The sequence below is a fragment of the Cydia fagiglandana genome, chromosome 2 (assembly GCF_963556715.1).
Source record: "Cydia fagiglandana chromosome 2, ilCydFagi1.1, whole genome shotgun sequence".
NCBI classification, from domain to species: domain Eukaryota; kingdom Metazoa; phylum Arthropoda; class Insecta; order Lepidoptera; family Tortricidae; genus Cydia; species Cydia fagiglandana.
The window spans coordinates 15,427,929-15,572,107 of record NC_085933.1 but is presented as its reverse complement, the minus strand read 5'-3'; the positions used below and the strand labels follow the sequence as shown (position 1 = coordinate 15,572,107).

At 36.9% G+C, this 144,179-nt stretch overlaps 5 protein-coding genes and 1 long non-coding RNA gene across 6 annotated transcripts; 5 read left to right on the top strand and 1 right to left on the bottom strand.

The window, feature by feature from the left end:
* The first annotated feature begins 22,324 nt into the window (after positions 1 to 22,324).
* LOC134676801 (nose resistant to fluoxetine protein 6-like) lies at positions 22,325 to 31,919 on the top strand. The gene is made up of 13 exons (XM_063535185.1): positions 22,325 to 22,494; positions 23,634 to 23,851; positions 23,940 to 24,148; positions 24,262 to 24,350; positions 24,467 to 24,648; positions 25,479 to 25,642; positions 25,821 to 25,989; positions 26,475 to 26,668; positions 29,484 to 29,631; positions 30,073 to 30,256; positions 30,599 to 30,738; positions 31,213 to 31,322; positions 31,724 to 31,919. The coding sequence occupies exons 2-13, from the start codon at positions 23,777 to 23,779 to the stop codon at positions 31,800 to 31,802; spliced, it is 1,743 nt and encodes a 580-aa protein (XP_063391255.1). The 5' UTR covers positions 22,325 to 22,494; positions 23,634 to 23,776; the 3' UTR covers positions 31,803 to 31,919.
* A 4,052-nt stretch (positions 31,920 to 35,971) lies between these two features.
* On the top strand, positions 35,972 to 43,407 carry LOC134676792 (nose resistant to fluoxetine protein 6-like). The gene is made up of 14 exons (XM_063535177.1): positions 35,972 to 36,023; positions 36,380 to 36,541; positions 37,816 to 38,033; positions 38,120 to 38,328; positions 38,666 to 38,754; positions 38,826 to 39,007; positions 39,413 to 39,576; positions 39,992 to 40,160; positions 40,665 to 40,858; positions 41,533 to 41,680; positions 41,967 to 42,150; positions 42,566 to 42,705; positions 42,981 to 43,090; positions 43,267 to 43,407. Exons 1-14 carry the CDS (start codon positions 35,987 to 35,989, stop codon positions 43,343 to 43,345), a joined length of 2,085 nt encoding a protein of 694 aa, XP_063391247.1. The 5' UTR covers positions 35,972 to 35,986; the 3' UTR covers positions 43,346 to 43,407.
* A 13,990-nt stretch (positions 43,408 to 57,397) lies between these two features.
* LOC134676783 (nose resistant to fluoxetine protein 6-like) lies at positions 57,398 to 80,142 on the top strand. The gene is made up of 14 exons (XM_063535168.1): positions 57,398 to 57,533; positions 58,339 to 58,500; positions 73,763 to 73,980; positions 74,066 to 74,274; positions 74,614 to 74,702; positions 74,776 to 74,957; positions 75,687 to 75,850; positions 76,361 to 76,529; positions 77,032 to 77,225; positions 77,647 to 77,794; positions 78,274 to 78,457; positions 78,843 to 78,982; positions 79,425 to 79,534; positions 80,005 to 80,142. Exons 1-14 carry the CDS (start codon positions 57,497 to 57,499, stop codon positions 80,081 to 80,083), a joined length of 2,085 nt encoding a protein of 694 aa, XP_063391238.1. The 5' UTR covers positions 57,398 to 57,496; the 3' UTR covers positions 80,084 to 80,142.
* On the top strand, positions 63,478 to 64,426 carry LOC134676810 (uncharacterized). Its single transcript, XR_010099959.1, has 2 exons — positions 63,478 to 63,646; positions 63,745 to 64,426. It is a non-coding gene; the product is annotated as an uncharacterized LOC134676810 (long non-coding RNA).
* Positions 80,143 to 81,592: 1,450 nt separating the features above from the next.
* LOC134679647 (uncharacterized) lies at positions 81,593 to 93,161 on the bottom strand. The gene is made up of 3 exons (XM_063538597.1): positions 93,089 to 93,161; positions 88,898 to 89,020; positions 81,593 to 82,474 (listed from the first exon to the last, which is right to left on the bottom strand). Exons 1-3 carry the CDS (start codon positions 93,107 to 93,109, stop codon positions 81,962 to 81,964), a joined length of 657 nt encoding a protein of 218 aa, XP_063394667.1. The 5' UTR covers positions 93,110 to 93,161; the 3' UTR covers positions 81,593 to 81,961.
* A 23,566-nt stretch (positions 93,162 to 116,727) lies between these two features.
* Positions 116,728 to 118,769, top strand: LOC134679646 (uncharacterized). The gene is made up of 3 exons (XM_063538596.1): positions 116,728 to 116,814; positions 117,663 to 117,875; positions 118,548 to 118,769. Exons 1-3 carry the CDS (start codon positions 116,757 to 116,759, stop codon positions 118,727 to 118,729), a joined length of 453 nt encoding a protein of 150 aa, XP_063394666.1. The 5' UTR covers positions 116,728 to 116,756; the 3' UTR covers positions 118,730 to 118,769.
* The last annotated feature ends 25,410 nt before the right edge of the window (positions 118,770 to 144,179 follow it).

The following is a 144,179-nucleotide window of genomic DNA, read 5'->3' as shown; positions in this document are numbered from 1 at the left end:
GGCAAGTAATTTCTTTTCCATGAATTAATATTCAGTGAAGTGAAGCTCCAATTACAATACTGTTGGCTGCCGTTGCCGCTACAGGCCGATAAAAACAGTAATACAATGACATTTTTATGTGTTCGAAATCTGTACGGATATGATATTCGTTTTTATCTACGTGACAGCGTGATAAAACGGTGTCCGTCACTTTCTATCCCGCGGTGTTAAAAGTGACAGTTATTTTATCACGTGGATAAAGATGGATAAAGCCACCCATAATACGCCGGCAGATATTGATACCTATCAAATGGTTTTCATACAATATATTATTTATCTACTCTAGCACTTCAATCCGTCAATAAAATGACTGATAGTGAATCAACTTCATTTGCGTGGTGGCGGTACTTCCGAAGTTTTTGGTCTAAACTCTAAAGTGTAAGAATAATTTGCTTACCGGAAATGTATAAAAAACAAAATTCAGTTTTTTTTGTGTAATTCGATTTTATTTATTATTTTGTAGTGGTATAAAGTGAACAAAATATTACAGTTGGATATTGTTATGGGTAGTTAAAAGGCCGTTTTCAGGAATATGCCCGCGGGAAATATTGGCATAAATAGGAATATTGGTATATTTGGTATTATACTCGAATACATTAGCATTAGCACAGTACAGAAGCACCTCAAATTATTTTTAAATGATGGTAGGAGTATTATTTTGAGATTGAAATTGCAGAGAATGTATTGCTTATTTGCACAACGTTTTAAGGATGATTCTCGCTAGACCGGGCCGTATCCGGGCCGTATCCGGGCCGGAGCTTCCAGCGACTTCATATTCTATACGTCATATCATAGAAAAGTCGGCGGGAACTCCGGCCCGGACACGGCCCTGTCTAAAGTAAGTCATCCTTTAAACTAATCACCAGTACCGTGAATGATTCTTGTACGCTTTTCTTACCGTTATTACCGGACTGTGAAAAAATCTGTTAATATTTATGGGAAAATTTGTCTCTCTGCCATGCGATGCTTTGGAGCGGCATTGGAGTTTTACGTTTGATCTCAATTTGTTGACACCTCGCAGTGCATTACGCTCGTATTTAATATTATTTATTTACGATACAAGTGCGAAAAATAGGAAATTCGCAACGAGTGGTGAATTTTGAAACACGACCGAAGCTTCGTAATGTAGGTACTTATTTTAGCACCTGTGTCGTAATGTAGCGCCAGATGTACTGTAATAGTACATTACGATACAAGAGCGAAAAGTAAGAATTCGCAACGAGTGGCGATAAATTGAAACACGATCAAAGGGAGTATTTTTAATCGACACGAGTTGCGAATTACCTTTTCGCACGTGTATTTGTACAACGTTTTACAGTACATGATTATATAATTATGGCCCTTTAAATTTTCGACATAGGCACGAATTGTGCTAATTACCGCACTAGGGCGGTAAAGTAGCACCATATGTACCTACTGTAAAATAGTACATTTCGATGCTAGTGCGGAAGGTATGTCATTACTTCACGAGTACCGAGATATCTTGCCACGAGCCGCAGGCGAGTGGCAAGACTCGGGACGAGTGAAGAATGACATTTCCGCACGTGTATCGAACGACGTTTTTTAATACAGTTGCGAAAAAATAAGAAAAACATTGTTAATCGTACACTAAACAAAAGTGGTAACAGTGACAGCTCGGTTAGACGTCGTCTTTAAGTATATTATATCTATGGCGTTTGGCAGCTATTCCGTTCCATTCAGTCAACTTATTAAGAACGGAATTTTCAATATTGAATATTAAAAAATAAACGTGTTATAATGATGAAGAGGTAAGTAATTAAATATGAAATATGTAATATTTTTCGTATTCTTACATTAACGGTAGGTTTTTATGCTGATTACGACGTTTAAAGGAAACTAATATTAACACTCATCAATAAGTAGTCGTGAATTGGAACAAGTATAAATTTAAAAAAATTGGAAAAGTAAAAAGCACTAGTTCGAGATAACCAACTTTCCGCACGCTAAACAGCTACGTAAAGTAGCACTTTTTGAGCAACTGTATTAAAAATTATATTATAGTTTTTATTAAGGGCAATTTCTAATTGCAACCTCCAACCATCTCCAACCAAGTTAGCTCGCAGTTCTAAGTAACCTAACGAGGTTGTGTTAGCACTAACTTACAGAACGTACTTGCACTTTGCTTCAATGTTATTAACAATGGGTCATAAGCGCCGTGTGTGTGTTCTTTCCCACTGGGACTAGAGCCTTATATAATTTTCATAAAAGACATTTCACTTAAATCAGTTGATTTCAGATGCTTAAATTCAGCTACGGTAATTCAAAACTATTTCAGTTATAATGTAAGTGTTTGATATAAATTGTTTAATTACCCCACTGATGATTGCTAATGGAGCAATGCACAAGTTTCCCGAGCTATTAAACTCCTTTGAGCTTAGTGATGTCTAGTCTTGCCAAGTCAACTAACCTCAGTGAGGGTGCGTTCACTACTTTTGCACCTACGGATCAAGTAACAACTAAAACCTAACATAGCCTAAAAATTTTATGAAAATGCTTGTTTATTATTTAAAGGTACAACGAAAGAAACGTTTTAAAAGTCAAGGAAGGAAGTCGTAAACTAAGTAGATACCTACTGAACAGAAATTTGTCTGTGCATCTTGGGTGTACGATATTTTTTTTCTGGTATCGGTGCCATGTCATAAAATGTGCTAAATCATGTTGTGTCGATGCTTATCAATATTGTACACGCGGGCCTATATACGCCACGCTACGCTAAATGGCATCCGAAATTGATATTTCACTCGTTTTATTAAGTATAATATTTTACAGATTGAGCTGACCTGATTTTGTTACCTAATATTAATATTATTTTTTTATAGTTGTCTGCATAATGCGTTAAAAAAACAATATCATAAGTTCGCCCGGTTCGCCGCATAGATTGTCACACGTATTCGAGTAAAATGTATGTTTGGCGGAAGTTTAAAGAAAACGATAAGTACCCGACCCGGTACAGTGATTACGGTATTACCCTTATTCAATTGTTTCGTAAAACAAATTAACCTTAATTACGTCTACTCATATTTTATCCATAAAATGGTTACAATGTATTATGTATGCCTCAAAATTGTTTCATTTCTCGTCTCTAAATGTCTCGACAAGAACTATAATTGCCGCCTAAGTTCCATGTGGATGAATGTCATTTCGAAACTAATGGCGTCATGGCTCAAAGTTGTATTCGTGGCAGTAGAGGGTAACAAACTCAATAGTAGATATTAATTACCAAATTATGTAGGTACTTTTATTACTGAAAATACATATAGTGATAATGCATTCGCATTTAATTCTTTTGTAAATCAAATTCAATATTTTTTTTAAAGCGTTCCGGATACGTAACGGAATTAATCATTTACATTACAAAATACGTTTTTATGTAACAGGAGGCAAACGAGCAGACAAACCGCCTGATCGTAAGCGATTACCATCGTTTTAAGTCGACCGCCAGGTGGCTTGGGTTCGACGACGGTGCCGCCCTTCCACACATCGATTGAAACCACTTTTCTACCCTACCCACATATGTATTACCTAACCCTTTGCCTATGTACTTATGATTGTTTTAATGTAATAATTTTTTGTTGGAGTTTATTACCATCTTGGACCGCAACACCAGATGGGTTGTAAGTATGTTGCTGGATTTTAAGATAGGAGTAGGTACGCTCTTTCTTTGACGGTGTGAAGGTCGTATCGGAACGATTAGGTACTAACACTGATTGCTTTTACTCGACACGCAATATATAGCCAAAATAACAAAACAAACAGGTGCCAGGATTAAGAAATAATAAACCAGAGGGAAAACTCTCCTTTCGTTCCCCCAAATAAATCTCACAAGCTTGTTACCTGCGGTAACTTAAGGACATAATCATGTTTCGGCTCAGTAACTTTATCACCATTGAGGATGTCACATAGGTATTTGGTCCAAGTTTTGATGTAGGTAATAAATAAATATGACAGGATTAATATTTGTACTTTGCGTTCGATTAATTTTTTGACTTATATAGAGTTTAACAGCCAGCTTACAGAAACAAAAAAGTTTAATAGGTTACTAAAGAGATAAAGATATAAAAGTGATAAGGAGGTTTTGTAGTTAAATTATGCTGTTCTAATAATTTTTCACCCTCGTACTAAGTGAAGGTATGTACGACGCAAAACTCACATATCAACGAGCCTCCCCATCGGAAGTCGCGGAACGGAAACAGGATGCTGGCTTATCTGCCTTTCGCTCTAACGCCGGGACAAGTCATGGGAGAGAGCCGGATGGCCTATTTAACACCTACTACTACCACAGAATAAATAATAGTACTATGTACAGAAGACTCACTCTCTAACAAAACGCGTCTGTCACGATCAGCACAGATATGGCCGCTAGGTGGCGACAGCGCCACGCGCGGCTCATGGCAAACCCCAAAATTTGGGTCGAATGGATGTACTTTTAGCTACCTGTAGCAAAGCGACGAAATCGCGGAGTAAGCCACGCCTGCTACTACTATAAAAGGCATAACTATGTATAATAAAGTGAATAATTGCGGAGAACACACGGTATACTTACTGGAACAAAAATATCGATGATGCACTTAAGGTTTAATAATTGAAACCTAATTAGAAATTTTATATATCGAAATATTTTTATGGATACAGATTTTTTTTCTCGAACGGGCCATTTCGCTCCGTCATATGAGCTATTCGACTCCCTGAGCATCTGAGAAACGTAGCGCAAATCTTTAGTCCTAAATTACTTATTCTGTGTCCTAACCTAATAAGAAATTCAATTTTCTGGGGGGTGGTTAACAAAGGCAACGAATACTCGCGGAGATCCTGACTGATCGAGTTAGGTACTGCAACTTAACAAACGGTGCGGCAAGAACCTATTTCCCCATCAAGCTCTCCACTTCCACAAATAGGACCTTCCGGTAAAGCCCCTGTCTTAGGCCAAACTTAACAATGTTGCGTCTACACGTTCTTATTTCCAAGTTCAGTTAGGTTTTATAATACAATTATTTACTCGCCGTGATCTTCTTGAGCTACTGAAATTACACATTTTCACTAATAACCGCGCGTAGAAGTAAATAGTAGACCGGTAGGAGGGGTTGGATTAATTATAACTATGCAATTTTAATATCTTGTGGCGATAACCGAGAAGATATTAAGATATATTTTTTAATTTGATTTTTTTACTCCGCACTTATTACCGTAAACTACTACCACCCATGTTATTGCGCTATCACGATTTTTACATACCTACGGTATACAAATCGGAGACTCTTGACAGCGATATTCCGAGTTGAAATAATTCTCCAATGTCCGATCATATTTTCCTTCGGTACCTAATAACAGTAATAACTGTTTGTACAGTTTTTGTTTAGTTTGCTAAATTGCTGTACTTAATGGTGCTGATGTAAAAATCTGGGCCACCCTCGCCAATTCCTAGATGTATTAATATCATAATCACTGGTCCTAACCGTGAGTTTGAAATATGATTATTGATCAATTCCATTTTTTTTTCACAAAATACAAATAGGAACAAGGAGGTGTATCCACACGTATTGCATCAGCTCAAAATCTAATAATATACTCGTACTTAACTCAACAACTTTTGTACTAACATTGGATCGCAAAATCAGGGCTGGGCAAAACACACGTAATCTGTTTATAGGTACCCGTTACCCTCTAATAAGATTCATGTCCGACCCTTTCATTGTGTACTTAAATAGACGTACAAAACACTGTCAGGTAATAATAACAAAAGTTTAAATAGGCACATAAATTAAATTTAAATTAAAAATTAAAGTTTAAATTTTAGGGGATTTTACAGGAACTTACGGCAGAACTAATATATAAGAGACGCTACAGTATGAATTGAGTTCATTCTTTTGGGCCAGTATCCTTGCAGAAAGTTTAATTTGTCGAAGTCCCTAAAAAGTCCTGTGTTAACAATTTAAATGTGACATGGTTTACATCTTATTTTGATACAACTTTGACCGTGAGCGCCAATCAGAGAGCGGTGCCGACGAAATGCATTCAGGAGCCGTCTCATAAAGGCATTTCGCTCGCACTTACCAATTGAACATTGAGGTGGAACCAGAATTAGATGAAAACCATATCAAAGTTTTAAAATAGAATCAGTCTCCATGTCTACTAACTCCGGGTAATTTTCTGTCAACAAACGTCCCTTTGAAAGTTATCTTAGTTTACAAACGAGTTAATTTAATTTAGGTCAAGTTGGAATACAAAACGGATTAACCAAACACCTCGGGTCCTAACCTAAAAAAAACATAAATAAACTACGTATGTAACGCATCAAGCAGTAAAGGATTGCGCTTTGTTACTTCGAAATACTGAATTAAAAATGAGAGGATTTCCATTGGGTTGAAAGTTTTCTGTTACCTACTGTTCCGCTCAACCAAAACTATGTAGCTGCGCCTGCATAATGTGTCAAACGACCTGCCTTCTGGTGAGAAGCGACCATCTCTGAATATAAGTATATAATAACCACTTACGCTTTACGTTTGGAAGTAAAATGAGTGTTATACATTATATATCGTCACTTGTCGACATTTGAGTTAACCAAATGGCATTTTAGCGTCAATTTTAAGTACATAGGTAGGTACCTACAGATAAACATTTACAATATTAAATATGGTTAGGTATTTGGCCACCAAAAAAACGTGTCGGGTCTCTCTGATGCTGTACCATAAACGTCTCCATCAGACGACATGATTAATGATTATGCATATGATATGATCTATAATTGTTTGCATTGGTTTAGTGATGACCTAATTGTGATCCAGTTTCACGGTCGTTGATTTCTACTAATCAGCGAGAAAACCGCAAATCAAACCGGATATCCCAATCAGCGTCAGTCATGTGCGTCTATCAGTCTAGATGGCACAGATTTCATAACACGTGATACATACATTAACATGTTACGGGTAATGTTAGAAGATTAATTAAACTCAAGTTTACCCTGGTATTATATTTATTGGTCATTTGGCAAAGGTGTGTAGCATCATACTCGCATACAATATACCAGTCCCAGCTCTGCTCGGCTCGCCCGTGTTTGATCCACGACTCCCAAACTGCGTACCTTTAACATGGCGGTAGGATAACTAGTATTACCCGAGCCTTTTGGGTAAAGTCCGAAAATTTAAACAGCATTAATCTGTATACGACGTTTAACACATCATGTACACATCTAATGTAGGTCTACTCAACACTGTGAGGGTAATGTTAGGTGCTCCATCATCACTTCTGACATTACCCTAACAGTGTTGGGTAGACCTAAATGTACACGGGCACAGAATAAATTATAGTACTAGGTACAGAAGACTCACTCTCTAACAAAACGCGTCTGTTACGATCAGCACAGATATGGCCGCTAATAGGTGGCGACAGCGCCACGCGCGGCTTATGGCTTTCCCCAAAATTGGGGTGGGACGGATGTACTTTTAGCTACCTGTAGCAAATAGTTGCATCTGTACGGTAAATTATACGGCTATTGCTGAACCAAAGATTTCCTTTGGTAGGATTGGTCCTGAAGGCCTAAGGATGGATTTAAGAAGTGGAGCCACCGCGATTTTTGATGTTAGTTTTTTGAGGTTTTGGCAGCTTCTGCTCTGGAGGAAAATAGGGTCTCAATCTTTATAGAGGCATTAATTATGCTACTATTCCAAGTTTGGTACCATATTCGTATGACTTAAGGATGCCAAATTCATTTTAGGACTCATATTTGCACGATAAAGATGTTAAACTACGTATAATAAAATAAAAAAGTATTTATTTAAAAAAAAAATTAACACAAAAAAAAAAATGGCATAATGATTCCTAGCCCTCGTCCTCCAATACCTCTGGATCCAATTCTAATCATCTTCAATGAGTGCTTCGCGGTCCATTACACTGTAAAAAATATAAAACAATGATTACCCAAAAAAGTAGAAACAAACAAGCAAGCAAACTAAAAGCGAAAGTTATTCGAACATAAATATACCTGGAATTATCGCAGTTGCCATTACAGGTCTTGCATAGGAGTGTGCATGGCATTCCTTCTCGCCTACAAGAACAACGGCCTCTACAGCTGTTCTTACATCCACATTTTACCAGCTCTCGCGCCGCATCCCAGATACTGTGCTGGGTTGTCCATATTGGCTGCCATTGTGCTTCCTTTTCAGTCCATCCCCAGTTTGATGGGGAGGGAATGTCGGGTGAGGAGTCAAAAGCTTGTCCCCATATACAGTGAAACCTGGATAAGTGAGATCTCAAGGGGCGAGCAAATTTGTCTCACTTAAAGAGGTTTTCCACTTACCCAGGCTCCCAGTTAGCCAGGTACAAATAAATTTCTGTCTCATTTACAGAGGGTTCCATTAATAGAGGTGAGAATAGAGTATATTTCAGTTATAGAGGTGGTTAATAGGGTATTTAGTAATTATCTTTAAAAATAAATAAGGTAAAATAATCCTTGTCCCTAAATATTTTTTAGTCTGTTTAAATATTTCTTTGAATTAATTTTGAATGATTCTCCAAAGGATAGATATTTCAAAATTAAATTAAATTTGATATGGACTTCAATGCGTATTAGAAATTTAATAATAGAAAATTTATTTTTTCGTGTTACTTGTCAAAATTTCAGCTTTCGTTTCGATAGTTTTAACTACTTACATAAATGAACTAAATCAAACTTGAAGTTGTTTAGACACAATTAGGCAAATGCGGAATTTGTGGATTGACTAAGAGCTAGTAAGAATACGGAAATTGTTCAATGAAGTCCAAGTTAGAGAGGTCATAGATTGACGTTATCTCAGATACAGAAGTCAATTCCCTATAAAATTCCAAAAAACAATTAGGAAAATGTAATCTTATAAATATAGTCTCAGTAAAAGAGGTAAAATACACTCTCTGTCTCAGTTATAGAGGTAAATGTGACTATAAAATCACAATAACGAATCCCAGTTATAGAGGTTCGTTTTTTCTCAGTAACAGAGGTAATTCAGTGCTAAAGTGTCGGGACCGCACCATGAGTCCCAGCTATAGAGGTTTCTCACTTATCCAGGTCCCACTTAACCAGGTTTCACTGTATAACCTGCTTGGTAGGCTGCCCTAAGTCTATGCATTTTAAGAGCATCTCTTGTGGGGGGGATATTCTTATTCTGTAAAGCCTTATTCTTTGCGGCACTGCAAAGCCCAATCAGTGCGAGTGCGAGGCAATGTGGTATATAACTACATACCTAAATAGAATTGCGTATTATTTAAAATTCATATTACAACTAACTGTTGCCCGCGACTTCGTCCGCGTGGATTGTTATCTTCAACATTTTACATCTTTAGTACCTATAATTTTCATATCCAAGCAATGTTGAAATTACTTTTCTTTTTTAGCAAGTTGTATGAAGTTTTAAGTCAAGTGGATTTTGATGTTGGTTGCTGAAATTACTTTTCTTATATTCTAATAATAGGTATGCCCTTATACAAAGATACAAGTTCCACACTCACAAAATATCTGATCTTCATACAAACTTTCAACCCCTTTCTCACCACCTTAGGGGATGAATTTTCTAAAACGCTGAAATTAGTTTTCTTGTATTTTAATTTAATACCTTTTTACAAAGTTTCAAGTTCCAAGCTTAAAATTAAATTTGCACCCGAAGACGAACTTTCATTTCCCTTTTAACCCCCTTAGGGGTTAAAATTCCAAAAACGTTGCAATTACTTTTTTTGTAATCGGCTATTATGCCTTTTTAAGAATTTTCAAAGCATTTGTAATGGATTCAAACATTCAACCCCTTTTTAACCCTGTTAAGGAATTAATTTTACAAAACGCTGAAATTACTTTTCCTGTCTTCTAATAATAGCCCTAAAAGTCCCGCGCTCGAAAAAAATTTTGATATCCATACAAACCTTCAACCCCTTTTTCACCACTTTAAGGGATGAATTTTCAAAAACGCTGAAATTAGTTTTCTTGTATTTTAATAATATATCTTTTTACGAAGTTTCAAATTCCTAGCTTAAAAGAAAACTTTAACCCCATACAAACTTTCATCCCCTTTTTAACCCCCTTAGGGGTTGAATTTCTCAAAATCGCTTCTTATCTCTTATACACTTTATAAATGTAATCTGGTGTGCAAATTTCAACTTTCTGGCTTTTGTAGTTTCGGCTCTGCGTTGATGAATCAGTCAGTCAGTCAGTCAGGACACTTGCATTTATATGTATAGATTTATTTTTATTTTTTATTTTTACTATCTATTGACCTAAATATTATTTCAGAACTGACATTTAAACATTCGATTTAAGCGAAAATGATACCAAACTTGACTTGTATACCTAAACCCTACGCAGTTATTAACCTCAGACTTTGTTAAGGCTAAAACCCCCCTCCCCCCCTGCATGAAAAATTCAGGTGGATCCACTTCGTAAACCTATCTTAGGGATCCAAAGATCAATCCTGCCAAAGTAAATCTTTGGTTCAGCAAAAGCCGTATTCTTCGTTTTTTTGTAGTGTACCATTTCCACTAAAAGCGACGAAATCGCGGAGTGAGCCACGCCTGATACGGGTAAACGCCGCGGGCAGCCGAAGCCGCATGTTTTTGCACAAAAAATAGAGTTGCTTATGTATTATATTCCTGGATGTAGATATAGCAACCTTTTTCTAAGTAGGTACGTAGGTATATTATTTTGTTTTCATATAAGTTAGTTTGCTCATTAGGTTGATATTGTCTGTACCTGTCCAGAATAATATCATATTTTTATTATATATTATTTGCGATGCGATATAAGGTTTTCAGTAGTTATTGTTACTCTGTTTATTTACAAATATAGGAAGTCAGAAAAACATCGTTAGCCGTATTAGCTTAACGGGACGTTAGAGATATTTCGCGCGTATTGCTAATACAATTACACCAGCCGCTTGATCGAATTAAGTGTTGGATTCATTAACCTCCAACAATAGCGCTTGTAGCTATAGCTCCATCGGTTAACCAAATGAACATTTTGAGAAACCAAATTAAAGGATTTATATGTAAAAAATTCATTCATATACACGTACTTTTAATGCTTTACTACTTTTGTAAAGTAAATTTTTCATTTCTTACCTATTATGCAGCGCTAATTACGACACAACATTGTATTTTCCTCTCATTTCTATGGAGCGTTTCCGCTACATATCGGAAAACACATGTTTTCGGCTACCACTAGCAGCGCATTTCTACCTATATACAGACAGTTTAAAACGTTTATAAAATATTAAAATTAAAAAAACTAGGGAATTGGATTGGCACATCAAAATAGCTAGTCGGATTATTAAAGGCGAGGCCTGGATTTATCTCTTAACGGTCTCTCCAAGGTGTAAAAGTTAGTATTCATTAACATATAGGTAGCTTCGATATATCGATATATACAGGGTGATTAGAGTGGCGTACGAACCTCTAAAAAACAAAGAAAACGCGCTGTCCAAATTCTCTCAATCGGGACACTGCCGGCGCTAGGGTGTCCTTAAAATCGGATTAAATCGAAGTCGAATAAACGGCAAATTTCCCCAGGGCACAATTAGGAGACGTGTCCCCGGCGAAACGAGCTCGTGGTCAGCCTACAGCGATAGTTTTAAGATGAAGTTGAATTGAAATCAGTCAAATCATCAATTACGTACATTTTAGTTACTCGAATCTGTAGATTTTTTTTTGTTTTTGTGAGGAGCTTTAAATAGAGGGTTAATTCTGGCTTGGTCCCCAAACATGGGTCCAGCGGTCTTCGAGATATCGGCAAACATACATAAAATATGATCCCGATGAATTAACAAGCTCTCCATTTTGAAGTCGGTTAAGAAGGGGTAAGACGAACACCGGGGTTAAAATAACACTTAATGAAACCATCATAATGTACCTATATTTTGCCCCGAGAAAAATAAACTATGTTCTTCTCACCCCATTACTTCACAAGTTATTAACGAGTATCATTTTGTGTGTTATCCGTTTCCGATCTGCCTAAAATATTAAGAAATCCCGAATCACAAAATTCACAAACCTTAGATAAGTAGTATAAGTACTCGCCATTGGAAGTCTCAGTTTATCATTTCAAAAACCAAAGAGAAACCCAACGCTGTTCTTCTCGGAAAACTACTTCAAACTTATCCAGATTACAGATATAAGTGGAATGGCAGATAAAGTTAGTTTGCTGTAGGACAACACAAAAGCGCTGCGATCCGTCTGCAGCTGTCTTTGCAGAGAGTTCACTTTCTGCGAAGGGTAGTTCCACAATTTCGAGGCATATTGCCGCCGTTATAAAAAAAAAAGTTTCGTAACAAGCCTTTATTGCAAACTATGTCTTTCATTCGCTGGTCTTAGTTAAAGTGCAGTCCACACATTCTCAGTGCATTTGTCCATGCATGACTTGCATGAGGCTTTTAAGCAGACTGCGCCACGTACAGACGATTTTTCTGTTTTACAATTTTACTACAGTCTCCATTTTACTCGTAGTTATCGTATGTCGTATGTATGTATATCGAGATTCCTAAAGTTTTTTTTCCTATTTTTGCCATAATGATAGTTTATCCTAACTATCCTAACTTTAGACACTGATAGATCGGTATCGTACCGCTGTGAGTTCTTAAAGAATTGTTCGAATCGGGACGTCAAACTTAAAGCAGAATCAGTTGAGCTGGGTTGTATTCTGTGGTGAGCGTGCGACTGCAAGTTTCCGCGCATACTTCCTATAAAGATACGGCAGCGAGCGACATCTGAAGGCGGAGTCAAATTAGAGCACCGCGTGAAACGTTTGCTGTTTACAATGAAAATTTAAACTTACCACCTACTGTGGATTATAAATTCTAAATGCAAGTACGTAGGTACTTGGCTATTCATCCATTTTAATACAAGGATAGGTATGATTTAAGATAGATCATGTTTTTTAAAAGTCGATCTCAAATTAGAGCGTGAAAAAAATTTATTCACAAAATAATATAAAGAATGACTCACGTTAGACCGGACCGTGTCAGGGTCGGGGAATCCGGCACATCGTTTTCTAACCGAGTTTTCTATGGAAAGCATCACGTGATCGCATGTCATGCGCTGGAAGTTCAGGCCCGGACACGGCCTGGTCTAACGTGAGTCACATCTCATACATCTGATAGCGGTATTTAAATTACAAACTTGCGAGTGGCATTGATGTTGCCTATTCCTCAAATATTTTGCTAAACGGTTCCTAATAACCTTAAGCGTCTAATTTCCTGCGATCGACACGTCAAAAGTTGATGTAATAGCGTTATTAACTATCATGCCATCTAAACATGTGCGATGTTCAGATGGAAGTGAACGACATGAATGGGTAGTGAGGATAATAATTTGTGAACATATTGTTATTATTAGTGGTTCAACTGGTTCAAAAAACATTTTTTTTTCCGACGGGGCACCCCCTTAGTTTGTTACATTTATTATACTGATAAAATAGTTACACCAAGTTTCGTAACTACAAGGGTGCTAACCAATTTGAAATTATGTAGGTACTTATGTTGTATGAAACCCAAAAAAACGTATTTATTATTCAGAATTTTATTTAAGTACTCGTACTTATTTTCACACTATGTGATTTATAAGTTTTGAAGTAGAAAAATATTTTCGAGCATAGGGCTTTTATGAAATTTCAGGGCTATTGGTGAAAATTATAAGGCTGTCTGACTTTAAAATTGTGTAGCACCGCTACCTAATCAGAACAAATGCGTTTAAACGATATAAGGTCGTTTCTCAAAAAGATGGCACCGCCAGGTTAAAATTTATGTTTTTCAAAAATTTTGCATTTTCGCATTTTTTTTATTGGGATCGTTAAAAGGCAACTTAAACTATTAGAAAATGTGGAAGGGAAGCAATTCCTTCAATTAGTTTAGAAGATATAGGCGTTTGAAATTCAGGTGAATGATAGTAAGGACAGGTGAAAGATATTTTGTCTCCAGGTTATCGATAGTCGAAGCAGGTTATCGAGAAATAGAGAGTTATCGAGAGGCGTCATTAACCTGTGTCCGTTGCCGTTAACCTGGTTTCTTGTCATCATTCACCTGTAATAAGTGTCATCCACCTGTCCACCACATCATTTTCAATGCCTCCTAAAAAAAATTGAAAAATGTGTCATTTTCTATAAAAAGGGACCTTATTGTCCACCACGATGATTACAATTTTGGATTCTGACCCACCTCACCTTCGATTCGATTCCCAATTTAACAAGTTTCTGTGAACAAGTAAACATTCAATTTTGCTGTCTGTTCACCCTGTCAGTACCTAGTGGAACTCAGGTTTGATGCAACATAGGCACATGCAGTTTTGGTCATCCAACTCATCTTGGTGAGCACTTGGGAGAGCAGTACTCAAGATAGAGCTGATGCTGAACTCTGGATGTACCTAGTGGAACTCAGGTTTGGTGCAACATAGGCCCACGCTGTTTTGGTCATCTGACGCGTCTTGATGAGTACTTGGAAGAGCAGTACCGAAGATAGAGCTGATGCTGAACCCTGGCTGTACCTAGTGGAACTCAGGTTTGGTGCAACACAGGCCCACGCTGTTTTGGTCATCCGACGCGGTTTGATGAGCACTTGGAAGAGCAGTACCCAAGATAGAGCTGATGCTGAACCCTGGATGTACCTAGTGGAACTCAGGTTTGGTGCAACATAGGCCCATGCTGTTTTGGTCATCTGACGCGTCTTGATGAGTACTTGGAAGAGCAGTACCGAAGATAGAGCTGATGCTGAACCCTGGCTGTACCTAGTGGAACTCAGGTTTGGTGCAACACAGGCCCACGCTGTTTTGGTCATCCGACGCGTCTTGATGAGCACTTGGAAGAGCAGTATCCAAGATAGAGCTGATGCTGAACCCTGGCTGTACCTAGTGGAACTAAGGTTTGGTGCGACATAGGCCCACGCTGTTTTGGTCATCCGACACGCCTTGATGAGCACATGGGAGAGCAGTACCCAAGATAGAGCTGATGCTGGACCCTGGCTGTACCTAGTGGAACTAAGGTTTGGTGCAACACAGGCCCACGCTGTTTTGGTCATCCGACACGCCTTGATGAGCACATGGGAGAGCAGTACCCAAGATAGAGCTGATGCTGGACCCTGAATGTACCTAGTGGAACTCAGGTTTGGTGCAACATAGGCACACGCTGTTTTGGTCATCCGACACGTCTTGATGAGCACTTGATGAGCAGAACCCAAGCGACACGAGCGGGGTTGGCGGCGGCGTGCGGTGCGGGGGGGGGGACACGAACACGAAAAATCGTATGGGGCAGAGCTCCTCTGGTTAGCTTATGACATTAAACTAAATTCTAGGCCCTGAAGAGCCTCCTTTGGAAAAGCCATGTTGTTTAAATACCTGACCTATGTCACATCCGCCGCCGCTTTGCTCTAAAATTACATCCGTTCCACCCCAATTTTGGGGAACAGGAAACGGGACGACTGCTCCGGGTCCAACACCAGGTCCAGGACCAGGTCCAGGTCTAGGTCCTGGTCCAAGTCTAGGTTCAGGTTCAGATAAGAGCCGGGATCCAGGTCCAGGTCCGACTCCGGGTTTGAGTCTAGGTCCGGGTCCGAGTCACAGTCCGGGTCCGAGTCCGGCCCCGAGTCTGGGTCCGGGTCCCAGCCCCAGTCCCAATCCAAGTCGAAATCTAAATCGCCAAACGTGTACTATGCGTCGTTAAAGAGTTCTGTTCTGATCATCATCAGCAGTTTCACTTCATCAAATGTCACTTTTGTGAATGTATATGCTTGATTTATAAATAAAAACACAAAAATCACTATATGTCTGCCTTTAAAATTTGAGGAGTTCCCTCGATTCTTCATGGATACCATCATGAGAACTGAGTTTTGACAAAAACGGGACCAATCTGTATGCTTATACATACAATCAAAAAAAGATATTTCAAAATCGGTCAGGTAAACAAACGTTAAGCATTAAGGTTTCAGATTATCATCATCATTCGCTTGCCCTTGCCCCATTGATTTGGGGTCGACGCGGCATGTCTTTTTCTTTTCATCCATACCTCTCTCTCTCGCCCGTCATCTCATCACACAATAAGTTATATAAATGTATATTTATATAACTACCTCACCATTCTATGTTGTTGTTGACACCGGGAGTCCGGTGATTAGTTCGGCTCTGAATGAACATTACATTATCTATAGTAATAAGTGGTAAGCGGTGTGGGCCACACATATTGTAGATATTATAGCAATTATAGTTAAATAAGTATAACTTGTAGTGGTTGTTTGTTTACCTAAATAAATGAAAAAATGAAAAAAAAAAAAAAAAAATAAACAAAATGAGCATGTTTTCACCTTTTTACATAACATTTTAATATATGTCTAAAACTAAAAACCCTCATAAGGTACCTTTTCCTGTGGGAAGTCACAAATCTACTTACGATATTAGTGTAACAAATTTTTCTTTTTCATAAAAAAACCCAGGGAGGAAAATGGGGTCTACGTTTGTATAGAGAAACAGTTGTCCACTAACGTCTTAATAAACATAATCACTGTTTGAGTATATGTAACGTGGATTTTAAATAATTATCGATCACCTGTCATATGGCAGGTGAATGACGCTTCGTTCACCTGCCATTGCATCATTCACCTGACTTTTTTGGACAGGTTAACGAGACTTAAGACAAAAGTACAAAAATTTCAATAATATGCAGCTTTAACAGACAGGATAGTTTTTATTCCTAAATTAACACACAAAAGCTATATAACCACTATATAATTATATAGTTACGAGTATTAGTTGTAGTATCAGTGACATTAACCTGCCGCAAAATCTCATCCACCTGGCAGTTTTAGTCAGGTGGACAATATGCAGGTGATGGGGAAAATGGCAGTTATATCGCGAATACACAAAATGTATTAAAATGATGAACCCCATACTTAGGCATATAAAACTAAACTATTGTTTACGTTACGTATCTTGATATTAATGCGATAGGTTACACAATTAGCAAGATATCGACTCCAGGATAAAGAGTACTTACCCATTACAAATTCCAATTTCCGATACTTTGTCGTTTGTGTTTTATTTGCGAAGCACAATAACCACGTCATCGTGGTATCAGGTGATAGCTGATGAGTGACGGCTTCGGCTCGTGCGGAGTGAGACGGGAAAGGTGCGGTGGGGGTTATACAATCGTCGTGAACGTGACGCGCCAGGTGACTGTTAAGAATTGCCTTGGACAAACTTTGAAGCCGAATAACTTAAAATATAAGTATATTATTGTTATGCGATAGTAATACTTTAAAAGTTAAGGATATATGTTAATAAAATACGGTAATAACGTTAAATTAAATTAATAATTTGTGTGGTTTTCATAGCTCGAAACATCAGTACCTCGCGTTGGGACACGGCAGGTTAACGGATAAACGTAGTTACAATATTTTTTTTTGTAATCATTATTTATTAAATCTTTTTCAAAGTATTAGGCCTCTGTGTAAAAAGTCTCTCTAAATATGTGTTAAAATTTTATATATAAAAATTATACATAATGAAAAAAAAGTTCTATAAATTTATTTACAGGGGGCGGTGCCAACTTTTTGAGAAACGACCATAACGACTTCCACCATTTTGGTCATTTACCAAAAAACGAAGCGTCAGAAAAATTCTATCTAACTATCAAACTGGCTCACCAAATTTCACAAGAGTCGGTTGAGAAATGCGACCTGCAGAGGAGAACATCCGGACATATGAAATAATTTTTGACCAAGCTGAAACGGAGACCTTCTAACGCTCGGCCAATACAGAGTAAGCGACACGTCACTATCAGCAAATCAAACGTACGTTAAAATTCCAGTTATTAACCATTAAGATAGCAGCGCATTGTCAATGAAATGCCGATAATAGTTAATTATTGACCTAAACAATCACACCGATAAGTGATGCACTTTGACAGTAGTTATCGCTGACTGTTCTTCCGAAACATGAAGTAATGTCTCTATTTTGTTCCGTAGTATACACATTTTCTGTGTGTTACAAGTGACTATAGTTAGACCGTAAAAAGTCTGCAGCGATTTTGATAGCCCACGCAGTGCAAGTGTCATTTTAAACGTCAAACTTCTATGAAATTATGATGTATACTTAACACTTACACTGCGTGGGCTATCAAATCCGCTGCAGACTTTGTTTGGTGCGACTATACGAGGTATGGAGGCCAATTCGAACTTATTTTAATACATCGGATAAATCATTTATTTATAAACAAGATATATACAGTGGTGTTATTAAAAGAAATTAATAACTAGCTTAAATCTAAAATATGCCCTTGAGGCATTGTACCAAGGATGCTGGCGGCATTTCCTCGCTGTATTCGAAGTTAAATTTCGGTATCAACTTGATGTTATTTTGTAGTAATTTCACTCGTACTTGTTTGTACAGTGCCCTTAATACATATGAGTACTTTTCTATACAGCTATTATGGCGACGTGAGTGCTTCATTTGAGGCATTTACTGTGCCTATAGGCGCGAAAGAGACGCACGGGCGATATCAAAATGACATCATTTTGATATCGGAATGTAAGTTCGAGTCGGTGTCTTACGATTCGTATAGATTTGTAAGTATTAGGTACCTAAATAAACGAAGTTGTACAATTTATCATGTTTCCACTTGACGATAGATGACTAACTTTGTGATTAATTAATTAATTAATTGTACAGATTTTAAAGTAGGAAAAATATAAACTTTAATATATTTTTTGTTCAGTCTGATTCGTCCAGCATATTACCTATAATGTTATCTCACTAATAGTAGTATTTCTTTCCATCAGTTGTCAATGTGTCAGGCTTTGGAAGCCTCTCAGTACCTAATTGACACGAGCATGTAGTCAATTAGCAGATAGTCCTGATTTAGAACCGTCCGGTGGAAGGACAGCCTATCACACCGATACAGTAGGTACCTCGACTATAAGGACGGTAGTGTATTCACGTATTTATAGGTAGGACGTAATTGTAACTTCGCTTATCGACGCGACGGTCAGTTAGCACTAGCAGGCTAATTCTTTAGGGCGGTATTGTTATTAGCGTGCCTATCATTATACATATTTGACTCATTACACCTTTTATTGTATTAATATAATAAAACAGCAACATTTTAATTGAACAAACATACGCACCAACGCGACCGGGTGTTTTGGCTATGTTTAAACATATACCTATGTGTCTTTTTATTTGAGTGTACTAGTGTATGTTTAATAATTTGTGTAGTTTAAAATAGCTCTACCTTTTATCACTCGTCTAGTAGGATCTGCTGCTCTTGCGTCAGCTATGACCCCTTTTTACCACACATACAAAGAATTACAAAAGACTGACTTAATGCCTTAAGGTATTCTCTACCAGCCAGCCATAAGGCCACAGAGAAATGCGGTCAGAAAGAGATGTTAATGAGTTGTTTCATGTGGGTCGCTTTTATGTACATAAGTACTTATATACAGCAGGCATATTATAGGTAGTTTTATCCACGTGATAAAATAAATAACTGTCACTTTTTAACACCGCTGGATAGAAAGTGACGAACACGGTTTTATCACGATGTCACGTAGACAAAAACAACCATCATATCCGTACAGGTTATTGTACAAGGTGTTCAGTGTGATAGACAGACGGCCCAATGACACGACGTCACATAGCAAGGGGATGTAGCGTCGCAGTCATTAGCGTCGTGTCTTGGCTGTGTCTAGCAGAGCTCGGATTATAATTAAAGTTGCTTTTGATTAGAATACCCGAGAGGCAGGTTACAAGGCAGTTTCTACGGTTAAACTGACTTCAGTTACTTTATTAACAATGATTGCGATGTTAAATTATTATTTGCAATTTACGTACCTAAACACAGAATTCTTAACTCTTTTCGTCCTGGTGGTTATCTATACCAACCACCTATTTACATACATCCCCTTCAAACTTTTTAGTCAATTTTGAAGGGGATGTATGTAAATAGGTGGTTGGTATAGATGACCACCAGGACGAAAAGAGTTAAATACGCCTTTTTAGGCCTGTCTTCGCTATAGTAGGTATTTTTCAAATAGGTATAGGTAGGGTACGGTGACAGCAGTCATCCCAATACATAATAATATCAAAGAGAATAGATAGTATATGTAGAGGGCTATTGCCAAAGTAAATTTTGTATAGCCACGGTATATTTACTGCCATCTATCGACACACGATTAAAACTTAAAATAAAATTGAAAATGTATAAATTAATCAAAATATGTTTACGGATAAATGATTTTTAATTTTTATTGTTCCTACTGACCCATGTTCTTTCACTGATATGTGTTAAAATTGTTAAATATCAAACGGTGTCGTCAACGCCATCTAGCCGAGAGTAGGCCAGAGGTGTGTGCGTCATCTATTCGAGAATGACTTTTTCTTGATTTCCGAGGCACATTTTTTTCTTAGACTTTATTTATCTTATACGGAGTTATATATATCTCTGATAATATTTTAGTTACAGGTATTGAGATGACAGCTGTCACCGTACGCAAGCTATGTGAAAAATATTGTAATTGTGATTATATAACTTTAGAGTTACACCAAGAAAAATCTGAACATATGTTCAGGAGGTCGTATATGACCATATGGTCAATGTAACCTTAGCGATACCTTCGACAACGTGAGCATGCGGAGGATCACCTGCCACTTGGTTGACGACGGTGGAGAAAAGCCTGAGAGAGGAAGGGATGACGCCACGATGACGCACACCTGGTACTAATGCAGAATGCACGAAGAGGACAGGGAGGGCGGACCCCAAGTAAATGGAATAAGGTCTGGGAAGAAGAAGATTGCTCCATTTTTATCGATGCGTTACGTAGAGCGATTGTACACTACAATGAATTTTACTGACCGGCAGTCCGAGTTTTCATGGTCCGATATGGCATGAAAAAAACGGATGATTGGCTTGTGCACTTGTTCGTCTTTTTACTCGCAGGTGCGGCGCAGTGCCATGTAACATACACCCCCCCTAGCCCGCCCCCGTCCGACTAAGTCATGAATAATACTAATTCCAGACGCAGTGCACAAACATAAACACGTTTTTCATAGCTGTTCGGAATGGGGAAAAGTAAAATGTCGGACGGTAAAATTACGTCTAGTGCACAAGCTACTATTATACATTTTGGCGTGCCATATCGGACCGTAAAAACTCGGACTGCCGGACAGTAAAATTCATTGTAGTGCACAATCGCCCTTAATATGACCGCCCCGCCCGAATTGAACTCTCAAGTTCAAATAACTATTAATAGGGAAATTACTTGCGTATGTAAACGTCGGTTCACCTAATTAACAAATTATTTCTTTGTATGCAATGCGTAAGAGTTAGTCGCTCTTCTGTCAGGTACTTATGTACCTACAGGATAAGTCGTCGCTAAACGCCGAATGTGACGCACGTATTATTAACTAAATAAACTATAGTTATAGTTTAAATTAGTTTAAAATGTTGTTTAAAAGCGTAGTGTTGTCTTTTGTATTTGGTAAGGTTTTACAACGTTTTCTGAAGTTAAAAGTGATGCATGTTTCATACTTAATGTTACCACCTTAATGGTGGTTGTGCGAGTACATGTGTTTTTTTGTTCTTTTGATGGTTTTCCGCGAGTAAACTTTGGTGTTGTGTGATATAGGTACCTAAGGTTTAACGCTTTTACTGAGTTTTTACTCGTGAAAGTGTTAGGTATTTGAATTAATTTATTTCGGTGACAAAACTAATACAAAATAAATAAAAAACATTAAATCAATAATATTTATGTAAAAAGTCTTATTTTCTAAATAAAAAGACGTACATAAAAAGTGCTGAAAAGATAGTCCTTTGGAATAGCCCCCGTTGGTTGAGCCATTTTGGCAAAATGGTAACTTCGAAACCCTTCTGAGCATGGCCCGACATGCTCTTGGCCAATTTTTTTCAGCATATGACCCTTAAGTGTCGCTCGATAGTGAAACTTTAAACAGACCTGCCAAATCTCAGATTTGGACTAACACAACAACAACCAGTCTAAAACTATTATCTATGTAAAGTTATTTTACTAATTAAATAACTATCATTACAGCTAACATTAACGCTCCTTCGATGGTTGGTTAAAAATATAAAGGATGTCTCACGTTAGACCGGGCCGTGTACGTTGTTTTCTATGGAAATGCCTGTCATTTCACAGAAAAGTAAGCGCCGGAAGCTGCGGTTCGGACAAGGCCCGGTCTAACGTGAGTCATCTTTAAAACTAGTAAGTAAGATATTGACACAAGTGAAATAGGGCCCTGCCAGTAAAATATTGTGACAATTTGTTTTTTCAGCGCATGTTCTTGCCAAGGAACCGATATTAGAGATCCCTAACCTAGACCACATATTTGACAATCTGTCAAAGAATGAGTGGGACGCTGATGAGGTGCCCTGCCGTGACAAAATATTTAACATTCTGGAAAATGTTAAGAACTCTACGTTATGGGCCACATGGGGTAAGTACATAAAAATGTACGGATACATTGTCTAAATACATGTAAAAAATAGCACATGTATACAATAGAGGAGTTATAAATACTACCATCATCATCATAATTATCAGCCTTTTATCGCCCACTGCTGAGCATAGGCCTCTCTTCAAGTACGCCACTTATCTCGGTCCCGAGCTAACACTATAGATTACAGATTTTGGGTTAATATAGATGGTAAACGTGGGTGGGGGAGGCCTATGTCCAGCAGTGGACGTCCTCTGGCTATGATGATGATGATGCTGATGATATATAGTAAAAGACAGCAAACATACACATTACACATCGACTTAGTAGTTTTGACGATATGAAACAACACAGATCATGACCTTTCCCGTAGTGATTTGAAAAACGGAAACAGATTATTAAGTAGGTAGGTGATTTTAAATTACATAGCACACTTGTTTTAATCAACTAGCCATTCGGCGTTTAATTAACATTTAGTTTTACGTCAAAGTGGTGTGATAAATTTCTGAATATTTCCAGATCCGTTATTAATGACGTAATAAAATCGAATATAAATTTAAGGAGAAATGTAGCTTAAATGGATTCTTAGCCTCTAATTACTCTAATTAGCCATTTATTTTATTCTCTATCTACATTTGATAAGTACTTATTTACAATTTTACTGAATGTAAGATTTACATTTTACATTAAAAATTCAAAATTCAAAAAATCTCTTACGAGTTTAAGATCTTTTAAGTCAGTACTTAAAAGTAACAGCAGAATCGGGCTCGGCTTACTAAAGTTATACTATTTACTCGTAGTGTTTATATAGGTACATTTGTGTTTTATATTTTCGTTATAAGTTTTGTACAGTCAGCGGTGGAAGTGCATGGCCACGTTATGAGTGAATTCCATTCCTAATTGTGTCTATGCAAGTTTGCAGATTGTGTACATACTAACCTTGGCTTGTGCTTTAGGTACTTGTGTGTGTAACTGAATTGAGTTATATTTGATCTATAGGTTGTATTCAATTTTTATAAGTGAAAACTTGTAACTGGCTCTGTAATTCTATTGCAGAAAATCAATCTTTTAAGTAGTAACCTAAAACCTAAACTATGGGTATTTAGGCACTAGTGGTTGATGGTGGTCTGCTGTTACAGTATGGAACTCCATCGACCAGTCGCCCACGGGCATCTTCTTCGGCGCCCGCTACCACTTGGGGAGCTACGACCAGTGCCTGCGCCCGCCCTGGCTCGCGACACACCCGGAATTACGCACTCAATACTGTTTAGCGGAAATAGAGATGAATAAAGATGGCGTCAAGACAATGGAAGAAGTTTCCGATCCTTATGTTAGAGCAGAGGACTATTACCTCGATGTAAGTTAAAACGTTATTCATTGGAAAAGTTATCCATTTTCACACAATCGATTGGGCTAGTAGCCTACATTTTGATTTGTAATTTCAGACTAAAACACACTTCGGTCGTAGTTTCTCATACATAGCACACGGGGTCTGCCTTCCCGCGGGCTGCCCGAGCAAGTCCGCGGAGAAGTTTGTGCAGGCGCTCATGAGCACGGGGTACTTGCGCGCGGCCCGGGGCGCGGCCGTCTCTATACACCACTGTGAGGAAGCAGCGGCCCCGAGCGAATATTCTACGGGATATTACGTGTTTGTGTAAGATTTTACTCTTTATCTTAAAACTCCGACTAACTACAATTAGTTGTATTTGCTTTGCTGGCTTTAAATATCTTTATTATCTTTGTATAGTTATAATCCACTCCTTCCAGGTACACTTTTGCAGCGCTGCTGTTCATAGCTGTAGCTTCAACATACTATGTTAGCGAGTACCCAGTCACCGCTAGTTCTAACTCATTTGGTATGGAATGATTAAAACTTTAGAAATTGGATTTACAATACAATAAACTGATAATTAAAGTGAATTATTTTAGCATGCCCAGCTCTATTATATTAATTTATCTGTACGTTTTTTAGCTAACCACGTTGCAAAATCGTTCTGTCTCCGCCGCAACTGGAATACAGTGTTTAAATCAGACAAGGATGAACTACCATGTTTGCACGGTATCCGCTTTCTGACGGCGATCATCGTCGCGTACGTTCACTACTTAGCAATTTCACATGGGACTTCTGTTAGCAATGGCTTAGACTTTGAACGGGTAATAATACCTACTTATTTACTTGTTGAAGACTTAACACTTGTATCTTTTACCGGAGGCTAGTAATTAGAAAAACATTTTCCCTCAAACTTTTTATCATTATTGTAGGTGTTGCTATTACTATTGTTACTGTTTTTCCATGTAAGATTTGTACAAAAGGTACCACCCCTGCACACAAGTTTGCATGCTGAGGTGGTATCTTTTCTCTGTGGCTGACATCCGGTTGTTCGCTGTTTTTTGCTGATCTTTGTTTTACTGAAAATGTCAGAACATCGTTAACAATAATTGTAATTAAATAAAAATTTTTTTCGAATTACCAATATTCAAAAGTTTATTTGAACACTCAAGGTAACAGTCCATTTCCAACAACAGCTGCACTACTGTTTCGCGTTCAGTACCAGTAGTGCAGCTGCGGTCAGAAATGGAATTTTACCATTAAAATCAACTAAAAATTTGTTACAAAACCTTTCCCCATCAGCTATAATGCGAACTCTTATCGCCTGTGCGCTGCTATATATATCCTACTTAATGATTAATAAAGGGTGTTACTGACCACGGGGCTTTAAATTCAGGGCTCGATTCTACTCGCTATACTGAGCTACTTTTATTATGGCACCAAACCCGAAATCCCGAAAAAAAATTTGAGTTTTTCATACATTTTGGCTTATCAGATGTCGACGTTTTCTATGGAAAAGCCAAAAAAAAATCCCCGATTTTAGGGTTGGTCCCATAGTAAAAGTAGCTCAGTTTAGCGAGTAAAATAAAGCACTGGAATTAAAGCTCCATGGTCCGACACATACTGTATAAATAAACATACCCTGTATTTTCAGATGGCTACGGATAAACCAGCACTAGCGTTTCTTACGACTCATTTTGAAGTATTAGTGGACACATTCTTCGTATTATCTGCCCTTCTAGTGGGAAAAAGCCTTGCCACGTTGGATATAACCAAACCATACAGTTTATTGATCAATATTCTAAAACGATATATAAGGTAAAACTTAATACAGTTACATGATTGTGCAAAGAGATTCACGACCGTATAGACGGCAACGCAATAATCGAGGATTGCCTCTTTTCAATCGTTATCGTAGACTAGTGTGATGAGGAGCCACTAGAGAATTGTATTCAACAATGCTCAGACCAGACTTCCAGAATGCTTTTTTTTTCAGACTTGTCGTGCTATTAGCTGTGACCGTGTTCTACCTGGCCCATATCTCAAAACATTCTGATGACGGTCCTGTCTACCCCAAGATAGCCTTCTACGAGCAACAGATGTGCGAGAAGAACTGGTTGCCGGCATTACTAATGGTCGGGAATTATTATAATACATTAGAAATGGTACGTATTAACAATTGTTTAATCCCAAGCTTCATGTATGAACGCATAAATGTTTGTTCCTTTTTTGTTAGGGATTATAATCTTTAGACGAGCAAAGTCTCCAATTGCAAGTAGGTAAGTCCCAAGAAAAAAAGTGGGCGTAGGTTTATTACTTTAATTAAAGTGCTTCTACGGTGAAAAGTAGAGTGTTTAATTCAAATGAAAGGCACCATTTCAGTCTGGGGCTATCGGCGGTCTGATTGCGTTCAAGCGCCAAAGCGTCCAGGTAGGACTGAAAATGGTGCCTGTCATCCCTTGGTTAACAATCTACTATTAAATCACTAGGTACTAAAAAAATAATGATTGAGCGCACGTGTACCTACTTCTCGAGTGAGTTTTGTTGTTGCTACTGTGAATGTCATTAAATTTGTGTATAACGCTGTTCTGGTGTAAGATAGTTTATGAGAATAAATATCTATAAACCTAAACCTATAACCTCCTTCCAGTGCCACCCAGCCACTTGGTACATCCCCTGCGACTTCCATATGTACGTAATGTCGCTGGTCCTTCTGTACGTGTACCGCAAAAACTCACGGATCGGCAGAGCAGCTGCCGCCATAGTGCTGGTGATCAGTTTCATAATGCCCGTGATCACCATATACGTATATGATTTACCACCAGTTATAATTTACGATCTTGGGTAAGTTTTTTTATTCATTTTGATGTTCAGTTTTAATGCTACAAGCACCTACGGTTAAGGTGTTTGATTTATGTACCATTTTGTACTTAGCCACAGTGAATTACCTATATTAGATTCCCAGCGGCATTCATACAAGATACAAGATACAAGATATTTATTGATAAAAGTCAATGTTTTACAAGTCAGTAAATAATAAATTAATAATTATATGCAGTAGGTAGGTTGGTACAGCATTTGCACAGTAATTTTTATATTACTATTAAATAAACAACTTATTTTAAGCGAAACAAATCAAGTAAACAATCAGTAAGTAGTCAAATAGGGTCGCATATAGCTTGAACAAACATAAGTTATTATATTATTAATTTCATAAAGTAAGTATACATTTTATATATTGTGTATAAGTATAGTAGATTACTTAGGGTTAGTGCACGTTTCGACAAATTCGTCGACGCTGTAGCATGCTAAGTCAATTAAAAATGTTTTTAGGTTTCGGTCAAACATTTTATCAGTTTTTGCCATCTTTATTTCCTCGGGTAGTAAGTTATATAATTTTACGCCTAAGATGCCAAGAGACTTCCGAGCTCTTGCAAGTCTGCACCCCGGGACGATTAACCGGTTTTTTCTACGGGCCTGCGAATGGGTAGCGTATCGATCCACGTTGGCCCTAACATACTTACAGGCAGTTAAAATGTAAACACTTGGAAGAGTGAGTATCTTATGGTCTTTAAATAAACTTTTTGCGGGATGATCATGTGACTTACCGCTAATGATACGAACAGCACGTTTTTGTAATTTGAAAGGCCTATCGCGGTCAGCCGCCGTCGCCCACAGGTCAGCACCCATGATAAGAACAGAATGAAAATATCCGTAGTAAGCTTTTTTCACATTTTCGTGAGACAATGTCGGTGCTATTCTCGAAAGTGCATAACATGCGGAAGACAGTTTACCGCACACATGGTCGATGTGGGGGGACCACGTGAGACCGGAGTCCAGAATGAAGCCTAAGTATCTTACCTCTTTAACTTGTGGTACTTCGATGTTATTTAGTTTAATATCTAGTTTGTTATTGATGTTATATCTAAGCTGGAAATGTAAAATATTGGTTTTTTCTAAATTTAACAGCATTCCGTTTGCAGCAAACCATTGAGATATTTGTTGCATAGCAATTTCGACCTTAGAATTTAAAATTTGAAGGTTGTCGGCACTCACCAGGATGCATGTGTCGTCAGCATACGTTATGAACTCTAAATCAGGACTAGCCGATGAGATGTCGTTTACCAGGATCAAAAATAGGACATTCCCCATTGTTGACCCCTGCGGTACAGCAATATTGCCAATATTTTCTAAATTCGATTTAGAGTTCATGACGCATGTGCTCTGTTTACGGTTATTTAGAAAGGAGCGTATGATAATTTTTCAAGGAGCAAAGAATGGTCGATCATCTCAAAGGCGCGCGACAGGTCGCAAAAAATAGCAGCGACCTGTCGCCCGGCGTCGAGATGAGACAGCGTCCGCGCCACGACATCGCGCGTCGCGTCCGTGGTCGACCGCCCCGCTTGATAGGCATACTGTTGTTTATTTAATAAACCATTCCCTATGAAGTATCTCGTAAGTGATGAACTCATAAGATACTCGAACACTTTGGACATAATGGGTATTAGAGATATTGGTCGAAAACATTTCTCGAGTTCCATTTCTCCCTTCCCCTTATATATAGGTTGTACTTTTATAAGTTTCAATATATCTGGATATACTTCGTTAAGTAGGCACTCATTGAATAATAGCAGGAATAATGACACCACCACCGGCGGCAGATAATCCAGCACACAAGTAGACATGTCATTTATATCTTGGGATTTTTTACGTTTAATTGTTTTAAATGCTTTAACTATTTCAGTTAGAGTATAGGGTTCAAACTGGAATGTAGGCACATACATTGGTAAATAGTTATACAAATAGATAAGAGCAGAGCGATTACACGGCTTTGTATTGTTTACATTTGTTTGTATATAATACCGGTTTAGGCGGTCGGCAGCAGCGACGGCGCGGGCGGTATCGCTCTCACCAGCTGATTTAGAAATAAACACGTTTATGGCACTATTATTCTTATTAGAGGTTTTGCATGTTTCGGAGGCGATTACGCGCCATATGCACCGAGACAAGTTTTCATTCGATCTAGCTATCTGACTGTTTACATATTCGGAACGAGTGGTTTTCAACGTGGACCAATACAGTACTTCCATTTTTTCAAGGGTCAGCCGTAACTCACAATCATTAGGCGTTTTAGATATTTTTAACTTAAGTTTGTGTATTCGGTAACGAATTTGTCGAACCGTTTCGGTAACCCAGGTACTCACATTGTTTTTTACCAACTGTTTTCTAAGTGGGAAACATATGTCAAAATAGTGTTTTATTACGTTCATCACTAAACCCATCTTAGCATATTGGTTGTCACTCTAACAAAGACACGAAATGGTCGAAATACTACTATACATATAAATGAAATTCCGTGACTCGTGACGTCTATTAAATACGCTAAAACGCATGGAGTATGATCTAATAATTATGTATATTCCTAATCAGCTATAGGATAGGTCACATGCATGCATTGTCATTGCAATGCAAATTGTTACATTTCTCAAGCGATATGATGGAGTGCCTCACGTATGTTGTATGCTTAAGTACTTAAACTGACCCTTCCCTCCCTCCCTTGTTTTCTTGTCATCAGTTTTCGAATTTAGTAGATACTTCGTTCACTAGTGTCTCATCTCCTAAATGTAAAGTTATATTAAAATATAATTACATTCCACAGGTTGGACGTAAACATTAGACCTAACCCCTCCTTTAGGAACTTCTACATCAAAACACACAACAGGATGATCCCTTATGCGATTGGTCTAGCTGCCGGCTATTTCATGTCTATCTACAAGCCCAAGGATTACAGGAAAGTTTGGTCTAAAGTAAGTTAATAATACATGCTTCTAATATCAAGCTTACAAAAATAATAGCTCTTTTGTAAGGAGCCCAAAAAATCTAGCCCCTTGTGTCTGATGTAACAAAAATGGAAAGGATATAGAGTCAAAGTATATATTTTAAGATAGACGTCCACAGGGCCGCATCGCACGCATCGGACGTAACGGATCAGTGAACGCACTTGTGTGACTTTCTATACAAGGAATACAGAAATCCGCTGCGACGCGCCCGATGCGGCCATGTGTACGTCTACCTTTATAAGATACATTGCCAAGATTAGAGTTACAGCATGCCAACCAAATTCCTGCTGCAAACGTACCTTACGTACATTACAAAACAATAGGGCATATTAATTTGTCTGTCAAGCTCAAGCGTATAGGTTAATTAATGATCTTTACCTAACTTGTATTATTTTATAACCATTTCAGACGGTGTCGTTCCTAGGAACTTCCATCGCCTTGATCCTAATGCTCGTCGTACTGGCGCTGGGTCACCTGTGTATCGTGTACAGAGTCCACGGATGGCTGGCCTGCATCTTCGCGGCTTTCGAAAGAAATGTCTTTGCCTTAGCTGTTTTAAGTGTCGTCATCTTTTGCTCTTACGGCCAAGTTCGTAAGTGATTCACTATATCTATTAAAATGACGTAATTTTAATGTTAAAGAATATTGTGTTACGTAGAACAGATCCACATTCTTACCACTACCGATTTATTTACAATTTTATCATATCAAAACCCTACTTTATATCAATACACGCCTAATATAACATTTTCTGTGATGCTTAGCCTATGTTTAAAAATTTTACGTAAATTTGTGTCTCATGAGGCAAAAATAATGGTCTGCCGCAAATACAAAAGCGCAGTTTTCTGGACTACGGTACCTGGTTTGAAAATACTAGGTCTATGTACTTATAATGATAAATGTATAACTAAACATGTGACAATCTTGTCCGCAGCCCTCATCAACCCCTTCCTCAGCTGGTCCGTGTTCGCGCCGCTCAGCAGGCTCTCGTACGGCTTATATGTCATACACATTGTGTTTTTGTATCAATTCTCTTCCATGAGAGATCATAACACACATCACCTATTTCAAATTGTAAGTAGTTATGTTTCAATGCCTTTTGATAAATGTATTGCTATTATATTGCTACGGTAGAACTTTTTCTTTAATATTCGATACTTCTAACTTATCTGTCGCGCACGCCTTGGAGATCGAATCACCTGTGACAACACTTTATACTTTTATATGTAAACGTCCCAGTGCTCGATACGCTAATGCCTTCACGGCAACCACGAGTTGGCGTCTGACATTTACCTTATCATCTGCGTGAACTCGATCGCATTCAGTGAGAATAGCAGCAATGAATGCATCAGTGTGAGCAAGATGGATTGCGATTAACGTAACTTCAAGTGTCAATTTGTGGTACAACTACTGGTAGTTGATACAGTGTTGTCATCTCTATTGAATCATTAGCAGTAGAGTAATTTAACAAAGACATATACCGGAGCAGTGACGAGCTAACGAGGCACTGGAACGTCTCCCTTATATTGGGTATGTTTATTATTTCAGCTAATAAACTCTCTTGGGTTGGTGGTCGTGTCGCTGCTGCTGAGTCTGATGGTTTGGCTGCTGGCTGAGGCTCCTCTAGTCAACATCACGAACCCATATCTCAACACTAAGTAAGTTCAATATACAGGTTTGTCGTAATACCTAAAATGGCTATAAATATTAAGCTTAAGCCTGAGTCCGTCTATTTAAACTCTGCACCGACTTTGTGTTCGATAGAACAATGTGAATATGTCATTATAAACGTCATATTTACATTATAAAGTCATATTTTCATAGACATTTGACATTTATGATATTGACCATATTATAATTATCATGTGTTATGTTATTACAAATGTCATGCAGAGTTTGGTTGCTCCGATTCTAAAATAGTAAAAAAAAATTATTGAGTCCATTTACCATTATTACTTACCTATTTAGGCACTTAACATATAAGATTGAAAGCATTAAATCAAATGAATGTATCTTTTTTGTTTCCACATACAAAATTAAATCCTGCTTTTGTTTTCAGAGGCGCTGCCAAGGAGAAAGTTGGAATAACCAGGAACGATGCTCATCAAAATGACACAATTAAACAAAAAAGCATGTGATTGGCTCTGCAACCTTGCTGTCTCATTACTGGCAGGGTTCTTTATTAAGTGTTTTTTACATTCTATCCTATCTATGAAATAAGTGTAAATGTTTAATTAAATAATATTAAATCTTAATGTTTTTTTTTAAATATAACAGAGTTTATTTCAACTTAACAAGATATAATTTATCGTAAATTATTTCAGATTGAACAACGTTCCTATTAATATTTCTGATTGTATGTCTTGAGACTCTTGAGTAGTTAATGGATAGAGGTATCTACCTGTAAATGACTATTTCGTTCAATTTTTAAATAAAAACCTTTTGAAAACACCAGTCAGACCGCTCCTAACCAACTGAGCAACAGAATCTTACCAGATATTCGTGCGATTTTTTCCATTCATTCCGTTTTCGTTTATACGCCTTAAAGAGGCGCATAGCAACATCTACCACAAGAATGTTCTATCTTAACTTGATCTTAACGGCACTGGAGCCCCAATTCATATTGAGAATTCACCAGTAACAATGTGCTAATCCAAACTAAACTGTTTTTAGGGTTCCGTATCTCGAAAGGGAAAATAACAAACCCTATAAGATCACGTGCGTCTCTGTCTGTCCGTCTGTCACACACTATTTGCTTCGAAACTACTGGACCAATTAAGCTGAAATTTGGTTCACATACGTAAGTCTGTGACGGACGGACATGAAACGTAAAAAAATGAATTTTAAACATAAGGACGACATTTGGGGGGTAAATAAAAAAAAACAAAGTTTTGCAAACTATATCGATGGAATCTTGATCTTTGCGAGGGTTTCAAAACACGAGGGTTAAACAAAACTTGCCCCTGAGTGAAACACAAAAGTTTTCAACCACACCAACCCGAAAAAAATATTAACTGTAAGATATCAAACAACAACAAACCAAATCAAATTCAAATAAATATTATTAAATATTTATCATTCAAAATCATCATTTAAAAGTCAATTCAACCAGCAAACATAAGAAAACAACTCAAAGTTTGCAACTATCGGTCTTTGAACAATCAGGAGAGCCTTTGCCGGTGTGGTGAAAATACTATAATAGCACAGTATAATAAAGAGTACTAACCTACAGTATGGACACTCCCTGCCTCCCGTTGAAAGTGCCGTCCACCCGCTCTCGGTTACCTCACAGTTACCGGCTGGCAAGGACACGACGACGAGGCCACGTAAAATATTCAAATATTAAACAAATATTTACAAAACCTATATAGATATTTGTTCATATAGATATTGTGTTGTTTTCACACTGAAAACAACACAATATCTATATGAACAAAAAATCATGTTTTCAATTTACGTAATATTTTGGTGGCCTTCCTTACAAAGCTTTGAGCTTAGATCCACCTTACAGCATAATACGATTCTTATTTCTTCCTAATTCACGCAATGAGTTTTCAGTCATTGAGGTCATCGAACTTGACAACAAAATGGCGGGAACCCTAGCACGCCTTATCTCACTCACACAAGCATGGTACGCATTCACCTACACAAACTAGACTGTGTGCGTAGGAACGCGTTTGTTTCATACATTTGATCGCCAGTGCCCGAGGTGTGATAATAGTGTACTTTATGGCTACCATCAGTTTGGCATTGATATAAACGCTATCGTGAACGTAATTTACTTTCTATGTATCTCGCTCGTACTGCGAAAGAGATATAGAGAAAGTAAGTTACGTTCACGATAGCGTTTATGTCAATGCCAAACTGATGGTAGCCGTACTTGTGACGTATTATATTATAACTTTACCCAAAGCGTCTTAGTTAGACTAAGTTTAAACTGAAATAAACTAAGAATAAACTGCGTAATAAATAATAATTTTAGTTACTTATTTATTTACACTATTATAAAACTGAAATACACTACAAATCCTATAATGTCTGTAAAAGAATAGAAATACGAGGGTTGCACTGAAAATGTCGGGAATAGAGAAAACTGTCGCATCTAGACAGTCAATCTTTATTTTAATGCATACTTAAACTCAAACTGACCACGCATATAAATTTTCTTTTGAAAGTAATCATTCTGTAATGCACACGGCTCATAATCCCAAAGTCCTTTTTGTATGGCGATTTTGGGGCCTTAGTGGTTTTGTATGAAATTCGTGGAGTAGCCAACGGAATTGAAGTTTTTTTTACATATATATGTATATAAAAGATTTTTTTACTGTTGTCATATGAATATTTAGGAATGTCGAAATCTGCCGACATGCAACTTTTTTGGCAGTCTTTTTAATTAACAGCACAAATGCGATTTTAATTTTTGACGTCGCTTTGGAATGACATGCTTCTTTAAGATCACCCATGGGATAAAATGAAAGTGACTTTCATATTTAATTTTAACTGCAAACGAGCGTACGATGAACTCTAGTTCATAAAAAAATAAGAGAAGCCCTTTGTAACTTTTATTTGTTCGCTGAGGGCATATTGAAAACCGTTTAAAAATATGATCCGAAAAATCACTTGGTCAAAAATTCAAATAATGTTCGACATACAATTTTCAAATTGCCAGTAATTCTTAAATACAAATGACAACCAAATGGAATATACCTTAAAAGTTTTATAAAGAGTTACATTTTTATAAATTATATGCCTCTTTCTATTATGTTATTTCTAAGTGTCCCATTCCCGAATCTTTCAGTGCGACCCTCGTACTATCTCCATCATGCTTATAAAAGAAAACAAGGTGAGAATTAAACTATAAAAAATGACGCATGGCATGGCTAAGGACATCCGAGAAAATAAATTAAATACGTGAGAAATATTTTTTAATAACAATGTTGATTACAATACAAGGTATTTCTATTTTATGCGGAAGGTACATAATAACTAATCCATTGTTCTGATACAATTATGCCAGATAAAGTGTCGTAATAAAAGGATGTTGTATATAGGTACTATTGATGGATTAAAGTAGGGAAAAATTACTTTTCTATTAAATTAATTTATTAATCCTTGCCCTATTCACCATTTTAATTATCAAGCAAATAATTATATACGTCAAGTGGGTCATACTGTTCAGAGATCACATTTTGCCTTTTTTGTCTTTTTTTTTATATTCTGTGGTTCTCTTAAGTTGTTATCATTCAAGAGATGCTAAAAAAACCTATTCACTTGTCTTCGGTTATAGAAATAGTTAATCATAAAATAAAACAATTAAATGGCATGTATCGCGTATAATATAATTAATTTAAAATACATCCCGACGTTTCTACCAACAGCTTGCATCCAGTCCATCTGATGATAAAGGAACAAGCAAGATATAAGACTGAGACCATAGTGTTGAATGGTGTCGATATTTTAGAAGATACCTACTTATAAGTGACCTTATAGTAAAATGGCTTAGTTATAATATATTCTTGAGCCTATTTTGCATGGATAACTATATAGCCTTAATATGTATAGTCCTGACGCGAATCATATATTACATATAATTTCATTTTGAAGCTTAGAGAGCCTTCACACCTCCAAGTCGTATTAGTATTATACCTCTCCCGGGTCACGTGATGATTCCTAAGACAGTTCCTGAAATCCTCTTTTAGTAGGGCTTAATTTAAATAGGTTGATAAAGAGTAGAAATAATTTATCGTATTAAACTTCCAAAAAATGTCTACAATCGATCTCTTGCCTGTATAGTAGTTTTTTAGCTGATTATCTTGCTTCCGCTGTTAGACTTGCTGTTCGATAAGATGTAGGTAAAGAACGTGCGACTCCAATGCGGATTATAATCACGTCTGATATGTACGACATGTACGTTCATCTAACTAAAGTCCAAAATGCATGTACAGTGATAAGACTGTACAGTTCGAATAGTTGGAATGTATTTTAAATTTATCATGAACACTATTGAGCGTTTTATTAAATAAATAATAACGGTTCTCTCACGTTCACTCTACTAACAATCGTTCTAATCTTATTTTGTCGTTATCATCACCTATACGATACCTATTCTCCCCCAAATGAACTCTCATGTCAATTTTAATTAATTTTAAATAACCATTAATAGGGAAAATTAGTTGCGTGATGCGCAAGAGTTATTTAGTCGCCCTTATATTAGCTACTTATGTACCTACAGGAGAAGTTGTCGCTAAACGCCGAACGTGACGCACGTATTATTAAGTGAATATACTAAACCAAGCTGATAAATAGTCAATATCAGTTTAAAATGTTGTTTAAAAGTGTAGCGTGTTTTTTTGTTTTTGGTAAGTTTTTACAATTTTTTTTTTATTATACTTATACGTATCTATATGTTACTAAACAAGAATAATGATAATGAAAAAAAAAATTCGCTGTGCGAGGCGAGGGTTGTATTGTGTTTTTTTTTTATTCTTTTGATATTATGAGCGGGGCCCGCAAGATAAGCACCATGTCACATATTCATAAAAGTGATGCTTAGTTCCGAAATTTGTATTGGCCGAAAAGTACTAGTACATTATTAAATATAGGAGTAGTACCAAATATAATTTGTATCAAATTAGAGGTCCTTAGATATCTCAAGTAGGTTGAAAATATAAAAACTAGTAAGACATTGTTACAATTATTTTCTTTTCTTTTTCAGCGAATGTTCTCGCCGAGGAACTAATATTAGACATTCCTAACCTAGACCACATATTCGAAAATCTGTCAAAGAATGAGTGGGACGCTGATGAGGTGCCCTGCCGTGACAAAATATTTAACATTCTGGAAAATGTTAAGAACTCTACGTTATGGGCCACATGGGGTAAGTACATAAAATTGTACAGATATATTGTCTCCATGTAAAAAACAGCCGAAGCAGCAGTTATATACACATACACACACAAACACTCACACACCTCAATTATAGGTACAATTTTAAAATGTGGAGTAAGAATTTTTTGAAATTAATGAAAATTCTAACGACTTCTGTGCGGCCGGAGTTGCAGGCGGGGGCTTTATATAAAACGGGCTGAAATTGTTTAAATGGGGGCGTTAATTCCACTCCTGTAAGAATGATTTACTTGATGTGTGCTTTGTGATCAGAATATTCAATCAAAGAGCGAAGCATCATTGGTTATGTTATGCAAAGTTACTTTCCATCATAACCGAAATTTTTAATGTAATATTAATTTCTCTCCACACTTATTTTTTAAATCAAAATGCTTAGTTGTATACCGGGTGTGGCATGTAGTATGAGCAAATAATTAAAACATATGTTGTAAATCTCAAATTATATAACTATTAATTAACAACTTTTAAAAATTTATGAAATCTTTAGATATTCCTCTTTTTAGACGAATTAAATATTACATTTCAATGTACGCTACATCAGTGTGTTTGACTTTTCTTATCACCTATCACATAACAAAATTCGCAATAAACTTTATTTAAAGTGTAATAAAAATCTAAACACAACATATTTTATAAAGTCGCTGAACATATGTTGGTCAGTTTGAGGAGTACAGCCTATACTGTTTAATTTATTGCTGCTCACAGGTCACATCCAGTATATCTCTTGACAATAATTCGATAATAATTTCGGCATCATATTTTTAGCGGATTTAGCAAAAAGTATGAAAAGCTAAATATACAACTTTTTCGTAAAGCCCAAACAAAAAACGCTTTTTCAATAGTATCTATAATTTTACTGAAGAGAGTTTTACTGTTAAGGTAACGTGGGAAAAGACTACTGGTATCACCGGGGCACGACAAACACTTGTATGGAATCCTCATACTTTTTGTCATGCCCCGAGTAAAGTTAACTATGTTCGTCTTATCCTACCTTACCTTAAAGCCAGTACTTAATAGAACTTAAAATTTGTACTACGGCTACGTAGGTTAAACACAATTTTACAATGAAAACCAATATTTTAGTAACCTAAAACCTAATACCTAAACTATGACTAGGTATCTACTTATCTATGTGACTGCTTAATAAGGTTCTATGCGAAACAGTCGCTTTCTGTAATTACGCGTACAGGCCAGGTACGCGTACAGGTTTAGGCACTAGTGGTTGATGGTGGTCTGCTGTTACAGTATGGAACTCCATCGACCAGTCGCCCACGGGCATCTTCTTCGGCGCCCGCTACCACTTGGGGAGCTACGACCAGTGCCTGCGCCCGCCCTGGCTCGCGACACACCCGGAATTACGCACTCAATACTGTTTAGCGGAAATAGAGATGAATAAAGATGGCGTCAAGACAATGGAAGAAGTTTCCGATCCTTATGTTAGAGCAGAGGACTATTACCTCGATGTAAGTTAAAACGTTGTTCATTGGAAAAGTTATTCATTTTCACACAATCGATTGGGCTAGCCTAAATTTTGTAATTGTAATTTCAGACTAAAACACACTTCGGTCGTAGTTTCTCATACATAGCACATGGGGTCTGCCTTCCCGCGGGCTGCCCGAGCAAGTCCGCGGTGAAGTTTGTGCAGGCGCTCATGAGCACGGGGTACTTGCGCGCGGCCCGGGGCGCGGCCGTCTCTATACACCACTGTGAGGAAGCAGCGGCCCCGAGGGAATATTCTACCGGATATTACGTGTTTGTGTAAGATTTTACTCTTTATCTTAAAACTCCCGACTATCTACAGATAAAAGCACCTAAATAGTTAGGTACTTAGTCCCATTTTAAATATCATAGCCATTAAAAAAATCGGGGAGCAAATGTCCGAGTGGCTTCTTTTCATAAACATTTTGTTAATTTTATGAGAAGTAGTAAACAGGAAGCAATTTCGTTGAAGTGACCAAGTCTACTAATTTTCCCCATTTAAAACGGCGATAGGTAAGATCGTATGACAACTTATTAAATTAATTGTATTTTTTTAAGTAATTTAATTTAATATCTTTGTACCTATTGTTATTATTATAACCCAATCCTTTTCAAGGTACACTTTCGCAACGCTGCTGTTCATAGCTGTAGCTTCAACGTACTATGTTAGCGAGTACCCAGTCACCGCTAGTTCTAACTCATTTGGTAGGTACGTGATAATTAAGCAAATGAATTGTTTTATGTACTGCATGATACTCATTTATACGTTTTTTTAGCCAATCACGTTGCAAAATCGTTCTGTCTCCGCCGCAACTGGAATACAGTGTTCAAATCAGACAAGGATGAACTACCATGTTTGCACGGTATCCGCTTCCTGACGGCGATATTTATCGCATTCTCCCACTGCTTAGCAATGTCACAGGGGACTTCTGTTAGCAATGCCATAGACTTTGACCGGGTAATAATACTTATTCACTACTGGAAACTTAACGTGCAAGTTTCACTAGAGTCAAGGGTTTAGGAAAGCTGTTCCCCGCACGCCTTTTATCATTATTATAGGTGGTGATGTTTTTATTCTATTTTGTTGAAGAAATGTATATGTGTTTAAGTAAGGGTATAAAGTCACGCTTTTGGTTAAAGAAATGGCACTTTTGACACCAACAGATCAGAATCATATTGGAAACAAATCTAATAACTAAAACTAAAATTGGCCTGTAAGTCGCAAATCTTTTCACAATTACGAGAGAAAGATCTAATGTGGACTCTTATCACCCGTGTACTGATAGGTATAATTACAAGCTTTAATAGTAGGTACTCCTATAAGTATATCCTACCTACTGACAACATACCATTTATTTTTCAGATGGGCACGGATAGACCAGTAATGGCCATTGCTACGACTCATTTTGATGTAATAGTGGACACATTCTTCTCATTGTCTGGACTTTTAGTGGGAAAAAGCCTGGCCACATTGGATATAATCAAACACTACAGTTTAATGAAGAATATTATGAAACGATATATAAGGTAAACATTACTGCAAAGAAGAGCTTGCCGGCCGAAGAGGTAACATAGACGGATGATGAGGCTGGCAAGCCCTTTTCACTTCGAAGCATGTTTAGTGCTTTATACTTAATAACTATCTTACTATAATCAAAGTTATAAATAAACGAAATCATTCCCGCACTCGAAACCCCGGGGTGTGCTTATACTTTTTTGTAGCCCTTATTGTTGAAAATGATTTCATATTAACTATTCTCTTCACAATGTCACATACTTATCGGCAAATATTGCGTAGAGAATTTTACGACCGTCTAGATGACAATGCTCGAGGATGGTCCCTTTTCAATCGCTATCATAGACTAAGTATGAAGAAAAATCACTAGACAAAGTTATATACAACAATCCTTAGACCAGACTTCTAGAATGTTCTTTTTTTCAGACTTGGTGTCCTTTTAGCCGTGACCGTGTTCTACCTGGCCCATATGTCAAAACATACCGATGACGGCCCTGTCTACCCCAAGATAGCCTTCTACGAGCAACAGATGTGCGAGAAGAACTGGTTGCCGGCAATACTAATGGTCGGGAATTATTACAACGCATTAGAAATGGTATGTAATATTAATGGTATTACACGAAGGTTGATGTCGGAAAGACTTTTCCTGAGGTATTGCATTCGGGTTTAGATTTAGATCTGAATAATATCGAACCGTAAAATATGCCTACTAATATTATGCTCCCTACTGGGTAATTGTGCTACATCAGTTTTTATATATTCATGAAAACTATATGTGGCTTTCCATCAGAGAAGGGTCTTATACCAGGTCCAGGACTTTTTTATTGGAAATTTCCTCCTCTTTAATAACTTTTATCTTCTTCAATATCTTCTGTATTCCCCTATTTTTGTCTGTAACTTCAGATTTTTTCGCTTCGAATGAATTTTTTACTACATTTCGCAAATTACTAATTTAATACTACCTGTGGCTTTTAGGAATGTAGTAATAGCATCAGGTCTTATTCGCACAAGTAGCTCACAAAATTCCATAAGTAAACAAATATTTACATTTAAAACGATACGAGCATACCTGAACCTGTGTGTGCATACTTATTTCCAGTGCCACCCAGCCACTTGGTACATCCCCTGCGACTTCCATATGTACGTAATGACGCTGGTCCTTCTGTACGTGTACCGCAAAAACTCAAGGATCGGCACAGCAGCTGCCGCCATAGTGCTGGTGATCAGTTTCATAATGCCCGTGATCACCATATATGTCTATGATTTACCAGCAATTCTAGCTTTCAATATTGGGTAAGTTTATTTGCTCATTTTAATTAAAAAATTGCATACTACAAATAACGCAACATATGATACACAGGGAACAGTGTCCAAATATGTGCACTACAAAATAACTCATAAGAGCTACCCCCCGGGAGTAGAGGTGGCAAGATATTGGCAAAATATTATCTAGTTAAGATCTCTGCACACAATAAGAAGAAGATTTAAAAAATAAGCTTATACAAACTGTTCAGAAAATGCATAGATGCAAGAAATAATCACAAAATATCAATAACTTGATCTCGTGTAAAGAGAGTTAAAGAAATCTTTTTAGTACAAAATGACCAAGGGAGGCGCTGGATTTGCCATTTATGCAAAAAATATATCTAGTTCACTGTATATGGTATACACCGTCGAAGAGTAAATGGATGATAAAGATGCATGGCATGTGTATGGGTAGCGCATTATAAATGTAGCTTATTTTGTATTTTATTTTATTGTACAATGTACCTATATTTGAAGATTCAAAAGTGGTTAAGCCGTAAAATAAGCTTAAACTGAGTAATATCCCTTATTAATAGTTTGCTATCAGGATATTCATTTGGAAGAGGATTACTCTAATCCACGAGGTGCCCTACTCGTAGTTCATTCACTCGCGTCTCATCTCCTAAAGATAAAGTTAATATTAAAACATAATTATATTTCAGGACAGAGGTAAACATTAGACCTAGCTCCACCTTTAGGAACTTCTACATCAAAACACACAACAGGATGGGCCCTTATGCGATTGGTCTGGCTGCCGGATATCTCATGTCAATCTACAAGCCCAAAGATTACAGGAAAGTCTGGTCAAAAGTAAGTTACCGTATTGAAACAAGATGCTTGTATACATAATACCTGCTTCTAACAAACAAGCTTACAAAATTCTTACCTAGACAAATAAAAAAAAAAAGTCTGAACTTCGCTTGTGCCAATGGAGCAAAATGTTAAAGTTAGAGAATATACATATTATAAAGTGTCTATTTTATAAGATATTTTTGCCAAGATAAGAAACTTGTCTGTCAAGCATGTTGTTCACTCAAGTAGGTACATGTATTAATTATTAATCTTTACCTAGCTTTTTTATTTTTACCCATTTCAGACGGTGTCGTTCCTAGGTACTTACGTCTCCTTGAACCTAATGCTCGTCATACTGGTGTTGGGTCACCTGTGCTTCGTGTACAGAGTCCACGGATGGCTGGCCTGCATCTTCGCGGCTTTCGAAAGAAATCTCTTTGCCGTAGCTGTTTTAGGTGTCGTCATCTTTTGCACTTACGGCCAAGTTCGTAAGTTCAGAATCAAGATTCACTATATCTAATAAAATGACGTAATTTTAATGTTAAAGGGTATTGTGTTATGTAGAACATATATACCTACGTTCTTACTACGATCAATTTATTTACAATTTTACCATATTAATAACTACCCTACTTTATCTATACACGCCTATTGTAACATTGAGCGGGACTTCTCACCTATGTTTGACAATTTAACGTACTTATCACTAGCTTTTGATTCAGGTATTGATTTAAAATTTCTTACGTTAATTTTGTCTCGCATGAGGCAAAAATAGTGGCCTGTCGCAAATTAAAAAGCGTGAGTTTCTAGACTACTTGGTACCTTGTTTTGAGATATATACATCTATAATGATATTAATGATGAATGTATAGGTAATTGAACATGTGACAATCTTGTCCGCAGCCCTCATCAACCAATTCCTCAGCTGGTCCGTGTTCGCGCCGCTCAGTAGGCTTTCGTACGGCTTATATGTCATACACTTGGTGCTTCTGTATCAAACCTCTTCCTTGAGAGATCATATGAAATACCACTTGTTTCAATCTGTGAGTAGTTATTTTTAAATGTCTATTAATACATGAATTTCCTTTTTTCATATATAAGAGAATCTTCTCTTCGCACACCTTAGAGATCGAGTCAGTTTTGACAATGCTTTATGTGTTTAAATGTAAACGTCTCATGCAGTACTTGATATGCTAATGGTAGCTGATACCTTGTTGTCATTGTCATAAATCTATTGGCATAAATATATTATGACGTAGGTTTCCTCTAAGTAAGTTAACGATGACGTCTATTTTAAATTGGGTGTTTTTAATTTTAGCTGATATACTCCCTTGGGTTGGTGGTCGTGTCGCTGCTGCTGAGTCTGATGGTTTGGCTGCTGGCTGAGGCTCCTCTAGTCAACATCACGAACCCATACCTCAACACTAAGTAAGTTTCATAAACAGGTATTTCGTAATACCTATAGGGGCTTAGAATATTAAGTCTATAGTCCGTCTAAGCTAACTCTGCACTGACATACCCCCTTTGTTGCACAATGTACGATTATTTCATAATTAAAAATAAATTAAAGCTTAGTTAAAAATAAACCTTTCTTTTGTTTTCAGAGGCTCTGCCAAGGAGAAAGTTGAAATATCCAGGAACGGTGCTCATCAAAACGACACAAGTAAACAAAAAAGCTTGTGATTGTTTCAACTACTTTGCTCTATTTTTATGTGTGTGTCAGTTTTAATTACGTACGCTTTTTTTATCATACATTCTGTCTATTAAATAATAAGATGTAAGTGTTAATAAAATTTGTGTTTACGTAAAAGTGACACCATCAAAAACTTATGTAAGTATATCATTTAGAAATAAAACAAACCGTGAGAGCTCGCCAACTTGTCGAAAAATGCCCCTAAATACCTTACATAGAAAGATGTGCCAAAAGAATTCGTACAAATCATTCGATTTATGATTTTGTGCACACTAGCATAAGCATAAGGTCCCTTTTTAACTAAAGTTTGAAACCAATTTTAACATTACATTTTTATTTATTTTTTTATTTTTGGAGAGTGTATTTTATTTGTAGGGTTTTTTTTTGTTTCTTATTAATGTGTATTTTTAGAGTAAGCGAGTTGACGAAGCCTGTTGCGGATTTTATCGCTGTAGTTTTTTGTGACGATGCCTGTAGCTGATTGTAAATTTGTGTTTACCTGACGAAGCCTGCGTTGCGGATATAAAAGTTTGGTCTCAGTCTTTAAATATTATGTGTGTTTCGTTGTAAATTTATTTTGTAGATGTGTAATAAAAAGGATTTTAACATAGAAATACTTAACATATACGAGTAAAACTAAGCTAGACCTAGAAAGACACATCTATTCCTACATTTTATTCTCCTCTTGTTCTTCCTCGCGCTATCCCGGCATTTTGCCACGGCTCATGGCAGCCTGGGGTCCGCTTGACAGCTAATCTCTAGAATTGACATAGGCACTAGTTTTTACGAAAGCGCCATCTGACCTTCCAACGTATAGGGGAAACTAGGCCTTATTGGGTTTAGTCCGGTTTCCTCACGATGTTTTCCTTCACCGAAAAGCAACTTGTAAATATCAAATGATATTTCGTACATAGGGAAGACCACCAGTGAATGAACACTTAAGCAATTATCCAAGTTTGAAAAATCATTGCTCAGCATTCATTAATAATTGGAATAATTAACTGCAATTTAATCAATCCTCATTTAATAAAGAAGAAAGTAATTTCTGCGATTTTTAATTACCTTCATAGTTTTTGAGTTATACCAGAATTTACCAAAAACTACCCAAAAACCTAATGAATGAACATAAAAACTAGCGAATGAACACCGAAACACCCAGTGAATGAACATTATTTAAATCTTTTTAATAAGCATAATAAAATCATTTTCATCACAAACACCGTTTCCGGCTTAATTTTGATAGGTACCGCGATAGCTTTTATATCTTTTTATTACTCCATATTGACTTCAAATCGATTAGAATGTAATAAAATGATGGTTGTTCACCAATAACACAGAAACCCGTTACATATTAAAAGGAAAAAAATCAAATCAACCATTAAAACAAGAACCAACGTGCATATTTTGATGAAAAGGGGTCATGCTCACCAAATAATGCTTAAAATAATACACTTGTCACTGCATTGTTCGTGGTTACACTGTTCATACATAGAATTAGTAGAAATCCAATAAATGAACAAGCCAAATTTTGTATTGTTCATACATAGGCATGACAAATCTAGTAAATGGACTATAGAAATTTGGTTTGTTCCAATACTGGCTAAATGAATCAGAATCGTTTTCTATGCAGAATCACAAAAAACAAGCTCAATACAATTGCGTTTACATATACATTTGGGAAAAAATGAAATCTACGCGACACCAGTAAATGAACACACTGTTCATTTACTGGTTTCAGAACATTTGATGAACCAGTAATGGAACTATAAAAAATAAAGACTTAATCGCATAATACGCCAACAAAGTGTACATAAATAGAAGGTTTAACTCTTAATCTAACCAAATAACTAAACTTTGTACTGGTAAAGATTAAATAAGCACTTCATATATTGCTCCAAACTTACACTGTTCTTATCTGGGATCTAATGTTTCAATACAAAACTTCAAATCCAGAAACACGTAAACTTCAAATAGTTCAAATGCCAGTCACATCCCAACTGGTAGAAAATAAATTTATTACGGGTTGTCATTGCATAGGAAATAGAGTTGTTAATAAGAAAAAAAATAAGACAAGTGGTAGAAATTGCTATATTTTTTATTTTAGACAAAAAACGTGATTTTGTTCATTCACTGGGGGGTGTTCATTCACTGGAGGGTTTACCCTAAGTTCCGAAAAACTCATTGGTACGAGCAGGGGTTTGAACCCGCGACCTCCGGATTGAAAGTCGCACGTTCTTACCGCTAGGCCTCCAGCGCTTATTCCTACATTTTATTATTACGCAGAAAATAAAAAAATTACAATTTTGAATTATTAAATATATAAACATGAATTCTCTGCTTATATTCAGAAAATATTGATTGATACATGCTGAGTTGTGACCCTTTTATGACATTTTTCACTATTTGTTATACATTGTATATTTGTCAACATGTTTTTGTCATCTGTGTTTGTTTGTCATAAATAAATGTATTTCTATTTCTATTTCTATTGGAGCGGTATCTAACATAGAGGTAAAAAAAGATTTTTTTGGAAAACTTTCGTCAGCAAAAGTTTTATTTTTTTCTATGGCACAATGAAAATGTAATTAATATGAAAGTATAATAATATTTATTTCATGAACATTAATCATAAAAAAATAAATTAATATCATATATAGTAACAGCACCAGTCATGGGACATTTAAGAGGAAATTTGGAGTATTTATGATATTTCCCGTATACATGTAAATGGTCTACCGCTTAGCGTGTTAAAAGATGAAAGTGCTATCCATCTGTTACGTTTCAAACGTAACTAAAGCAATTTCTTTTTTTTAGTTCCATACTCACAGCGACATTGTAACAAAACAGGCCGAACGAGATTGTCTTCAGCGCCATCTATTCGCACAGCGAGGTACTTCTACACTTAGTCGCGAGCTGTTGCTCTAGAAAACTTTATGGTTCCTATTTAATATTAAATATTTTCTTTAATGGTTGAAATATTTAGGTTTAGTTCCTCAAAAATATTAGTACTCGGTATCGTTGGTCTTATAATATGATAATTTTCAAATATTGTTTGGGACATTGTTTGCAATGCCTGGCAAAATTCCTTGGCTCTGCGCGTGGGTTCATAGATAAGAAAAAAAAATAACAAGAGAGGAAATGGATTGTCGAACGAGATCAAGTCACTGAGATTTCCGCAGCCATGTGAGGAAGCTGGTGCAGATATTCTCTGGTCGCTTTGTACGGGGGCCATCCCAGTAAAATATGGAAATACATCTTCACTTTTTGTAGCGAGGTAAGCCACAGCGCAAATCTTTATAGAAATATAGCCCGGTTTTTATAACGTTCGTCTTTACTGATTTTACATTTCTTTGTTACAGCAAACAGAACAATATGGCGTCCTACATTAAATTCCTGTAGGGAATTCTTAAGAAATATTTTTTTATAAATGTCAGCAGTGTAGCATCAATCGCTTCACTTGAAATCCGGGTAAGCATTTGCGATTTTATTGTAGGAAATGTAACCTTTTTTTTCCGTCCTTGCCCATGTGTGTCGGATGACCGCATGGCCAATTTGTAGGTTTTCCTGTAAATGCCAGAAAGGTGTGTTAGTTTAGCGATTGTCCAGTTAATTTCAGTGGAGAATCAATCCTTTTTTTTAATATTGGGTTTCAATATGTGGTTTTTTTTTCCTTTAGCCTTTATGCCGGTCCCTACCCTGGGCTTTTTCTTCGGGCACGTGTCGGCGTTGGGCGTTGCTGTGGGCCTTGGGCTGGAGCTTCGTGCTGCTCAGCGCGACGTTGGCGAAGCGGGCAGGCAGCCACCTGGACACGTGGCTGACGGTATCACCGCGTGTCACCGCGACTCTTGGCTGTTCCCCTGCGCGCCTCTGGGGCAGTGCGTAGCAACGGCTTCACCGGCTTCTGCTACGGACACGTGACTCAGGTGTGGTCAGATCTAATTTGTTATTGGCTCTTTCGAGCTCGTGATTCCTGTTGCGCATCGCGACGTTGGCGTGGTAGATAGGCGGTCACTTGGACACGTGGCTGACGGTTTCAGCACGTGTCACCTTTGGCTGCCACCTATGCGCTTCTGGCGTGACTTGTGATCACAGCCAGGCTGCCTCTTACTATAGACACGTGATTTAGGTGTGCTACTAATCAATAGACTATAATTAGCTTCACGCAATAGTGGCCTCTTAATAAACTTCAAGTGCTCAGTGCATAATTAGTGTATAGACTTAATAAACTTTAACTGAGACTGCGTAGCCAGTCCGATAGCATAGTGTTTTTAGTATAATAATAGCATAAGGTTATTTTCTGTATTGCCTTACTGTACTACTGTTTTTGTGTGAAACATTGATATTATATTTAATTGTCTCGAGCTTAAACAATAGTTTTCTTTTCTCATCTTAGTTTTCACCTTTCTGTACGCTTTACAGCGTGCTGGCGCCCAATACTTTCTCATTCTCCCTGTTTAAAATTAATTCTAGTTATTAAATAGATTTTTAGGAATATCACAGACGTGTAGTGTGACAATAGAGCGTCAGACCCACGAACCCTGAGTACCACTGATAGTCCATAGCTCTTAAAACTCAAAACACCAATATAGTATGTTACATTTGGCGCCCAACGTGGGGCCACGCTTTATTTTGTTAAATATTGTTGTCACAGTCTGTGGATTCTGAAGAAATCTCTCTTAGCTATTTTTTGAGCTCGATATAACATACTTATAGTTTTAGGACGTCTGTGTAAATTTCAATACTACTTTAAGTAACAAACTTAATTTACTATCTAGATTATCTAGACTTTGTCTACTCTGTGTTTAAAATACTTCTGTTAATTTAAATATTACTTACAACATGTCCCTACATGTAGATGTTGACTGTCTAAACAAAGATGAGCTCATTTTTGAGCTGAAAGCCAGAGGGTTTGAGGCAAATGAAGAGTCCACTGTTGATGATTTAAGAAAACAATTTAGACTTGCCAAAGGCACACCTCACGACAACACTAAAGGTAGCCAATATATTTCAAGCTTGCCTGTTGACGGGGAATTTCAGGTCTGTGAGGAGAAACTCGTCCAGGTGCTGCAGGCAGATCATTCTACGGCGTCGTGTCGGAGGCGTTGTCTTTCGAAGTTGTCTCACATCATTCTAAGGTTAGAAAAATTGTCATTACTCAGCTCGGATCAACAGCTTAGGAAAATATCTCTTGTGTCTAGGGCCTTCAGAGCCACAGAAACATTGAAATGTAACTCGGCTTCTACTTCTAATTCTGCACAAGTCATGGAGGTCAAGGATGTTACTCCAACTACCTCATGCCACAAGCGTGCCTCTCAGGTCTTGAAGTGGAACTTGAACTTTGACGGACGCACTCCAGTGCATGACTTTATCTTTAGACTACAAGAGCTTCAATACTCTTCGGAAATATCTGATCAGGAATTGCTCAGAAATGCAGTGCATCTCTTCACGGGTGAGGCTCTGTTGTGGTTTAGAACTAATAAAACTCGGTTCGACTCCGTACAGGACTTGATTGACTCATTGAAGGCGGAATTTCAGCCAATTGACTATGAAAGGTGTCTGTTGAATCAGATAAAGGCCCGTCTGCAAGGTAAAAATGAAACTGTCAAATCTTTTATAAATATAATGGAAAACCTTTTCTTGAGATTATCTAGGCCTTTGTCTGAAACCGAACAATTAGATATTATTACAACTAACATGAGTCCTTTCTTTATATCTAGGTTGGCACTTACTGAAGTGCACACTATTAGGGAACTGAAGGAAATTTGCGCACGTTTAGAGTTGTCGAAGTTCAGGTGTGAGAATAGAGGTTACTTGAGTACTGGTAGGGATACCATTCTGCCAAACTTCTGTAGTGTAGGAGCAGATATAGTTCCCTTAACTCCTAAGCCTAGCGGTAGTAATGTGCGTGATAACACTCAAAGACAGACAAGTGGTGGCACTGTGCTCTGTGGAAAGTGTGGTGGTGCACATCACCATTCTAGATGTGACATTCACCCAAATCCCATCTGCTTCAGATGCAAAAAACCAGGCACCATCACCAGGTATTGTGACTGCTCAAAAAACTGAATAGGGGGTCGGAGACTATGGGTAATTTCACTGAATCACATGTCTCTGACCAAACTTTTGCTATGCCAAACAATTCATGTCTTGCTAATAAACAAAGCCACTACTACTACTACTACTACTAGGCCGCTGTTTAAGGTTGATGATGATGATGATAGGCCATTTTTGAATGTAGGTATTTTTGGACTGGAATGTAATGCATTGGCTGATTCAGGAGCAGCTGTCTCGCTACTGAGCGAGGATGCTTTAAAGACTTTACGCGACGAGGGGCTCACTCTCATTTTGAGGCCTCCAAATAAAAACTTAAGTGTAGGTAATGGGGCATACTTACATATGGTAGGTTATGTAGAAATCCCTGTAGCTTACAAACATGACCTGCATTTTATAAATTTCTATATTTCTACAGATATTAACATGCCCATGATACTAGGGGTAGATTTCTTAAGGAAATTTGGGCTCTGTAAGGACATACTAAAAGAGGTGCCGCCGGAGGAGGTCCCTTCTGGTAAGGTGAGCATCATTTCAAATAACAATATACACTTGCATAGATTTGAGGACTTGAGTGCACAACAAAAGTCACTTTTGGAAAATTTAGTATTAAAATTTAAGTCTATAGCGGCTGACAAAGATACTTTAGGTTGTACTGCTTTGGAGGAGCATGTAATAGACACGGGGAATAGTTCTCCAATTAAGCAAAAATATTATCCTATACCCTATCACCACCGAGATTATGTTAGGAAAGAGATAGATGAAATGTTGAAATTGGGCATTATTGAAAAAAGTAATTCTCCATGGAGCAGTCCAATTTTGTTAGTACCAAAGGCGAATGGTGAACTCCGGATGTGCCTGGATAGTAGAAAGTTAAATAGTGTCACTAAGGTAGACTCCTATCCCATGCCCAGAATACAAGAGGTTCTAGATTCCCTCAGTAATGCTAGATACCTAACCTCTCTAGATCTAAAGTCAGCTTTCTTTCAGATACTGCTATCACCCGATTCTAGGGAAAAGACTTGCTTTGTCGTGCCGGGTCTGGGAGCCTTTCATTTCAGGCGTATGCCATTTGGGTTAGTAAATTCGACTGCTACCATGATGAGACTTATGGATAAAGTATTTGGACCTGAGTTTGCAAACAATGTATTTTACTATGTAGATGACATCATAATAGTCTCTGACACCTTTGAAAAACACGTATCTCTGCTGGAACAGGTCTGTGAAAAGCTGAGACAGGCAGGTCTAACTATCAATTTAGAAAAGTCAGTCTTTTGTAGGCCATCTTTGAAATTCCTAGGGTATGTAGTGGATCACAGGGGCTTGAGAACTGACAGTGATAAGATTAAGGCCATAGTAGATTATCCTCGCCCTACTAATCAAAAGGAACTCAGACGTTATTTGGGAATGTTATCTTGGTATCGCCGATTTATAAATAATTACTCAACTGTTTGTGCTCCTTTAAATAGGCTCACTAGGAAGTTACAAAAGGGGCAAGTTTTCCAATTTACAGAAGATGCTGAGGAGGCTTTCAGGGTCAGCAAGGAACTGCTGGTATCTGCACCTATATTATGCATGCCTAGGTTTGACCGTCCTTTCATAATTACCACAGTTGCATCAGAGGTCGGCCTTGGCTGTTCCTTATCACAGCTGGATGATGATGGCCATGAGCATGCTGTTGCATATGCCAGTAGGGCACTTGTCGGTGCTGAAAGAAATCACTCCACTACTGAGAAAGAGCTAAATGCGTTAATTTTTGCCCTAGAAAAGTTTAGAGGTTACATAGAGGGTTCTCCTCATAGAACTAAAGTTTACACTGATCATAGTAGTCTAAAATGGTTAGTAAGTTTAAAATCTCCAACAGGACGCCTGGCCAGATGGGCACTGCGTCTTTCTCAATTTAACTTTGATGTTCATTATCGAAAGGGTTCTGAAAATAAACTTGCGGATGCACTCTCTCGTGCTCCCATCGTCTCTGGTAACTTAAATTGTGTATATCCAATTGGTTCCATACAGGATACTTGGTTTACTAACTTATTTGCTAGGGTGGAAAATACTCCACACAAGTATTCAGACTATAGGATAATTAATGGGAATTTATACAAGCGTGTCAGGGACAAGAATCCGTTAGCTAAAGACTGTGAATGGAAACGAGTAGTACCATTAGAGCTGAGACAGGATATATTGAAACAGTGTCATGATAGACCAGATGCGGCACACTTGGGTGTATTTAAAACCTTTAAACGGGTTTCACAAAGTTACTTTTGGCCCCGAATGCTAGGAGACATAAAGAAATATATTAAGAAATGTTCAATTTGTTTGGCATACAAAAGTAGCAATGAGGCATCTCCGGGGTTGATGGAACATCCTAAGCGCATACAAAGACCATGGCAAGTTATATGTACAGATATTCTCGGACCATTACCCAGAAGCTACAAGGGCCATACTTTTGTTCTAGTGGTCAGTGACTGTTTCACTAAGTATACATGTCTTTTCCCCATGAGAAACTCTTTGGCTAAAACAGTAGTAGATATCATTGAAAATAATGTGCTGTTAAAATTTGGTATTCCCCAATGTATCATAATGGACAATGGCCCTCAGTATATTTCTAAGCACATGCAAAATTTGAAGGATAAATATAAAATACCTAAACTGTTTTATAACTGTAGGTTCACTCCACAAAATAATCCCGCGGAAAGAATTATAAGAGTAGTAGTCACTGCTATCGCATCTTATGTAGGTAAGGACCATCGCAAATGGGCAGAGGAGTTGAGTGGAATTGAGTTTGCTATTAATACTGCAGTTCATGAGGTCACTGGACGCAGTCCCTATTTTCTAAATTCTGGAAGGGAGGCTGTATTGTCAGGTGAATGGTATCCTGCAGGACCTTTGTCAACGGAGGAGTTGGTATTTGTTGATAGATCTTTGTATTCTGCTATGTTAACTCACCTCAAACCGCTGTTTGAGAATGTCAATGAACGCCTACAAAAGGCCTATCAACGTAGTAGAATGTACTATAATCGCAATAGAAGGTCTATTGAGTATGAGGAGGGTCAAGTTGTCTATAAAAAGGAATATCCACTCTCTGATGCTAGCAAGTTCTTCACACAAAAGTTAGCCCCAAAGTTTAAAATGTGTAAAGTCAAAACGAAAATATCAGCTGTTACTTATGAGTTGGAAGACTTAATTACTGGTAAATCGATAGGTATATGGCATGTCAAGGACATTCTGAAATCACAACCTGTGGGCTTGAACACCGATGCAGTTACCTAACTTTCACACTTTCTAAATTGCTTTTCATAACGTTTGTCATGTCTTAACCTCTTTCTTTCAGTAAAGTGAAGTGGATCAGTGCTTTGTGAAGTGAAAATGGTGATTATAAGTGCAGTGAATTGTCAATCCATGTTCCCTTGAACATTGGATGGAATTTCAATCCCATCTGGAGCGAAATTTTTCATTATGCACTCGTAGATAACCTCCATTTTCAATTCCTTTGGCACTTACGACCTTTTGGAATGGGAAGCCTACACGTCAAGCGGTATGCGTTCCGTTTCACTTAAAACTTAATTGGATCTGTGTTCAAGTGTTAGTTCTTGTGTTCTATATTATGGAAATAATTTCATGGTGTGTTCTGACACATATTGAGAATAGAAAAGGGGAGACTGGGGCAATTTAGTGCCCATCTCTTTTAAAACTCTAATTTTTTATAATAACTTTAAACTTTAATTAGAAATTGAAGTTTTCTGGGTAGGTACGTTCTGTTTGTTGTGCACTGTTTCTCTCTCTATAAACAGTGTATGGGAAATTGTTTTCACTTCTGTTGAGACAAATTCTTAAGGACTTATACTTACGTAACTTTATATTTTGATAAAATAGTTTAATCTGGATGCTTCTCTTTATATCTCGGAAAGGGGACGGTAGTCTTCGGTGTGCTTCTGCACATTTGGTACAATAGGGGAGAGAGGGGTAAAATGTGTCACTGGTTTTGACACTTAGAATATTTTGTAGTTTCTTTTAATTAGGAATGCATATGACTGCTAACTCGTGGTCTACTTAATTTCATGCATTGAATTCTCGCTTGCGGTCCGTGCATGGGGAGTTCGTGTTCTTCTGCTGCACGCCTCCATGGAGTCGATAAGGTTGAAATTTTGTTTTCTTCTTGTCCGTACGCCACGTTCTGGTGTTTCTGCAGTCTACTCTTAGCTTTTAGTGGTTGTGGAGTAGGCAAAACTCGGACGTGCACCCCGCCTAGAATTATTCTTCGCTCGCTGCACCGCCGAGATTTACTCTCCCAATCTCACTAGTCGATAGTTTTCTTGCATGTTAGTTATGAACATAGTTTAACTTGATAGTTAGGATTGTGTAAACCTCATGGCATAGCCAATATAGTTAATTACATGTTAAAAAAAAATGTTTCACTAACATTAACATTTTTTTTTATCTAAGTTGGGTGGTAATGTTACGTTTCAAACGTAACTAAAGCAATTTCTTTTTTTTAGTTCCATACTCACAGCGACATTGTAACAAAACAGGCCGAACGAGATTGTCTTCAGCGCCATCTATTCGCACAGCGAGGTACTTCTACACTTAGTCGCGAGCTGTTGCTCTAGAAAACTTTATGGTTCCTATTTAATATTAAATATTTTCTTTAATGGTTGAAATATTTAGGTTTAGTTCCTCAAAAATATTAGTACTCGGTATCGTTGGTCTTATAATATGATAATTTTCAAATATTGTTTGGGACATTGTTTGCAATGCCTGGCAAAATTCCTTGGCTCTGCGCGTGGGTTCATAGATAAGAAAAAAAAATAACAAGAGAGGAAATGGATTGTCGGACGAGATCAAGTCACTGAGATTTCCGCAGCCATGTGAGGAAGCTGGTGCAGATATTCTCTGGTCGCTTTGTACGGGAGCCATCCCAGTAAAATATGGAAATACATCTTCACTTTTTGTAGCGAGGTAAGCCACAGCGCAAATCTTTATAGAAATATAGCCCGGTTTTTATAACGTTCGTCTTTACTGATTTTACATTTCTTTGTTACAGCAAACAGAACAATATGGCGTCCTACATTAAATTCCTGTAGGGAATTCTTAAGAAATATTTTTTTATAAATGTCAGCAGTGTAGCATCAATCGCTTCACTTGAAATCCGGGTAAGCATTTGCGATTTTATTGTAGGAAATGTAACCTTTTTTTTCCGTCCTTGCCCATGTGTGTCGGATGACCGCATGGCCAATTTGTAGGTTTTCCTGTAAATGCCAGAAAGGTGTGTTAGTTTAGCGATTGTCCAGTTAATTTCAGTGGAGAATCAATCCTTTTTTTTAATATTGGGTTTCAATATGTGGTTTTTTTTTCCTTTAGCCTTTATGCCGGTCCCTACCCTGGGCTTTTTCTTCGGGCACGTGTCGGCGTTGGGCGTTGCTGTGGGCCTTGGGCTGGAGCTTCGTGCTGCTCAGCGCGACGTTGGCGAAGCGGGCAGGCAGCCACCTGGACACGTGGCTGACGGTATCACCGCGTGTCACCGCGACTCTTGGCTGTTCCCCTGCGCGCCTCTGGGGCAGTGCGTAGCAACGGCTTCACCGGCTTCTGCTACGGACACGTGACTCAGGTGTGGTCAGATCTAATTTGTTATTGGCTCTTTCGAGCTCGTGATTCCTGTTGCGCATCGCGACGTTGGCGTGGTAGATAGGCGGTCACTTGGACACGTGGCTGACGGTTTCAGCACGTGTCACCTTTGGCTGCCACCTATGCGCTTCTGGCGTGACTTGTGATCACAGCCAGGCTGCCTCTTACTATAGACACGTGATTTAGGTGTGCTACTAATCAATAGACTATAATTAGCTTCACGCAATAGTGGCCTCTTAATAAACTTCAAGTGCTCAGTGCATAATTAGTGTATAGACTTAATAAACTTTAACTGAGACTGCGTAGCCAGTCCGATAGCATAGTGTTTTTAGTATAATAATAGCATAAGGTTATTTTCTGTATTGCCTTACTGTACTACTGTTTTTGTGTGAAACATTGATATTATATTTAATTGTCTCGAGCTTAAACAATAGTTTTCTTTTCTCATCTTATTTTTCACCTTTCTGTACGCTTTACAGCGTGCTGGCGCCCAATACTTTCTCATTCTCCCTGTTTAAAATTAATTCTAGTTATTAAATAGATTTTTAGGAATATCACAGACGTGTAGTGTGACAATAGAGCGTCAGACCCACGAACCCTGAGTACCACTGATAGTCCATAGCTCTTAAAACTCAAAACACCAATATAGTATGTTACACATCTTTCATGTTTTAGGCGTGTTGTATCAAAGATACAGCAATTAGTTTCCACGTATTTAACAAATTAAAACTATGCTTTTTTTCTCCAGTCATGGACACCAAAGCTCCAGTAATGGGCCCCCGGTAATGGACGTGGATCCAGTAATGGGCCCCCTATAATGGACATTGCTCTATCAGTATAGAATATTGAAATGGGGAATAAGTTACGACAAAAAATCAATTTTTGGTATAAGCTTTTATCGCTGAATGTATTTTTCTTTCCACAGCCAATTATTATTGCATTAGATCCATCGAGACAATTCTAATATACCCAAACACAATTAGTTAGGGTTTATTGCGATAAAGTTCCCATGGCCACCTCCTGTCTCCATCATTAGATTAGGTCCATGTTATCATAATATTGTATTATCATCCGATTTGCATACTTAATTACGTACTTACACAAAATTTCAACTGAATCGGAAATCGAAAAGTGGCTCAAATTCAGCTACCAAGATTGGATCCACACTAACTAACAGGGCAAGTTAAATAAAAGTTTGGAAAAACGATATTAATTTATCCGAAGTTCGAGAATACCTCCTGATTGACATATTTCGTAACTACATTTTACTTCTGTATTGTTTAAACATGAAATTATGGCATGGCAAGCATCATTCTGTCAATTGTCCCATCATAGGAGGTACGCAGTTTTACAGCTCCTATAATGGGATTGGGCCAAATACCACTATTTTTTTACATCTGTGGAGTCACAACATAGTGTGTTGTATACCTTATCTCATGGTAAATTCAATTAACAAAACACATTCTAGTTTTCATCAAGTATTAATTAATTGAAATTAAATAAATTAACTCACCTCTCTTAGCGAAGTTGTTAAGAATTCGTAGTGGTATTTTTTTTCAGTGACACGACAACTTTTGGGTTGACGCCAATTTCTTAAAAAGCAACCAAATTGAATGAAACTTCAAACTGAAACAGCTCTAGGACTCTTATTTATGATAATATACAGCCAGTGTTTATAAACTACTTTTAGATACTTATTTTAGAGGAATTATGTTTTTTTGTCCCATTACTGGTTCCACGCCCATTATAGGGTATACTACTATAATCACCTTTAGTTAATGTACAATATATGTGAACGTCACGCTAGATAAAAGCGGTTGGCTAGAATAGAAATATCGAAGAAACATTATATTTCGTTTTTTTAATCAAAAAATTGTGAAGTTTAGCATGCTGAAATTTTGCACATTAATTACTAATGTAGAGCCACACCATCCATAAAAAATAAACGCCGAAATTCGAAGAGGGCGGAGTCACTTAACTTATCCTGACACGGCCCTATTATTAACACTATTGAGCGTTTGAATTAAGTAAGTAAATGAAATATTCTTTATTGCAAATTTCAAAAACAAATTAACAAATCAATTTATTTTATTACATTTAAAGACAATTATATTTATATATTTCTTTAACATCTTCATTCAACAGCGCCCTAGTTTATAAAATAAAGAAAATATATTTCGTAATCTTATTTATTGTTACGATCGTTCTAATCTTATTTCGTCGGTATCGCCTACGCGACGCCTATTCCCGCCCGATTGAACTCTCATATCAAGTTTAAATAACCATTGATAAGGAAAATTAGTAGCGTGATGCGCAAGAGTTATTTAGTCACGCTAATTAATCATATATATTTTTATGTACCTACAGGATAAGTTGTCGCTAAACGCCGAACGTGAGGCACGTTTTATTAAGTTAGAAAACTAAACCAAATAACTCTCATGATAAATAGTTAAAATTCGTTTAAAATGTTGTATAAAAGTGTAGTGTGTTTTTTTGTTTTTGGTAAGTTTTTACTTTTTTTATTATACACGTATCTAGATGTTAGGTTCTGAACAACAATTAATAATGATAATGAAAAAAAAAGAGCTGTGTGAGGGATGTATTGTGTGTTTTTTAGTTCTTTTGATATTCGACACGAGCGGGGTCCGAAAAGATTCACTACATCACCTAATACTAAGATAAGCACCATGGCACATATTCATAAAAGTGACGCTCATTTCCGAAAAAAATGTGAAAAAATTGTATTGGCCGAAAGTACAAAAAAGTACCACTACCGGTGAACAAAATTCATACAATTTAAGTCATTTGGTACCGAGAGAGATCATTGAAATATTATACATATGAATGTGATAGCTCTACGCAGTTTTTCACTTCAACTCTGCCCTTCTGATATTGTTTGATGGTCATGCTCGGGTCGGGAAGAGGTTTTGCCCATAATACCAGTAGTACCAAATATAAATATTATAGGACATTTCTTACACAAATTGACTAAGCACCATGGTAAGCTCAAGAAGGCTTGTGTTGTGGGTACTCAGATAACGAGATATATATATATAATATATAAATACTTAAATACATAGAAAACAACCATGACTCAGGAACAAATATCTGTATCATCATACAAATAAATGCCCTTACCAGGATTTGAACCCGCGACCATCGGCTTCATAGGCAGGGTCACTAAGTACCCACTAGGCCAGACCGGTCGTCTATATAATTTGTGTCAAATAAAATTAGAGGTAGTAGGTTAAAAACAAAACCAGTAAAATAATAATATATTGTTACTTACAGTTATTTTCTTTTTCAGCCAATGTTCTTGCCAATGAACCAATATTAGAGATCCCTAACCTAGACCACATATTTAACAATCTGTCAAAGAATGAGTGGGACGCTGATGAGGTGCCCTGCCGTGACAAAATATTTAACATTCTGGAAAATGTTAAGAACTCTACGTTATGGGCCACATGGGGTAAGTACATAAAATTGTACAGTAGGTAAGGGGTAGGCAAGTGGTAAGTACATAGTATGATCTCCAGTTAAAAAACAGCAGAAGCAGCAGTTATATACAGGGTGGAAAGGCACGACGATCCTTTCCGCAAAAGACGGATTGTTTAGCCTAAGCTCTATATTTTCTCCATAGAAACTATGTTAATATGGGCAACCGTTTCGAAATTATGGCCTTTTAAACATCCATGCAAAAAACTACTTTGTTCTAACCCTAACAGATGACAGGGTCAATGAACTTACTTGTAAACAATCAGTATACGACAGGAAATTGTACTAATTTGTTGCCATCCAACTATTCTTAGGTCTGCTTACAACACGGTAAGAATCGTTGCAGGATTTTCGCTTTCTTAGTGGTTCCACTTGTTCAATACTTAAATGAAGTAGTTATGTTATTCCTTAATATTAATTATACTAACCACAACATTGTTTACAACGACAGTTCAAATTGTGACATTGACAACCACTCAAAAGTACGCAATCGTCTAAATGTCTCTGGTTTCCTTGACATAAAAAAGGTTTTAGTTTCTTAACACGTTTCACAAAATTATTTTCGAATAATTGGAAACTATCTAAAATAATAAAAAAATACAAGTAGGTTCTGTTTCATGCACCAAATGAACTTGCAAAAATGAAATACTAAGAATAAATCAAGAATAAATACTTTTTAAATAGGTACCTAACTAACAAACCTTCTTACGTGGTAGGAAATAGACAAGACGTCTGATGTATGAAATTAAATTGTCATTTAACTTTAATTATGTAATGTCATATTCTTCAAATAATAATGCCGTTGTTAGATGCTCGTGGTTATTTAAATTTGTCAGGCTGTGTAAAAGATATGGTGTACCAAACTGAATGTGCAACTGTGGACGAAATGAGACATTAAAGGCTAATTGCTGCTTTTGACAATCTGCGGAGGAAAAATGACGAAGAGCATACACTATCGCATGGGCAATGTGCGCGGGCTCGGGTGCGGGCTGCGGCGTACATTATAAGACACGGAGGTGCATTTGAAAACCGTATGTGAAGAGAAGATAGTGTTAAATATTGGCAAAAAGTAATTATCTAAGGAAGTAATAAAATTGTTTGTAATATTTTTGCATTCATTTGATTTATTTGTCATTTATGCGTCATTCATACATCATTGCGATTCTGTCAACGATCGGAAAAAGGCGTAAAGTCCCGAGCTTTCCTGACGGAGATCCTTAACCTAGCCGTCATGTGCACATGCTATAGGGTTATCACCACAGTTAAAAAGTAGAAAATTTGGTATTTTTATTTTTTACTCAATGAACGATTCTTACCATTATCAATCTGCTCTGTATCACTTAAACGACCTAATACTTCCGGGAAGGATCGTCGTGCCTTTCCACCCTGTATACATACACAAACACATCAATCATTAGGTACAATCTTATAATGTGGAGTAAGAATTTTTTGAAATTAATGGATAGTCTAACGATTTCTGTGAAGAAAATTTGAAAAAAAAAAAAGATTTTACTGAAGGGTAAGACTACTAGTATCAACGGGGCAATACAAACACTCGTATGGAATTCTCACAGTAAACATAAACATAACATAAACATAATTTATATAAAAAAAACATGTATTTTCGTGATGACATTAATATAAAACAAGACTTCAAAATAGTGATGGTTTACATGTGCCTGAACCAGGATTCCCCGTGTTTCAGGCGTGAAATATGGCAAACATTGTTTAAGCAAATTAATTTTCACTTATTATAATACACATTATTATTTAGCAATTTAATACTATAATACATTTATCGTAATAATTATCCTATGTATCCTGTTGTAAATCCAGTTATATTGCTTATAATCATTTTACAACTATTTGTGTAGATCCTATGTGTCTGTAGATCCTGTGTGTATTTTCGGAGCGTTTCCTTACACTTTTGTAGCTGAGTGTGTATAAACTATAAATCTCAATTTGGTTTGAGCCTGTTGTATAGAAAAGGACCCAGAGCAATGAAAAATGTCAGAGAAAAAGCTTATCTTCTATGGATGTTTTATGGGCAAACAATTTCTTTGCGTCTCTTGTTAGTATATTCAGTGCTGTAAAGGGTTGCGGTGTGTTGTTTTAGAACAATGCTTAAAGTATATAATTATGTAACAGTGAGTACTCCGAAGGACTTGTAAAGAAGGTTAGAGGGGGAAAGAGGAACGGAAGAAAAATTAGCTACCTTTAGAACAGCTCTCTGGGCTTTTTCTAGGTTAAGAAGAGTAGTTTTGGCTAAACCATGAGGAGTACAGTATAAAATTACCGACTGGCATATTATCGCAAAATAAACTTGTTTGATTAAGTGCGGTGTCGCGATTGCTCGTAGTTTTATGATTATAAATATCAACTTCCGGATTCTACTGCACACAGTTTCGAAGAGGTTCTTGAAAAAGAGAGTTTCGTCAATTATAATTATCAAATACTTAGTTTTTTTTAGTAATATCTGTTTCAGGACAAGTGGGTCAATTTCACCAAACGAGCATTTTTGTCTAATTCCCATGGAATTTTGAAATACCAACATTACACAAAAAAAATTATGCTGAGAAATAGTTAAAAAATATAATAAACATTAATTTTCTTATGGGATAAAAATATTCATAAAACTATAAAAGTTATTTCACTTTAAAATTTTGGTCAGGGCACGGGAATTAGTGTGTCCATGGAAATTAGATTTTACTAGGACGGAAATTAAAACACGGCACGGGAATTGTTTTCTTAACTTATATTGGTACTTAAAACTATTATTTATGTATATTTTAATCTACAATAATATACTGCAACCATACTGAAGTGGCATCGAACATATTTACCTTCTTTAATTTTAGTTTCGAACGACAAATCTACGAAAGTATGATACACTAAAAACCACGTATTTGACTAATCGTTTCCTTTATTTTAATGGCAACTAATCTCTCTTTCTTAGTAAAATGTACATATTTCAAAACAATACTTTGAGTAGTTTCGTAAACTTGACCGGCTTACATACAAAAAGTGTCATTATGATTATGTATCTGCATGTAGATAGGTACAAGGTGTATGATCTGGTATATGGCCGTATAGGAAATGATACTAAGAAATAAATAGGGGCACAGTGAGAAGAAGTTATTGTGTAAGTTAATCAGAAGAAATCGAATATGCTGCCTTCATAAATTAATACCCCAAAAAATTGTTTGAACACATATGAGGTAAGGTGGGGTAAGACTATCACCGGGGTAAGACTATCACTTGTATGGAATCCTCATACTGTTAGTCTTGTCCCGATAAAAATAAACTAATTTAGTCTTACCCCGCCTTACTTTACACATAGGTATACGGGGTGTCCCTGCCCTGCGGGAAAATCTTCAAAGTGTAGGTTGGTTAAGTAATTTCTCAAAAATATCATAATCTTCCTAAAAAAAATCCTAAAAAAAACCCCCTGGCTAATTTATGCACTTATCTTTAGAACGTGACTAATATTGCAGTATTATTAGATTTTTATTGGCTTAAAAAGCTAAAACCTAATTACGTTTCAAATTTGGAACTTGCGAGTATGCTAGAAGTACCTTAAAATAATATTGATTGTGAGTGATTGTGCCAGTGACAAAACTAAGGGATTTTAAAGTGTATTAATTCTTAGACTACATACTCAAATTAAATGTTATTTAGATAGAATGTTACTGAGATTTGATGGTACGGCCGTGCCACTTTGTTTTGCTCGACTTAGGGGCGGCACTGCCGTGCCCCCAGATCCTTTGTCCTTCCCCAGGCCTCAAACTATCTCCATGCCAAATATGTATCATCAAGATGATATTGTTTCAGCGGCTTAAGTGTGACGAGATAACAGAGAGACAGACAGAGATACTTTCGCATTTATAATATATAGTAAGAATAGGATATATTTAATTTTTCTTGTACCTATTAGAAAAGCTAATTTATAACAACTAATCTATTAAACGAGCAATTCTTGAATATATTTCGGGGATCTCGGAAATGGCTCTAACAATTTCGATGAAATTTGATCACATATAAGAGGGTTTTCTGGGATAAGAAATCGATCTAGCTAGGTGTAATCTCTGGGACAAAGCGCATTTTTGAATTTTTAGGTAGGTATATGTTTTCCGAGCAAAGCTCGGTCTCCCAGATATTTAAACTTTGTAACACTTTAGGGTAGCCACCCAGTGTTATAAACGTCTGAATGTTATTGTAGATAGATACTTTATAGGTTAGAAAAGTAGATGTTTGTTTGATAAGAATTTGGTGGTTAATATACGTTCTACACGAGTATTAGAGTAGATAGGTCAAGGTCGGAGACCAGAAATGTTGTTTTTAATCCTCACATATACGCTTTTGGCTATATTTAGAGGATAAAACTTACCGGAATGGTAGGTCATCAATCATCTATAAATCGTCGCATTTAGCGCATCCATTGTTCGTTCCTGCATTGTGCTGGGACATAAATACCTTGTTTTCTTTGGAGTTTACACATTTCACAATTGAAATACATTTGTACATGGTTACACTACATATAAATAGCTTTGACTTGGTAATACGGGTTGAATCGGTGTTGTTATTGTCGTAATAAACATTGACGTACGTCAATGACAGTTGGTTTGTTGTCTGTGGTTTTGCACAGACAATCAGTCATACATAAAGAGTATTTATGAATAAACATTTAGTATGTGTTCTTTTATATTTTGCAATTCGTAGTTATAAATAATGTCCTTATTTTTAGCTTTCGAAATTAGTAATTCTTTTTATTTTTGGTGACTTCGGTTTTCTGTAAATTGGATCCGGTCAGTTGCGATGTCATTGAATGGGAGGTTTTCCATTCACCACTTTGTCTGTGGCTTTGCTATTTCAATTTCGCTTCATCACTACTATCTTGCGTGACAAGATGTAAGACGTAATTTGTACATCAGGTCGGCAATTAATCCATGGGGTATGTATTTTATTTAAAGATTATATTTCCTAAAACTCGGTTAAATTCGGTGTTCAATGTTTTAATCGTTGATATATTTTGTTCCAGCTTGGCCCAAAATATGATTAACCTAGCTTCCTATGCGCCGGTAATGGCGGCATAACCTTTTCACCTCTTTCAAACCAACTTGGTGAGTTGTCCACACTTTCTAAATATACGGAAGGAAAAGCGAAGTGGTTTATTGTCAATTGCAATTAGCTAATGTCGTGTTTTGGTGTGAATTTCCAGCAATTCCTTGACAAAGATGAGACATCATCTTGTTTCACCGCGTGGGCCTACGTCGCCACGTCTGGTGTCTAATATAAGGGACTCGGCTTAGAAACCGGTAAGGATTTTTTAATCTCATTATTTCCGCAAGCTAAATCGCGCGTTGTCCCAATTAAATATAAATATAACTTTTTATAACATAACCTCTCTAAAACCTAGAACATTCTCTTTGTTTCTAGGGTCCTTTGGCTAGGCCTGTCTTTTGGCTGGGCCTATCTCTTCCCTTGGCTCTTGGCCCTATGGCTTTTGGAAGATCTAGGGTGGTGTCGCACCATGCTAGAGGGGAAGCCGTCTTCTCCACTTAATTTTTGGACTCGAGGTGAAGTGTTCATTCGATAAAACTGTGAGTTAAAAACTTATATTTACATTAGTGACTGTGTTCCCTTTGCTGGAAAGGATAAACAATATTTAAGTCTGAATTTCTTTTTAACGTGAACTTTCTACATGGTAAATTCTATTATTAATATGAAACCTGCAATTCCTATGTAGGATTTTGTGTGTATTACAGGCCCAAATATGCCTGAGATGTACTTAAGTTAAATTTAATTAGTAATAGTTACGGTACGTAATTTAAATGTTAAGTCTCGAGGCCGCAGCAGGTCTTATTGTGATGTAAAGTGAATAAAAGTATTTAGTAAATAAATTTGTATGTTCATTTGGATATGTCATACGTTTGATGAGTATAGTATCCTGGCGTCCTACTTTAAATATTTGGATATCTATTCTCACTCCATAGTGGCAGAAACCACGACCCTATCTATGCTCGTAGTTAGCCGTAAGCATTTTTGAATTTTTAAGTAGGTAGATCTTGGGGGTTCTGGACCACTTACCCAGAGCTCACCCTCCCCTATTACAGTGGCGCCCAACGTGGGGCCTATGGAGTATGACATTTCCAAGTGAAACATTTTAGAAATATTTTAGTATTAAGGTTTTTATATGTAAAGGGAATTGAAAGTTGTTGTTTGAAAGTGTTGTTTGTGTTGGAGGTTAAACTTATAAATTTAACCAACTTATAAATAAAGCTATACTTTATACGCTAAATAATTAGCTATACTTAAAGAGATTTTCTCAATATTCTAAAATACTTAAAAACTGTTAAAATCTAATAAAATTTTAACTTATCTTTAAAATATTATAACTCTATACTGACTTACTTCTGATATTACATATCAATCTTGAAAAATGGATTTCATAAAAGCGGGTTGTAAAATCACCCATTTACATAAAGACGAAATGTCACATGAATTAGCGATTCGCAGACTTCCGGTTAATCCCATCTCACGTAGATCCAGTCTGTGTCAAGCTTTGAAACAGACGGCAGATTTAGCCAAAAAGGGTAGTCTAAAGTTCCAGGACTTGGTAATAAGTAATGAAGCTTCCGAATTAGAACTCTGTCAGCATAAGGTAGAGGAGATAGAGTTAGAAGCAAAAGGAGAATTATCAGCAGCGGCGATCGACAGGCTATCCTCGCGTTGCAAATATCTATTGTGTCGTATTTCACGGTTGACTCAGGAGACCGAAGCGGTACTTCTGTTGAAAACGTTAATTACTTCTTTATTGGATCGGTTGAATGAGCAAGGCTCTTCTGCGTCGTCTGGTTCGGATGATGACTTTCAATCTCCTAACGAATCTCGTATTGTTAGGGAGATTATTTACAAAACGGATAAGACTTTTAATATAAATTCTTTAAATTTGAAATTTAAAGGTGACACTTGTGTTCGTACTTTCCTGTCTCGCCTCGAAGAGTTGCGAGATGCTAGAAGAATTTCTGAAAGCCGAATATATAGAGGTTTTCCTGAGATTCTCGAAGGTCCTGCGTTGTCGTGGTTCCGGTCGCAACGTACGAAACTTACTACTTATAAAGAAGTCACCGCGGCTTTACAAGATGAATTTGATATACCTGATTTGGATCATCAGTTGTTACAGGAAATACGGGCTAGGACTCAAGCCAAGTCTGAAACTATTGTTTATTTCGTATCGACCATTCTAGGAATGTATGAGCGTCTTGCAAAAGAGGTTCCTGAACAAGAAAAGCTGGATACTATGATGAGAAACTTTCGTCCGGAGTATTCCAAAGATTTAGCTTTACATGACATAGGATCGATTGAGCAGTTGAAGTCGTTGTGTAAACGCATAGAACTAGCTCAGGTTAAGGCTAAACAATTTCGTGAACCGGTTTTATCAAACCAGTCAAATAATTCTTCATCAGAACATCCACCAAAGAACGTTGAACCTAGGAATAGGTCCTTCCAGTCTCGTTTTCCTAATTCTTCCAGAAACTTTGTTGCTGCGGCAGCACAAAGCTCTTCTCAACTAAAATGTTTTAGATGTGGTAGGTCCAACCATAACACTAAAGAGTGCAAGAGCTCTAGAGATATCGTTTGCTTTAAATGTGGAGAAAAAGGGGTGAAAACTCCCGAATGTGTTAAATGTAACTCCAAGACAAAAAACTAAATAAGGTCTTTTCTGTTAATAATAAATGTCGACCTTCTGCTCCCTATCGCGCAGAAAAGACGATTTTCTTTAATCCTCCAAAGGGAGACAATAGGGTATATGCGCTATTGAATATACTTAACTTGAATTTCAAGGCATTGTTAGATTGTGGTGCCAGTGTTAGTTTCCTGGGCCACAACAGCCATTTAGTATTCGCCACAGGTGGGATTCCTATTCAAAAACATACGAAACCTGTTATGGTGAACGTAGCTGACGATCATCGAATCGTATCTACTGAATATATGGTGTTACCAGTAAATTATAAAGGTCAAGTTAAACTTATACACTTTAATATTCAACCGGAGATTGCCACTCCAATGGTACTTGGTTTAAACTTTTGGAGAGCCTATGGATTAGCTCCAGGCCTCATTACTGATATAGAAAAAACTGATTCTCATTATATTGCTAGTCTTGACGCTTTACCGTCAGAGACAGGACTTACTACTTATGACTCTTTATCTTCTGAACAAAAGTCTCGACTTGAGGCTACTAAATCTCTTTTTGATCAAATTGATACTGATAAGGTTGGTTTGGGAAAGACTCACTTAATGGAACATGTTATAAATACCGGAGATACTCCTCCGATAAAACAAAAATATTATCGACTTAGTCCTTTTAAACAAGCTGCACTAGCTAAAGAAGTAGATCGTATGCTGAAAGAAGGAATTGTCGAACCTTCTCATTCCCCATGGAATTCTCCTGTCGTTATGGTGGAAAAACCTAACGGAGACTTAAGACTTTGTTTAGATAGTAGAAAAGTAAACGCAGTTTCAAAATCTGATGCGTATCCCGTACCACATGTTCCATACATACTGGATAATTTACGCGATGCGAAATTCCTTACCTCTCTTGATTTGAGTGCGGCATATCATCAGATTCCTCTTAGTGAAGACTCCAAGGAGAAAACTAGTTTTACTGTACCAGGAAAAGGGTTATTCCACTATAATAGAATGTGTTTTGGTTTGGTAGGCGCTTCTGCGACTATGCAACGTCTCATGGATAACCTCTTTACTTCACATTTTGATCACAAAGTCTTCTGTTATATTGATGACGTAATTATTTGTACTTCCGATTTCGATGAACACATAAGATTACTTAAAGCGGTTTTTGATAAATTAAAATCAGCAAATTTAACTATTAATATGAAAAAGTCATCCTTCTGTAGGAGTGAACTGAAATATCTAGGATATTTAGTTGATAGATACGGTCTGCGAACCGATCCATCTAAAATTGATGTAATTTTAAATTTTCCTACGCCTAAAGATGCTAAGGATATTAAACGTTTTCTTGGAATGTGCGGTTGGTACCGTCGTTTCATTAATAATTTCGCAAAGATAGCTCGTCCCTTATCTCGCTTAACGAGTAAGAAAGTAAAATTTGAATGGACAAATGAAGTTAACGATTCTTTTAACATACTTAAATCTGCCTTAGTTTCTTCTCCTATTCTTAAATGCCCTAACTTTAATGAAAGCTTCTATATACATACGGATGCATCTTCTTACGCCGTAGGCGCGGTCTTGACTCAGTCTTATAATGGGATCGATCATCCGATCGCATACTGCAGCCGTACACTTAACCAACCAGAGACGAACTATTCGGCTACTGAGCGCGAACTCTTAGCTGTGATTTATGGTCTCGAGCAATTTCGTGCATATGTAGAAGGGAGAAAATGCTATATTATAACTGATCATGCATCTTTAAAATGGTTCCAAAACTTAAAAAACCCTACTGGACGATTAAATCGATGGGCGTGTAGATTAAGTCAATTTAACTTTGAAATTATTCATCGGAAGGGCAAAGAACATGTCATACCTGACTGTCTTTCTCGTATTCATGTCAGTTCTATAAATTCTGTTACTATTCAAGACCCTTGGTATCTTGATATATATAAAAAGGTATCTGAAAAACCTTCTCTCTTTCCCAACTTTAAAATTGAAAATGATAAACTTTTCCGTTACTCTAAGAATAAGTATCGTCTGACAGCTCAATTTGACTGGAAGCTGGTACTCCCTTATGAGCATCGAAATGAAATCTTAAATAAGTATCATGATGATCCTACTGCCGGTCATTTTGGCGTGGCTAAAACCCATTCCAAAATAGCGGACTTATATTATTGGCCTACGTTGTTTCAAGACGTGAAAGAATACGTCGAATCTTGTGAAATTTGTAAAACTTATAAACCTGTTAATTTAGCTCGTCCTGGCTTGATGGGTAATCCCCGACGTATATCGTCACCAGGCGAAGCCATATCTTGTGATATTCTTGGTCCCTTTCCTCCGTCTTATTTGAGAAATCAGTATCTTTTTGTATGTGCTGATTATTTCAGTAAGTATGTGACTTTGTTTCCACTACGCAACATAACTGCGAAAGCTATAGTTAAGTGTATGGAAAAAGGGATATTCCTGATACATGGGGTTCCTAAATATATATTCTGCGACAATGGTGTTCAATTTACTTCAAAAGACTTTCGAGACTTAATGTCCAAATATAATGTCCCTCATATTTTCTATAACCCTAGATATCATCCTCAGACGAATCAAACGGAACGAGTGAACCGTGAACTTGTCAGAACTATTGCTTCATACGTGCGTTCTGATCACCGTAACTGGGATAAGAACGTATCGGAAATACAATGTGCATTAAATACAGCTCGTCACGAAGTAACTAAAGATACACCGTATTTTCTAACACATGGTCGTCAGATGATTCTAGATGGTTCTCTTTATAATAGTGATGGTCCTATAGATCAAAACGCGCTCGAATTAGATACCAGCGGTGCTTTTTCTGAAAAACTTAAAGAGCTCCAAACTATATTTCAAAAAGTGCGTAACTCGTTGATCGCCTCCCATGAACGTAATGCTAGGTATTACAACATGAGGAAGCGTCACGTAGAACTAGAAGAAGGGCAAATCGTTTATAAAAGATGTTTCCCATTGTCAAATGCAGCAAAACATTTCTCAGCTAAATTAGCGCCCCGTTATGACAAGTGTGTCATTCATAAAAAATTAAGTCCTCTTGTATACTCTTTAAAATCCTTAGAAGGAAAACTTCTAGGTAACTTTCATATAAAAGATATTGTACGTCCTGGTGAAGCCGAGCCGTCTTCGTAGCGGTACTCGTCTTTTCACTTGTTGGCTCAATATTTAAATTTGAAATATCCTATATGATACAAAATACTGAACTTACCTACTGAACTGAATGCAGCCTGGCGCAAGCTTGTTTTCATCAGACCGGGTAATTGTTCCATGTATTTGATTCTATATATATTGGTACCGGATGCATACGGACCAATCTTAATCTTTGATATGTCCTTATAAAGACATAAAACATTAAATAATCTGAATAAACTACAGAAACTTACTTTACTTATAAACCCTTAAGTGGGACTACTCTATAAAACGTTATTAAATCGTGAAACGAGACTACGTTCTCAATAAACTCTGTACTATGACTAAACTTTTGTTTGTCGATATAGGAATTGTGTATTGGCTAGATGATGCAGCTCTTTACTTAGTTCCACCTTTGTCGGTGATAGGCAATTTCTTTAATAAAGGGAAAGTTATTTTTCGGGTTGCCGTCTTTGACATCATCTTCTAGATTTAGGTAAGTGTTCACTAGGAATAAGTAGACCCGGATCAAAATTAGTTGTTAGTTTTCCTTGGTTGAATTGGCCATTCACCAAGTCATAGGTATAATTTTTGTCATAAGGTGTTTTCTTTACGGATTATCTGTGTTCTCGTGGTTAAGTTTGGTAGGTTAAGGTGTAACTTCATATTAGACGTATAAATTAAAAAAAAAAATTTTTTTTTCCAAAAAAAAAATTTTTTTTAACCCAACTAAAGATGAACTGTAACACTTTAGGGTAGCCACCCAGTGTTATAAACGTCTGAATGTTATTGTAGATAGATACTTTATAGGTTAGAAAAGTAGATGTTTGTTTGATAAGAATTTGGTGGTTAATATACGTTCTACACGAGTATTAGAGTAGATAGGTCAAGGTCGGAGACCAGAAATGTTGTTTTTAATCCTCACATATACGCTTTTGGCTATATTTAGAGGATAAAACTTACCGGAATGGTAGGTCATCAATCATCTATAAATCGTCGCATTTAGCGCATCCATTGTTCGTTCCTGCATTGTGCTGGGACATAAATACCTTGTTTTCTTTGGAGTTTACACATTTCACAATTGAAATACATTTGTACATGGTTACACTACATATAAATAGCTTTGACTTGGTAATACGGGTTGAATCGGTGTTGTTATTGTCGTAATAAACATTGACGTACGTCAATGACAGTTGGTTTGTTGTCTGTGGTTTTGCACAGACAATCAGTCATACATAAAGAGTATTTATGAATAAACATTTAGTATGTGTTCTTTTATATTTTGCAATTCGTAGTTATAAATAATGTCCTTATTTTTAGCTTTCGAAATTAGTAATTCTTTTTATTTTTGGTGACTTCGGTTTTCTGTAAATTGGATCCGGTCAGTTGCGATGTCATTGAATGGGAGGTTTTCCATTCACCACTTTGTCTGTGGCTTTGCTATTTCAATTTCGCTTCATCACTACTATCTTGCGTGACAAGATGTAAGACGTAATTTGTACATCAGGTCGGCAATTAATTCATGGGGTATGTATTTTATTTAAAGATTATATTTCCTAAAACTCGGTTAAATTCGGTGTTCAATGTTTTAATCGTTGATATATTTTGTTCCAGCTTGGCCCAAAATATGATTAACCTAGCTTCCTATGCGCCGGTAATGGCGGCATAACCTTTTCACCTCTTTCAAACCAACTTGGTGAGTTGTCCACACTTTCTAAATATACGGAAGGAAAAGCGAAGTGGTTTATTGTCAATTGCAATTAGCTAATGTCGTGTTTTGGTGTGAATTTCCAGCAATTCCTTGACAAAGATGAGACATCATCTTGTTTCACCGCGTGGGCCTACGTCGCCACGTCTGGTGTCTAATATAAGGGACTCGGCTTAGAAACCGGTAAGGATTTTTTAATCTCATTATTTCCGCAAGCTAAATCGCGCGTTGTCCCAATTAAATATAAATATAACTTTTTATAACATAACCTCTCTAAAACCTAGAACATTCTCTTTGTTTCTAGGGTCCTTTGGCTAGGCCTGTCTTTTGGCTGGGCCTATCTCTTCCCTTGGCTCTTGGCCCTATGGCTTTTGGAAGATCTAGGGTGGTGTCGCACCATGCTAGAGGGGAAGCCGTCTTCTCCACTTAATTTTTGGACTCGAGGTGAAGTGTTCATTCGATAAAACTGTGAGTTAAAAACTTATATTTACATTAGTGACTGTGTTCCCTTTGCTGGAAAGGATAAACAATATTTAAGTCTGAATTTCTTTTTAACGTGAACTTTCTACATGGTAAATTCTATTATTAATATGAAACCTGCAATTCCTATGTAGGATTTTGTGTGTATTACAGGCCCAAATATGCCTGAGATGTACTTAAGTTAAATTTAATTAGTAATAGTTACGGTACGTAATTTAAATGTTAAGTCTCGAGGCCGCAGCAGGTCTTATTGTGATGTAAAGTGAATAAAAGTATTTAGTAAATAAATTTGTATGTTCATTTGGATATGTCATACGTTTGATGAGTATAGTATCCTGGCGTCCTACTTTAAATATTTGGATATCTATTCTCACTCCATAGTGGCAGAAACCACGACCCTATCTATGCTCGTAGTTAGCCGTAAGCATTTTTGAATTTTTAAGTAGGTAGATCTTGGGGGTTCTGGACCACTTACCCAGAGCTCACCCTCCCCTATTACAACTTTATACAGCTTACGCTGTCAGCTGTCAAATTTACAAAAACAACCATTGTAAATTTGATTCATTTTGTTTCATGTAACCTTAGGTACAGGTATTATAATATGTAATAACTCCAAAAATAGTTTTATGTTTATATAATATTTTAATGTTATAATATGATCAATGAATAAGGTAAGGTGGCGCAAAACTAACAGTACGAGGATTCCATACTAGTGATAGTCTTACCCCAGTGTCGTCTTACCCCACTTTACCTTACGTATTAAAATTGCCCCGGTTATTCGGGTCCACCCTGTAAGTATGTACTATAGTACTTATACTAAAAAACCGTTCACAGATTTTTGTGCATTCTTTAAGATTTCCTTAAATGTAATGGAAAGATATACGTCATATTATTATTACATATAATATATATTCAATGCCAATATATATATATGTAATAATAATATGACGTAAACATTGCCAATTAACTTACAGTGCCCCCAATTAAAATTTTGTTGACAATAAATGTAATAATTTCTAATTCCCGTGCCACTTAATCAGCTGTTTTAGGTAAATATTCCATGGGAATTAGGGCACGGAAATTAGAATTCGTAATAAAAAAATTCGCCAAAAATTTAAATCGTGTTTAACCAAACTGCTATGTTATCGCTTACATAAAGATACATAAAGGGCTCCTAAATATGACAATTGTTATTGAAAAGCTATGTGGGAAATAAAATTTATAAGGGGCATCGAAATTAGAAAAAAATTGTCGCCCACCCGGATTCCCAAATACTTATGCGATTTGCTCGAACACGCCGCGGCTTGACGTACATTCACTTGCTTTGAGAGTCAGCCGAATACTGCCAGTACAGGTGAGGCGGGACACGAGGCGGTTCAGATACAGACGTCGGGTGTCAGAGCCCTTTGAGTTTTGCCGACGAAATTTTACTCGCGCGCTCGGACAAAATTTTAACTTCGATCACGAGTTATTTACCACAATTAAGTTAATAGTGTATGTGCTCAGTGATAGTAAATATCATCTAGTTTAAGTATTTGACACTAAATTAATGATACTAATGTAGAATTTTTCGTAGGATTTTTCATTATGCTCAAAAGTAGATTCCGGACAGGGCACGGGAGTAGTAATTTGAGCCTTTAGGTATTTTTAAGTGTACTTTAAAAACCAATTAATCAGTGAATTCATATGGAACCCGGTGTGAAAGTGTGGCTTCTTTATGTGAAAAAAAAAATGGTAAGTATTATCTGATGCTAACCCGCGATTTTCATCACGGACAGAAAAAAAATCGTGTTCAGAAATTGACCCAAGTGCATTAGTTTGTTTCGGGTTTTATGCAAAGGTGGGCATATAACTTGTGATTATTTATATAGTTAGTTTTAGCTGAGTTAAGTGTTGTAGATACGTGACGTTGCAGCCATTCCGTGACATTTCTAAATTCGCGTTGTGCGTGCTCATAGACTTCCTGTGTTGATTTCGCAAAAAGAGTAGACCAGTGTCTTGCCCCGAGAAAAATAAACTATGTTCGACCTACCCCACCTTACCTTAAGGCAGTACTGAATAGAAACTTAAAATTTGTATTACGGCCATGTAGGTTAATCAATGAAAAGTAATGTTTTAATAACTCTCTGTAATTACGCGTACCTGGCCTGTTTAGGCACTAGGTTAGGTTGATGGTGGTTTGCTGTTACAGTATGGAACTCCATCGACCAGTCGCCCACGGGCATCTTCTTCGGCGCCCGCTACCACTTGGGGAGCTACGACCAGTGCCTGCGCCCGCCCTGGCTCGCGAAACACCCGGAATTACGCACTCAATACTGTTTAGCGGAAATAGAGATGAATAAAGATGGCGTCAAGACAATGGAAGAAGTTTCCGATCCTTATGTTAGAGCAGAGGACTATTACCTCGATGTAAGTTAAAACGTTATTCATTGGAAATGTTATTCATTTTCACACAATCGATTGGGCTAGCCTAAATTTTGATTTGTAATTTCAGACTAAAACACACTTCGGTCGTAGTTTCTCATACATAGCACACGGGGTCTGCCTTCCCGCGGGCTGTCCGAGCAAGTCCGCGGAGAAGTTTGTGCAGGCGCTAATGAGCACGGGGTACTTGCGCGCGGCCCGGGGCGCGGCCGTCTCTGTACACCACTGTGAGGAAGCAGCGGCCCCGAGGGAATATTCTACGGGATATTACGTGTTTGTGTAATATTTTACTCATTATCTTAAAACTCCGACTATCTACAGATACTTAAAATATGTCTTAGACCTATTAGCATTTTAAATCAAAACATAAATAATAAATAGCGTACCTATAGAAAACACCCATTTTAGCCCGAGTGGCGCCTTTTCATGCACAGCTCAATTGATAATTTTATAAGAAGTAATAAAAAGGAAGCAATTTTGTTTAAGTGACCAATTTTCTCCATTTGAATCGGCGATACGATCGTATGACATCTTATTCAATTAGTCGTATTTTCTTTAAATAATTATATTTGATATCATTATACCTATTGTTATTATTATAATCCAATCTTTTTCAAGGTACACTTTCGCAACACTGTTGTTCATAGCTGTAACTTCAACGTACTATGTTAGCGAGTACACAGTCACCGCTAGTTCTAACTCATTTGGTAGGTACATATGATTAAGTGAATTAATTATCTTAGCGTGCCCAGTTGTATGATACTCATACGTTTTTTTTAGTTAATCACGTTGCAAAATCGTTCTGTCTCCGCCGCAACTGGAATACAGTGTTCAAATCAGACAAGGATGAACTACCATGCTTGCACGGTATCCGCCTCCTGACGGCGATCATTATCGCATTCTCCCACTGCATAATAATGTCTCACGGGTCTTCTGTTAGCAATGGCATAGACCTTGACAGGGTAATAATACTTATGCACTTACTGTAGATTTACTTAACGTGTAAGTTTCACCAGAGGCTAAGGTTTAGAAAAGCCGTTCCCCGGACTCTTTTTATCATTTATTTGTAGTTGGTGATGTTTTTTTTTCTAAATATATTAACTTTGTGCGTATGAAAACTGTCACTATACCTACTACTATCTACTATTTAAGGCACAGTGGACACATACTTAAGTAGGTACAATAAAAGCGTAATAAAAGCATTTTAGGCATTTTATATTCTTTAGGGCAGCCATCTTATGAGTATTCTGAGGTTTCTAGAGTCAGGCCAAAATAAGTCTGCAGCGGATTTGATAGCACACGCAGTGCATGTGTCATTTATCATAATTTCATTGAAGTTTGACGTTTAAAAACACTTTCACTGCGTGGGCTATCAAATCCGCTGCAGACTATTCTTGGTCTGACTCTATGTGTTCTATTGTCTCTCTATTGTTAACATTGTTTATTTATAGGCCCTTTATTTTAAGTTTATTTAAAGATAGTTTATATTATTATTTTTAAGCCTATTTAATGTTTTATGTTTAGTTAACAATATTGACTTGAAATTAAAATAAAAACCGTTCTTTCAAATTGACTCATACTATATTCAGTATTTTATATTTTACACTTAAGCACAATACAAGCTTTGATAGTACTCTTATAGGTCTATCCTATCTACTGACAATATAAAAAAATATACCATGTATTTTCAGATGGGTACGGATAAACCAGCAGTGGCGGTTGTAACGACTCATTTTGATGTATTCGTGGACACATTCTTCTCATTGTCTGGACTTTTAGTGGGAAAAAGCCTTGCTACGTTGGATATAACCAGACCATACAGTTTAATGAAGAATATTATGAAACGATATATAAGGTAAACATTACTTACTGCAAAGAAGAGCTTGCCGGCGGAACAGGTAACAGAGGCATATGAGATTGGCAAGGCCTTTTTACTTCAAAGAATGTTTAGTGCTTTTTACTTGGTAGCTATCTTACAATAAACAAAGTTATAAATAAACGTATGCTTATTACTTTATGCGGCTCAAAAATTATTTCATATAACTATTCTCTTCATAATGTCACATACTTATCGGCAAATATTGTGTGGAGAATTTCACGACCGTCTAGATGACAATGCTCGAGGATCGTCTCTTTTCAATCGCTATAATAGACTAAGTATGAAGAAAAACCACTAGGTACACAATGTTCTGAATAATATCGTACAGTAAAATATGCCTCTAATATGCTCCCTACTGGGTAATTGTGCTCCGTCAGTTTTTATTTAGGTATTCATAAAAACTATATGTGGCTTTCCATTACATTCCAGAAGGGTTCTTTTACAACAATCCTCAGACCAGACTTCTAGAAAGTATTTTTTTTTCAGACTTGTCGTCCTTTTAGCCGTGACCGTGTTCTACTTGGCCCATATCTCAAAACATACTGATGACGGCCCTGTCTACCCCAAGATAGCCTTCTACGAGCAACAGATGTGCGAGAAGAACTGGTTGCCGGCATTACTAATGGTCGGGAATTATTACAACGCATTAGAAATGGTATGTAATATTATTGGTATTACACGAAGGTTGGTGTCGGAAAGACTTTTCCTGAGGTATTGCATTCGGGTTTAGATTTAGATCTGAATAATATCGTACCGTAAAATATGCCTACTAATATATGCTGCCTACTGGATAATTGTGCTCCATCAGTTTTTATATATTCATGAAAACTATATGTGGCTTTCCATCCAAGAGGGTCTTATACCAGGTCCAGGACATTTTTATTGGAAATTTCCTCCTCTTTATTAACTTTTATCTTCTTTAATATCTTCTATATTTCCCTATTTTTGTCTGTAACTTTAGATTTTTTCGCTTCCAATGAATTTTATACTACACTTAGCAAATTACCAATTTAATACTACCTGTGGCTTTTAGGAATGTAGTAATAGCATCAGGTCTTATTGGCACAAGCAGCTCACGAAATTCCATAAGTAAACAAATATTTACATTTAAAACGATACGAGCATACCTGAACCTGTTTGTACATACTTATTTCCAGTGCCACCCAGCCACTTGGTACATCCCCTGCGACTTCCATATGTACGTAATGTCACTGGTCCTGCTGTACGTGTACCGCAAAAACTCACGGATCGGCACAGCAGCTGCCGCCATAGTGCTGGTGATCAGTTTCATAATGCCCGTGATCACAATATATGTCTATGACTTACCAGCAATTATAGCTTATAATACTGGGTAAGTTTTTTGCTCATTTTTTTTCAATCTTAATGCTGCGAGCACCTACAGACAAAAAATGAATGAAGAATGGTCCTGTACCATTTTGTACCTTGTATCTCTAGTCTAGTAACATTTGATTTATGCTTAGGTATAAATGTGAAAAAATATCTATGCATATTATTAATCCTCAGGCGATGTGACACATCAGTGCCTCATGTGTAATTTAAACTGTCGTGAGACATACTAACATTAGAGCCTGTCTCCTTCCTTCTGAAACCTGTCGCGCGAGTGACTAAATACTCGTGAGTTAAACCGGAAAATTGCTATCAGGTTTGGAAGAGGATTACTCTAATCCACGAGGATGCCCTACTCGTAGTTCATTCACTCGCGTCTCATCTCCTAAAGATAAAGTTAATATTAAAGCATAATTACATTCCAGGTTGGAGATCAACATTAGACCTAACTCCACCTTTAGGAACTTCTACATCAAAACACACAACAGGATGGGCCCTTACGCAATTGGTCTGGCTGCCGGCTATCTCATGTCTATCTACAAGCCCAAAGATTACAGGAGAGTCTGGTCTAAAGTAAGTTACCGTATTGAAAGAAGATGCTTGTATACTTCTAACAAACAAGCTCACAAAACGCTTATCCTTAATTCTTACCTAGACAAAAAAAACAAGACAGTTCGAACTTCGCTTGTGTGTAATGGAGCAAAAATGTAAAAGTTAGAGAATATATCATATTATATATATCTATTTCAGGGGTTCTCAAACTTTTTTGGTTACAGAACCCTTTTGGAAAGCGAAATATTTGACGGAGCCCCAAATAAAAAAACAATCGTTCATCACTGTGTGGACCAGATATACCTACCAACCTAAAGAAGAGCTGGTTTTTTTCCTAATTATTACAAGTATTCTCGCTACACTTTGAGAATAGCTGGTCTATTTTATAAGATATTTTTGCCAAGATAAGAGATTTGTCTGTCAAACATATTGGTCAGTCAACTACCTATGTATTAATTTTTAATCTTTACGTAGCTTTTTTTGCTTATTACTCATTTCAGACAGTGTCGTTCCTAGGTACTTTCGTCTCCTTGAACCTAATGCTCGTCGTACTGGCGGCGGGTCATCTGTGCTTCGTATACGGAGTCCACGGATGGCTGGCCTGCATCTTCGCGGCTTTCGAAAGAAATCTCTTTGCCGTAGCTGTTTTAGGTGTCGTCATCTTTTGCACTTACGGCCAAGTTCGTAAGTTCAGAATCAAGTTCACTATATCTAATAAAATGACATAATTTTAATGTTAAAGGGTGGTGTGTTACGTAGAACAGATTTATGATCTTACTAAGACCAATTTTTTTACAATTTTACCATATCAACTGCCCTACTTTATCCATACACGCCTATTATAACATTGAGCGTGACTTCTGACCTATGCTTTACAATTTTACGTAACACTCACTTTTGATTTAGGTACATATTAAAAATTTCTTATGTAAATTTTGTGTCGCATGAGGCAAAAATAACGGCGCAAATTAAAAAGCGTGATTTTCTAGAGTAATTGGTACCTGGTTTAGAGATGAACATCTATAATGATAAATGTATAACTATAAACTTGTGACAATCTTGTCCGCAGCCCTCATCAACCCATTCCTCAGCTGGTCCGTGTTCGCGCCGCTCAGCAGGCTCTCGTACGGCTTATATGTCATACACATTGTGTTTTTGTATCAATTCTCTTCCATGAGAGATCATAACACACATCACCTATTTCAAGGTGTAAGTAGTTAGTTTTAATTGATTTTCGATACTGATTACTTTCTATCGCGTGGACCTACAACCTACCTATTTCTACCTTAGAGATTGAGTCAGTTTTGACAATGCTTATGTGTTTCAATGTAAACGTCCCAATATATTTATATTTTTTTCTTTGTATGGACTTGAGGGCGGTCCCAGTACTTGATATGCTAAGGCCTGGCAGCTGATACATACTATGTAGTAATTGTCATGTCTATTACTAATGACGTAAGTCAACGATAACATCTATCTTATATTGGGTGTTTATGACGTGATAACGTCTTATTAAATTGATGAACACCGGTAGCATGCACGAAAAAGTGTCACGTTGTGGACAGTCCTCCATCCAGATACCTTATGACGTTATCACGCAAAGTTATCGTCCGTAAACCGACTTTACAGACAACCATATTTTTAATTTTAGCTGATATTCTCTCTTGGGTTGGTGGTCGTGTCGCTGCTGCTGAGTCTGATGGTTTGGCTGCTGGCTGAGGCTCCTCTAGTCAACATCACGAACCCATACCTCAACACTAAGTAAGTTTCATAAACAGAAATTCATACGAACCAAGCAGGCATGAATGAGTTTTACTTTTATAATACTGACGTTTATGTTTTAGTTTATGTTTAAACATATTTAATTAGATGAATTTAATAGCCATTTAAAATATTTTTTACATAAATTTCAATCGTGGCTGATTGTTGGACGGGTCTGTGCATTCAATGCCTAACCTGTAAAAAATTACAATGGACGAATGTTTAAATAACTCCGAAATTAAGAATTATTTCGCTTAAAATTTAGTTTTTTCTTCGCAAGTGTGATGAAAAACTTTGTGGTAACTCCCGGGGGTAAGATTATTGTAAACTCGAGGCATTAACTCACTCCAGCCTGCTGCGGCTGTCGTGAATTAAAGTCCTTGTTAGCTGAATATAACTTACCCACTTCGTTGCACAATGTACGATTGTTTCTACGTACAAATAAAAAGAAAGCCTTCTTTTGTTTTCAGAGGCTCTGTCAAGGAGAAAATTGAAATATCCAGGAACGGTGCTCATCAAAACGACACAAGTAAACAAAAAAGCTTGTGATTGATTCAGCTTCATTGCTCTATTCTTTTTATTAGTGTCAGTTTTCTTTTCGTCCTTTTTTATCGTTCATTCTGTCTAATAAAAGACACATCTGTTTCTACATTTTATTATGACGCATAAAGGAATTTTATGAATTATTAAAATACATATTTGGAATTTGAATTTGTGAATCTAAGCTGCGACTTGCAGATTATTCCCATTAGAAAAAAAAATCTTTTTTTATAAACACTTCCATGCCCTTTAAACCTCCTGAGAGGATGAATTTATTCTAACATGATGCCTTTCTATCAAGTTTAAAGTTTCTTATTCAAAAAAGTACTCCTCAATACCAACTTTGAAACCTCTTTCACCATTTTATTCCGTTTGTTTTCCGAGATAAAAACAATCTTATCCTCATTTTTGTCGACTCTGTCTGTAACAATCTGTCTTTTCTTAGGACTTAAAGTTCATCTTAATCGACGGTTGTTTAAGTTTGAAGAGGTATCAGATAGACAGAGTTACTTTCGCATTTATAATATTATGGATGTAAGCATATTGCCCCCATATCTATAGAGAGTAATGTTTCCAAGAAAATGTCTGATCTGATGTGCTTGCTCGTTTGCTAGAAGTTGTTATACTTATTTAAAATACGCCTGAAAAAAGTGTAATGGCAATTGTTCATTTGAGCACACGCTTGAACTTAAGTACCCACAGGTAATTAATTAGGTATTCCGTGGGTATTCCACTTTCACCCCTTTAAGAAATGATTTCCTTTTTATGTGCTTTCTCAGGACTCAAACTAAGGTAGAAGTACTAGTGATCGACGCTGCACTAGTGCCTATTCGACATGGGCACTTTATGTCAAAGTGACTAGGATTAAAGTTGAATACAGAAAAATCTTCGCCGTTCAAATTTAACCTATATTACGTTGATATAAAGTGCCCATGTCGAATACTAGTGCAGCGTCGAACACTAGTACATCTACCTTATCTATTAATAACCAGAATTAAGTTATTTTCAACGCAAAAAATCTACAGTGCTTAGTGTGGTGAATATTACCTAAATTGAATAAAGATCGTCTACCTAGGTATAATTTTTACATTTTCTATTAATATAACTTGAAATTTATATTTAGTTAAGTTTGTTTAGGCTTTTGCAATTTTTATGCGACTATGAAATACAGCAGGCGTATTATGAATGGCTTTATCTACGTGATAAAATAACTGTCACTTTTTAACACCACGGGATCGAAAGTAACGGACACCGTTTTATCACGCTGTCACGTAGACATTAACGACCATCATATCCGTACTACAGAGTCGTTAACATCAATTAAGGTTCTAAAAATTAAAAATAATTTGAATTTTTAGAAAGGGCAGAAGTTTCGGAATAGGAGTTCAAGCAGAACCTTGACTCTCTTTTATTTTAAAGTTTCAATATACTTTTAATTTTTTTTATTAATACTTTGGTTTCATGTTCTCTATGATGAAGAGATTTCGGGCTTTTTGAGGTGAAAGTAAAAGCATAAAAAACAGTAACAATGATTTATATTCTATCTTAGTACTAAATATCTACACAAACATGACACAATCACACTCACAATATATTATTGTACACAAAAAGAAAGTCACGCACTAGGTTTAATACAAAGTAATGAAATAAATAATATTGTTACACATTCACCCACAAATAGATTTATCGGTTCATATTTTGATGTTTAATGCATTTAACCTGTTCTAATAGCTATTAAAAAAAAATCAGTTCAAACGGCTAATAACATTATTTTTTAAGTAAAGCAAAGATTTAGTGTAGAAGGGTATATAAATACCTGTAAGTATTTAGAAGAATGTACATAGTTTCAGCCAAGAGGTGGGAAGAAAACTAAAATTATCAGACTGCTTAAATCTTATGGGAACCTTTCTTAGTATGTATGATGGTTTCATAAACAGGTACTTTAAAAGGCACAGGTTTCTCAACTGGCACGATAACATGCTTCACTACCTCAAACGGCACTTCCTTAATTTTTGGTACATGTACCTGTTTCTCTACGGGATATGGTACCGACTTCTCAACGGGAATAGAAACCTCTTTAATAATAGGTATAACGACCGCCTTTGGCACTGGCACTTGAATAGGAACGGGGTGGGGCACCGGAATGAGGATAGGCTGGTTGATTTTGAACTCTACGTTTTTAGGGATTGGTACAACGACTTCTTTGTAATGCTTTATCTCTTCTGGGTGCTCTTCTTCCACGTGTTGGTGGACTGGATATGAGTGGGCCTTCAGGTCGTGCCCACTGAATCCATGCCCACCGAAATATTGAGTGCCGCCGTAGTCACCTTGGCCTCCGAAGTCGTGGCCGTCAGACCCGGAGTTTTGTTCGTAGCCGCCACTGAAGTCTGATGCCTGCAGCTGTTCAAAAATAGGTTAATTAATTTCTAATTCAAATAAGGAACAAAATTTTTCTGTGGTCATATAATATTTCACAATAACGGGTACCTACATTTAATAATTAGACACTCGCAAATTATATACATATTAACGTCATCATCATTATTCTAAACGGTCTTGAATGCTAAATTTAATGTAAATGTATCATGTACAAAACCGAATCCTGCTAGTTAAGTTTTATTTAAGATCCAAGTTTTTATTTATAGTTATTACATTTTCGAAAGAGAATAATGAACCAACATAACAGAATCTTGGAAACGGATAAAAGGACTCTGTTTCGCGCAACATCCATTAAAACCATTTTACTCGGCTGCGTGCAACATGAAAGACCGTGTAATGTTTGTATGCCACTGAATTCATTCTAAATATTAGAACAATAGTAACTACATTCTATGAAATGTACTATTCGAGGTTGTTCTGAGGTTGCCTTAGTGAATTTAACTTATTATTTACTAGCTTCTGGCCGCTTCTTTATCGGCGTAGTATAAATTCCACCGTCCTTTTCACTTCTTTAAAGGATCATTTCTGAAATAAAAACTATACTTTGTCGTTTCTCAGGTTTCAAAATAGCTCCATACAAAATTTCATCTAAATCGGTCCAGCGGTTAATGCGTGAAGAGGTAACAGATGGAGTTACTTCGCATTTATAATATTAGCATGAAATTAACCGAAATAAAACTATAATATGAGTAACAAAATTGACAGTTACATAAATAACAAAAGATAAAGGAGCAAAAAGTTGGTTATCTTTTCGCGTATAACTATCAGACCGGCGACGGTCACTTTTACTTGTTTTTTAACTTTCCACCTTCGTTCCACTTCCTCCGTCGTACAACCGAAGTTACGTCAGTGAATCGAATTCGCGGAAATTGGCCAACTTCTAAGAACCGAAAGTAGTTCACTTAATCTTTGCGTATTAATGTTGCCTTGCAAAGTTCCTTTATCCGTCAAATTTGGGTAGGTACTTTTGTTACACATAGGTTGGGTTAGGTACCTGCCATTATTGTTCCGTCTACCTTTATACCCCTAGCGTCCCTCATATGAAGCTAAAGTTTAGGTTTATTTTATAACGTCGTGTTATTATAATATATCATAATAAATAAACTAATCAGCCTTTATAAGTCCATATCATTTATGTTGTAATTACGTGTCAGAAACGTACAGGCGCAATTAATATTTTTACCCATGAAAAGTAATTCAGCGTGGAATTGCTGAATTGTGAATCGCACCGGGAACGATTGGGAGCGGTTTGTTGCAAGTACATTATATATTTTAGTTCTAATATGATTCGTTATTTTTATATTTTTTATGTCATATGTCTCTTTCAATAAACAATTTTATTATACCTAAGAAAATAATTCATTTAACTAGCTAGCTTAGTGTCACGCCCTCGCCAGACAAAGAATGAAGGACTTTGGAGCAGGATATCTGGAACCAAAGGATTTTAAAAAGCTACACATGAGCTCCATCATCCGACACATGGATATGGTGGGAAAAGCTCTTGAGTAGTTCACGGATCTTCTCTAGGGGGTAATTGCACAAAAGATCCCTAAGGGTCGAAGTGTATCCGCAAGGGCCCCCGAAAACAATAAGATAAGATAAGCCAACTTAGTGACACACGAAATTCAGAAGCCGGCCAACAAGAACTGGCTAACTCAATGGCCGGTCTAGTCTAGACCTGTCTAATTGCCTATCTGTAATCTCACTAGAGAACTTGGCCAGTCGATTGTCGGTAGATTGACCCAATTGGTAACTTGGCGATAAAGCAGTGTTCCACTTACAAAACTCAAACTAAATACAGAAACTCGTCGTTGCACGTTCCAATCTTAACACTTTGTTGTTATTATAACTATCCTAATCTAGACAGTCCGTTGAATTTACTACTCACTTAGTTTCTTGAAAATATAATAGGTACTTGCTTACTTGCTTGTCGGTTTTTCAGAATTAAAAGTATAAAATCAATGACCATCAAAAATACCTACCTGAAATGTCCTCAAATATTACGTATATACTCGTATATAACTCTCTAAAATACATTCGAAATGTATATTTTTCAAAGGGAAACTATTCCCCTTAAATCGCGCCTAAGTTATAGTACATGCGTGTACCTACTTATATATTTTTTAAGTTTTCGATTTGATTTATTTTATTTTATATAACTACACCACTGATTATGAGTTGAGAGTAAGTAGTGAGTTTACGCGTACCCATACGAGTATGAGTAGGTATAAACGTGACATGCAGAGTGAGGGAAACTACAATCGCTCAATTTTGGTATAGATTATGCAGGGACGTTTGATCTTTACTGAATACAATATTGATTCCAAGCAACTGACTATACCTTCCGGTCAACAAAAAATATTTTTCTACCCAATACAAAATCTTCTTACCCTAAAATGTCCATTATATGATCGGCTTTAAAGGACCAACATAAATATAAAATTACCTGTTTGACGACACTTAAGAATTCATAAGGAGTCCCTTTAAAACCCCAAGAAAAATGGCCTAGATTTCAGCGTTTGATAGCTGAAATGAGGTAATAAATCATGAAAATGTAAAGGCCACAACAGCCTCTGAACCCTTCACAGTTGTAAATGGACACTCTTTTTCGTGTTTTAATTCACTAAACCGACCTTACTAACAATTTCTATAAAATATAATTAGAGTCCACATGACACCATGCGTAAAAATTCTTGATTTTGATTGTTTTAACTTTTCGATGTCTACAGGAATGACGCGAACGAATTAAACATAAGTACAACAAAATATGAATAACCCAAACACATTATTGATTTGCCTACTTAACTAAAATTACTACTGGCTCTATTATGCTGTTATGTACATCATACCGAATCCCCTCGCACCTGTCATTTTGAAAAAAAAAAATACAGAAACTCCACATGTATAGGTATACTACGAGTAGGTACCTAATTACATCAAATCTGCTCACAAAAAGGAAAGTCCATCGTAATATATTACGTAGAATTAAAAATTCTGCATGACTGAAAACAAAAAATGACTTTTTCATATCTTGCTTTATTAAAACCATTCATAAATTAATTTCTACATTCTTATAAGTATTTGTTATTTGCTTAAGAGAGCTATTTACATTTGACCACTCGCGCAGCAGCGTAGTAAGGAAGCAAAGTTAATTAAAAAACCCGGCCAAGTCGTAACCACGCATTGGTGGTTCCATATAGGTAACATTCGTGAAGTTAATAAAATATGAAAGATCCTGACAAATTCTTAATGAAGAGGTAAACTGGTGGATTCAAGGATTCATTTTGGCGGTAAACTATTGTCCCGCATAAATTTAAAGTTTTCTGAATTTTCCTCGCACTTGAGCTATAGATGTAACATAAGATAAATATTACGTTACTACCCTCGCGAGTATTATTTTGACATGCAGCATAGTCAAGAATATTGCGTTGATTTAACTTCAATTTTTTACTCACCAAACTAGTTCGAAAATATTACAAATATTATCACAGTATTTCTAAAAAAGTATCTTGCTACTCGTACCTCCAGTGTACAGCCAAAAAACGAAAAACAGACTAAGTAGGTATTCCTATCAAAGGTCTGTTTTTATTTTTGTGGCAGAGTTTGCCATTTTCCAAGAACGGTAGACGAGGTAACTTTAATCCCACCAAAAACATAAATGTAAAAAAGGAGAGCCAAGTTCAATAAAAAATTATGCTTGGCTGTGGGGCTCGCCGCAAAAAGAATGAAGATCTAAATGAGTGCCACTGCCAAGTTCTATGCAAAATCCAAATATGTATTTATAGGAACAAAATAACATTATAAACAAGTATTAAACTCTATTTCTTTGCTTTATTGGATACCTATAACAATTGCTGTTATTTAAAAAAATGTGAGATCTTAAAGTATGTTAGATTTGACTTGGCCAGTTTTCATTATATCAATCATTTTATATATATTGTAATTCTGATAAAACCTGGCCAAGCCAAATCTAACCTACTTTAAGATCTCACATTTTTTTAAATAACAGCAATTGTTATAGGTATCCAATAAAGCAAAGAAATAGAGTTTAATACTTGTTTATAATGTTATTTTGTTCCTATAAATACATATTTGGATTTTGCATAGAACTTGGCAGTGGCACTCATTTAGATCTTCATTCTTTTTGCGGCGAGCCCCACAGCCAAGCATAATTTTTTATTGAACTTGGCTCTCCTTTTTTACATTTATGTTTTTGGTGGGATATCAATACTTTTTGTAAAGAAAACTAGGCAGGTATTGAGATTTAATGTTTTTTCTTGTGTTTCCGCTGTATGGTTTTTAACTTCTGTTCTTTGTATAATTATGTGGTGCCGCGCGCCGCCGACGACACACCGTTGGCCGGTTGTTTAGAGCGTATTAAAAGTTTTTTGTATGGGGACACCACTTATTTTTAAACTAAACTTTATTTTAATATAGCAAATATAATAATACATATATTGGGATAGTTTCAAATATCTGCTTGTAACGGTTCCAACGCTACAATAAAAAAAAAATTTTTGTATGGGGACCCCCCTATTTTTTAACTTTTTTTTATTTTTAGATTTTTTCCTACGCTTACACACAATAACCGAGCTGGATTCCAAATTTCATCCTTCTAGGTCATCTGGAAGTAGGTTAGGTTTAGGTACTTATATGTCAGTCCCAATAAAAAGTGTTTTTTTTGTATGGGGACCCCCCCTATTTTTTAACTTTATTTTATTTTTAGATTTTTTCCTACGGTTACACACAATAACCAAGCTGGATTCCAAATTTCATCCTTCTAGGTCATCTGGAAGTAGGTTAGGTTTAGGTACTATAAGTCCCAATAAAAAATGGTTTTTTTGTATGGGGACCCCCCCTATTTTTAAACTTTATTTTATTTTTAGATTTTTTCATACGGTTACACACAATAACCGAGCTGGATTCCAAATTTCATCCTTCTAGGTCATCTGGAAGTAGGTTAGGTTTAGGTACTTATATGTCAGTCCCAATAAAAAGTGGTTTTTTTGTATGGGGACCCCCCCTATTTTTTAACTTTATTTTATTTTTAGATTTTTTCCTACGGTTACACACAATAACCAAGCTGGATTCCAAATTTCATCCTTCTAGGTCATCTGGAAGTAGGTTAGGTTTAGGTACTATAAGTCATAAGTCAGTCTTAAAATTTACGACTTTTTGACCTTCATACCTTCATAACCGTTTGAGCTAGCTTCATGAAATTTGGGCTTCTAGATATCCTTATGGATATAATTAAACACACGTAGTTTTATGTGTTTACGTCAAAGATATTTTGAGTTATAGAAGGGTCAAAAGTGGCACCAAGTGGTTCGTGTAATATTACACTCGGCGCTGGCTAGCCAGTTCCTTTGCTTGAACTTGGCTTGACACGCTGCCGCGTGTCTAGATAAATCGCTTTTATTTATATCAAGAAACGGAAGGCATTATTTTTTCACTCTTTTTGTGTAATATTTAATGCCTATTTATCCATTTGATTGGTAGGGATTTGAAAGTAGGCATCGGTAAGCAAATGGATTTCTCCATTGAGAAAAGATAGTACCTATTTGAAATCTTTTGATGTGCGCACCAAAAAGTGAGACTTTCCGGTACATTAACTATTCAGGAGACCCTTACTTAATGTATTTCTTAGTTGGAAAGAAATCAATACATTGATACACCAATACACGAGTGGGCTTTCGGTTATATTTATATGCTCGCACCTAAAGTTTTAATTCGCACACAATTTTCCAAATTTGGAAGTAAATGCGAAATTGTAAAGTTTATAGCAGTTTATTTTACCGAAATGTCTGTGGCACCGTAGCTCTAAAACGGATGCACCGATTCACAATTCAGAATCGGATTCATTGAATTTATTCAGTTGAGTTATATTTTATTTGAAAGTATGTTTTCTAGCGGTGGTTATTAAACATGTTTTATTTATATCGGTTCGTCCGTTTCGGGTCATCACTCTGTTGTTAATTGCTTTAGGGAGTTTTGAATTTGTAATTTAGGTAGATACTGTCATTATTACTCGTATTTATTTTGTTTGTTGCTTTAAAAGAAAAAAAATCTTCCTATTGCCGTGCTAGCTGTAAGTTTTACATGAAGTATAGCCACAGAATAAACAATAGTACTAGGTACAGAACATTCACTCTCTAACAAAACGCGTCTGTTACGATTAGGACAGGTATGACCGCTAGATGGCGACCGCGCCACGCGCGGCTTATGGCTAGCCACCAAAATTGGTGTGAGACGGATATACTTGTAAAGCTACCTGTTGCAAAGCGACGAAATTGCGGAGTGAGCCACGCCTGGCATAGCGTAGCGCATGAATTATGCAGGAATTACACTAATTTTGACAAAGGGTTGAAAGATCATCGTGTATACCTGTTGATCTGCCTGGTCTTGCCTGGCCTGCGCCTGCGCCTGTGCCTGTGCGTATTGCCTGTACTGCATGTACGGGTCCCAGGCGTAATGGGCTGAAGACGCCACCACAAGCGCGCTAAGTAACTATAACAATATGAAAACAAATACAAGTTTAGTCAAATAATATAATTATGTGTCATACACAGTCCAAGAAAAAATAATAAAATATTAAAATAAAACATCTTGGGTTAACTCAAAACCTTTCGCTACGCCAAGATCTGTATAATTCAATGAAGGATGACTCACGTTAGCGAAGCTCCCGGTGCATCGTTTTCTATGGAAAGCATCACGTGATCGCCTGTCACGGACCGTTCTAACGTAAGTCATCCTTAAAAGTGTGTAACCTAAACCAATTTCTTTTTCTTACTCCATTGGTTTCGTAAAACTAAACATAGGCATCGCACCATCCCCCTTCGCTTAGCACTAAAGAGGTTTAACACACACGCACACTTGTATAATTTTACAAACACACGCCGTATTTATAAAATGTTGAAAAGGTGCCATAAAAATGTAGACAAATATTACATACTATCATATGAGACGTTATGTATGAAAAGGGACCTTATTGTCGATGGCGCTTACGCCATTATTATGCTGCGATATAAATACAATGCGTCGGTGTGAATAAAAAAATCGCCATTTATTTTTAAGCTACTTTTCAGGAGACAAAAATAACTGTTTATTTTCCTGTCTGTAATATATTTGTTGCGCCTGTATTTTTTTCTGATAGATCAATGATTTTTACATGATACTCATGAAGAAAATAAACAGATTTTTTTGTAATTTTTCTTACAATATTATTATTTTAACCAAATTTTGCTACATAGCGACTTAAATTTGGTTCATTAAAATCGTCATGTGTGTAGTTTGTACACATAGCGATTTGTTGCCAAAGTAACAAATTGCTATGTGTACAAACTACACACATGTAGTACGAGAGATGATACATAGCGGATTTTAGAGTCTATATCGGGTAATTCATTCTACAATAAATCGCCATGTGCAACATTATCGCCATCACCCTCGACGGAAAACAAGGCATTTTATATCGTTATGTGCTTAAAAATCACATAGCTATTTTTTTGTTTCTGTTCTGTTATTTTTTGGACAAATGTTGTTCTGTGTTCACATAGCGGAATTTTTATTTTCAAAACTATTAATAAAGAATTAACAAAAATATTTATGTGGGTCGACGGGAAATTTAAAAAGGAATTCAAATATGCCAAAATAAAAAAATCGTAAAAAAACACATAGCGATTTTTTTATTCGCACCGACGAATGTCGCGCGATGCTGTGCGGCGTAAGCACCATCCACAATAAGGTCCCTTTTCATAGATGATGTCCCATATAGATGTCGATCTTTTAGCGTCCATAAGAAGCTGAGTCACGCCTTGTAAACTTATTTTTTGTTACAAAACCTTTCTTAAACTACATATTATTACTTTTCTATTTTTTTTTCAAATAACGCACTTCAAAAATTCAGTACGTGGAATTTGAATAAGCAAAAGCTGGAACTAAAACGATCGCAACGCCTTCTGCGTATAGCTTTGCGCGTTGTCATTAGCGTAACAACATTTCGTCGCTTGTCATTCGGGCCTCATTGTGATTCTAACCAACTACCTAACAAGAACGCCGGCACTTTGATCGACTTCATGCCCGAGTGCATGCCCAATGACTCCCCGCGAACTAGCCTGCGTCCTATAGATAGTGGCCCGTGAGGTAGCCACTCCATCACAGAGTAAGCTGGTGTGAAATCATGTGGTGGCTTCAGATTGTGCGCCCGTTTACGTCGCGACCATGGACAGAGTAATTTAAATCCATAAGTGTCTGGTCGTAAGTAATAGCGTGAAGTAAAAATTCGATCTTCATATTTACATATTTTAGTATGTAAAGTATTAGTAAAGCTACAAGGAGGCATTCGGATGCGTATCTATGCGCAGCAAAAGTTTAATAAAATATTGTTTTACTGTATTGGTGTTGCCTACTCTTTGAACCGTTATATATTATTTAATATCTATGAGTAGTTTTATACTCCATCATTGACATGACATTAGCTAAGTTCTGTTATTGAATTTTAAACCGAAATTAAACTTCAACAGTATTAAGCAGATGTCAGATAAATACACGCACAGATCCTACACAGATCGAACTAGTCCTAAATAAAGCCGATTTAAAGTTTTAAATCTTTACTGATCGCTGGCATGATAAATATTCAAACAAGAAAAGCAAGTTTCCAGGTCAAATTGGCTTAGCTATTTGAAATTTGAACCCGCGCCAAAATGGAAGTGGTTTTATAAAGCGTAGGTACCATTTGGAAACGAATACGAAAATGGAAGTGAATAACAAAAAAAAGTTGTCACATATAAAACGAGCAGTCGAACGCGAACACGACGCAGGTTTGGGTATTAATAATTAGCATTGAGTCGAAGTATTATTTTGTAGTTTTTCAGTAAGTAATCACTGTTGATATATTGATTTAAATTCTGTATTTTTAGGGTTTCGAAGTCAACTAAAGGAACCCTTATAGTGTCCGTCTGTTCGTTCGCGGCTTAAATTAGTGCTCAGCTTTTATCGATTCAGCCGAAAAATAATAAGTTCTATAATGAAAGATTTGGGTTATTTTTTTTTTGCTTTCAACCTATATGGTGTGGGGTAACCTTGGATAGATCATGAAAATGAACGGGTGTCACTGAATTTTTTTGATAAAGTAGCTATTTAATTTAGAAAATAATTAGTCCGAATCCTGGAAAATGCTTTCCCGTCTCCTCTAACTGTTGGACATACCAATTCAACAAATATAAAAAAAAACATAATTAAGCTTTCAAGTAGGTAACACAATCTTTTTAAACATGATCAGGGCGCAGCTGCAGCCGGTTATGAGTGTGAGCCGCAAAAATGTATCTCGTAAATACAAAGGGTATTTTTATATAATGTGCTGAACTAATGCTTAAAATTAACGGCACATACGTTTTTAAAAATTTCAGTGTAGCCAGGAAACAAACGTTATGTATTATCCCATTTATAGCACTCAAATATTTTAGACCCGATCCCTGCGGATGGCGTTTTAAAGCTGGTATTTTATATCATACGCATTCTTGGTCTACTCATATTTTCTCGTTACGCTCAAGACACGGCGGTATATTACGAACGGCAGCGATGTTTGCTTTCCTCTGGTTTCAGTGTTCAATCTCGTCTATCTTAGCTTTCAAGGATTATTCGTTACGTTAAAATAATGTCATAAAGTGCGGGTAAACTTTTTCTTGACACGATTTTCTTACCCGAAAGATTTATACATATTTTGATGAAAATTTCACTATTTGACAGTTAAAATTTCCATGGAATCGAATTTTACCAGCGATTTACAGCACTTCTTCTACAAGGCGGACACGACAACTCGCAAGCGCACCGCTCAGGGTTTGCATCGGAAATTGGCACTACAATTAAATCTGTACTGTAAGTTATATATGAAAGGTTTTTTTTTGTAATAAAATGCCGAATTATCTCCTCTCTACATGGCATGAGTAGGTACCTAGTTAAATACATTTTCTCATTATTAAAATATGATCAAAAACGCACGTTCCCGCCCGTATTATTTCACCGTGAGCAGGATAATATCACAACAGCATAGTAAATCTTTTCGCAGTGTGGTTACGTTGTCGGATATAGGCTGATATATAGTATTGCTGCCCGCTGCCCATTTATCCTGCATTTAGTGTTGCGAAAAATACAAGTACTTTGTCGTCATTTTAACCCCATTAACTACCCTATTTAATGAGGTTTATCCACATAGTACAGTGGTCAGATTTGTGCAGTTTAGAAATAATTGACAAAAAATATTGGTACCTACCTACTAATACATTTTTCAGTCTGATTCAAGCCTTTATTTTGAAAAAGATATTTAATTAACTAAGTATATTTTTTTTGGCTGTGAAACAAATTATTCGGCAATAATTATAATAATAATTTACACAATCCGCGGTAACACCTACGTGAACCATTACTGAATATTTTACAAGTTATTTTTACCGTTCAAAATTAATTATTAATATTAATTTTCCATTTTAATCATCACTTAGTTTGAGATATTTAAATATTTCTAATAACGCATGCACTAGTTTTGTAATTCACTTGTAATATAAAATAAAAACTCACATATGCCTGAATAACACACATCGTTGCTAGTTCCCCGGTGTCACAAGTAAAAGTAATGTCACAATAGCCAGCTCGGCATTTTATACTCTATCATAGTACATTCCAATTTTAGGTAACTCCCTATCATTTTATTTTTCATCTAAATCCAGTGAACAAGATCGATCAGCTCAAAGTAGCCTAACTATTTGAAAGGTCTACGTTATTTGGACACGTTATATCATCGACGCTTGTCAATGTGACTCAAGTGAGTTTTCACCACATTTTAGATACATTGCTCGATATATATTGCGCTTACTATTCTATATAGATTGTGGCGCAGTAATGGATATTGTAGACTAAGAAATTTGCATTATCAAGTTACTTTTATAATACGCAGAGTTCATTGTGGTTTTATCTTACCTTTTTTTTAACCGACTTCCATTTCATAGAAGGAGGAGGTTCTGTATTCGGCTGTGGCTATTTTTTTTTTTTCTATGTACGTTCACTGATTACTCCGACATCCGTAGTCCGATTTGAGTAATTCTTTTTTTGTTTGAAAGGAGCTACCTCCGAGTTGGTCCCATTTTAATTTGGCTCTGTTCTGATGATGGGATCCATGAGGAATTGAGGGAACTCCTCAATTTTTAAAGGCACATGCATGGTGATTTGGGTGTTTTCTTAAGCAAGTCGAGCATTTTCTCCCGTAAACCACCACTTTGATGAAGTAGACCTGATGATGATGATTGTTTTGATGATAATGATGATGATTTTAAATGTAGTATGTTCAGCGATTACTCCGGCACCTGTGATCCGATTTGAGTAAATCTTTTTTTGTTTGGAAGGAGTTGCCTCCTAGGTGTTTCCATATTATTTTTGGTTCTGGTCTGATGATGGAATCCATGAGGAATTGAGGGAACTCCTCAGTTTTTAAAGGCACGTGTAAAGTGATTTCGGTGTTTTCTAAAGTAACTCGAGCATTTGCTTCCGAATACCGCCAATTTGATGTAGTGCAAGTGTAGCCTTACCACGAGTTTGACATTGACATATTCGCTAAGTTAGCGACGCTAACGTCTTCGTAACTTACTTTTTATGCATCTCGCTCGCACTAATATGCCAGTACGAGCGAGATGCAAAGAAAGTAAGTTACACACACGCTAGCGAATAAATCAATGTCAAACTCTTGGTAAGCTGGTAAGGCTACTGATCGGGGGTTAGGGTTAGGAGTTAAGGGGTCGGGTAATGGTGGTTGAAGGGCTGCTAGTTCAGGGCCGAGGGGTACATGGATCAGGGGTTGATCGGGGGGGTTGAGGGATTGGGTCAGTGGCGGGGCGGAGGATGGATTTAGTGTAGTGACAGGAATTATAATTTCCCAGACGGACTCGAGAAAATTCCTGATTACATATTTATTAAAGTAGATACACGAATTTAGTGTTAATCATGATGTCGTTTTTCATTCATGCGTCGCGCTCTTAACAATGCGTTAAAACTAAAAATGGAAAAATAAAAACTTTTTACAAAAAAAAGAAAACCGACTTCAAAAAGGATGAAATAAAATATTATCCTTTTTAAGTCTATGCGTTACCAACTGATATGTTTGAAGTCGGTGCCAAGCCAAGTAGTAACAATACCCGTCAAAAATAATCAGCTTTATGACTATAAATCCCATTAGAACTGTACTAATAACTAATTATAAATGTGTAAGTAATTCTGTCTGCCTCTTTGTCGCCTTTTCATGGCTAAACAACTGAACTGCTTTAGGTGAAATTTGGCAAGAAAGTAAATTCCTTGAATTGTTTTATATTTTGAAATGTAGTCCTCTGAATAAGGGACGGGAAATAACTTCAGTCCCAATCCCACGCTTGCGTGCCGACAAACATGGTACGGACTGTGACCAGAAGGTTTGATCGTGTGTTCTTAGGTACAGTCGACGTCAAAAATATGTTTACACTTTTGCACCTTACTCCTTTGTTATAAGACGAAAAGTGTAAACATATTTTTAACGTCGACTGTACCCACAGAAAGTATGTTCATTGTCGTCGTGTAAGGCAATCCAACGTAAGTACATCCTTATCGAATCGCACCAAAATCATGGTATGCTTCAAAAGTTGGCTTCGCACCGACTTCAAACATATCAGTTGGTAACGCATAGACTTAAAAAGGATAATATTTTATTTCATCCTTTTTGAAGTCGGTTTTCTTTTTTTTGTAAAAAGTTTTTTGTTTATTTGTCGCTGACTTAATTGAATGAACTGCTTCGGAGTGAGTGTAGTTAAGTACGCTTCAAAATGTATGAATATACGGAAGGATTTTGTAGCAGGTTTGGTATTGCAACGTGAAAGTGTTTGCATAATAATGTGTGGTCGCGGTGTGTTACATATACATATCTAATTAAATACTATTATCTATTTCCGGACACCAATCAACTGCAAGTATACTAATAACTGCAGATACCAATAGATATTGGATTCAGTTGCAATCGATATGCTTAAATAAAAACATAACGTTTTTTAACAAAATATGTACCTACTTGTTTATCGTAAGAACATTTTGACAAAACGTTTATTTTGACTATTTTCATAACTTACTTTTAATGTAACTATTAAAACATAAAAAACAGCTTTTATACTTTTTTTGCATGTAGGTCATAAGTACCTGCAGTCCTACATGCTCGTCTTCAGTTGGTCATAACATACGATTTGCAAACTGAACAATGCTTTATACCTTTTACAGTGATAATAGAAGCTCAACTGGGCTTCGTCAACTTTTTAGCGGATCCTGGCTGTATTTGTAAACAAACATTTTACGAGTATGACGGGACTGTTATACCAATTGTTCGTTATACAACGTTTTTTTCTATATACTTTTTTTCAATATTGTACCATTCGTAACCATAAAATAGGAAAGGTAGGTCAAAGCAACGCATATGTATACATGAGTCAAGAAACCTAAACCTAGTAAATCTTAACTTGAACTTATTTCATGCTTCTACTTTATTAAAAATCTATGTATACCGTAATAGCATAGCGAGTAACTAGTGTAACATCGGCCTTGTTTTTTGCCGACAAAGTGCAGATATCCGCAAATAACAAAGTCCCACGACGCGTGGTGTAAAAAGTGCAAAACAAACAACCCGTACCAAGCGTTACGTAATTAGAATAGGCCAAGAGGCATTAATCTAGATTCTAGACTTTCGCGGCCACGATTGCGAGAACGAAGGGGCTTATTAGTGTCTATTATTATTTAATTTATTTATTTTTCTTCTTCGGCTAGGTCGTTCATAATATGAATATAAAAGTAAAATATAAAAAACACAAAACAATAAAAAATACATATTAAACACATTAGAAAAAACCTAACCATTATTATTTATTAATATATGAAAGATATTCTGGTTGAAGAAATGCTTTCTTTAACTAGAAATGTGCCTATTGACAGTGACACATCAATTCCATCATCATCTAGATTAAATTCATAATTCATAACTTGTTATTATAATTAGAATACGCCTCAAGATCTATTTTTAAATCTGCTATGTAGATTAACATTTGCAATTTTTAACGCTAAATTATAATTTTTATGAGGTATTATACTCGTATGCGCTATGTTATAATAGTTTTTTCTTGGAATGTTTAAAAATTACTATAATTTTAGGTGGTCTCAGTAATCACACTTAATGTTTATGTACATACACGAGACAGCAAGGAAAATTTCGACTTTGTTTAATTATGTTTCATTGTGCAATGCATTACCATATTCGACACCGTCTCTTAGTCTATTAAAGAGACGGCGAATCTAATCATGCCATCTCTTACATTATCAGATGAACTACAATCGCTACGATTAACCAGGCCTTCCGGTAAAAGGAATACATCTGACATAACTACAAGAATATTTCAAAGAGTTACCGAATGTTACTGTTTTATGATGTAAGAGGCAAACGCGCAGACGAATCGCCTGACGGTAAGTGATTACTGACGCCCATGGACACCTGCAATACTAGAGGAGTTGTAAGTGCGTTGCCGGCATTTAAGATGGGATGGGGTTGAAGGTTTGAAGGTCGTATCGGTCTTGGCCGGCCGGTTTAGACGTATAAAATCAAAGCTCCATCAATAATGTTGACAAATAGATAGTTGAATGGTTCAATCATATCTCATTGATGATTGACATCCAAGACTCGGAAGTTAATAATGATTTAACTGTGTAGATAATATAATATATGTACTGTTTATAAATTGTATGGAGATGACACCTGATGGCCTACCGCGAACCACGTCCGACGTGTTGCCTCTCTTGCGCACTTGTAAATTCGTACGCTAGTGTGACAGCAAGGCAACACGTCGAACGTGGTTCGCGGTAGGCCCACTGTCACCGTACGCTTCGTGTTCGAAAAATTCTATAGCATAGCGTGAGGTATGAGTTTCCTATCGGAGATATTTTTAGCTTTGTACTCGTACAATAAGGTTCTATTCTGAAGCTAAATGACTGCTTAACCAATATGTAATATTATCTTTGACATCAAATAGAAATGTTGCCGACTCCGCCGCGCCACAAATCACATAAGCCCGATTTGGCCTCCCCTGTCCGGCGAATTTAATAAGGGTTTATACCGTTTCTTGTCGTATTTGATTTGTACATTAAACTTGTAAAATAAATAACGTTTCAGTTAACAAGGTAGGTACTAAATTAAATTTGATTAACGAATCATCATCATCATCATCATTTCAGCCTATATACGTCCCACTGCTGAGCACAGGCCTCCTCTCATGCGCGAGAGGGCTTGGGCTATAGTCCCCACGCTAGCCCAATGCGGATTGGGATTAACGAATGAATGAGGAATATTCAATTTTTATTTTTGATTTATTTTACTCTTAGCCAGGCAGCTCGAAATTATTACACACGTAAATTATTAAATTCAAGATTTATTTGATCATACAATCACCTTCAATAATATTACTCTTTGGAGGCCGCAAAAATATCTGACCCGTGGCCTATCCCACAAAACTTACAATTACAATTTTACAAGTGTCAAGTTACAAGTTTGTAATAATACAAATGTGCGTACCACAAAATATACAAGTAACAAATTTGTAGTGGAAAATTCTTACAAATATGTAAATTGTATCGACAAGTCTACAATTTATTGTATCACAAAACTTTACATACGCTACATAGCTTTTCCGGAAAACTTACAAATTTGTAGCTGACAATTGTTTTGTGTTACATTAAATTGTAGTAATATTTATACATATATGTAGCAATTGTACCTACAAGTTAACAATTCTCTAAACATGTGTCGCACGCTCTTGCTACAATTGCTACTATAGGAATACTAGTAATTGCAGTATATTTTATCATATTTAGCGATTCCAACCCTTTGTACCTATCACGAAATGTTTAGTTCAAGTAGCAGTGATAGTGTGACATATGAACAGACAGACAGACGGCCATTTTAGCTACGGAACCCTAAAAAGCGTTAAAAATTGGAGATCTTAGGTGTCATGAATTTCATATACGTATATATAACCCCAATTTTACTTAGCTTTAATTTAATTTACTTACTAAATATTCATAGGTACCTAGCTACTACGTAGTGTCCCTTAAGTACTCCCAATTTTTCTCCATTATTCCTAAATTTTGCGTTATCTCCTTCCATTTGTTTATTTTCACAGTGTGCGTCTATTTATCACTAAATTTACCAAAGTGAATGTTTTTGATTCATTTATGAGGTTTAAATGATTTAAAAGGTTAAAAATATAATTCTTGCGTATTGCGTATAAAGTGAAACTACCTTCACCTTCAACATTAAAGAAACAGAATAAATTGTTACATGTTTGTAGTTGTGACATTACAATTTTTCGCTTGTATATTTACAAATCAACAATTCTACAATTATGTAGCTGTCGTGACATACCTTTATTCTTTGTGATACGCTTTCACAAAAATTACATATTTGTATACTGCAGACTTGTAACGAATACATATTTGTAATTATTGTGGTACATTTTTTTGATTACAATTTAACAATTTTGTCGAATTGTACACTTGTAAAGTTTTGTGGGATAGGGCACCGATCTTATTTGTAGAGCCAAAGAGAATAGATAGTATAGAGGGTTATAGTCTGTCCTGTTATAGTCTGTTATAGTAGTATATAATTTTGTAATCATAGTTAATTTACTGCCATCTATCGACACACGATTAAAACTCAAAATGAAAATGTATACAACTATCAAAAAATGTATGGATACATTATTTTATTATTTTTGTATTACTTCGACCCATGTTCTTTCACTGATACCTATGTATTAAAACTGTTAAATATGAAACGGTGTCGTCAACGCCATCTAGCCTAGGATAGGCCAAAGGTGTGTGGGCCATCTATCCGAGAATGACTTTTTCTTGATTTCCGAGGCACGTTTTTTCCTTAGACTTTATTCATCTTATACGGAGTTAGATATGTCGTTGGTAGAGCCATAAGAGCGTGTCACATATTTTTATGACCTTGGAAGAGTTACATATTATTGCAGGTGACTGTACATACACAACTCTGGGAATCTCTCATGGAAACCGTAATTCCTTATAACGTTCACTTATCTATTCAATCTCGTAATTTTAAACCATCTCGTTTTTTTCTTTATATTGGACTGCACTTTACTTAGAAATCTATGTCTAAATAAACTAGATCCCGGAAAAAATCCACAGCTCTTAAGCCCCCTCCAGACTATGCGCGTGAATCGCGGGCGAAGCCGCGAACGCGAGTGTGGAGTCGATTTCGCTGTCTGCGAAAATCGACGCCACACTCGCGTTCGCGGCTTCGCGCCGCGATTCGCGCACGAGTGTGGAGGAGGCTTTATAAATTTTAGATTAACTTCACAGGGATATTTGAATTGCTCACTGTTGCTAATATTAGCCAGTTAGCCAATTGAAAAATACCCAACGGGAACAACCCGCCAATTAACAGAACAAGGAAAATTGTTTTTCGCACAATAGCGTTAGAAAATTAATCCAATTTGCTCATCAAAGCGCCACCCATAGAGATCCATGTTCGCTATTGTTTAGCGTTAGCGCACAATTTCCGCCAGGGTAATCATAAATGTTGGGCCTATATTCTCGTAACGCTTAAATTGCATTGAAATTGAAGTGGTTTTTAGGAAAAAGCCTATCTAAGTAGCGGTCTAAATTTTGTGGTTTTATAACCATTATAAACGCTTTATTAAATGATTTACTGGAATGATAGACTGCGTGCATGCAATCTTGAGCTAACTAGAGTGAGACTAAGAAAATTCTGCACCGATTTTGATAGCCGACGCAGTGTGTTATTTATATGTCATTATTTCATAGAAGTTTGACGTTTAAACTAACATTTGCACTGCGTGGGCTTTCAAAATCGCTGCAGACTTTTCTTGGTATAACTCTATGAACGCTAGGCAGATTTCTAAAAAGACGTTTTACATGTTAACTCACGTAAAGGATAAGTCACGCTAGAACGATCCGGGTTTGGGACGTGACTTCCGACATTTCTTTTTCTATGATAAAAGATCGGTGATCACGTGATGCTTTCGTAGTGAAGTGTCGGGCGCCCCGGCCCGGTCCCGGACATTTACAACTACAGCGTCATTGCTGGCGCAACATTGCAGCAGCGGGATATGGGCGTTGTCACCAGATCATTTAAACGACATCATATTTAAATAAAATCTTTTTCAAAACTAAAAATCGGTGTTAGGTGCCTTAAAACAAAGAGTAGTTGATAAAAATAGTTATTTATATCTTAAAAGGCGGTTCTGGTGCCAGAGATTCTGTAAGCTTAAACTATTACAGTAGTAGATGTAGGTTGAATAGGTACAGTAACTTACATTTATAACCTAACGTAAAAGTTATAGTCTCATTTACCTTGCAAGTTTCTAGCTTGTGTTAGGTAAAGCTGGACTTGTGGCTTAGGAGACATAGTGACAATAGATACAATATGCCCTAAAAACCTTGTTTAATTTAATTAGGTTCTTTTAACCGACTTAGACTTCTTAAAGAGAGGTTTTTGGGAGCTTGAGATACGTGTTTGCGCTTGCGCGTATTTTATGAACGAATAAAATACAAAGACCGACATCTACACGAAATCACTTTCCTCAAATATTCAGCTTATTGCCAGAAGGCATTACTAACGTAGCAGGTCTCAGTTCCATCACTTTTTTCGGCGCTTAGACACAGATTAATAAATAAATAGTTACAGCTTAGGGCCCCCCCTACATTTAGCGTCTTTCGAGCGTCGGCCTCTGGTCAGCGCTATGGAAAATGACGACGCTGCGCAGTGGCGTCGACGTTGCGTCGAGCAGCGGCCATAGAGTTGTAGACGCCGACGCTCGAAAGACGCTAGATGTGGGGGGGCCCTTAGGCTGCTTGTAGACGTCCGGTGTTTCCGCCGGACAATTATCCGTGTTCGGTGACGATGGCTTGTATTCTTGGGTGCAGTTGTCTGTAGGCACATACAAAACTAGACGTAGTTGCGTAACACGGTCCGTTGTCCGGCGAAAACACCGGACGTCTACAAGCGGCCTTATAGACCAGCGGTGGAACAAAAATGGGTTTTGATAACATTAAAGTTTTTTCTTTTTTGATATGTTATTGTAAGCATGTTAAATAACATTCATGTAAAAAGTTAGAAAATTTTAGGTGGAGCGTTCGGCCATATTTAAATTTTTAATTTTTGCTAAATAACTATGTAAATATAAAATTAAAGTTACAAAAAACTTTAACATATTCAATAACACTTTAATTTATTCACACTATTCGGTTTTTAGAAATCTGGAACAGCTGCTTTCTGGTGAACGTAAAAACAGGAATTATTATGAAAATACAGAATTAGAGTAGCTGATATTGCAAAATTACGATATTATCTATCAACTTAGTATACATGTAAAAAGTTAGAAATGTAGACAATGTGCTTGTCTAGATATTGATTTCTCGTTAAGCAGTATAGCCAATATTGAATTAAAGTTTGTAGAGTTAATATTACACGGTCATAATAAAGATCTTACTTCTCACACAAAAGATTAGAAATATAAAATCACGGCGACACTAAATACTGATACGTAAGTATGCATTCCGAGCTTATATTAAGTTACATTTCAAACGCGCGGCGTTTGCGCGCGCCGCGCTGTGCGCCGTGGCAGGAGGCAGCGATCGACGGTCGCGGCTAGCGGTTAGCGCGGTGCCCTTAAAAATACGCAAAGCGTTTATAAAATTATTATCAATGGTAAATAGTTATTTTACACAGTACACTAATGAAAACTTACCTTCCCTTATTTATTTCTATATGTACTAGGGATTGCCCGCGGTTTCGTTTACGTAGAATTCGTTATCGTGTTAAGTACAGAAATAATAGATACATTTGAAAATTATTTTAGGTGCATTGTCATACAGATAACTACCCTTGTTAAAGTATTCTTCAAATTCAATACACAGGTGTCATTTCAATATAATTTTGCGTAATTTGGCGCTTTTAGGTTATACATGACTAGCGACATATATTTTTTAAGAGCGATCATCTCCGATAATATTTACTTTATCATAAAATCAATTTCAAACTGACGTTATTCAATATTTATCATTTTAAAGTCAATATTACCAACCAACTGATCCAATTTACCTACGGTAACAACTCAAAATTTGCATCAAATTAAATGCCACTTTTCTTATCCGTTACGAACAATCAAGAGGGCCTTTACGAGCTGATGTGGTGAAAATTTTATTTAACCTTCGTCCCTTGAAACCTTCACTACGCTCAAGGTTCAACTTTACGAACCACTAACTACGCTCGTGGTTCAATTTTAGAATGTTTGAATTTGTGAATGCCTCGAACAGCCAAACTGTGGAATGAACTGTCCGATACGACCTTCAAACCTTCAAAGACCCCCATCTTAAAGGTCGGCAACGCGCTTGCAACCCTTCTGGTGTTGCGGGTGTCCATGGGCGGCGGTAATCGCTAACCACCAGATGATCCGTCTGCTCGTTTGCCTCCTATTTAATAAAAAAAAATGTTTCGCTTGTTTGGGTATCAATATTAGCACGAGCGGTTAATCAACAACTTTTCCCCTTGTAAAACAAATAAATAAGGTAGATGAGGTGCAGGCATATGAGGCCCGGCGGGTAACAAGGCCCAGCATTCAAAAATAGCAGTTGCTCCCTATTATTCCCAATTATTCTGAATTTGTACTTGTTGCTAAGAAGGCCCACTGTCAGTGCAGGTAAAAAGGTCTAGTCCCGGGCCTTATTGAACGTATGAGATGAAATATTAGATTAAAATATTTTAAGATAATTTTCAATATTTTTAATCTCTTATTAATAAGGTCGATTTGAAGAAACTTCTATGAAATTATGACTTATAAATAACACTTGCACTGCGTGGGCTGTCAAAATTGCTGCAGACTTTTCTTGGTCTAACTCTAATAATTTTTCACTTGCTTTATTGACCTAAAGACGTTTTAAAGAATCAAAAAGTCTAATAACATTGAGGCACTTATACTTTTTAAAGGCAGTAACTAATTACAAGTGACTTTTTTTTGTTAATACATAGGTAGGTATTTACGATCATCATCATATATTTAAGAGTATGACTCTTGTCGGTGGAGCAAATTCCATGTTTGGCGGTCCTCCGCCTTCTCTTTGACAGCCCGATACGACACGACTTTGATCTTTTCCTTTATTTGATCCATGTACGCTCTCCTTGGTCTTCCCCTCTTCCTGTTTGCTTCAACTTTCCCTTCTATGATATTTTTGATAAATTCGTCGTGTCGTATCAGGTGCCCAAGCATCCTTCCTCTTCTATTGTCTATAGTTCTTAACAAACTCCTCCTCTCTCCTACTACATAGGCCACACTGAATGTTTTGCACTACTGGCCACTGGTAAACATTTAAATTATGAATTGTATATTTAAAAAAAATACAGGCTTTTGATTATGGAATGTGACAAATGTTGGCGACAAATCGATCGTCTTTTGTTTTTAATGGCTTGTCAAAGTAAGTCAGTGCGTTGAACGTGGCTTTAACGCGAAAATATTTTTAGAGCTATGATTTTGTTATGATTTTAAAAGTTCGCTTACTCCGCAAGAGTGTAGTGCTTGCCTTCAAAATGCTTTTGGGATTGAAGCACCACATCAGAGCATCGTGAGGCGTTGGTATGGTAAATTTAGTAGAGACAGTATTATTCTAGATAATGATTTTCGTGAAGGTCGACCGTCCACGGCGATCATTCAAGGAAACGTGGCTACTGTGAGACGACTCATTGAAGAAAACCCACGAATCACCTATGACGAAATTTAAGGACAATTAGGGATAGGTATGAGACAAATACAAAAGATTTTACAAGAATATTTAAAAGTCGGGAAGCCTTGTTGTCTTTGGATTCCTCACGAATTAACTTCAGTCCAAAAACAGGTACTTTTTGACTGGTGCCGAGAAATGCTGCGTAAGTACAAGCAAGAAAGTTCAAATGCTGTATATAACATCGTTAGAGGAGATGAAATCTGGATTTACTGCTACGATCCGGAAAAAAGGCATTAGTCCAGTCAATGGGTCTTTCGAAGGTGACAGGAGGCCCATAGAAGTTCAACAAGCCAAAAGCGTTGCCAAACATTTTTATCGTCTGTTTTTTTAAACGCGACTTTTTTGTACCGTACTTTTAAATAATAAAAGAACGTTAAATACTGAGTAGTACACTACCATTTGTGTGCCCGCAGTCATTGAAAAAGACCGCGAGAGACGACCGAGAAGCCGCATCCTCCTGCGTCATAATAATGCGTCCACCGATACCGCAATAAAGGCAAAAACATTTTTTCATTACGAAAACGTGGAAAATGTCTCTTATACGGATTATAATCCAGACATTGCACCCTGTGACTTCTATCTATTTCCCAAAATTAAGGATTTAATTTGGGGTTTGACATTTAAGACCCCGGATAAGGCAGTTACTACGTTTCATCACCACGTCGAAAACATGCAGTCAAGTGATTGGGCCTCATGCTTCCAAAAATGGTCTGAGCGAGTGAATATGTGCATAGAATGTAAAGGGAAACATTTTGAGAAGCAATAAATGTATTATTATGGTTATAAATGATTTTATTCAAAAGTTACGCAAAACTTTCAGTGCGGCCCTCGTATGCGTAAAACCTCTTCGTTAGTTTTCTTTTCTTTTACGATAGAATTGCGAAAAATAGATATTTTGCAACGAGTGACGAATTTTAAAACACGGTCAAAGGGAGTGTTTTAACGTGCTTATTATAGCACCGGTCGTAATGTAGCACCAGATGTACTGTAAAAATTATGTTAAAAGATAATACTTACTGTTACGACTAAATATTTTTACTGTAAAAAAATATCCCACCAAACACATTTTCATGTAAATTTTGTTGCTAAGACGAAACCATAAGACTCGCACTGTCAAAAAGTTGTCAGATCTCTTGTCGAGCCAAGCTTCAAACTCTACAAGCCCTAACTTCACTAACTCTACACCTTAGTCAAAATATGTGGGTTGGCTGTTTCGCTACCGCCACATGGGCATAAGGTGAAAAATTTATTAAATTCATTATTTTTAGGGTTCCGTACCTCAAAAGGAAAAATACTGAACCCTTATAGGATCACTCGTGTGTCTGGCTGTCCGTCTGTCACAGCCTATTTGCTCCGCAACTACTGCACCAATAAGTTGAAATTTGGTATACACATGTAAGTCTCTAGCCCAAGGACATACACGTAAAGTAAATAATAGAAATTCAAATAAAGGGGTCACTTTTGAGATGAATGATAAATAGAAGAAAAAAAAAACTATATCTTGTTATAATTAATATAAGAGAATTAGAATATGAAATAATATAAGAGAATTTTGTTAGAATTTTAATTAGTAGAAAGATAGATATGTATATTGTCATGTTATTTTCTCGAACTCCCCATCGGCATACAAACCTCCTCAAGGTTTTGCCCACGATGGGTCTTGTAATAATAATGTACTTTATTTAGCTTATTGTTCAATAAATTAAAAAAAAAAATATATATATATATATATATATATATATATATATATATATATATATCAAACAAAGGGGCTCATTGTAAGAATCTCAGATATATTTTTTCATAATTTTAAAATAAATAGTTTAGAAGTGATTTAAGAAAATACGCAAAAAATGACCATTCCCCCCTCCCCCCTTATCTCCGAAACTACTGGGTCTAAAATTATGAAAAAAATACACATATTAGCTCTCTTCCTATAGATGACAGGAAAACCTATTAGAAATGTGCAGTCAAGCGTGAGTCGGACTTAAGTACCTAGTTTTCCGATACCTACGGGTTTTTTAAAGACTACTCACTTTTCTCTTAAAAAAATATATTGTTAAAAATTGTGTAATGTACAGAACCCTTGGAACGCGAGTGCGACTCGCATTTGGGCGGTTTTTGTATTATACTTACATACAATAGTTCTTGTAGAAACGAAACGGCCAAGCCACACACTTTTGGTGTAGAGCTAGTAAAGTTAGAGGGCTTGTAGAGTTAGAAGCTTGGCAAGAGATCTGATAACTTTTTGACAGTGCGAGCCTTATGGTTTCGTTTGGGCAACATTGTACATCAAAATGTTTTTGATGGGATTTCACTTCTTTTTGTAAGTTGTTTATGACAATCTTCCATCCCCTAATTTAAAGGGTTGGGGGTGATTTACTATTAAAAATCCTGAAATAAGTATCTGGGGGCATCTGTTACACAATGTACTTCTTACTGATTCCCCATATAACCCTTCACCCCGTAAGGGTAAACTTTGGGGTTGAAATCTGCCTTCACCCCGTAAGGGTAAACTTTGAGGTTGAAATCTATTCTATATCCTTCCCCATGACAATACCTATCTACATACCAAATTTCAACTAAATCGGTTCAGCGATTATTGATTTCCCATACAAAATTAAACCCCATCTTCATCCCCTTAGGGATAATTTTTTTTTGAATTTATTTGTTGTTTGTGTACTAAAACTATCTTACATACCAAATTTCAGCTTCTTAGAGGACTTCAGGAAGTACCCGGTATTGATGATCATCAAGTGAGTGAGTCAGTGACGAAATCGAAGTTTTTAGATATGAATAAAATCTAAAGTATAAGAGCTATGCAATTGATATGCTTAATAAGTCCGAGAACTTTGTTTATCTGGTATAATCCAACCCCAAGTTATGAGGGTTCCAAAAAACGACGAAGCGCTTCGAGAAAAGGTAGATAGTGCCCTTGCGCTTTTCTCGTCTTGGCGGGGGCACTGCCGTGCCCCCAGATGTTAAAAGATGAGACTACTGTAACTAATAAAGATTTATGTTTAGTTACCTACTATTTTCGCGTAAACTAGACAATTTTTATATCTTTAGTTATTAAGACCCAAAATAATTATTTTCACTTATTATAAATAAATCCTCCTGTTATGAAGTATCAAATATTGTTATTTGTATATGTATAAGTCTTAAGTTAAAAACAATAAAATCTGTTATTACCTACTGTCAAAATGATTATTTTTTGCGGGATTAAGTAATACACTGGTAGTGTTCAATAAGGCCCATAATAGGACTTTTATAAAAGGTATATTTTCCAAGAGTATCGTAATATTTTTATAACTATTTTGGTATAATGAAGAAACTTAAATAAATGAGAAACCTATTTGAGTGAGTTTTTCATACTTCATATCCTGTTTATTAAAAAAAACCATTTTAATTTAAGGTGGGCTGTATATAGGCATATACGGCCCACACGGAATATACAATAAGGTAAGTGAGGCCACTTACCTTATTGTATATTCAGGATGTATACCGTGTAATATTGATCAGTTGGTTTATAATATACATATTATGATATTGACGTTGAATAGGACAGGACATGACAATAGGAACCAGAAATAGGTATAGTTGGTCAAACCAATTTGTCAGTAAATAAAAACAAAAAAACTATATTCATCCTTTTCTTTTGGGTGCTAGTACTAGTGTAAGTCAAAGATAGTATGATGATTCTCCCTGTCTATGTTTGAAATGAGACAGTCCTTTGACAAACTATGTATAGTAAAAAATAGTTGTGAATATCTTGTACATTTTTATTACAATATTAGTCAAGATAATGAAATATAGCTGGTCAAGCAAATCTTGTCACTAAAAAAAGGCGCGAAATTCAAATTTTCTATGGAACGATATCCCTTCGCACCTACATTTTTCAAATTTGCCGCCTCTTTCTACTGACAAGATCTGATTGACCAGCTGTAGGTATTTTTACTTAATAAGATATTTTAATTTCACGTAATGTCCGCATTTTATATATGTGCACGGTAAACAAACAAATGAATGATAAGAAAAGACAGACAGTGTTACTGAGCGGGAGGTGGGGCGAGGGGCGAGGTATAGGTAGGCTATGATAGGCTCTCGAGCGCCGCGCCGGCGACTGACGGACCAGCGCGGCGTATGTATGAATTTCGCGCCTTTTTAACTAGATTTTACTATTACAATGCAAGCTACACACAGAAATTTCTTACTTTCCATAATATGGCTGCGTATATTATTTTATAGTAATAGACTTATTTTTACAGACTCTAATTCAATATTAGATCTTATAGGACAAAAAACGTATATTAATTCTAAAGCATATATCTTATTCTTCTAGCTTTTTAGCTTGCCTATTAACTTATAAATTTAGATATGTTATTGTGGATTTATTAAACTTTAATTCAATATCGACAAAATAATAAGCTAATTGTAGTTTGACAAAGAAGCACGTTAAAAAAAATTCTAATAATTTTACATTATAAAGCGTCATACATATTATAAACAATGGAACTTAAACATTGCACTTTAATTCAATATTAAAAAATCATTACTAAAAATATATAAATACCTAATTTATATCTAACGCTCGTTCTAACTTTTCATCATATATAGCATATATGCTTAAAAATATGTCCTATATCAGATAAGTATCACTTTTTCAACTTTAGAATTATCAAAACTTTTAGTGCAAAAATCCGGTCCCACTATTGAGCTATTAGAGCTCTGCTTTCGCGTTAAGGCACCACAGCGCCATCTAGTGAACAGAAGTTGAGTTATTTTGAAGTAGTCTCCGTTCCATTCATCTCATTCGACTTTTAGCCCGCTTGTCAAATAACTCTACTTGCGTTCAATAAATGAATATTGGAGGCCCGAACTTTGTATAGAAGTCTTCTTGTTTTGTTTGTCCATGAAAACTTATAGGTGAAACTTATGAGAGCGGGTACAGATGGATTGAACATTAGTATTGTCACGTAAGTGACCTAAATCGTATAAAAAGCGGTCTCATACTATTTTACAACTATTTTAGTAGATATTTATATATTTACTATATTTACATACTTTTCGGGCGGTAATTGAAGGGACGAGGCTTGCAGAATACCGCGTCACTCATAACAAGTCCGTGCCAAGTCAAAAAGTCACTTAAGTTGCGCTACTATTAGCAGTCCATTGAATACATAGTATGTGTTAGTGTGAATTAGCAAAGATTTAAGACTAGAATTTTGGAAATTTTGGTATATTGTGCGACGTTGATATATGCGTTAAATAACTTTGTTACCCTGTTTGTAAACTTTGATTACAGTTGGTATTTATACTCACCGGCCGGAACGATGAATGTAGGTTTATAATGTAATGGCTCCTCTACACGATGGGCCAACGCCGGCCACTCCAAGGGACGCAGCCATGGGTTAGAATGAGATAGCAATATCACTTGTCCCCTCTAACGCATAAATGCGTCCCTTGGAGTGGCCGGCGCTGGCCCATCATGTAGAGGAGCCATAACATAAAAAATTGGTCCAGCTTTTTTAAAATACAATTGTGATATGTGATCATGTATCATCAATATGTCAAGGAACATTAAAATAACCTAGATATTTCCGACCTACTGGTTTTTATCTCGTATAGTTAACGGACTAGTGGCGCTAAGCTTCTCTTAAGGCAGACCGAAGTCGTTTAAGGCCGACACACGATAAGGCTCGAGAAAAAAGTGGAATTAAAACTTGTGCGCTTTGGTCGCGACCTCGCCGATAAGTCAGGACTATTCCGAACTCCGATCACGTAGGAAAGATCACTATTTTAAGATACTTTGCCTCGTTCTACGTGTACCTACTCGTAATTTATAAATTATATAATCGAATTTTACTACTACATCGTTACGATAACCACGTTTCCTGAACACGTTTTAGTATCAGAATAAGGAGGTAGCAAGTAACCATAAAAGTAAGTAAGTATAATAAAAATTAACACGATGATGTTGTGATTAAGTAGGTTACATTACTGACTTCAAAACTAGTTGAAATTAAAAGGTATTATAGTTATGTTTAACTATTTAAGGCAATTATTTTATACCTGATTTAAAATATTATACCTAACAAATGCAAAAAAGCGGCTTAGTTGACAAAACTACATAGTTGTTTTTTTTCATGACATCTACCAATTTATTTTAATATGTATCTGACAAATCTGTACATTCAGACTGGTATACAGGTAACATGTTTTCTTATTGTGCCTTTTGAATGCGCGGCAATGAAAGTTTCATCTTCTTCAGTAAGTTCTCTATTGCGCATGATAAAATAGTAACTAGTGAAAGTTGGGAACTCCATGCTCTGTGAAACAGATCAGTGAGGAAAATTAGTTTCAAACTGTAGTAGAGTGAATTGGATAACACAGTAGATACATCAACATCATACATACATGATACATGATACATAGGTACTAAATTGGATTTTTGGAGCTGACTTTACAATTTATATTAGGTTATTAATTATTGTATTTTTTGATTGTGAATTATATGATTTGATTTATATTTTTTATTAAAATGTGTACATGTAGATTTTTAGTAAATGCACGAAGTTTAGACCATCGATATTTTAGGCAGTCCGAACTATGCCTGCGCCAAAGATTTTTTTATTATTAGCATGTTTATTTTGTCTATATTATTATAAGCAAACATGGACGCAGAATTTGAGGCAATTCACACTTATATAAGTATGACATTTTGAAAGTAGGCAAGCTTAAGAACCGGGCCTTGGTTGGCGCAGGTACCCCCTGTTTGAAAGTAACACGCCTACACATCTGCTACTATGAATGTAATACGATTAAAACGCAGAAGGATGTCAGTGTCAGCGTTGAATGGGTATTATAAATTGTGAGAATGAGGAGTTTTCGCGAGTTTCAGCTGTCAATAGAAGGCCATAACAATAAAGGAGCATATGGCGAGCGATCGCGATCGGTGAGCGCAGACGAGACCGGTTTCCGCGGTGCGGTTAACGATTGCAATGCCTCGAACTCGAGCGTAAATAATATATGTATTTTCAAATACGAGGGCTGATTGAAAAGTTCGCGGCCTGGTCAGTAATAAAAGATTTTTTTTTATAATTTCGTCTCCCGCCATTTTGAATTGTTATTAAACTGTCATCCAGAACATTTACTATTGTGAAGTAGGTATAGTTATTTAGGAAAAACGTTTAGGCTGTACGAAAGTTACATTTTAAAGGAGTAAATACCACTCATGTTACCAATTTACGTAATTGCCTCGAATTGTATGAAGCCGATCCTCAACACAACGAAATTATTTATTTATTTATTCTACCTCCACCACTAAACAGCAATCCAAGTAGTAGGTTCGTGCTTGATCGATGCAAAGTGATTTTGTCAACCAATAAAGTCATGGCATCAGTTTTCTAGCATATAAATGGGGTAATAAGTGGTTAACTATTAACTATCTCGAAAGGGATGCCATTAAAACTGTCTCTTAGTGCAAACTTTTACGCCGTTGACAAGGAATGAAGACAAAAAGGCCTGAAATGTTGACTAAGAAACTTCTCTTTCACCAGGATAATGCACGTTTTAAAACTCGTCACTAAATTCACAACTCTAGATTTTATTTATTGCACTACCAACCCTATTCGACCGATTTAGCGCCATCCAGTTTTCTACAATGCCCAATAAATTAAAAACATATGGGTGGTAAGACATTTTCAAGTGATGTCGAGGTCCAAGCTGAGGTGGACACCTATTTTGAAGGCTTATAGAAAAGCTTCTTCAAAAGTGCTGTAATGGCTTTAACATTAAAATCTCACAAGTGCATTGAGCTCGGTGGAGATTACCAGGTCAATTCGAACGTACACCTGACGACTGAAACAATTTGTAAGCCTACATGGAGCATGACCTGACCTGATCATGCTTCTTTCCGTTTTGCACCTTTACAGCCTTTTTTATCGGTGCCTGGCTAGTCACTCTATTTGAATTTAAAATCTGATCTCGCTGTCAGATGGAACGGGGTGCGGATCGGCATTCCTAAAGAGGCAGCCATCAAGAGTAGTTGACTATTGTAATGTGGTTTCGCTAATACGGTTGAAAAAATATACAGAAGTTCTGATTGATGCGTATTAATGCCCTCCACATACTCCCTGATAGGCCGTATCACTTTACAGTACATTTTACTACTTTCAGTATATATATCAATACCTATTTGATTAAACTTTCATGATTTTTCATTTTTAACCGACTTCCATTTCATAGAAGGAGGAGGTTCTGTATTCGGTTGTGGCTATTTTTTTTTTTTCTATGTACGTTCACCGATTACTCCGACATCCGTGGTCCGATTTGAGTAATTCTCTTTTTGTTTGAAAGGAGCTACCTCCGAGTTGGTCCCATTTTAATTTGGTTCTGTTCTGATGATGGAATCCATGAGGAATTGAGGGAACTCCTCAATTTTTAAAGGCACATGCATGGTGATTTGGGTGTTTTCTTAAGGAACTCGAGCATTTTCTCCCGAAAACCACCACTTTGATGAAGTAGACCTGATGATGATGATTGTTTTGATGATAATGATGATGATTTTTTGAAATGTATGTTCAGCGATTACTCCGGCACCTGTGATCCGATTTGAGTAATTCTTTTTTTGTTTGGAAGGAGTTACCTCCAAGGTGTTTCCAAATTATTTTTGGTTCTGGTCTGATGATGGAATCCATGAGGAATTGAGGGAACTCCTCAGTTTTTAAAGGCACGTGTAAAGTGATTTCGGTGTTTTCTAAAGTAACTCGAGCATTTGCTTCCGAAAACCGCCAATTTGATGTAGTGCAAGTGTAGCCCTACCACGAGTTTGACATTGACATATTCGCTAAGTTAGCTACGCTAACGTCTTTGTAACTTACTTTTTATGCATCTCGCTCGCACTAATATGCCAGTACGAGCGAGATGCAAAGAAAGTAAGTTACACACACGCTAGCGAATAAATCAATGTCAAACTCTTGGTAAGCTGGTAAGGCTACTGATCGGGGGTTAGGGTTAGGAGTTAAGGGGTCGGGGAATGGCGGTTGAAGGGCTGCTAGTTCAGGGTCGAGGGGTTCATGGATCAGGGGTTGATGCGCTGTGAGGTAGAGTGATCGGGGGGTTGAGGGATTGGGTCAGTGACGGGGCGGAGGATGGATTTAGTGTAGTGACAGGAATTATAATTTCCCAGACGGACTCGAGAAAATTCCTGATTACATATTTATTAAAGTAGGTACCGGCATTTAATTTTAATCATGATGTTGTTTTTAATTCATGCGTCCTCCTCTTAACAATGCATTAAAACTAAAAATTGAAAAATAAAAACTTTTTACAAAAAAAAAGAAAACCGACTTCAAAAAGGATGAAATAAAATATTATCCTTTTTAAGTCTATGCGTTACCAACTGATATGTTTGAAGTCGGTGCCAAGCCAAGTAGTAACAATACCCTTCAAAAATAATCAGCTTTATGACTATAAATCCCATTAGAACTGTACTAATAACTATTATAAATGTGTAAGTAATTCTGTCTGCCTCTTTGTCGCCTTTTCATGGCTAAACAACTGAACCGCTTTAGGTGAAATTTGGCAAGAACGTAAATTCCTTGAATTGTTTTATATTTTGAAATGTAGTCCTCTGAATAAGGAACGGGAAATAACTCAGTCCCAATCCCACGCTTGCGTGCCGACAAACATGGTACGGACTGTGCCAAGAAGGTTTGATCGTGTGTTCTGAGGTGTGTTCTTAGTACAGTCGACGTCAAAGGTATGTTTACACTTTTGCACCTTACTCCTTTGTAATAAGACGAAAAGTGTACCTAAACATATTTTTAACGTCGACTGTACCTACAGAAAGTACGTTCATTGTCGTCGTGTAAGGCAATCCAACGTACATCCTTATCGAATCGCACCAAAATCATGGTATGCTTCAAAAGTTGGCTTGGCACCGACTTCAAACATATCAGTTGGTAACGCATAGACTTAAAAAGGATAATATTTTATTTCATCCTTTTTGAAGTCGGTTTTCTTTTTTTTTGTAAAAAGTTTTTATCATTTCATACGTTCAGTTAAGGCACCTACATAATAAAAAAACGTAGCAACACGCCAGACTGCAGCGTAACAAAGAGGCCAATTCGAACGTAAAATTATATCAGAATGATATCTGTATGATACATTTAGGTATTGTACGTCTCGCTCGTGCCAATACACGTACGGACAAGTATGCACGATAACTAAATGACTTGGACGCCATTTGTGAACGTCCGAATTGGCGTGAAAATGGCAGCGTTTTAATTCCGATTCCTGAATATTTTTCAACCGTGTTGATGTTTGAAGTGGCAATTCGCACTCCAGTGGATGACGTCCGACCCTCGGCGCCAGTTTAACTGTTAAAATTCATCAACCGCTAAAATTGGCTTAACATTCCAATAGATTACAAAATACTCTTTTCACCACACCAGCTCGGAAAGGCTTACTTTGCACTTCAAAAACTGATAGCAAAGTTGCATTTTATTCACATGTGAGACAAAGTAATCAAATGCAAATTTTGAGTTGGTTTCTTATGTTTGCTGGTAGAAATGAGTTTTAAATGATGATATTGGACGATAAATATTTAATAACATTCATTTGGATTTGATTTGGTTTGATTTTGTTTGATATTTTACATTTGATATTTGCTTCAGATTGATGTGGTGAAAAATTTTGTGTTTCACTCGGGGGCAAATTTTGTTTAACCCTCGTGCTTTGAAACCCTCGCAACGCTCAAGATACCATTTTTCGAACCACTCGCTACGCTCGTGGTTCAATTTTGGAATCTTTCGCTTGCTCGGGTATCAATATTAGCACGAGCAGTTAAACAACAACTTTGCCTCCTTGTAAAACAAATAACTATTGTTGCACTCTTTATATAATATAGAAAAACACAATTAATACAGCAACTCAAGGGGAGGTAAATAACAGGCGTTCCAGACAACCTTTAGGTAGCGGGAATATACGAGGCAAACGAGGACACCGTCGCTCATGGACACCTGCAACACCAGAGAGGTTGTAAGTGCGTTGCAGGCATTCAAAATGGGAGTACGCTCTTTTCTTAAAGGTTTGAAGGATAGTTCATTCCACAGTTTAGCTGTGCGAGGTAGGAGGTTGTAATGCCTAATAATATAATTAGAAACCTGTGTGTGGACGAGGGATCCTCTCCCGCATAGGGTTATACAGGCACGAACGCAAGTGTCGTTACCGGGATGCTGCTTAAAACGTCTGACACAGATGAAAAGGCCTATTATTTTTATTATTCTCTTATGGCTCCTCTACATGTTGGCCAAACGCTCCGCCAACGCTTGGCCCATGAATTGCGTGCCTTGGTCGGAACGCTACTACACGATGGCGAATTTCAGTTGTGATCTGACCGGTTTCCAAGATGGACGTGGAAGCATTAGCCGCGGCAGCAATTTATTTATACGCCACGTACCAACATTTTTTTAATGTGTACAATAATAAAGCAATTAAAAAGAAATGGCGTAGAAGAAGATGGTGGATGTTATCTATCCATCGCAATAGAACTTCATTTTGAAGCCAGCTTAGCAACTATTGCTGCTGACTGTACAAACCAATAAGGAAAACGATATTCTTAACTTATTTTTATACTTGTGGTGTTTATGTTTGGGGTTCCATATTACGCTTTCTCCCCTATAGTTATAGCTCTAAAAATTTTATAGTTTCGTGGGGCGGCCACGTATTCGTCATTTTTAATTTAAAAAAACACAAAAAGCATGAACGTCCACCCTCGACCGCGTCCGAGCACGCACTACCGATTGGGCCACGTGTAGATGCGTACCGCAATCGCTTGGCCAATCCCTTTGATGTGCGGCCGAAAGACCGACACCGCGGCAACTCATCGCCATCCCGCGCGCCAAAAGCCAACCGACACCAATACCCCCTCTACACGTTGTCCCAACATATTGGACCAATAATAGGTTGGGCCAACGTGTAGAGGAGCCTTTATAACGTGCGAGTATTTACTTACCTACATTCTTCTGAAAGTAAATATTTATACATATCGTGTTTTATCAAGTTGAAAATCGTCAGTTAGGATCCAGAGCTTTGTAGCTTCTTCTTTCTGACCATACTCTTTCGAGGTAAATTAATTTGTTGGTATTTACTTTTTCATACTCTTACTGAACGATGCAACAATACAATACAATATAGATTATACAAACACAGATTAATCATGACCAATTGTTTTGTTTATCATATATACAATATTATTTGTATCACCCATCCGCTGCTGAGCGGATGACTGATAAAATATTAACCTTCATAAAAATGATCTAAAGACTGGAAGTCAGTGGTCAAGCGTAGTTAGTGACGTGATTTAATAATTATGACTGCGAACTTGTGTAGAAGTATTATTTGTTTAATAATAATTCTAGCCAGAGAAGGTAAGTGTGTGATTAGCCTGTAGTCATAATAATATTACTATAATCCTTTAACAACTTCAGTACCGCTAGTGTCTAGTAAGTAAATAAACAAGACTGACGACCTAGATACAGTCAGCAGCAGAAGTTGCTAAGCGGGCGAGGTGTTTAAAATTACCTTGAGGCGCTCTTTATTCTCTTAACAATAAAGTCGCGTCAAGATCATGGAGAACACCTCGTCCGCATAGCAACTATTGCTGCTGACTGTACAATGCCGCGAGAATCGTAATTTTTTCATAGACTTTTACATTTTAGTTATTTGCGTATGAATACTGTCATGCGTATGAACAATGTAATATTTTGTTTTGGTACTTATATTCTTTTTTAATGGCGCCATCTAGTGTTAGCATTGTTTAACCTTCTCTAAGACGGTGGGTGTCCTTGGTTAAATTATTCCTAAATACCTAATGCTTTTATTGGCTTTCGAGGTAGTCGGACGAGCTGGGGTTTATAATTTACTTACAGTATACCCACCGATTTAACGTAAAAGGTAAAAAGAGTTGTTATTAGTCTACTGAACTAGACTCTTAATAAGAGCAGTTTGTTGGAATATTTGTAGTTTCCGTATCTGAATACAGTGAGTAGGTACTTATCAGTGGCGGAGCGTCCATAGAACTCGATTCCTATCAGCTTGTCTAATTTTCAGGCTCTTGGGCTATTTTCTTTAAACTTATGAAGAAAATGAAGGGAAACTCAGCTACGGCTTGCCTACGAAAAATCTAGACGCGCCGCCACTGGTACCTATGGTAGTTTTGTAGTCAATGGCTTTTCAGTTTACATTTCATAATAAATAGTTATAACTTGACTTTTAGGTGAATCCCTCCAATGTTGGTCATGCTCTTCTATCTATGAGCCAGGCTGTGAGGATCCGTTCAAGCCCAACGATCTTACGGCGGGAGAAGAGTATTTTCTGGTCGATTGCAACCGCGATTACATAATTAATGGAAGTATGGTGAACCCACACCTCATGGATCATATTTTCGGGCCTGACGCCAAACCTTATTGCAGAAAAACAGTTCGTCAAGGTGAGCTTAATCCTGTTCTCAGTAAGAAACCAAATTGGAGTGAGCTTCTTATTTAGATTAGCCTTTTCTGGTGTCTTGCTGCCTAGAGGTTGTAGGCTTAGCTACAACTTAAACAATCGTTTGTCGATGAAAGCCAATGGAAAAGTAAAAATGTACCTATCGTTATGATACATATGATTTTGGTGAACAACAACAATTATTTCACCGCTTCACGCTGTAATAAACAATTAAGGGTGCTGTTATTTAAACTTGACTATTTTATAAGCTTACGAGCAAGGTAATGGCAGAACATTAAGCTCAAACATCGGTTGACATGAGTCAAGAGAACCAGTATCAAAGATTTCACGAATATATTTTTAAGGGCATCGTAAACTTTTGATAATTTACATATATCACATTACCCCAGATCATGAGTCTATATCTGACAATTGATTCGACATATAGGTACCTATATCCATAATAGCCATGGCAGTTTTGCGATCAGACGTTCTACGCAATATTATATTAAGGACAAAAACAAATACAGTCTTGTACCTAAGTAATATTACCTATGTCACCTAAATGTTTCCCTAAAAAGTCATGTAATGTCCATTGTACGAGCAGCTCATAATTATAGATTACATTTATACCTTCATTTTGTCAATACCATAATCTACAATGTTTTAATTACAGTATATGGGATAACCATAGTTAATCGCGGATGCTCTTTCGGTAACTTTTCTGAGGACTGTTCGAATGGCTATGATACCTGCGACAGCACGGCCTGCCACGAAGATGGCTGCAACACGGCCCCAACCCTCAGCCGAATTTCCATGCTGTTTACACCTATTATTACATTATTACTCTTGAGTTAAATGATAATACTCTCCAATAATCCTCAGTTACAAAACAAAACTAATGAAAGCAAGTATAATCGATTAACGGTCGATATGACAAATGGGCCAAATAAATGACTGATTGGTATCCTAGGGAAGGAGGCAGAAAAAAACCATAGCCCTCTACGAAGATGGGAAGATGGCTTCATAGCTATGCTGATGCCACTTGACGGAGGAAAGGCAATGATCGGGAACTTTTATGAAACTTGTTTTGTACGAAAAACTTAAATTTGCTGTATTTTATTTTAACTACTTATGGTATCTGAAGCAACATAGACTAATTATGGCCCGTATAAAAGTAAAATGCTGCTAAGAACGTGGGTTAGGGTTAGTCATTATCTGAGAATATGTCTGCGATTGCGTGTAATTGCTACGACTCTTTTCATTCATTTTGTATGGTTCAGTTTAACGTTTATTAACTACGACGCCATTTGCAACGCTACATGTATCAGACTCCATTCGTTGGAGCTCAAACCCAAACTTAATAAAATCTTTATAAGACTGCCGTCCTAAAATTGAAACTGCAGCTCCTGAGTCTGCCAAACCGTAAATGTCAAAATTACACACCTTAAGTTTCAAATATGGCCGAATGGCTGTCATTCGTTTTGTTGCTACATCAATGACTTCCTTGCCATAAAACAAAACTATATTATATTCGAGACAATCCTAAAAACGTTAAACTGAATCATACATATGTATGGGTAGCGGCAATTAGATAGCAGACATATTTTTTAAGAATGTCAAGGTAATACGGTAAAAAAAAAAAGAAGTAATACGTACTTAGTCATGAAATAGTCATAGTGTGGGATGTACTCGTATTAAGGATCAGTGAAAACAAGTAGCACCCACCGCCCACACAAGTTAGATATTATTTCATTTTAGTCAAGTAAGCGTTCATACTATCGATTTAAATTCCAAAAAAGATAAAACCCATGTCTAGTTGGTCACAGGGAAATCTGGTACATCTAATAGGCACTCAGTGTCAATGTACCTACAGTTATAAATGTAAACTGACATATATATCATATAGGAAAGTAGGTACTAAGAAAAAATGACAAAGCCTCCATAATTTTTTTAAAAATATGATCTAAAAATAAATGTAAACAATATCATGCCTTTTTAGATTTCGTAGCTAAATTTGAGCTTCACCCCCAGAATTAATTTCGAAAAGTTTACATTGAAAATGTTACTAATGAGAAATTTGTTGAAAGTTAGCTGCGTAAGCTTTTTACTCGTAACCTGACTTGGACGGGAAAGTTTGTTTACACAGTTTAGTCGGAAGTGGCTGGAGGTAGCTTGCGCTCTTTAGATCTCGTTAAACAGAGAATTTTCATCAATGCTTCATTAGTGGGATAAAGTAAAATTAATGTGTTTTTTGTGTAAGTACCCCACTTATTTTTCGCAGTCCTATTTGGTTTTGGATCTAGAGGTCGAATAGCGATTGTTGCTACTCATCAAGAGCGATATTATAGTGTATATACTGTAAATACTTAATACCTACAATGAATAATAAAATAATAGAACTGTCCTTTTTATCAGCAATGCATCTATTAGGGTGTTAATTATTTCATCAAAGTTAAAATTTTCTACGTGTCACCCTATTAATGTAGTTTAGTTCCTGCCATTAATAAAACAATGTAGTTTTTTTCAGAATCTTCAGTTGCGTACATCGCTACCGTACTTTGAAAATTTGAACCCTTCAAACAATTTTTTTTTATCTATTTGTGTCCGAAAATTTAGGCTTTCACGTTATACTTTAATATTTCTAGGTATTTTGTAATTAATGTTTACGACGACACGTGTACGATAAACTTCTTCAGCATAGCCTCCTACGCCAGAACGCTGCCTAGCTTGAAAACACAGTGATTCCCCATTGAGCGATTCCACAGCTGTCTATAACAAATTCTTAATAATTAATGGTCGCCTGTCATTATTATGAATTATCTACATATAGACAGGATGTTAGATATCGATTTATTAACAAACAATGTTGAGAAAGCTTACTGTAATACGTAAAGAACACTACCTTTTGACCTTTGAAGTGTAGGTACTATATGAACGTGTTTAAGCGGAAAGTTTTCAGTGCTCTGGACATCGATAGAATACGAGTACCTATAAGCTAAATTTATTCGTTGTTGTAACTTAAAAAGAGGCGTGTATCAAAACTGCTAGTTTGTATCGGAAAAGTAACATTCCGAAACACCCATATATGTTCACTAATTATTGTATTATACGTTCTCAATTGGTTTCAGCTCTTCACTGTCATAATTATATCGGTGATTTATATATTTAAAATATCCAATACAAACTAGGACTAGGTATACATATGTAACTATCGAACCTATGTTGCGTACTATTTACCTTTTTTCGACGAGTTATTTTAAAAGGTTAGTCTGTGTGGTCAAGAAAACGATGAAAATGGATAACCAGGTAAAAAAAACACATCAAGAACTTGGAAACTTTTCTTATCAAACCAACTTTTATGATAAGATTTTACGCACGGCATCCTATCCGCTCTACATGCAAATTCTGGTGCCGTTTAGAGAACAATTTTAAGTCTCCTCGAAGTTTTGCGGCACGTGGATATTCACGCCAACAAGGAGACAGAGCTGGTTAAGGTATCAAAAGGGATATAACTACATATTTAAGTAAATTTTGAATGAAATAAACATACTTAAGAAAGATAATTTATATTACCTTAAAAATTATGGTCGCCTTGACAGCACCAAAACTTGTATAAGGGGATGGCAGCCTCCTTTAGTTTATATTACTATTGTATCATATTTGAAACATTTTACATAAGCAAGTAGAGGATTTTACACAATCAGTAAATCTTTGGCCGATATAATAACGAGGTATCATACATACGTACATTCGAGAGGAAGATATACTTACGAAGTAAAAAGGTGTTAAAGCCAAAAAAAGCTACCGGTCACATAATTTTATGCAGTGAAATCTCTACGGTGGTGTGGCAAATTCCGTATTCTAACGGTTCGTAACACGATCGTTTCCACGAATACATGCACATAACCACACCTGAGGATCTACCGCGAACCACGTTCGATGTGTTGCCTCCCTGTCACACTTACGTACGAATTCACAAGTGCGACAGAGAGGTAACACGTCGAACGTGGTTCGCGGTAGACCCTCTGTCTTCGCAGAGCACGGAGAGAATATTATTATAGTTTCTGCGACACTTTTAGCACTTCCAGTAATTCCAGGGGACTAGACGTCTTCCGTTTCTTGTTCTTACGATGCGGTTTCCTGTTTAAAATTATACGTTTTAGTTGTACTTTCAAAGTCCATTTTAACATCATAAAGGTTAGTTTTACGCAAAGTTCTTCAGAAGTTGCTCTTCGTGATAAGACAGTAGTGTAGTAATAGTCAGTAGTTTAGATAATATGAACAGTACTTAGCTTTTGTGAAATGAGGGGTTGGGTTTTGTAATTTTAAGGGGATAAGTAAGTTAGATTTGTATACGTAGTATAGTGAGGCATCCATTCTATATCTACGGCAAGTGTATAGAATCTGATCATTTTGTGAAATGCTATTTAAAATTGATCACTTCATGATATGGTTAGGTTAGCTTTGATTTTTCATGATGTAGCCGAACAATCATTTCATGAAATTATTGCCATATCATGAAATGATAAATTCTACGATCTGACCACGACGTATACTTACGTAATAGGTACATTGTTTGTATTATTTCCTAGCGTATCATTTATATATAAGTACTTATTCGGTAAAATGCCCCCTCCCTCGCCCAACATTCAACTATTATTCTCAGTGCTGTCACAGAATAAATAATAGTACTAGGTACAGAAGACTAACGGCCCGATTCCAACTTTAAGATACGTCAGTTAATAGATCTAGAAAAGATATGGATTAGATATGTCAGTGTCAAACGAGTGTCAAAATTCACGTTTCTTCAAACAAATACGTCACTTTTGACACTTGTTTAACACTGACATATCTAATCCATATCGTTTCAATATCTAGTATTTGACGTATCTCATTGTTCGAATACGGGGGTCATTCTCTAACAAAACGCGACTGTTATGATCAGCACAGATATGGCCGCTAGGTGGCGACAGCGCCACGCGCGGCTTATGGCAAACCCCAAAATTGGGGCCGAACGGATGCACTTTTAGCTACCTGTAGCAAAGCGACGAAATCGCGGAGTGAGACACGCCTGGTGCTGTATAAAATGTAACCTTAGCATAAAATTGAAATAGTTTTTATTTTCATTTTATTTATATTCCATTCAATCAGCACTAACAGCTACACATTACGTGCTAATTGACATTAATACTTAATTTCTAACATGCATTAATCGCTAAATACAACAAATAGACATACAAATTGCAACTTTACTTAAGTAGAATAAATTTCAGAATAAATCAAAAAGTCACCTCTAGTGCGAAACTAGAAAAGATCATTAACTAATAGTGGGGCGCAGTCCAGCCGGAGTCAGCTAAGAACTTTTTGCTATTAATGGCAGCACGATAGGTTTATCTCCTGAACTTCGGATTTTAATCTGACAAAACCACACGAAACGGAAGAGCTTCATGTACGGTGCAGAATACAGAATGTTGCGGATTTTGTTGTTAAAGTAAAAGTTGTAACAACAAATTTTACTATAACCAAAGAGAATAGATAGTATAGAGGGCTATTGCCAAAGTAAATTTTGTAGCCACGGTACATTTACTGCCATCTATCGACACACGATTAAAACTTAAAATAAAATTGAAAATGTATAAATTAATCAAAATATGTTTACGGATAAATGATTTTTAATTTTTATTGTTCCATACTGACCCATGTTCTTTCACTGATATGTGTTAAAATTGTTAAAAATCAAACGGTGTCAACGCCATCTAGCCGAGAATAGGCCAAAGGTATGGCGCCATCTATTCGAGAATGACTTTTTCTTGATTTCCGAGGCACGTTTTTTTCTTAGACTTTATTTATCTTATACGGAGTTATATATATCTATGCTTATATAACTAAACAAAACCAAAGGCCGTAGCAGGGCAAGGGAAGAAAATATGCCCATTCATTATCGTAAAATATGATAATGGGATGGTTATTTTTCTAAAGTTACCGGGCAATTGTGCCAAGGTTAGTTAAAACAATTTTGGTAGTTCCGCTGAAAAAAAAACAAATCTATAAAATAGGCAAGGCAAACGTACCGGTGCTCGACGCGGTCCCAGAACATGTCATCTTGAAACTTAAGACATTGTCAATAGAGGTGACAGTAAGGTGTCATCTATTGGGCATTAGCATGTCGAGCACTAGTACGTTTACTTTATGTCTAGTTATTCTCTAAAACTAGGTATTAAACTATAATATATTATTTTTTCATTTTGTTGCGCTGATTCAAATACTGTTCTAAGAGAAAATGGAGTCACTACCTTTAACACTTAGGTATTAAGGCACAATTGCATTGCTACATGTTAGCAACTGTAGAAAAAAATGACGTCAAAATATTAAAGGGTATTTTTCTTCCCTTATCCTGCCTCGTGCGATCTTTTACTATATCAATATAAATGCATGTGTCCTGAATGACGAAGCAGAGCCGAAACGACAAAAGCTAGAAAGTTGAAATTTGCACATCAGGTTAGATTTATAATGTGCACAAGAAATAAGAAGCGATTTTGAAACCTCTAAGGGAATAAAAGGGGCCACCAACAGAAATTTCTAATGTTCGTTACATATAAATACAACTTTAAAAGTAATTACTTGCACAGAACTTTGGGTTTCAAACACATGGGAGATAATATCTCGTTATTGCATTACCGCATAGAGTTGCAGAACCAGTAACCAAACTGTGTGTAACCGCTCAATGATCGCTTACTCTTGTCCCGAGCATCTGGCAGCGCGGGGCGGCCACATAACAATCGCTGCTATTTGACATTAACGATCCAACTTGCCCCATTACGCGAGATTACGAACCCGTTCGGATACTCCCGACTGCTGAAAAAGATGTCAGACTTTGTCATGAACGGTATTTTAAGCTATGTTTGGTTATACTTTTAGCTGAAACTCTGTTGCCTCTTCTGTTAACGCGTCCTTGGTAGCCAAGCAAGCAGTAACCCATATATAAGATGTATTATTATGTATCCCCTTAGAGAACAATTTTAAAATTTCCACAAAAAATTTTACTAAACTTTTATGTAAGTTTTAAGTGAGTTGAATATGTATACATACTATCGATTAGAGATTTTTAAAGTTTTAATGAAACTCCTCAAAAATACTCGGCAAATAGCGAAATGACGAAGAAATTTTTGTTACATTTGATTCACAAAATCGTGGGTGTGTTGTGCCGTATATACTCGTACTGTAGCGATTTAAGAGTAATCCGTCTTATTTATACTTTGATTCAAAATCTTTAAAAATTACTTTACTGTCATCATCATCCTGGCGTCAATCCCGGCTGTGCCCCCGCGCGGGGCGCGAGGACCCGGGGTCCGCCTTCCAACTCCTTCGTGACCACTTTGCCCGATCTTCGGCATCCCTGGTAGTGAGTCCGTTGGCACGCATGTCCTCCTTGACGACATCAAGCCATCGCTTCTTGGGCCGGCCTCTTCTTCCCGTACCAGGAGGAGGCGGCATGGCCAGGCATTTGTTACCCACGTAACTTGCCGGTCTGCGCGAGACGTGGCCATACCAACGAAGGCGACACTCTTGCAGTTTGTCTGCGATGTCACGGACGCCAAGACTACCCCGAATGTGGGCGTTTCGGACGCGATCCTTGCGTGAAACTCCGCACATCCACCGTAGCATCTTCATTTCCGTGACACGCAGTTCCTGCTTGTGCCGCTCTAGTATAGGCCAAGTCTCGCTGCCGTACAGAAGGGCAGGTCTAATGATGGTCTTATAGACCTGTCCCTTCAACTTAATCGGCATTTTGGGGTCACAAATAACCCCAGTCATCTCCCGCCATTTGACCCAAGCAGCGGAAATTCGGGCTTTGACGTCGCTGTCGATGTCCCCGGTAGTGCTAAGCAAAGTGCTAAGTACAGATCCTAGGTACTTAACTTGATCCGTGCGCTCGACCATGTCCACGCCTATGCGGACGGGTAGAGGATCTGTACTATTGCAGGCCATGTACTCTGTCTTCGCCACATTTAGTTTAAGACCGCCGTTCTCCAGCGACCCCCTCCATCTGTTCACACGCTGGACAAGTCGGCCCTTATCAGAGTCTGTCAGCGCGATATCATCAGCATACATGAATAGCCACGGTGGCTGCTCATGGTAGTCTCGGATGCTGGCTGACAGGGCGTCTAATATCACGCTAAACAGAAACGGGCTGAGCACAGAGCCCTGATGTACTCCAACAGTGACAGAGAAGGGGTTGGTGTCACCAACAGCGGTCCTGACTATTGAATCAGAATCGTGGTACATGTCCCGGATAGTGTCAATATAGGCCTCAGGTACAGCCTTGGACCGCAGCGCCCACCAGATCATCTCACGAGGGACACAGTCAAAGGCCTTTTCCATGTCCAGAAACAGGAAATGTAGAGGCGTGTTCCTTGCTCTGTATCCCTCCATGAGGGTCCTCAGGGCAAATACAGGGTCCATCGTTCCGCACCCTGGCCGAAACCCATATTGACACCCCGAGACTGTACACTCCTGTCGGAGCCGAGCATCGATTATGCGCTCAAAGAGCTTCATGGTGTGAGACATAACCTTTATACCGCGATACTTGCTACACTCCCGCACCGAGCCCTTACCTTTGAATACTGGAGTAATGATACTCAGCCTCCACTGGTTGGGTATCTTCCCGGTGAGGAGTATGCGGTTATAAATATCAGTGAGTATGCTCACACCCTGAGAGCCCATCGACTTCCACGCCTCTATAGCGATTCCGTCGGCTCCGACAGCTTTCCGATTCTTCATGCGGCGAAGAGCCGCCTCGACTTCCTCCGGCGTTATCGGTGGCACTAATGGCAAAAATTACTTTACTGTATCAGATAATTTTATAGACTACATTACATTATTGAGTGGAATTTTAGTGATTATCCTCCTCGTTATGTTACACATTGCGCCGCTACCAGCAGCGTATAATTCTACATTTATCAAAGGAAATTTTGTGAAAGATACGTAGGAACCAACAAAACAAAACATATTTTTTCGGACGTGTATTTTTTGTGTCCACATACCGCTTACAAATGTTTTCAATTTGAATTTTAAATCTGCGGAGTGGCTGCCACTTTACTTTTTTGTCGGGAAAATTAAATGAGATTTTCCTGAGCGAGGTAACACTTTTCTTTAGCCTGCTATTTGTAGCTACATAGATATGCTTATTTAATTTTGTGTCTATTTTTGCTCAACTACGGCAAGGCAAAAAGACAGGATCCTGTTTTAAACATTAAGTATGTAGGTATGTGGTGTGTTCCAGCGTAACGTTAAAACGTAACAATTAATTCAGTTAACGGGGCCTGTAGGTAGGCCGGCGGATAGTGCACCACTCAATTTTAGTTAGATTTCGGTTTGTTTATTTGTAGTGTACCGATAGAATCCTACTAAACTGAATCTAAGATGGTACCGATAACACTAGCGTTACTACACACACTATATATATATATATATATATATATATATATATATATATATATATATATATATATATATATATATATGCGTCTTATATAAGTTTATCATTGTGGTCGGAGCAATTTAAAACTCGTAAAAAAGGTTGCGTGGTAATAAGAAAAACTATAGATCGGGGAGTAGAAGACAGCTAAGCCTTAAGTTAAAAAATAATTTCTCATTTATTTACAGGGTCTCTTGGTATTAAATGATATAATTTCGGTTCTTATTTCTATAAGAAATATAAGCATACCCTTATTTCTGGCAGCAATTCATGGTAGGACAGGTTTCAGTTTTAACCAAAACCGGTCAAGTGCGTGTCGGACTAGGCTTATTATAATGATAATTAAGAACTTTCCCCCGAACCTTTGCCCGAAACATTTTTTTTTGACGAAACTTGCCAAAAATGGAACCAATATTTCGGCCGGATACTACGAGTTGGTATGTAGGTAGATATTCAGTTTTTCATATAAGTAGGTACTTAGCATATAACTTACAGATAGTTCCTTGTTAATAATTTGCCCAATTTAAATCTGTACTTTCATAAATTATGCCGGTTGTCGTCATATTGTTGAATTCATCAATCCAGATATCCATATAAATGTTAAACTCGAGGGATTTTGCTTACATAATATTATAAGCTCGTGCTCGTAAAGTCACAGATTATATAATGCATCACTCAAGAGTAAATTGCATAAGTTGTGGCTCCCTAACGACCTGTGTTCTCGTTGAGTATTTATTAAATAAGCATTTTATTTCATTGTGATAATGTTTACATTTATATCCATATAAGTCTTATTAAGTTAAACAATAGAGAAGGTAAATACTTATTATAAGCGGCAGTGCAAACAATGTACATATTCTGAGCTAAAATTCAGGGTTGTTATTTCAATAAGTATTTATACATTTTATGTAAATATGTATAAATTTTATACATATTTACATAAATCTCCCGGATGACGAAGTTGCATTCATTTGAATGTGTAATACAGTTTACGTGCTGGTTCAGCCCAATTTTGAGCTGAGGAGAGAGGTAGTCGAGGAAGAGTATACCGAATCGCTTGGTTGTGTATAGGGAATAAGATGGGCTTCTCTAAATAAACAATTCCTCGGAACTCGTATGCAAAGTATATCTTCTTCATCTTTTTATCCTGTTACCCTCTGTTGGGGTGCAGAGCTAAAATCATAATTTAATTCGAGTTTGAGTAATAAAATGGCTTCGGACATACATGTTATTACCCCATAGGGCCCTAGGCTGATGGCGTGGGTACTGCATCAATGCGTACCGCCAGGCTTGATTTAAACCAGGGTTCATTTTCCTCTGATTCATTTTTTGGTAATTTAGACCGAAAGGCCGATGAATGCCTTTAAGCTAACGTTGTGGATGGGTATCTATGGCATGGTCACCAGCGGCCGTAGCACGTTCGCATATTCATCACCTGTCACCATGCCTGTCACATTCTAACAAGTTTGTAAGTGCGAATGTGACAGGCATAGTGACAGGCGATAGAAAATAGAATAGAATAGAATAATAGAAAAGGAACTATGCTGCCAACGCAGAGCCTCGTTTGTTATCCAGCAGGGAGCACCATGGAAGCAGAATTGCCTTCGCCGCCGTCCAGAGTGTGCAGGAGGCGTACCGCGAACCACGTTCGACGTGTTGCCTCTCTGTCGCATTTGTGAATTCGTACGTAAGTGTGACAGAGAGGCAACACGTCGAATTTGGTTCGCGGTAAGCCCTCAGGTGAGGTTGACAGTAGGGCGAGCTAAACATTGGTGCTGTTCTCCTCTTACACCCCAAAGGGCAAAAAATGATGCAAAGTGAACATTTAAAATAATTGTTGTGTTTTAGTTTAATTCTTATTTTATTGCTAAGCACGTTTTCTTTGTAATACGAAATTATTTTAGGTCTAATCTTAGGTACGAGTAATATATTTTACAAGAGAAAATACTGACAATTTATTGAGACGTTAGATATTATTCAATGTGCCTATTCAAACAACTAACTCCACCATTAATCGCTTTATAACGCTATGGAACATGGAAGGAACACTGTAACAAATGAAACGCCTTGGCTGCCTTGGGAGCCATATTCAATTTATGACGTCACTTCCGCTACGTTACACCGGACTATTGGCACTCTAACGGCTATTGACTTGAATGTGCTTAAAGCAATCTTGAACTTACTCTGAAAGGAAACTTAATAGTTTGTGTGAATGTATGTATTACAACGGTCAAATAAGATTACAATACTCGTACTTAATATCATTATTTAATGCTCGGCAATTTATATACTTATATTCTTAGTCAGAATGTTGTAGAAATACAATTTCATCTCAAATAGACCTACAAGATTTCGTAAAAAGTTTACAAATTTAGCCCTTTTTTATGTACTGCTCTTAAAAAGAAAACTACTCCGTTTAGAGCAGCAGTAAAAAGGACACACAGACCCTTTCCCAAGAAAACACGTAATCAGTAAAAAAAATCAAGACTCGTGTAGGAGAATATCCTTAAAATTGTGTGTAAAATATACCCCCAACAATAGTGGGACCGGAAGTTACGAGTGCGGGTGTAAGGGTTTCTACCCTTAAATAGGGACATTTTGGTGTATCGTTACGGGAACGAGACGACCGACGATACATCATGCGAATACACGCGTAAATACTTAGTAACAAAAACCCGCTCCACACTCGCGCGGGAATCGCGGCGCGAAGGCGCGAACGCGAGTGTGGAGTCGATTTCGCAGATCTGTGATCTCGACATCACACTCGCGTTCGCGGCTTCGCGCCCAATTCGCGGCCGAGTGTGGAGTGGGCTAAAGATCCAGACACTAAAATGACAGCACAGATCAATCAAGAGAGCAATCTGGAGGCCATAGATAAAATGTAAATAGAAAACACAATCTCTTAGGAAAAAAAATATTGTTGTACATATTATAATGCTTTGGCCACCGACGCACGCACAGAGCGTCACGAGCGTGCACATTGTGCTGTCAACATCGAGCGTGTACGCTTCGTAGCGAACATACGCAACTGTCACTGTCGCACTAGTATGGAAGAGTGATAGAGAGAGATGGCTACGATACGCTACGGAGCGTTAACGATTGGCACGTGGGCTACGAGCCCTGAGCGTGCGTTTTGTGGCCCTCGTGGCACATTTAATTGAACCGGCATTCAAGGGTGAGATATGACTAATTATTCCACATAAATTACTAATATAACATAACCCAGACATTACCATAAGATTGGGACAGGCCCGAATGCAGGCCTCCACGTCGTTGTCTGTGAGGTGTTTGCTATGAGGCACGTGGAGATTCGTGAGCCGCGCGCTTATGTTATATTAATTGATACGAGTATATTAACTTCATTTGAGTTTTACTTTGGTTGTATATTACTGATAGTGCAATGCACTAAGGTCATATTAATATCATAACGAGTATGAATTTCTAAAAAGCATAATGTCGGCCCCGGTCCCCTGACGCTGAATTTAATTGCACCGTGAAGCCATCCTCAGACACTCGTATTGTACGAGGAGTACCGTCTTTACCATAAGGGCACACGGGGCCCGAGCCCAGGGCCCCCATCCTCGGGGGGCCCCGAAGGACAGACAGTAACAGTACATTTGATTATCCATATTAATTTGCTTTCTTTACTTTCCAAAAGGGCCCCAAATTCTTATGTGCCCCAGGGCCCAGCATAGTTAAAGACGGCCCTGTACGAGTAACTTGGATTGCCTCACAATAATTTAAATATCGAAATGTAAAAAGTTGCAATTTAATTGCACGTTAAATAAATAAAGAATAGCTTGTTACAAATTGTTTTATACCGGGTGTGGCCTGTAATATGAGCAAAAAATTTAACTGTAGGCTGTACTCCTCATACTGATAAACATTTGTTCAGCGACTTTTGAAAATAACTTGTACTTTGATTTTTAATACACTTTAAAGACGCAATGTATTGCGAATTTTGTTATGTTTAAGACTTGACAAGCAACGTCAATCACAATGATATGGCGTGGCGATGGTGTCTATTGAAGATAATATTTATTTTGTATGAAAAATAGGGAGTCTAAATACTTCATAATTTTTAAAATTTGTTGAACAAAAGTGTCACCGTTTGAGGAGTACAATCTATGTTTTAATTATTTGCTCATGTTACAGGCCACACCCGGTATAATATTACATAACTGCGGCATATAGGTAGAAGATAACGCTTGGTAATAAAATTAAAAATGCAGAATCGTTTTCCGAATGTAAAACTGGAATGCTCGTTTTTATTTTTACAATTATGTATATTATTTATGACGTCAGGGAATCTCTGGTGGAATGCTTTATTGCTTACAGTCCATGTTTCCACGAGTCTTCATCTGAGTAAAGCTCGAGTTAATGAAACATTATTGAACAATAAAAATGTAACACTTCAAATGACAATTTGTTAAATGGACTTAAGCTTACAATTCAAATGACAATTTGTTAAATGGACTTAAGCTTAAGACAGAAGATTTGAGTTTGTGAGATAAACAATAATAAAGTGTCATTTATTTTAATGTCTTTCCCATGCAAGAATGGTGTTCCGGACATTAGGGAGGCGTGCGCGGAGCTGAAGCTAACACGTAGAGGCCATTTTGACACTTTAATGAATAATGTAAGGGGTACACCGTATTTTAATTATTAATACGTTCTGCAGCGTTACGTAGTAATAATGTATTTGTTTTATTTTTTAGCTTCACATAAAAGTTTCAATATATACATATAATTGGCCGTAGGTAATTATTATCATTTGACACGCCAGTTTATAGAGTAACTTAAACTAAGTCATGTTTTGCTATGTAGTTTTTAAATCTCTAAAGATGACTTTCAGTTGGTAACTGTAGCTACGTTACTGGTTGGGGTATAACTGCTGCGGCCTTGAAGAGGGCGCTGTCACTGTGAATTTCCTTGATAAAATGAACGTTTGTAGCCGCATTACTGCCGCGATTAGAACGTTCAATCGGTCACTCATTTTATCAAGGAAATTGATAGTGACAGCGAACGCATCAATTCCGGAGCAGTAATATCGCAATAGGAATGAGGCTGCGGTCATAATCCGAACGTCACCTTAAGGGTAACATTCCAATTCTAACCGCAGCTGCACTACTGGTACTGAACGCGTCGCTGTTAAAGTGACATTCCATTTCCAACTGCAGCTGCAATACTGTTCATTTTACTATGGAAACGCGTCGCTGTCATTGTCAATTTCCATAGTAAAATGAACAGTATTTCAGCTGCAGTTGGAAATGGAATGTCACTCTTACTGTCAATTTCCATAGTAAAATGAACAGTAGTGCAGCTGCGGTTGGAAATGGACTGTCACCTTGCAACTTACGGCCGGATTCGAACTTTAAGATACAGGGCAGTCAGTCGTGAACACCACGCTTCGTGGCGCTCTAAAAGTCTCATGCTTAAATATTTGTCCACGTTTTCGTTGAAAGGCAAAAGTTGTAAGTTGAGGGCGATCGACAATTTTCTTTTGTCAACATAGTAAAAACCGACCCACCGTGTAACAAAAAACAAATGAACCAACTAAGAGTTCTCTTTTTGCACAGGCGGTATAAGTTTTTGAAAAGTTTTATAACAGTTTACTTAGAGTTTTATACAAATTAAGAATAAAATTATAAGAGGCTAGTTGGACTCAATCAAATATTTTGAAATTGGTTTGAATGATGTTTTGAAGCGATACTGTCTGAGTTTAATTATACCTAGTGGGTTATATTAATGTTTGAACGATGTGTTTATTAATCTTAAATATCTTTCATCTTATTTATTAACTAACACAATTTGGGGTCACCTCTCTCTGCTGTTGACTGTACATATACCAACAAAATATAAATTAAGCTTCATAAATGGTTCAAATACAATAAAAATAATGTTCTTACTCTTGTAGCGCTTCTTACTTGAGATGCGATGATGAACCTTCATCTAGCTACTTCCTGTAAAATTCCTCAACAACCCTAACAATTTATATACTCAGGTGAGTGGAAAGATAGTTTGTATCCAGTTTGTTTTAGTAAACAATACCTACTCAGTACAAAGCGAAAATTATTTTGAGCTCACTATGTTTTTCGTTTGATACCTACCTACAAGAAGTATAATAGTATTATTTTATAGGAGAGTGACAATAATCGATACCCATTTGAGTTTGAAAGCTCAAATAAAAAAAAATAGTTTTTCCAGTAATTTGGTGCTAGTATTATTTATTGAGGAAATTCAGGCGAATGAAATGTATAAGTACAAAGTAAGCACCAAGTAAGGTACAAAGTAAGGTAAGTACCAAGTAGCTCGGCGGCCTTATTTACAGAGGTGATTAATGGTAACATTCAATTTCTAACCGCAGCTGCACTAGTGCACTACCGATACTGAACGCATCGCTGTCATTGTCAATTTCCATAGTAAAATAAACAGTAATGCAGCTGTCGTTGGGAATAGACTGTTACCTTAAACCTCGCTTTTTCGCCACCACTACGCCGTTAACATCGTTCCATAAAGGAAACACCACTGCGTACAGTGGTCTAGTGAAATATCTACAGATGTCTCACAGCCCGGCTGCTCTCGTTTGTCACGTCGCATATGATCTATGTCCGCAACTGCTGCGCTGCGGGTGCGACTCCGTCTATAAAATGGTTTATGATTGGTCGTTTACTGGTGTTAAAATGGAGTAGCACTGGCTGCACGCCAGACTTGATTCGCATGATCGGTTATAAATGTTTTAGTATTGAGTGTATGGAGGTAAAATAGTACATTTCAATGCAAGTGTGGAAAGTATGTTATTATTTACGAGAGTAAATAATAACACTTTCACACATACATTGAACGACGTTTATTAATACATTTGTGAAAAAATCACAATATCACAAATATTGGTAACACTTACAGTTACGAATTTTCCCTTAAACTTGAATGATATTGTATATTCAGCAGTATAAACTACGTTCAGCGTAGATTTATATTCCCAAAATTAATCACATTAACTAATTTCATACAAAAAAACTCTTACAGTTGCAATTTAAGATAATTATTTTGATAAGTACAACTAAATTTCAAGTGAAAATGGCGGGCGCCGGTTTTACTTTTTAATTTTTATTTTTTTCTGTTAACGACAGCCAACGTGGCAATGATAGTTCCATTCAGCCAATTAATAAAAAAGTTTTGTAGTGAAATATTGTATTTTACAACGTTTTATTTATATAATAACAAATAAATATTTACTTTATATCATGTAACAATACTTTTGTATGTAATAAATGTCTAATGGCAAAATAAAAATATATAAAGTTTTTGAACATCCAAACTCTTTGGTGTGAACGTACCGATTATGGTCAGAATTCAATTTAAAAAAGCTGGAAAAGTAAAAAAGCACTAGTTCGCAAAAAACAACTTTGCGAACGCTAAACAGCCACGTAAAGTAGCACTTTTTGAGCAACTGTATTAAAAATTCTGTTTATTTATTTTGGTAAAGTTGATGCTCTCTTCAGTTGTTTTTTAAAATATCATGACGGTGGCAAAGCATGCGGCCCGCCAGATAAGCAGTCATCGTAGCCTATGGGCACCTGCAGCTTCAGAGGTGTTATTACGTGGCCAACCCTTTAAAAACCAGTCCTTTTTTGAAAACCCCATACTGTAGACCCTCGGGAGCAATCAATGTTCCATCAGCCGCAGAAGTCCATGGCGAGTTTATCAATGAATTCATTAATGATAATGATATGTGGGAATGCGCTGACTTTAAACTTTTAGGTCGCGACGCAGACATACAGGGTGATTCAGGAGACGTGAGCAGGACTAAGACTGCGCCTTTTGTAAATTATAAGCAACTGTTTCGTATCAGTATTAGTGAGATTAACGTTAATTTTCTACTCGTGTTGAAAAAAAAAATTAATAAATTTATTTACGACATGCATGGTCACCCTAAAATTAGAATACTAAACTACTAATATTCTGTGTCAAATTGATTGTCATCACTGTCATCACGGTCTGGTTACTTTTGAAAACTCGTATCTCACTCAAGTTTGACAGTTTATTTCTTCGTAATCAAATGCTGTCATTACCGTTAAAGAGGTTTTATGGTTATTAATTGGGTCTTGTATGGTGACCATGATTGTAGAGAATTAAATTTGCCCTCACCAAAAAGTTAAAAAATAGGAAAAATTGTGGTTGTTTCACCTAAATACGACGGTGATCGGTCAATTATCAGTTACTGAGTGTGCAGGATTAGTCCTGCTCACGTCTCATGAATCACCCTGTATATACCTACCTCAGCGAGGCACATGGTAGCCGCAGGTGGTTGGATCACTGTCTAGTAACGGGAGCGGGCTGGTCCACAATTGGGTAGGTAAAGTTTTTTGAAGATAGGCAAATTATATTTTTTTCCGATAGTATTCATTATAGCGATCACGGAAATGCAGCTCTTTTATTTTTATTTAATTTTATTGATTAATTATAAATTTTTAAATGATCGATATGACGTTTGTGAGGCGAAATGGCAGATCCTAGTAATTCCTTTGCGCGTAGTAAATGGGACGAGATAGAAAAAAAAACGATGTCAACTGTCAGTGTTACTTAGCTGTCATTCCCGAAAAATAACGGACAAGCCTCATTTTCTGTTACCTTGCGAATTGCTATTAATGTTATCATTGAGATTTTTGACGACCTCAGCACGACCCACGGACTTCTGATTCCCCACGACATCTGCGCGTATTTGGACAAAGATTGAATTTACTTTCGACAATTTGGCACTGCATATTGGACAACGTTTTCTTCCCCACCCCTACACGACGACCCCTGCGCTGACCCTTGGACTGAGTTTTGCAAGAAAAATAAGCGAGTTCATGCAAGATTGCGAGCAGATTCTACAAATTTGAAATTATTATCATAACAGTGTAAGCACAATGCCGTTGAATTAGAGGAGCAATGGCCGCACAGGAGTACGTATCCGTGAAATACATAGGTACATAAAACTTTCGTCACTTGTTTTTTGATTTTTATTATTAGATTGCTATGAGCTGTTAAGTTCGTAAACAAGAAATCGGTCTAATTTTTTCTAACAATTTCAGCCATCTGAGTTTAGTTTTGTGTGGTTATTTTATGAATGTTGTTCTTATTTTCAGGTGGATGTAAACACTCATTGGCGGTATTATACTGATGGCTAATTAGAACCATTGAGCCATCACATACTACCGTGCAGTATTATTGGGCTAAGCCTCGAGCATCCTGTGATTGTGAAGGATATAATAATTTCCATAAAAAAGAGCAATCGAATTAGGACCAAGATATCCCGAGAAACTAAAGACATTTTATAAAAAATGCAATAAAATGAAAACGGGAGACTCTCTTATTTTAACAATGTTACAAGATCATGACAATGTTATGGTCTATACTTATTAAAATTTTAAAATCAACATGTGTTTATCTTTGACTTGATAATGTACAAATGATTTGGGTTAAGTTTGCATTACATATGCAACTTATGCTAAAAATCTATTATTATTATATTTAAAATTATCATGAACTCGGTGTTGCTTAAGGCGTATCCAGATTTTTCGCCAATGTGATTAAATTGCCCGATCGAATCAGACGCGACCGTGCGGACGCAAACGCCAATTTGGCTCGCCGAATTCAATCGCCGATAATGACCGATATTAACGATAAAATGAGGTGCGGACGCAAGAACACCAATTTGTGACACTAGTATTTTCGTTATGGGGCATTTTTTCAATTTAAAGGGCTCTAATATCACCATAAATCTAAAATTGGAGATTGACGCCAATTTCATTTCTGATCAAATAGACCGATTTGATCAGTCCCGTCTGGATACCGCTTAAGCACCGCGAAAGGGCGCTGCGCGGTGCGCGCGGATTGACGCATGCGCGTACCGTATGCTTAGTATCTATGGTAATATGATTTAAAAAAATATGCAAATAAAAGGCGGCAAAGTTTATTCATTGTGCAATACTCAATAAGTTACCGCTTGTTATTTTAATACTCGTAATAAACAAAATGACGAAAACGACATGGAATAGACGGCACACCGCCTCATTTGAAAGCAGAAGCAAACTTAATAATTAATAACTAGCGTCCTGCTAAGTCCACGGACAAATACAACAGGACTTACGACATGCTCATGCTGTGGAAGGACAGCCAAAACGCAAGAAACACCTACTGTGTAAGTGGATTTTAGCGTATTTCTGTGACCAAGCGAAAACTAAAAAGCCATCTTATCTACATTTAATATAAACTAAGAATATGCGTTGTTTTTTTAATTGTATTCCCGTCACTTTACGCCTATTAAATACGCTTTAATAAATTGAATTTGTTTTATTTCCTCACATAATTTGAGAATAGTGCTTACTATGTATACCTCAATGGAAGCAAAAATGTAGTATTTTTGCGAGTTGATACACTTGCTACTTGTGTTTAGTGGCAAATGTATTAAACTCGCAATCAACACTAATCAATATGCAAACAGGGCCTAATGTGAAGCACACTTATCCAACAGACATACCTATCCATATTGGCCATATTTGAACCTCTCAACTCTCTTCAAGGGCACATGATCCTATAATACTGTTGTAATGTTAATGCTTAAGGATAATAATTTGTGGATTTATAAAATAAAACGAAACGAAATTTACTGGATTTATATTATATTATTTTGTAAGTTTTCTAAAGTACAGTCGCCATCAGATATATTGGTGCAGCTAGGGTGCTCATAAATATCTGAACAGGCCTCTATTATCAGGGCGTTAGAGTGCGTGTTCAGATATTGTGAACACCTTGCCGAGCCCATATATAACAGCCAATAACGACCTAGTTATAAGACTATTACAATCTTAATCATTATGTACCTATGTACAATACAACAATCACGTTTATATAGTCCTCACAAACGTATAAGTTACCATTTTGGCCAATATATCTTCAAAGCTTGGCACCGAATCGCTGTTAAAGACTGGTGTGCTCAAATACGCTGAATTTGGAAAGTAATGTCTGTACTTCCTACAAGACGGTACGAAGCACTTTGAGTTCATCTCTGTAATATTCTATTTCCATTCGAACGTTTCTGGGATCGTCTCCATCTATTGTGTTGATACTGAGATCCAAAATGACTCGTGTAGCAGTCCAAGAGTCGTCGTGAAGGCGTTAAAGAAAATGTTCTCCAAGAAGCAGTGCCAAGTAGTCGAAAGCACTCGTTATCATTATCAAAATATCCGTGTTGAACGTGCTAGGGACGTTAAAATTATTCTAGAAATCATACCGACATCCAATTACGAGAAAACACAAAGGTTTCGTTCGACCATTATTTTCATGTTATTTTCCAAGAATGACACTGACAGTTGACATCGATTTTTTTTCTATCTCGTCCCATTTACTACGCGCAAAGGAATTAATTACTTGGATCTGCCATTTCACCTCACAAACGTCATATCGATCATTTAAAAAATTATATTTAATCTTCTTCTTTGCCTGTCCCTCTTCCCAGTTTATCTGGGGTCGGGTCTCCTTGTATGTCTGCGCCAGAGTGCTCTGTTCTGGCTTGTCTGCGTACTCAGGTTCTCCTTCTGGATCTCTCTCTGCATGTCTGACCACCAGGTGTTGGGTGGTCTTCCCCTTCCTCGGGATTGGTTGGGTATATTTAGGGCCTTTTTAACAGAATGGTCATCATCACGTCTAAGGATATGGCCATACCAGCGCAATCGACTTTCCTTTACTTTTTCAACTATTGGTGCTACCTTAAACGATCCCCTAATAAGTTCATTTCTGACCCTGTCCAATCGAGTCACTCCTCCCGCCCATCTGAGCATTTTCATCTCGCTTGTGTGGAGTTTTTGTTCGTGTACTTTCTTATAGGTCCAGCACTCTGCACCGTATGTCATGGCTGGTCTAACAACCGTTTTGTACACTTTCCCTTTTACTCTGATGGGCATTTTGTGATCGCAGAGGACACTCGATAATGATCTCCATTTAAGCCATCCGATGTTAATACGGTGATCTACGTCTTTATCAACTTTTGCATCAGAAGTAAGTACCGACCCTAGATATTTGAAACTGTTCACTTTGGGTAGTGCTTGATTGTCTATATAAATATTGCACCCAGTTTCTTCAGTGCCTCCAAAGTTACATTCTAAATATTCGGTTTTACTCCGGCTTATACGTAGCCCGTGGCTTTCTATGCGTGTTACCCACTCACAGAGTATTTCCTGAAGGTCTGTTGCAGTTTTCGATAGCAAGACGATATCATCCGCGTAAAGCATACATTCCGGTGTTGACTTTTGTATATCTCTGGTGATGTAGTCCATGCACACGTTAAACAGTAGAGGACTCAAAGCTGATCCTTGATGGACCCCTACTTCTACGCAGAACGGATCGCTGAGGCCGGCAGGGCTTTTGACTTGCGTTTTGGTGTTATTATACATATCTTGGACTATAGTTATGTAGTTCTCTGGGATGTTTTGGGCTCTCATCGCCTGCCATACTAGCCTTCGGGGAACTCTATCGAAAGCCTTCTCCAAGTCGATGAAAAGGACATACAAGTTTTCTTTATTCAGACGGTGTTTTTCCATTACAATTCTGATTGTTTGGATAGCATCGATCGTCGATTTGCCAGGAGTAAAGCCATATTGGTTTTCGGTTATAGAGATGTGATTATTTAAACGAAAAAATTATATTTAATCAATAAAATGATATAAAAATAAAAGAGTTGCATTTCCGTGATCGCTATAATTAATACTATCGGAAAAAAATATAATTTGCCTATCTTCAAAAAACTTTACCTACCCAATTAAATCAATAACAGTTAATAATGACGTGTTATGGTCAGATCATTTTCCTATGATAGTTAAAAGCGATATAGGATTGGTAGCCCGTGATCCTTGCTCCTGTAGCTATAATGTAATACCACAGAGAAATAATGTACTGTGGGGAACGCGTAACTCTAGTCAGATAAAGAAATATGCTATGTTCTGTGATATTAGGCTAAGCAAAATGAAAGAGGATTATGAATGTGAGGGATGTATAAATGAAACGTGTAATTTGAAAGATCACTATGCATTTATAAATGACTATTATACTAATATAATAAATATTTTACAGAAAGGTGCCGAGCTGAGTGCACGGTCGCATTTTGGTAGCAGAGGTCAGGCAAAAAAGGTAGTTGGTTGGAATTACCATGTCCAAGACAGCCATCAACGGGCGAGGGTCAGTTTTCAGTGTTGGGCGGAGGCCGGTAAGCCCTCTACTGGACCGGTATATGAGAAAATGAGGTTAGATAGAAAAAAATTCAAAAATAAACTAAAATGGTGCCAAAATAACGAAGATAAAATTAAACTTAGTATACTGGCCACCCACCAAAGAGGGAAAAACTTTGTTAATTTCTGGAAATCTGTTAAAAAAATGAATACTACCAAGAAGTCACCGGTTTCAGTGGAGGGCTTACAGGGCGGTAAGGAAATAGCGGACATGTTTGCTGGCAGATTCAAGGTTAGTCCCTTGACCGTGGAGAATGTGCTCAACCTTAGTAATAAAGATAAGACATTTAAAAAGACTGATGTAAAGCAATTCAATACTAATGACATTATTAGCGTCTTAAAAGCGATGACCAAGGGCAAGTCACCAGGATACGACGGTCTAAGTATTGAGCACATTCTCCATGCAGGACTGTGGATTACTACTAGGCTATGCAACCTGTTTAATATGTGTATTCGGTATAATTTCTTACCGGATGCACTTATGAGGACGGTTGTAGTGCCTATTATTAAGAACAAAACCGGGAACCTGGGATCTGCCAGCAATTATCGTCCAATATCTCTAGGTACTGTGGTCGGTAAGGTGCTTGAGCGGCTGCTGCAACCTTTGATTCAGGAGGGGTGTATTATTGATGACGCTCAGTTTGGTTTTCGTCCTGGTCTCTCAACGGATTCAGCCATCATGAGCCTAAAGCACACGGTCAACTACTACACTACACGAGAAACATCAGTGTACGCATGTTTTCTCGACCTTAGTAAGGCTTTTGACTTGGTCAATTATAACTTACTGTGGAGTAAGCTTAGGAACACTACAGTTCCTACAGAGGTTACCAATCTGTTGAGATACTGGTACGAGAACCAAACGAACTATGTAAAATGGGGCGAAGCGACTTCTAACGAGTATAGGTTAGAATGCGGTGTTCGCCAGGGGGGAATAACCTCTCCGGACCTTTTCAACCTTTACGTGAATGACCTGATTGTGGGGCTGAGGAGCACCAGAGTCGGATGTCACATAGGTGGCGTCTGCGTTAATAGTTTAAGCTATGCGGATGACATGGTGCTCCTCAGCCCCTCGGCTGAGGGCCTCAGGAGGTTGCTTCATTACTGTGAGAAATATGCGATTTCTCACAGAATGAAGTATAACAGTACTAAAACTGAATACCTTGTATTTAAGGCGGGAAAGGGTCCGGAGAGGATACTTGACGTATTTTTAAACGGATTACCTGTTCGAAGGGTGCAGCAGTTTAAATACCTCGGACATATCCTAACCGAAAACCTGAAGGACGACAAAGACATCGAGCGAGAGAGAAGAGCCTTATCAGTGAGGTGCAACATGCTCGCGCGCAGGTTTGGCGGATGCTCCGACGAGGTCAAAGTGACGCTCTTTAGAGCATACTGTCAAAGCTTTTACACGGGGCAACTTTGGACCAACTTCACCAGGAAAGCAATTAACACCTTAAGGGTTCAATATAACGACGCCTTCAGAATCCTGATGAAGTTGCCAAGGTAGTGTAGTGCGTCGAGTATGTTTGCGGAGGCTCGTGTCCCCGATTTCTTTGCCGTAATTCGGTCCAGAGTGGCGTCCTTTTGGAGTAGGCTGCGCAGCTCTGAGAACTGTATCCTTGCCATAATTAGTGAGGATCTGAACAGTCCAATATGTAGGTTTTGGCTGTCTCTGCATCAAGATGCGAACCGGAAATAGTTGTATTTTATTTTAAATTGTAATTTTTAAATTTTGGTTTTAACAGATTTTGTACTTTTAACTTTTTTTTTCTTTTACACTTTTGTCATTTTACATTTTAAATTTTATAGGTAATTTTTGTGTTTTTATATGGGTGCTTGCCTGAAATAAAATCAATTTATTTTATTTATTTATTTTATTTTTATTTATTAATAATTCCTCACTGTAGGTACATTCTAATCAATTCCGTAGCATCAATTGACAGTGTCTATTGATACTGACGGAGTTCTGCCTAAGTTTGTTGCAATAGTCACCGGAGCGTAAACTCAAATAAGCGCAGAGTGGCTGCCAAACTACGTCGACAAGAAAACATTGAGTCTCGGAACTGTCCCTCTAGCAAGCTAAAGAGAGAAAGAGGTATTGGGATGCTATCTTCCGAGTGTCTTGTGTTAGGGTTGTGCTGTATGAAAAATGTCTGAAATCTCGAAGTTTTCAATATTAAAAGATAAGTTTAATATTGAAAACAGAGAAGATGCTTAATCTGTTAATTGAAGTGTAGGTACGTGATATTTCCATAGCATATTATGCTCAGTGCATTCAGCTTTAACCTTAAGAGGCTGGTATTGAAAAGTAAGTAATCTTTTTAAAAGTAATTATTTGTATCAAAAGTATTTAATTTTGGAGTTTAAAAATATTTCAAACTATCTTAACAATGGCAAACTCTGCCCATTTTTCGTCATTAGCAAATTTAATTTTGATATTGATTGCGGACCCTTTGTGGCCATTAATGGCGAACTTGTACAATACCTAATGATGCAAAAAAACCAACGATTTTGATAAAAGTCCTTTTGTCATCATAAATTTCGCTTTATATCAGCCCTTAATTCTCTAATATTATGAATTATGGATCAAAAAACATCATGTGACTTTTTTTTAAATTACTTATTGACTGATCAATCAGCGAACAGCTGTAGATAGGGGAAGCCCGGAAAATACGCATAATGCTGGTAAGAAGAATAATAGATTTTTCTGAAAATGGGTAAATGATGGCGCTTTGACACTTGCCACCGTGATTTGGCATGCGGTCTGTGATTGCCGTAGCCCTTTTACTAAGTTTGTAAAAAAAATACTTACAAATAACTTCTACCATAGATGCAACCCTAGCGTGAAAAGCGGGTTCGCCGAGAGTTCGTTAGAAGACATCCTTCAACGGAAACGTTTCTAGGCAAATCCTTCCTATGAATCGAGAAATGTTTTCTAGTTGAATGGTGAAAATAGATATACGAAGGGAAGAAAAATAATAATTTTTTCAGGCATTTTTTTAATTGTACTTTGCAGATTTAATACTTGATTATATTTAATAGCACACAAAAGTAAATTTACAGTTTAATCACAAGCAAACATTAAAAACCTAAAGTTGTCTGGGCCATCGTCCCCAGTACGGTTACCATCAGTTTGTCACTGACATAAACGCCGTCGATAACGTAATTTACTTTCTATACATCTCGCTCGCACTCGCATATTAGTGCAAACGGGACGTATCGAAAGTAAATTACGTTCTCGACGGCGTTTATGTCAGTGACAAACTGATGGTAACCGTACAGGACGCTAGCTGCGTTTTTTTGGACGAATCGGTAAAAATACTCGAGACCTAGTATTTAATTGTAACAAACAAAAAAGCTCTTGGAAACAACTATAGATGGCCCTGATAGATCTAGAAACGATATGGATTAGATATGTCAGTGTCAAATGTGACGTATCTTCAAACAAAATTTTCACTTTTGACACTGACAGATCTAATCTATATTGTTTCTAGAACTATTAATTGACATATCTTAAAGTTCGAATCGGGAAGATAGGTAGTATTTACCTGTGAGG

Coding starts and splice junctions, on each gene's coding strand:
- LOC134676801 (XM_063535185.1), top strand. CDS start 23,777: ATGAATAAAGATGGCGTCAAGACAATGGAAGAAGTTTCCGATCCTTAT. Junction 24,149..24,261: donor ACGGGATATTACGTGTTTGT/GTAAGATTTTAC, acceptor CACTCCTTCCAG/GTACACTTTTGCAGCGCTGC. Junction 30,739..31,212: donor CACATCACCTATTTCAAATT/GTAAGTAGTTAT, acceptor TTATTATTTCAG/CTAATAAACTCTCTTGGGTT.
- LOC134676792 (XM_063535177.1), top strand. CDS start 35,987: ATGTTGTTTAAAAGTGTAGCGTGTTTTTTTGTTTTTG. Junction 38,329..38,665: donor ACCGGATATTACGTGTTTGT/GTAAGATTTTAC, acceptor ATCCTTTTCAAG/GTACACTTTCGCAACGCTGC. Junction 40,859..41,532: donor ATTCTAGCTTTCAATATTGG/GTAAGTTTATTT, acceptor ATTATATTTCAG/GACAGAGGTAAACATTAGAC.
- LOC134676783 (XM_063535168.1), top strand. CDS start 57,497: ATGTTGTATAAAAGTGTAGTGTGTTTTTTTGTTTTTG. Junction 74,703..74,775: donor CGCTAGTTCTAACTCATTTG/GTAGGTACATAT, acceptor CGTTTTTTTTAG/TTAATCACGTTGCAAAATCG. Junction 76,530..77,031: donor ATTACAACGCATTAGAAATG/GTATGTAATATT, acceptor ACTTATTTCCAG/TGCCACCCAGCCACTTGGTA.
- LOC134679647 (XM_063538597.1), bottom strand. CDS start 93,109: ATGTGTGTTATTCAGGCATAT. Junction 89,021..93,088: donor TGTGTGTTATTCAGGCATAT/GTGAGTTTTTAT, acceptor ATATTGTTATAG/TTACTTAGCGCGCTTGTGGT. Junction 82,475..88,897: donor AAGACCAGGCAGATCAACAG/GTATACACGATG, acceptor ATTTTTGAACAG/CTGCAGGCATCAGACTTCAG.
- LOC134679646 (XM_063538596.1), top strand. CDS start 116,757: ATGACTGCGAACTTGTGTAGAAGTATTATTTGTTTAATAATAATTCTA. Junction 116,815..117,662: donor AATAATTCTAGCCAGAGAAG/GTAAGTGTGTGA, acceptor CTTGACTTTTAG/GTGAATCCCTCCAATGTTGG. Junction 117,876..118,547: donor CAGAAAAACAGTTCGTCAAG/GTGAGCTTAATC, acceptor TTTTAATTACAG/TATATGGGATAACCATAGTT.